The 144,179-nt window shown below is 45.9% G+C and overlaps 1 protein-coding gene across 1 annotated transcript; it reads right to left on the reverse strand.

Moving 5' to 3' along the window:
• Positions 1-20,847: 20,847 nt before the first annotated feature.
• On the reverse strand, positions 20,848-107,781 carry LOC149525978 (uncharacterized). The gene is made up of 5 exons (XM_089778479.1): positions 106,907-107,781; positions 105,392-105,895; positions 82,092-82,274; positions 80,354-80,512; positions 20,848-21,062 (listed from the first exon to the last, which is right to left on the reverse strand). Exons 1-5 carry the CDS (start codon positions 107,430-107,432, stop codon positions 20,848-20,850), a joined length of 1,587 nt encoding a protein of 528 aa, XP_089634605.1. The 5' UTR covers positions 107,433-107,781.
• Positions 107,782-144,179: the final 36,398 nt, after the last annotated feature.

Below are 144,179 nucleotides of genomic sequence, written 5' to 3' on the forward strand. Positions count from 1 at the left end.
TAATTGTCCAGTCATCCACAAACATCACTCCCATCCCCTCATACTGCATGCATGAGTTTTGCATGCACAACGCATTGTGTAAGCATGTGTGGCAAGTTTGCACAAAGAAGCATGTTTTGCATGCACAGCTATTTCTGAGAGCAGTTTCGGAAGGCCAGCCTTTACAATCTGAACTTTAAATCATAAAGTCTGGGGTGCTCAAAGGAGTCTAAAGTAGGGACTTTGGCACCCAACTTGCATTGACTCCTTTAGAAATTCCAGCCACAATATTTTTAGTAAAGCAGGTTTGATAATGGAAGTATTCACAATCCACTGGATCTTGGAGTTTATTTAGATGGTACTTGTGGAGTTGGTTCTTGTGTGACTGTAACAGCATCCAAGAGGCTAGTTGGTATCTTGCAGTACATTTCCAGAGTGGCCAATGGATTTTGATGGCCCCTGGGAAAGAGGCAGGGGGACAGTTGCTGGCAGGACCTCAGGCAGAAGGGTGGGGCTGGAGGGCTAGTCTCCTCTAGTCAGTCTGTTAGCACCACCCAGTATGCACTGCCCAAGGCTCTGGCCGCTGCCATTGTTACTGTCCAGTGGCTGGAGCCCTTTTAAATCATCGGTCCCCAGGACAGCTGCTCTCTTTACACACCCCCACCCCATTGATGGACCTATACATTTCAGATGGCCTGATCACTTCTCTGTACCCTGATTCATTAAAGTCATAGACTGTAACAGATATGACTTGAGTTTAGTTATCATTGGAAAAGTCATAACAGACTGATCATTAGTATTCTTGCACAGTGATAAACACCTGAGGAACCATATAGAACTATAATGTGTTTACCAGACAATTCTGGGGAGTGAGTAAACAGACAAAGGACAAGCCAACTCCTCCAGCCCATTGTCATCAGAATCCATTAGCATCACATGGCAAGTGGCCATTCATTCACATAGGAAAGGGTAGGAACAGATCTATTCTCATGTTAGCAAACACCAGAGGGGAAGAAACCACCATGGAACTTCCCTCAGCATCACATTCTACGTCTCCTTCCTCACAGCCTGATGAACTGTATTTGGGGGTGTAGCAACATTTAGAAGAATCCAATTCAAAGGTTCATGGGACTATACGGGTATGTCTACACTACAATGCTATTCTGTACTTCTTCTAATGTGACCTATACCATCAAGTGCCAGCAATGCTCCTCTGCTACATATATTGGCCAAACTGGACAGTCTCTGCAACAAAGGTTAAATTGACACAAATTGGAAATGGTAATACTCAAAAACCTGTAGGAACACATTTTAACCTACCTGAGCACTTATTAATGGATTTAAAAGTAGCCATTCTTCTACAAAGGAATTTCTAAAACCAGCTAGAGAGAGAAATTGCGGAACTGGCCTTCATATGCAAATTTGAAACTCTCTTTCATGGCCTAAACAAAGACATGAACTGGATGGGCCATTATATTCATCACCCAAAGGATATCAAAAGCTAAGTATGTGGGACACTTCCAAATCACTCAATTAGCATCATTAGTGCTGGTACTAGAATTGACTGGTATTTTTTTCTCACCCTTTCCCTTCTTTTTCTGTTATTTATACCCCTTTTTCTCCACTTTCATCTGAGAAGTGGGTTTTGCCCATGAAAGCTCAATCTGAAGCCAGATAATTTGTTACTCTTATATATAAAAAAGAGTCTTATGAACCTTTTAGTGCTGTAGGCCTTTTGAGAATAAGAAAGAATTTTGACTAGAACAGGTTTTGTACTCTCTAACCCAGGCCTGCACAACAAATGGCCCATGGGCCGCATGCAGCCCGCAGGGGCTCACTGTGCGGCCTATGTTGACTACGGGCAACACAGCCCCATCCAATCAACCGGCAGGGTGGAGGAGTGGAGCACCACTGGAGAGGGGGAAGTGTGGCGATTCTCGCTGCTGGGCTGACTGCGTGCAGCTCCGGCGCGAGGAGGCAGGGCGTGAGCCAGAGGGTGGGACGCTGGCAGATGCCAGGATACTGGCATGACGTGGCGTCGTGATGTCACGGCCGGTGACCGCCGGATTCAAAAAGGCTCCGGCAGCCCCACAAACTGGAAGGCAGAAGCCAGGTAGGGGAACAGAAGGGGCTTGTGCTGAGGGGAGGGGACAGGTCAGGAGAAAGGGGAAGGCACCAAGGGGCAGGGGCAGGAGACACAAATGCCAGGGGGCCAAGTGGAGACAATGAGGAAAAGGGCAGGAGGGGAGGTGTCAGTGGGAAGGGGGACAGGGTGATGCTGGAAGAGGAGAGGATAAGAGCATTGGGAGCCGTATGTTGTGCAGGCCTGATTTAATTGAAAAATTCTTAATAAAGTATCAACCCCCCCAAAAACCTACCCTTGTAGCCTGCAGCTGTTTTCTTTGGAGTAATATGGCCCTCGCCGCTTTCCAAGTTGTGCAGGTTTGCTCTAACCCATCTTTTCTGCAAGCAAAAGAATCCCTGGTACATGTGCTTTATTAAAAGTCAAAGGGAGTAATGTTGTGGTGAGTTTCAAATTAAAATATGCATAGCTCATCATTGTCACTGGCTGCTTAAATGAGAAATTCATAAAAAAAAAAAACTGTGATGAAAAAGACCATCCAGTCGATCTCTGTGCCAGTGTAGCAATCTAACATTGTATTTGCTAGTGTTTTGTCCAGTCTGATTTTAAACTGATGGGCTTCCACTATTTCTCCTAAAGCAAAATGCAGGACAATGTAGCACTTTAAAGACTAACAAGATGGTTTATTAGGTGATGAGCTTTCGTGGGCCAGACCCACTTCCTCAAATCAAATAGTGGAAGAAAATAGTCACAACCATATATACCAAAGGATACAATTAAAAAAATGAACACATATGAAAAGGACAAATCACATTTCAGAACAGGAGGGGAATCCGGGGGGGGGGAAGGAAGGAAGGTGAGTGTCTGTGAATTGATTATATTAGAGGTGGGGAGAGTGGGATGTCTGTGAGCTAATGGTATTAGAGGTGATAATTGGGGAAGCTATCTTGGTAATGGGTAAGATAGTTTGAGTATTTGTTCATTCCTTCTCAGAGAGTGTCGAATTTTAACATGAATGACAGTTCAGAGGATTCCCTTTCAAGTGCAGATGTAAAAGGTCTTTGTAGCAGAATGCAGGTGGTTAAGTCATTGAGAGAGTGTCCTTTCTGGTTAAAATGGCAAGAAACTGTTTTTTCTTTGTGATCTTGTCTGATAGCTTTTTTGTGGGCATTAATCCTTTGGCGAAGTGTCTGAGATGTTTGTCCAATGTACATAGCAGACAGACACTTTCGGCACATGATAGCATAAATTATATTTCTGGATGCGCAGGAATATGTGTTCTTGATCTTATAACTCACTTGGTTAGGTCCAATAGTGGTATCAGCAGAATGAATATGTGGACAAAACTGGCAACGGGGTTTGTTGCAAGGGAAGGTACCAGGGTTGGTATTAGTGTGGTATGTCCTGTGGTTGTTGGTAAGAATCATCTTGAGGTTAGGTGGTTGTCTATAGGAGACTATGGGTCTGTCTCCCAGAGCCTCTTGGAGTATGGTATCCTGTTCCAGTATAGGCTGTAGTTTATTGATAATGTGTTGGACGGGTTTAAGTTGGGGGTTGTAGGTGATGACAAGTGGTGTTCTATTGTTGGTTTTCTTGGGTCTGTCTTGTAGTAGATGGTTTCTAGGTATTCGTCTGGCTCTTTCAATTGGCTTTTTTATTTCTCCGGGTGGGTAGTTGAGGTTTATAAATGCTTGGTAGAGATCCTGAAGCTTCTGGTCTCTGTCAGTGGGATTAGAGCAGATGCGGTTGTATCGAAGGGCTTGGCTATAGACGATGGATCATGTGGTGTGTTCTGGATGGGAGCTGGAAGCATGTAGGTAACTGTATGAGTCGGTGGGTTTTCTGTAGAGAGTGGTGTCTAGTTTTCCATTGTTGATTTGTACTGTGGTGTCCAGGAAGTGGATCTCCCGTGTAGAATGGTCCAGGCTGAGGTTGATGGTGGGGTGTAGGTTGTTGAAATCTCTGTGGAATATCTCCAGTGTTTCTTGGCCATGCGTCCAGATCATAAAGATGTCATCGATGTACTGTAGGTAGAGGAGGGGTGAAAGGGGACGGGAGTTGAGGAAACGTTGTTCTAGGTCAGCCATAAAGATGTTAGCATACTGTGGGGCCATGCGTGTACCCATGGCTGTGCCGCTGATCTGGAGGTATAAGTTGTTCTCAAACTGGAAATAATTGTGGGTGAGAACAAAGTTACATAGGTCTGCTATCAGGTTGGCAGTGGGGTCCTCTGGGATAGTGTTTCCAATTCCTGTTCTGAAATGTGATTTGTCCTTTTCATATGTGTTCATTTTTTTAATTGTATCCTTTGGTATATATGGTTGTGACTATTTTCTTCCACTATTTGATCTGAGGAAGTGGGTCTGGCCCATGAAAGCTCATCACCTAATAAACCATCTTGTTAGTCTTTAAAGTGCTACATTGTCCTGCATTTTGCTTCAGCTACCCCAGACTAACACGGCTACATTTCTATCACTATTTCTCCTAAGAATTTAGTCCACCACCTAATGGATTTCACAGTATTTAATGCTACAGTAGGAGGGTGTGTTTTCTAGTTTGCATAAATTTGCATCATGCTAATACAGCAAGAGATGACATGACTGTGAAAGAAATGACTGTGATACTTCGGTATAAATACATCACATACAATATACACATTACCTTTATCTTTGTAGAGTTGAAAGGGAATGTCAGTGATAATCCTGTACCTAACCCCAATATTGGGAAGTACAAAGCTCCACAGTCCTTGCCAACTCTGGCTCCTTTATAGTATTGGACCTTGAGAAAAGTTGACAGCTGCAGATGGTGTGGAAGGAAAACCACCTTGCAACACATTTTGTCAAGTTGCCGTCTCTGGCACCAGCCCAGGGCCGGTATTGCTGGAGACATGATGAAGTGTGAAAAGTACTGGCAGGCATTTTAGACAAATAAGAGATGGGAGGCAGGGGAAAATCATGACCAAAAGAGATTAATATTTGTGAAGTTTATAGCAGAAGAGGGAAAGCAATAGGAAGTAAAGAAATCCCCTGGGGGAATTTCTTGCTGCAGCAGCAGATTAGGAACAGGATGGGCCTGAAGAGGAAGCTTATTTTTCCAGCTGGAACCTTCAGCAGAGACCTGAGATCAATTTGTAGCAATGGTCAGAGAAAAATGAAGGAGTAATAATGACAGAATTTAGAGTCTGCAGGAAAGAAAAGAACTGAGAGGCTATGGGACAGGGAAAGGCAAGGAGAGGCAGAGTATAACAGAAAAGGCAAAGAAGACAAAGTGCTCTTTTCTTGTGTCTGTACAAACAGAGGATGCAGAGTGTTCCCAGAACATTCAGAATCAGTACTTCCCACAATCACTTGGTCAGATCAGCTGGCATCAGGAAATTGTGTTCCATTTGTATGCTGTGAGTGGGATGGGGTAAGGCAGACAGGGGAGTGTTGACCTGAATTTATGGACTCATCAGATCTGACCAGAAGACACTGAGTTTCTTGTCCTAATTCAGGCTACTGAGTTAGCAAATGCAGACAGTTAAATATCATGAGAGGACTCTTGGGTTGCGTTGCAAGGACATGTTAATTGAGGACAGTACCAACTTGATAAGACCTTTATTAAAATGAATGAAAGAATAACAAATGCTATGAAATACAGGGTTCCAAAGCAATAATACACCCTATAGTTCCTAATGGTAACACCTCTACTATGAAGAACTATTTAGAATAACATACTCATAATCTTCCCTAAAATCTGGTAGTAGGAGATAGAGGATCAGCCTCGCCCCGACATGCCTGACAAATTCAATGGTCCAGGCTTCCAGCTGGTAGGGATCAGGTTTGACAGTTAAGTACCTAAGGGTATGTCTACACTACCCCCCTAGTTCGAACTAGGGGGGGTAATGTAGTCATACGGAGTTGCAAATGAAGCCCGGGATTTGAATTTCCCGGGCTTCATTTGCATAAAGCCGTCCGGCACCATTTTTAAATGCCGGCTAGGTCGGACCCCGTGCCGCGTGGCTACACGCGGCACGGACTAGCTAGTTCGGATTAGGCTTCCTAATCCGAACTAGCTGTACGCCTCGTTCCATCAGTCTATGTCTACACTCAAAGAAACGTCCCTAAAGACTGACCCTGTGAGCCTAAATCAGCTGGCACAGGACTGCTGTGTGGGTCTAATTGCAATGTTGACATACCTAGTATCGAGGATTCTGAAGATGAGGATAATTTTGCTTTCGCTGGGTGTTAATAGGTTACATTTGTTAATAAAACATTTGAAAATGACAGGTCACCCTAGTCCAGTGGTTCTCAATCTTTTGTATGGGTGTCCTCTTTCACACAGCAAGCCTCTGAGTGTGATTGTCTAGATTAAAAACACTTTTTATTTTTTTCATATTTAACACCAGAATAAATGCTAGAGGGGAAGTAGGTTTGAGGAGAAGGCTAACAGCTCACATTGTGACCTTGTGACCCCTGAGGAATCATGAATACCAGTTTGAGAACCCCTGCCCTAATTTTTTTTATCCTGTTGCAGCAACACACGGAATGTTCCACAACTATGGGAAATACAGAGCCAATATAATCCCTGGTGGAATTCTAGTGAAAGCCAACTGAAGCCCGTTAATTTATACCAAAGATTAACAAAATCCATCCTTTCTTTCTTTCTTTCTTTCTTTCTTTCTTTCTTTCTTTCTTTCTTTCTTTCTTTCTTTCTTTCTTTCTGAAAAACCAAACAAAAAAGTCTCCATACACATGGTCTGAGAAGAGCTGGTCAGTGAATGTTATTGTTCCTTGGAAAGCTATTCATTTTTTTCACTGTTTTTCTTCAAAATGTTCCACATTTTTGTCAACAAGACAAAATTGTCCAGATTGTGTGTGTGTGTGTGTGTGTGTGTGGGGGGGGGGTTGGTGTTGGTTTGCAAGTATTCCATGAATATTTGAAAAATCTTTTTAAAATATATTTCCCACACTGAAATGATGAAGAAGGCCATTTTTTGTGATTAAAAAAACCATCTAATGAACAATTTTGACCACTGGCTCTGATTTATGAATTACAGAACCATAAGCATAGCTCAGTGATTCCCACCTGTGGTCCACAGACCTCTGGTGGTCCAGAACAGTACTGTAGGGGATCCGCAGGAAGTTTAAAAGTAAGATTCAGGCCCACTGTGGAACTGGGACTTTCCACTTGGCGATTTTCACCCAGTGATCACTGTTTGTGACCATCCGTCTTCCTGCTGTCAGCAGTGCTGCCATTTGTGCTCCAGCTCTCAAACTGCTCCCAGTCCTGCAGTGGGCCCAATCTTACTTTTCTTTTCCTTTTCCTTTTCCTTTTTTTTCTCCTACAGGGCTCCATGCCTGGCCAATGGCAGAGTGCTGGGGTAGGAGCTGCCTTTGGCCACAAGAGCCGCCTTCCATCCTGCTGTATCTTCCTTGGCTAGGCAGGTGATGGAGTGGATGGGAGCTGAGGAAGCAGCGCAGGCCAAGGGATGTGCTGGCAACCACTTCCCCCTGCTTCCCTTTGACCCAGAACAGCAAAAGGCAGGGACTGACAGCATGCCAGTGGTTTGCCTTTCTGGTTGGGAAGTGATCTTGGGAAGTGCTGTGAACTCTGCTGTACTCTGCTGGGCCATTTGTTTCCTTGCAGAATCTGAGTTTGTTTGCTTGTAGGCACAGAGCCTCTCAGCTCCTATTGGCTGTCAACAGCGAACAGCAGCCAATGGGAGTTGAGAAGCACTGAGCTCTGCAGTCTACACATCCCTCAGCCAACACTGAAGCTGACAAGCTGCGCCTGTATTCTGGAGTTATATTATTGGGGGGGATCTGTAAAATTGTAACAGTTTTAAAAGGGGTCCGTATGCTCAAAAAGATTGGGAACTACTGTTATAGCTCATTCAGCCCAACAGGTCCACCAAGCAGCAGCTCATAGTAAAGGATAATGTTCTCAAACATTCACCTAACCTTCAGTCTCTTCACATACCAAGTAAAGGAAATGGTCGTAAAGTTGCCACATTTGAATATTTTAAGTGTCAGGATTGCATTCCAGGGTATTGGTGCATTTATGGAGAAAACCCTGCCAGCCACCCTCTGTTTCAGTACTGTGTCCATTTAAATATCATTTATGGAGTGGGTCCCTATGTTCTGATGTTCCTTTTGAGCAACCAAAATTCAACTTATTTACAATGTATAGCTCTTTCCTCATTACCCTTCTTCCCTCTCTTTTTCCTTCTCTTTCCCACTAATCTTTGTTTGTGTCTTTCCCGTTCTGCTTCCAGCCCTAATCTCTTAGGGCTATCTGGCCTGAGAAACACTTCTGACACACCTGTCAGTTCTATTTCTCTCCTGCTGCTGTGGCTTGGGAGATTGGATATGTGGCTGGGTGACCAGGGCAGGAGAAGGGACAAGGTATAATCAGTTGAAGACAGAGGACTCAGTTGGGAGGCCAAGGATGCTTTGGGAAGCAGAAGGAAAGTGATTAGACATGGAGTTGGTTCGATTTGGAAAGTGATCTCTAGTTGGGGGGGAGGAGTATTTTTGGGGTAGAGGTAAAGGTGTAAGGAATTCCAGGAATTTAAACTGTAATCAGTTTCTTTTTGTTGGCTTCAAGTGCATGGCTGGATGGATTTTAAACAGGGATCTGAGATTTAACTTCCCTTCAGGTACTGTTGACTGCTCTGAAGAATTTCTCACAGTAAGCTTGCCCTGGAATTTTAATTGCCATATTGTGCAATGTGCTTCAGTCTCAAGTGCCCATGGCATGAAAAAGCCATTTATTAATAGGATATTGTTGAGGTTGCAGAAGGATGAAGACTCTTGAGTTCATTGCAAAGAGCTCGCTCAAAGGCTAAACCTCTTTAGAATGAAAAGGTGAACTCATACCTTTTTTCAACCATCAGTCAAGGCATTAGTACTAGAGCAGAAAAAGCAGCTTTAGAAACTGGGTTAAGTGGATGGAGAAAAGACTTAAGCTATATATTCTTTCTCTTCAGTGAGAGAAAGGCTGGAATTTCCTTACTAATCCTCTTCATTCAATATCTGAATTAACACTGGGGTTCCAAAGCTCCATATGGCTCTCAAGATGACATGAGTTGGACTTGAGCTCCTCTCACTCCAACTAGTCTCCCACAGAGAACACATCACAGGTGTGTATCCCTCACACAGCTTGTCATATGTGAAGCATTGTGGGGAGATTGTAAATAATGCAACCCCCCATTCACGTCCTCCTCTGAACTCATCCAGAAGCAGGTGGGCAAGGAAAACAAGAGCAATTATATATAAACACCCCTCCCCCCCAAAACCCTTTCTTTCTTCTACCAGTCAAAGAGACAATTCTCCCATTTCCTCTCAGCAGCCACAAGGAGGGAAAGTCTCTTACTGGGAGAAGTGGAGAGGAGAGATAGTGAAGGTATGTGTAGAAATGAGTCACGGAGAATGGTCTTGTAATCCCAATGCCATGTCTGAATTTCACTTCATTAATAACTTTATTAGACCTGTATCTTACTCTAGTGCCCAAAAAACTGAAAAATGATCAGCACCCCACTGGATAAATGTACAACTCATTCCTTGCCCGAAAGAGATTTCTATCAAATGCCTTGTTTCTTTGGGGATAGATCATAAGGGCAGACCCTCGTGCATATGTGCCATCATACTCAAGTCAATGGGGTTCCACAAGGGCACACAATTCTGCACATCTGGATAAATTACAGGGTCCAGGTCTATGCATCTATCTTTGCATCATGGAAGCTACAATAGCATATTGTGATGTTGGATGTCAATGGTGTTGCAGTGATGCCAGTCAAAATCAGGAGTCCACTGTGAGAGGAAAAATTGTCCCATGGCAAAGGCTTTGGCCTGGGTCTTGGTACTTTGTCCCTACTCTGTCCAAGACTTCTTGACTACATCTAGACTGGCATGATTTTCCGCAAATGCTTTTAATGGAAAGGATTTTCCATTAAAAGCATTTGCGGAAAAGAGCGTCTAGATTGGCACGGACGCTTTTTCGCAAAAGCACTTTTTGCGGAAAAGCATCCATGCCAATCTAGACACGGTTTTGCGCAAGAAAGCCCCGATCGCCATTTTCGCCATCGGGGCTTTTTTGCACAAAACAATACTGCGTTGTCTACACTGGCAAGTGTAGACAGCTGGCAGTTCCTTTTGTGGAAAAACTTGCCAGTCTAGACGCAGCCCTTGTGTGACCTTGAACACATCACATAGCCCTTTTCTCCCTCAGTTTCCCATGTTACCCATGGGGATGATAATAATATTTCCCCATCTCACAAGGGTGTTGTGAGGATAAGTACATAGAAAGTTAACAAGGTGTTCAGATGCCATGATAATGGAGGCCATGGAATGTTATAATCAGAAGCTTCAGAATGGGAATAGGTTTCTGCTCCCTATGTTGATGGAAAGAGAGCTGAGTGGCTACAGAGAGTCTCATTTACATATTTTACATAGCCATGATTCTGTCAGTCACACCTGGAAATCACCTGAACTGTACTAGACAGAGATGGGGAGGAAATGTTTGAACTCAGAAGAGAGATGGGGAAAGCGTTTTCTCCTGATCAGGAGAAATTCATCTCCAAGTAGCAAGGACTCTGCCCCAAGGCCCTAGGTGTTCTTGGCTTCCCCTAACTGAAGACTCTACAGTGGAGAGAGGGTTCTTCAGTAGACATTAGTGCAGAGACAACTTATTACCAGAGCCTGGAGGGGTAGTAGCAGAGCTGAGGAAATTTCAGTCAGGTTACAGAAACTGAGCTGAATCACAATTCTGGGTCACATGTTGACAACTCAAGGCAGAATTCAGCTTCAACTGAGTTATTTCTGAAAAGAGCAGCACCGTACACATCCAGACTACTACTGTTCTCTGATCTGAACTGAGAGCAAGGCTTGTGAGAAGTCTTTATTAGATGCTTTTTTTCCCCATGCTTTTTGCTCCTTTTTTCACAGTATCTCCTGGTGATACTAATTTAAGCACCTCACATGGGTGTTCTGAGGTTTAATTAAGTGTTAATTGTTAATATTATGCAAACCACAAACCTCATAAAGTCTGAGTTGGACTTCTGAACCTCTGGTGTTCCTGGGGACTCTAAGTTAGCTAAACAAGCTTGCAGAATTTTGCTATATCCAAATGAAACTACTAGGGTACAATATATGCAAATATAATTCTCAACTGGAATTTTTCCAAGAAACCACAGACAACAGAGAAGTCCTGCTCTTCACAGTAAGAGGGGTTCAACTCCACAACATAGACACTCATACCAATGCAAATGTGCTAATACCAGGACAGCATATTCCCATATAAGAAGGGGAATTAGCTATGGTAATATAACACACATTTGTATCAGTATAACTGCTTTGAATGTAAGAGGTGGTACCTATATAACTATGTAAAGAAACAATCAATCACATCCCTAACTGTCACAATAACACTGTGAAGACCAAGCCTTGGGCTCATTTAGGACAGAAGTTCTTTCTGAGAGGAAAGATCTTGTGTCTAAAGGATGGGATTATGCCTCAAATCTGGGTAGAATTCCCAGCTGGATACAGATAACCTGTGAAACATTGGGCACATCCCTTCATCTTTCTGTGCATTATTTTCCCATCTGTCAAATAGCAATACTGCTTCCTTTCTTCCACTCTTTGTCTGTTCAGATTGTAACCTCTTTCATACAGGGCTGTCTTATTATGAGTTTATATAGTACGTGTACGACTGTGGGCCCCACATCTCAGGGCTTGTCTACTAGGTGGGGCAACGCACACCATGGGGGTGTGATTTATAAAATGCACTAATGTGTTGCACATTAATTGGGATGTGTAATGGCTTGTGATGCATTTAACACAGTGTTGTTTGAAGCAGTATTACATTAAAGCACATTAGGGCTATGTCTATACTGCAATGCTATTTCAGGACACAAGAGAATCCTGAAATACCTATCCCACGTCTTCACAACAAGCCTATTATTTCGGGCTTGCTGTTCCGTTGACCCTGTATACTTCATTCTACGAGGAGTAAGAGACATTTTGGAATGGTGCTTTATTTCAAAATTTGGCACTGGGTAGACAGCACCAAATGGCAAAATAAGCTATTTCGAAATGGCATCAAAATAAGATTTGAAATTTGTGCAGCTTGAATTGTGTATCTTATTTCAAGTTATGGTGCAGTGTAGACACACCCTAGGGGACCTTCAGTGCACATCAGCAGGGTCTACATGTACCAGTTAATACACAACAGTTTAGGAATCACATGCCCCCATAGTGCAGATTACTCCACGTGGAGACAAGCGCTGGTTACCTTGTGAGTCACACAAGACAACCTGAGCTAAACTAAAATAAACCATCAGTTAAGATATTACTTTAGTAGAAATACAAATGACAAGAGAATTATGAAGTCACTGGAAGAGAGTTTGTGCCAAGGTAGGAAATTATGCACTCAGATTTTCTGAGACATTTTGTAATTCAATTTATTTAAAGAACTTGAACATAAACAAAGATATCTAAACCAGAGATGCTGCAACTGTAAGAACATGCCTACTTGGCAATTTTCCTTTGTAGGTACAGATGATCCTTTAGTTTACTCAGGAAGGAAAAGCAAGTCATGACCAGAGGTAATACATTTTAACTTTTACTTTGAGCTCAGTATACTCTCTTTCAAGTATGTTTTTGAATAGGTGTTGGGGAAAGTGAAGTATATATCAGTCAGTTTGAAATTCACCTCAAAGCCCTTCTTATCAAAGTATACAGTAAAAATCAAATGCATACAGCCCTTTAAAACCTCCCCCAAGCACGCACCTTTGTTCAAACCTCTGTTTAGAGACAATCAGATCATTTCATATTTCCTAGGCTGACGTGCTATAAAAATTACTGCATCTCAACTGTTCATATCATTCACATCAAATGCTATTATGTGACAGGGAGGAATTTGAAAGGATACAGTGTTTTGACAAATATAGTTCGAAAAAAAAGTGGCTTTCCCCAATATGAAAAGCCATAAAATGAGGTGAGTGCTGGTGAATATTCAGTGATTTCTATTTAATTAGTCCTATGGGTAACTTTAAATAATTGCTCCTTTTGCCTGTGAGTTGTTTCAGTGATTCAGGATTGTTACCAGACTATCAGGAGGAATGACCAAACCAGGGCAAATATGGAGAGATCTACTCGTAGCTTCCCTAGCTTTTTGCAGTCAGAGGTTTATGGTCACTCTGAACATCCCTGACCATCTTGGCTAATAGCCATTCAAGAACTTATCTATTTCTTTTTAAAATCCAGTTATACTTTTGTTCATCACAACATCCTGTGACAGTGAGTTCCACAGATTAAATTTTGTGTTTGTGAAAGTACTTTCTCTTGTTTGCATTAAATCTTCTGTCTGTTAATTTAATCAGGTGACCCCTGCTTTTTGTATTGTGAGGAAAGATAACTTTTCTCTTCACTTTTTCCATAATATTCATGATTTGATAGCCTTCTATCATAGTTTCTCTGAATCGTCTAATTTTTTAAACTGAACACCTCTAAACTTTTTCAGTTTCTCTTTGTATGGGAGCCATTCCACATCTTGGATCATCTTCATTGCCATTCTCTGAACCTTTTTGAGTTCCACTATGTCCTTTCTGAGATGTGATGACCGGAGCTGGACACACTGTTCAAAGTCATATTTTCTATCCCTTTCCTAATACTCCCTAACACTCTGTTTGCCTTTTTTGATCCCAGCTGTTTACTCAGCTGATCCTCAGTGATTCCAAGTGGTAACAGCTAATGTAGAACCCATCGTTATATATGTGCATCTGCCATTTTGTTGCCCAGTTACTCAATTTTGTAAGATTTCTGCTTTAACTCTTACCTATCAGTTTTAGACTTAACTCTCTTGAGGAAGATTGTATCATCTGCAAACTTTGCTGTTAGCATCCCCCAGGTCCCTGCTGTCTGCCTCTCTCTTACCCCATTTTTAATATCTTTTAACCAGTTACTGACTCCTAAAACAAAATACAGGACTATGTAGCACTTTAAAGACTAACAAGATGGTTTGTTAGATGATGAGCTTTCATGGGCCAGACCCACTTCCTCAGATCAAATAGTGGAAGAAAATAGTCACAACCATATATACCAAAGGATACAATTTAAAAAAATGAACACACATGAAAAGGACAAATCAAATTTCAGAACAGAAGAGGGATGCGAGGGGGGGGGGGGGGGTAAATGTCTGTGAGCTAATGGTATTAGAGGTGATAATTGGGAAAGCTATCTTTGTAATGGGTAAGACAGATAGCCTTTCAGGAGTCATAGAAGCTTTCTAAAAACCCAAGTATGCCATATTGACTGGCTCACCCTTATCCATATCTTATTTGGATGTCAATTATCTAAAATGAGGTTCTGCACTGAAAAATGTCTCTGGATAAAAAGTTATGTGGGGTTCCAGTTTGATTGTGTCTCCTGACTCCAAAACAAAAGTTCTACAGTCTATATAATTGCCTTGAAATGCAAACTGGTATCCCAGAGTTGAGCTTTTGTTATTGCTGTTGCTTTTGGGGGATAGAGAAGGAGGATTGCTACCCATGTATCATCAGTGGAAAAAAAATCAGAGACTTAATTAAGCCCTCAGTTACACCTGTAAAGATTCACTAAGCCTGATTCTCGGGTAATCTCAACCTGCACTCAGGAATGGTTGGAAGCTGAGATGGCATGAAAACTACCATAGCATATCTTGTATGCTGGGTTAATGCAGGAAGAAGAATAAACTCCAGTGCAAGTCAGAGCAGTTCTGGGATTACTCTTTTTCTTCACTTCCCATGTGTGCTTTCCTGTCAGGCCTGCAATACTTCTCTTGATTCTAGAGTTGTCGGGTGTCCAGTATTGACCCGGACAGTCCGGTATTTTCACCTCCTGTCTGGTAAAAACATTCAGAAAATACCAGACACCTAAAATGTCTGGTATTTTCTGTTTTTTCATGGCCAGGAGACAAAAATACTGGGTACTTACCAGGTTCCGCAGGGGAGTTGTCCAGCCCAGAGTAGGGAGACAAGATGACAGATGGCCACTGGTAGTCTGTTAGGGCCAAAAAGCCTCAAAAGCATTTCTTAAAGGGGCCATGCTGTTTCATATATATATATTGCTTAACAACGCTTGGGGTCCCCCCCTTTTTTTTTGCTCAACAACTTTGGTTTCCCCCTTTTTTTTTCTCCCAGGTGTTTTTCTTGGCTGGAGATGGGAGGCAAGGGAAGCGGGGGTGTTCAGTATTTTTGGTTAAACCAGGGGTTCTCAAACTTTGTGATACTGAAACCCTCCTCTAAGTTGCTTGCAACCCCCGAGGGGGTCGGGACCCACAGTTTAAGAAACACGGAGTTAAACCATCTGGCAACCCTACTTGATTCACCTCCTTCACCAGGAACTGGGAGCAAGGAGTCTGGAGCTCTTAGACCAGATCTAAAGTAACTACAGGCAGTCTCATATTTTCCTGAATTCTTCAGGACATATTTACTAATGTTAGCTTATTTCAGGGTATTTTTCTTAATGATAACACATGCTGCTCCTATATTACTACAAGCCAGGTTTGAACAGGAAATGCTAATGCAGGGCCAAATTCACTTTCCTGAAGGAGCAGTGCTGTGATTGCATTATCAGTTGATAATAGCCCTGTTAATGAACATCCCTACAGAACACCACATTGTGTGTTAGTATTTATGTTATGGTTTGATTTGAAAACTTCCCAAATGCTTGTGATAAGGTTGGAGGCTATGCAGCACCACATGGGAAAACATTCCTGTTTGGCTCTAAGTGTGTTTCTGATAATGTGAGTCCTCAGTTCTGGGCCACTTTCCTCACCATCTGCAGCAATCTGCATGGCCTGGGAAATTCAATCAGACATCTCGCCCATCTGTAAAACCAGAGCTGCTCTGTTACTGTTTCACCCTAATTAATGGGGTTTATTTCATTTGCTGCTTTGTTTACTGCTAGCCCTGCTCTCTAAATCCCATTAGCACGACTACAGAGCAGTTTCAGCACCTGAATACAAATTGCTTCTAAAAGTATTATATGCCAGGTGAAGAAGTGATTTGGAGTGGTAAATTAACTGTGTCAGGTGGGGATGTTGTGGGAATGGGAAACAGTTACAGTTTGTAATCACAGATTAAAATTATATGGTTCCTAATTTTTTAAATTTATGGTAATTTTTAATATATTTCTGTTAAGAAGTGTGCTGTTATTTGGAATAAATGGGTTTTTATCATTATCATATGTAGCAAGTTGGATAATAAGGAGGCAGACAAATAGTGCCTGAATCAGCAGAATAAAATAAAGTCCAAACAACAGAGCATTGGAGACAGTGCTGCTGATGCATATAGCTGAATGTTAAAGATGAAACCAAGTTTGCTTTCCTATCAGTTTGCCTCACCCCACAACTATTTATCTAGAAAGGAACAGAGGCGAAAGTGGGGAAAAGGAGAGCACACAGACTTGAGAACTGCCATAATCACTTCTCAGGAACACATCAGATGACCCAGGGCTGTGCAAAAACACTATTTATCTTTCTACTTACCACAGACAATGGGATCGAATCCCAATCCAGCTATTGTCAGGCTAATTAAAAGCACTAATAAAATTACTGCAAATGTTAACTAACACAATCCTAAGGTAAACCATCTCCTGTTTTACCGAAATGTTGCAGCTGACCAGTAATATCATGTGTGATTCAAACAAAACAGCCGCCATATATATGCAAAGCCCAGCTCTCCTAGTTCATCTCTATTTTTAGGTTGAAACTGTTCATGCGTGGTAGCTTTTCTAAGGTAAATATATTGTTGAGGAAAATCCCTTCAGCTATTTTGGAGTTATGACAGCATAAATAAAACATGTTCTTCCTGCATACATTTTTTTTCTAGGGGAATAATTCACACAGGCCTCTACTTTGAAAATGTGACCTTCAGCCCTCCGTCAGGGACAGTGCTTTTGATGTGTTTGAAAAATAGCTCTTAAGAAGTTATGACCATGTAAATATGGCATGCTGTGACTGAGCAGTTGACAACTTCATTAAGATCTCATTTTTTCCAGTTATGCTGTGAGGGCAGGCCCTTCCTCCTGTTCGGAGCCCCATGGACTCAAATGCTCTGGGATCTGCCATATGGATCATGTGACAGGATCTGTCCCTAACTCTATTCTTCTGGGTGGATGCACTGTACAAGCACTCAGAGCCTTGGAAAGGGATATGCTAGAGTTCAGTGAAATAGCAACAGGCCTACCGAGGAAATAGTTGACTTTGATTTGGAACTGAGCAAACAACATTGTCTTGCTGAGATGATATGCACTATGCCTTGATCAGCACTAGAAAAATCGCAATATTAAGGCTGCATAGACACCCTTCACACCGTTGTAATTCTGCATGATTTCTTAAATTTTGTTCAATATCTTTATTAATGACCTGGATGAGGGGATGGATTGCACCCTCAGCAAGTCTGCGGATGACACTAAGCTAGGGGGAGAGGTAGATATGCTAGAGGGCAGGGATAGGGTCCAGAGTTACCTAGACAGATTAGAGGATTGGGCCAAAAGAAATCTGATGAGATTCAACAAGGACAAGTGTAGAGTCCTGAACTTGGGATGGAAGAATCCCAAGCATTGTTACAGGCTGGGGACCAACCAGCTAAGTAGTAGTTCTGCAGAAAAGGACCTGGGGGTTACAGTGGATGAGAAGCTGGATATGAGTCAACAGTGTGCCCTTGTAGCCAAGAAGGCTAATGGCATATTAGGTTGCATTAAGAGGAACATTGCCAGCAGATCCAGAGATGTCATTATTCCCCTTTATTCGGCTCTGGTGAGGCCACATCTTGAGTATTATGTCCAGTTTTGGGCCCCCCACTACAAAAAGGATGTGGATGCATTGGAGAGTGTCCAGTGGAGGGCAACCAAAATGATTTGGGGGCTGGAGCATATGACCTATGAAGAGAGGCTAAGGGAGTTGTGTCTGTTTAGTCTGCAGAAGCGAAGAGTGAGGGGGGATTTGATAGCAGCCTTCAGCTTCCTGAAGGGAAGTTCCAAAGAGGCTGGAGAAAGGCTGTTCTCATTAGTGACAGATGGCAGAACAAGGAACAATGGTCTCAAGTTGTGTTGGGAGAGGTCCAGGCTGGATATTAGGAAAAACTATTTCAGTAGGAGGGTAGTGAAGCACTTGAATGGGTTACCTAGGAAAGTAGTGGAGTCTCCATCTCTAGAGGTGTTTAAGTCTCGGCTTGACAAAGCCCTGGCCGGGTTGATTTAGTTGGGATTGGTCCGGCCTAGAGCAGGGGGCTGGACTTGATGACCTTCTGAGGTCTCTTCCAGCTCTATGGTTCTATGATTCTATGAACTAAGACCATACTTATAGCTTCTCTAAAGTATATCCTTTCAAAACACATACTGAAGAGGCCTAGCTGAGGTCTTCAGTAAATCAAGAGAGATTGATTATTAATGAGCTTCTCTTTGGAATATTAGTTCCTTAGGGAAGCTACTGACTTTTCCTGAATGTCTGGAAAATGCTTAGCATTTTATGGTTACTACCATTAATAAATAGTGAACAATGAAGGTTATATCAACAGAAAATGAACTGTCAAAAGCCTTAATTACAATAATCTAATGGGTTCATTAATATGCCAAAAAAAGCAGAAATATGTGTCCGAGTTTGAGATGTTGAAAATGTTTATAACTTTTAAAAAACATGAGAAACAAACTGGCTGTGTCTACACTAGGACACTTATTCCGGAAAATCAGCCGCTTTTCCGGAATAAGCTGCGAGCTGTCTACACTGGCCCTTGAATTTCCGGAAAAGCAACGATGCTCTACTGTACAAAATCAGCTGCTATTCCGGAAAAACTATTCTGCTCCTGCTCGGGCATAAGTCCTTATTCTGGAATTCTGTTCCGGAAAAGGGCCAGTGTAGACAGCCCAGTAGTCTTTTCCGGAAAAAAGCCACGATCGCGAAAATGGCGATCGGGGCTCGTTTCCGGAAAAGCGCGTCTACATTGGCCACAGATGCTTTTCTGGAAAAAGGGCTTTTCTGGAAAAGCAGCCTGCCAATGTAGACGCTCCTTTTCCAGAAAAACTGAAAATGGAATAGTATTCTGTTTTAAGCATTTCTGGAAATTCATGCCAGTGTAGACACAGCCACTATGTTTAGATCTGAAAAGCTTTTATAGACCACATTTATAGCTTTCTTATAGTGCTTCTTTTCAGTAGCTCTACAAGCATTTTGCAAAGGAGGTATCAGTGTCATGTTGAAAATGTAGTTTGTTTTCTTCATTTTCATGAATGAATAGTGGTGTGTGATCTGGGATTAAATAAATGTGTCTGCTGATAAGAGAGGTTTTGCCTGTTTGTTATTGTTGCTGTTTGTTTTTTTTAGGACAATATTTGGTGGAAAATGTTTTATAGGTCTGGTAAAAAATGCTAAGGTTGGTTCTAGAAACAAATAACTGCTGTGGATATAAGGAGCAGTTGGGCTTTGCCCAATTTTAAATTGCCTATAACTGAGTTCAGAAGTTATGAGGTTACTTACAGTTAATCAGTTGAGTTCGCATATACGCAATGAAAGAGTCTACTCATTTTTCACTAGTGTAATCCACCTGAGGGATGGTGCAAGTCTGTTAAAAGCATTTGTACCATGTCACAGAAGTAATGCTGGAGAAAGATCCTGAGACTAGTAATCCAGTGGGAATTATTGTTCTGTTTCTTGAAATTTATCCAGATTTTAGAATTAGACCAGGGACTTCACACATTTAGACACAAAACCTTTATGGATTTTTCTGGAATGCACAGACCATACCATCAAAGGGTATGCCTGGTCTCAAAGAACAAAAATAGATGCATATTTGATTCAGGTTAGCAAGTTAGCTGCTTGAGTTCAAGCATATAAGGAAATCTGGGGTTGGAAATGGAGCTGCCAATCTGATTTAAAAGCAGCAGTCCTCAAGTTTTCACTGCTCTCTTGTCCGGAGGCAAAGCTTACATTGACAAGTTACTGTGCAGTAAATCAGCCCCCAGCACTGTAACTTTCACTGTGCCCACACCGGCAAGGCGCTTAGTGCGCACTCGCTCTGCGCACTTGCTGCTGTCTAGGTAAACCACCCCTGCGGGAAGCGTAGAGCTTGCTGTGGTTTGAATACACAACGTCTAGAGAGGACTTTTGTGAGACATCCTGAGGCACGCTGAAACTGAACACAAACCATTGCAGGAGTGGAGGGACAGTGACAAGAGGGAGTGTAAGAAAAGCAAGCAGCAGCTCCTAAGCATCATGGAGTGGCAAGAAGACATGCTAAAGGTGCTGCAAAATGTCCCCTGCAGCCGGTGTCCAAACACCCGCCTCCTTCCCATCACCACCACTTCAACGTGGGCACCACCCTGCCCCAGGGTGTCACTCACCGCTCTCCAGACCTGCCCACTCAACACACTGCACTGTCATTCTGCACCTGCTCAGCCTGTTAATGAACAGCTCCTTGCCAAGGCTCTTTGTGTATGGTTTCATGAGGCATGGCATTAAGGGGTAGGCCAGGTCTCCAGGGATCACAGTGGGAATTTCCACTTCCCCCATGGTGATATTCTGGTCCAAGAAGAAAGTCCCCGTTTGCAGCATCCTGAACAGGCCAGGGTTCCAAAAGATGCAAGCATCATACACCTTTCTGGACCAGCTGATGTTAATGTCCGTGAAACGCCCATGGTGATCCATAAGCACCTGCAGCAACATGGAGAAATAAATACCCTTTGGGGTTAATGTTCTCCCAGGGTTGGTGGTCTAGTGCCAGAATTGGAATGTGCGTGCCATCTATCACCCTACCACAGTTTGGGAAGTCAAAAGTCATCCACAATTTCATGCACTTTGCCCAGAGTCATGGTCTTTCGGAGCAGGCTGATGGCCCTGCACACTTCCATCGATATGAGTCCAACACTCGACTTTCCCACTCCCAAATGATTGGCGATGGAGCAAAAGCTGTCTGGAGTAGCCAGCTCCCACAGTGCGATCTCCATGCACTTCTCCACAGGCACAGCAGCTCTCATTCGTATGTCTGTGCGTCACAGGGTTTAAGCTCATCACGCAGTCCCATGAAAGTGGTTTTCTTCATCCAAAAGTTCTGCAGCCACTGTTCATCCTCTCAGGCATTCATGACAATGTGACACCACTCAGTGCTTTTTTCCCCAGCCCAAAAGCGAGGTACCACTGTGATCGGCACCTTAATGAATGCCACAAGAAACCTTGTGTTGTAGGAACGCTGAACGGACTCCCCATTGTCATATTGTAGCTTCTGGGAAAACTCAACTGCCACACATGATATGTCAGTGAGACCTAACAGCATTTTCTCAAGCAGTTGTGGATCCATTTCTGCAGACCGAGGAGGCAGAGTGTGCAGCACAGGAGCCATAGAAAGATGGCATCCAATGCGGAAAAAGGACGCAGGCCATTGGGACAGGACCCAGGATGTCCCAAGCCTTCCCACAAGCCTCTGTGGTAGAAGAGGAAAAGACATTTCAGAAGGGTGGTACCAGAACCCCCCATACCAAGAACGCTACAAACACATTCCCCAAAGATAACAGGCACACACTGCCCATCCGAATGAAAAGGTCAGGATGACAGTGTGATGGGTAGAGATGTACAAGGTGCTGGGTGGTAACTGCCTATGTCAGGGGGTGTTAACTAACCATGTGAGAGGAGCAACACATAACTTGTTTGTTCTGATGTATAAAACAGAGTCTTGGGTGGGCAGGGGGAGGGGTGTTCTTTGGCCAGCCTAAGGGGCAGTGGAAAGTCCTGCCAAAGACTGAGATGAATCCATTGTTACAGGCATACACATATTTGTGGTCTGGAAGAATCTGTAGAATACTAGGACTGTGCTTCATCAGCAATAAACCTGGCTAGGTGCCTTTGTACCTTAGCAAATCTTGTAGTCATTGGGTGGTTCACTCAAGGTCAGCTGTGCTGTCTGCACAGAGTTGGGACAGCATGCAGGCAAAACACACCCACACAGCCATATATCTATCACCAGTAGCCAACCCCCTCTTCCTGAGTGCAGCCTTTCATCTCAGCTGTTGCTCATCAGCCACTTAACCACAGCGGTGCAACACTCTGTTGATTAACACATTTTTGGCTGCTCCACACATGTAGGGGGTTCAACACCCCATCTCAGCCCCTCATGCAGCACAAATGTGTCAGCTGCGGCCTCAGGGCAATTCCTGAACATGCTGACCTGGACAGTCTCCTTTTGAAAGAGGTTAAACTTTAATTTTGAGTAAGGTTAGGCTGCAGTTGAAATTGTACGGCTGGTTTTGTTGGTGCACAACGACAACTTTGTCCTGTTCAGCCTTGCAAATCAGGCACAATGTGCCCATAAATCAGGTCTATTGGTTCTCTGCCACTGATTCCAAATGTGAATGATTAGTATCACTCGAACCGAAGTGCATTTACATGTGTAATTCACATAGACCTTCCTTGCATGCGGCTGGATCCTGGGAGGAGCTGGGTGCATCCTGAAAGGGGCTGCATAGGTACAGGTACTGGAAGCGTGGGGGATGCTTCAGCACTCCCTGGCTTGAAGGGGTTCCCATTATATACAGGATTTACTGTTTGATTCCATGGATCACAGCACTCCCACTATAAAAATTGTTCCAGCGTCCCAGAGGGGCTGACTGCCCTCAAGCTCAAAGAAGTCAGTGGGAAATGAAAGAGCTCAGCACCTCACAGAGTGGGCCCAGCATGATGAAGAAAATGTGCAAGTTGTGTGTATCTAAATTGTACTGAATTGTGGTACAATTTCTACTGTAAGATAAGTTAATGAACCACAGCTGATTACTCCCTAGTTTACTTAATAGTTCACATTATTATTTAAATGTGAAGCAGTAAGTACTCCAGCCTGTAATTGTTTTTAGTATTTCTCTTTTATTGTAATACATCTGTAGTACGTGGTCTAATTATGCTTTACTTTGTACTCTATATGTAAATGAAAGAAATTGTTTCTTTTTTTGTCTTACATGTCACAAACAGTACTGGCACAGTATAAGACCAATGGTTTTATGTTTAAGGTACCACTATGGGAGTCAGGACACTTGAGTTCTTTTCGCAGCTTTGTCTCAGTGGCTATGGGCACATCATCCAGTCACCTTATCCAATCCAGTGGTGTGCCACTGCTAGAATTGAGCTCAAAGAGCAAATGATTATGCTCTGCTGGCTCAATAAGTAGGAGCCTGGATCTTTTAAAGCAAGGGAGCTGATGTGCCTCAGTCCTACCACCTTTGAAATGGGGAGAACTATATTCTAACCGACATTTGGGAATGTCAGTTGTTTTTTCACTGAACATCAGAGCCACTTACAACTTTGTGGCAACAGAATTTTAATCCCCTGGCTTCCAAAGCACAGGCCCCTGACGCTAACGCTAAAATAGGGCAATGGAGCACTCCATTACTAACCTGCCCTTACAGAAGACTGGGTAAATATGTTCTTAATGTTTTAAAAGCACTTCTGAGGGTGCATCTACACTGCACCCATAGCTTGAAATAAGCTACGCAATTTGAGCTATGCAAACGGCATTGTTTATTTTGAGTGTATTTCAAAATAGCTTATTTAGAAATTTGGTCCTGTCTACACAATGCCAAATTTCAAAATAGAGCACAATTCCAAAATGTCCCTGAATCCTCATGGAACGAGGTTTATAGGGATGTCAGAATAGCATGGCCATTATTTTGAAAGCTATTTTGAAATAACAGACACACTGTCAAGATGCAGAAAATGCTATTTTGGTATACCGGAAGTATCCTGAAATAGTGCCGTTGTCTAGATGAACCCTGAGAAGTAGGTCCAAAGTTATTACATTATACTGCAAAAATTGGAGAAATTTTATTAATTATATTGTATTAAGAAATTAATGTGGCAACATAATCAAAAGATGAGTTACAATTTATGTGGGCAAGAGAGCAGAAGGGAATCTGAGATAGTAGTCAGGACCAATCAGCATTTCTCGAATTGTGTGTGTTTACTTGTGCAAACTTCATATTTCATTAATGGAGCTTCCCTGCCGCCCTCCTTCCCTCCCTCCCTCCAAGTAATTTATCCTCTTGGAGACGAAATATATCTAAAGAGTCTAAAAGAGGGTTGAAATACATCTAGCTCAATAGATGCAGGTACAAGGCCGGAAGACAACCTGTATTTTGGTACTTTACAACTTTCACATCTGAGGTAACTGATGACTTTTAGGGAATAATTCTCATTCCTAAAGTGCAAATTAATTCTTCATCTTATTCAAATATGCATAATGCAGTACAGAATATGAAATAATGTCACTTGGTTTGCTATCCCATTGAACACCACAAATCTGATTAGTGCTGGATGAATAAATATATACATATTCCAAATCTTTCTGATCTAAAGACAGTGGGCATGAACTATAAAGAAAATGACTGAATTGAAATCCAGAGCTAGCTCTCTGTTGTTAGTATTATGATTAATATGCTATCGATGCTACTGCTTGTTATTGCTGCTGTTTTTTTCTTAGTTTTGTCTGACCCCTTCTAGCACACCCAGTGTACCAATTAGACTAGACAATCAGAGATATTAAATAGTTAGAATAGCTGTCACCATGCTTGAACCCCAGTAGTGGATAGCTTTTATAAAATCTGACACAAAGCCTCACATTTTGTTTGTTACCCAGCCAATTGGCATTTGTCTCTATTTTTGTCATAGAGCTGTAAATTCAAAAACAGCAGTAATCACTGTTGGGCCACACTAAGCTGCTGGGATGGCCTTTTACTTTAAAGAGTGATATTTATGGAAGGCAGAGGGAGTGCTGTGATCAAGTGCTCATGGGGTGTAAGGAAAGGAAATAATCCTCAGGACGGATTACAGGGCATTAGTAAAAAGAGGTTTGTCCTCTGCTTTGAAAAGAGAAGGAAGGAAAAATATACTCACATCTGAAAAACTGACATCCACAATTCTTCAGACTGACTAGCGATTTTGGGCACCTCTGTTTTAGCTGTCACACTTAAAGGGGATCTGGTTTTCGAGGAAGGGTAGTCAGCACTTTCTCAAAACTAGACCGCTTTAAAATATCCTGGGCTCCTGAACAGAGACATTCCAAAATGGCTAATTGTTTTTGTGTTGGATGTTTGACAAGGTGGGTGAGGTAATACCTTTTACTGGACCAGCTTGTGTTGTCTCTATCACTAACAGAAGTTGGTCTAATAGCCAACATTACCTCACTCACCTTGTTAGGCATGCTGGCAGAGTAGGGCAAAGGGGCAGTTGTACCGGGACCTGGTGATTCAAAGGGTACGTCTAAACTACTGTGTTTTGTCGACGGAAGTTTTGTCGACAGATACTGTCGACAAAACTTCCGTCGACAAAGAGTGTCCAGACACATTGAGTTCTGTTGACAAAGCAAGCTGCTTTGTCGACAGAACTCCGTAGTCTGGACGCAGTGTTACAGGCAATAACACCTTCTGTCAACAGAACTCTGTCGACAGAAGGTGTTATGCCTCGTAAAATGAGGTATACCAGCGTCGACAAAACTGCTGAGTTCTGTCGACGTTATGTCGACAGAACTCAGCGGTAGTGTAGACGCTGGTATAGTTTTGTCAACAAAAGTCCACTTTTGTCGACAAAACTAGGTAGTCTAGACACACCCAAAGGGTCTGGGAGTTCCTGGATGCCATTACCGCTACTGCTGTAGCAGTGGCAGCTAGAGCCTTGGGCCCCTTTGTATTGCCAACGGAGCACCTCTCCACCTTACTCTTGGGGGTGCATGCGTGGGTCTTTTTAGTTCTTGTGTGGGCGTGTAGAATTTTGGCTGCTGTTACATTAAGAATGTTTAATAAAATGTGATTTTGTTATAAAAATATCTATCTATCTATCTATCTATCTATCTATCTATCTATCTATCTATCTATCTATCTATCTATCTATCTATCTTCATTCCCCCTGCAGCATGACTATGAAATCTGAATACAATAGTTGTATTTGAAAAAAGTGAACTTTAATTGTTACGGTGCGGTTTTTAAAGTGACAAGCCTCAAAGGGCTAAGAGTGACTCTTTGATCTTAAAAGGCTTGAAAAGAGACAGCTTTACTCCGTTCCAATATTTGCAGGTAATTGTAAGTAATTCGAATTGAGTCTCTGGGCTGCAAGGCTTTACATAAGTAATTCGTATTTGAAGAGCCTCTGAATAAACATGAATTCAGGCATCTTAACTGTTGTTGGGGAACTAATCACTTGAAACAAAATTTGGTTAACCATCAGTGGGCTGAAAAGCAGAAGCAGAAAATCACTGGGATTCCAGGGTACAAAATATATTGGAATAACAGATTATGTCATGCTGGTGGAGAGTGGCACTACGTGTGAAAGAAAACATAGAATCAAACAGTAAAAGTCTTAAATGAATCAAAGTGTATCACAGAATCTCAGCAGATAGAAATTCCATGCTTGAACAATAAGAGAATAGCAGTCTGAATATACTACTGAGCATCTGATCAGGATGATGATGATAATTGCTCAGGGAGATTAGAGAGGAAGAAAATCCAGGAATAATAGGGGGATTTCAACTATCCTTTAACTGACTAAGTACATGTCACCTCAGCAAGGAATGAAGAGATAAAAATTTCAAGACACCGTTAATGACTGCTTCTTGGAGCAGTTAGTCCTGGAATCCACAAGAGGTTGAGGCAATTCTCGATTTAGTCTAAAGTGGCCCAAAATGTGAAAATAACTGAACTGCTCAGTAATAGTGGCCATAGTGTTATTAAATTTAACTTCCTTCCAAAGGACAAACGCCAAAACAAAACACAATAGCACTGAAATAAGGCAAACTAAACAAAATGAGAAAGCTAGTTAAAAAGGAAATTAAAAGGAATAGTTACAAGGGTAAAATGCCTGCAAACTGCATGGAGACTATTTAAACACACTATAAAAGAGACCACATTAAATGTCTATCCTGAATAAAACCCCAAAGAAAACCATAAGAAGAATAAAAAATGCCACCATGGCTAAACAACAGAGTAAAAGTGGGAGTTAGATGCAAAAAGCATCTTTTAAAAACGGGAAGTGAAATCCTATTCCGGCAAGTCAAGTATAAAAGTATAATAAAGGAGGCCAAAAAATAATGTGAATAGAAACTAGCTAAAGGCACAGCTTCCCAGAATGAGGAGTTAATTGAGGAGGTTTTGGAACAAATGGATAAATTAAATAGAAGCAAGTCACCAGCACCAGTTGGTTTTGATGGAACTCAAATATGAAGTTGAAGACCTACTAAATGTGGTTGTAATCTATTGTTTAAATCAGTTTCAGTATCAGATAATATTGAGGGTACCTAATGTAAAGCTGGGTTTTAAAAAAAGACTACATATCTGATTCTGGCAATGGGAGGCCAGAAAGCCTAACTTCAGTACCAGGTAAGCTGGTTAAAACTATGCTAAAGAACAGAATTATGAGGCATGTAGATAGACGCAATTTGCTTGGGCAGAATCAACATGGCTTTTGTAAGTCATGGCTTACCAAAGTATTATCATTCCCTGAGGGACATAGATACAGCGTTTGGACTTTCAGAAATCATCCCTCACTATAAACTGTAGAAGAAACTATATCTACACAGCTAAAGAGCTAAAGTTGGAATAAACTACGCAACTTCAGTTACGTCAATTGCATAGCTTAAGTCAAAATAGCTTATTTCAGCTTTTGGCGATGTCTACACAGCAGGAAGTTGAAGGAAGAACACTATTCCTGCAACTTTCCTTACTCTTTGTGAAATGAGGGTTACTATGGGTGTGTCTAGACTACATGCCTCCTTCGACGGAGGCATGTAGATTAGCCAGATCGGAAGAGGGAAATGAAGCCGCGATTAAAATAATCGCGGCTTCATTTAAATTTAAATGGCTGCCCCGATCTGCCGATCAGCTGTTTGTCGGCAGATCGGGGGAGTCTGGACGCGATGCCCCGACAAAGAAGCCTTTCTTCATCGACACAGGTAAGCCTCGTGAAACCAGGTTTACCTGTGTCGATGAAGAAAGGCTTCTTTGTCGGGGCATCGCGTCCAGACTCCCCCGATCTGCCGACAAACAGCTGATCGGCAGATCGGGGCAGCTATTTAAATTTAAATGAAGCCGCGATTATTTTAATCGCGGCTTCATTTCCCTCTTCCGATCTGGCTAATCTACATGCCTCCGTCGAAGGAGGCATGTAGTCTAGACACACCCTATGAGTCAGAGTAAGAAGTCCTCCAGCTCACCATTATTTCAAAATAAAGGCTTGTAGTATAGACACACACTATGTTATTTGGGAATAACGTTAGTTATTCTGAGATAACGCTGCTGTGTAGACATACCCTAAGTGGCCATGGGCTATAAGGGAAGGTCTTTTCTTGGCTCAGGAACTGGTTGAAAGATAGGAAATCAAATGCTCAGTTTTCACAATGGAGAGAGTGAGGTTAACAGTGGAATCCCCCAATGATCCCTGTGCTGGGATCTGTGCTGTTCAACATGTTCATTAATGATCTGGAAAAGGGGATGGACAGTAAGGTGGCAGACTTTGCAGATGCTGCAAAACTACTCAAGACAATTAAGTCTAGAGCTGACTATGAAGAGTTGCAAAGAGATCTCACCGGATAACAAAATGGCTGAAGAAATTCAGTATTGATACCTGTGAAGTAATGCATGATGGCTAAAGTAATCAGAACTTTGCATACAAAATGATGTGGTCTAAATTAGCTGTTACCACTGAAGAAAAAGATCCTGGAGTCAGGTTGGATCAGGGCTGGGCAAAATACAGCCCAGGGGCCGGATCTGGCTCAGAACCACAGGATCAGGCCCGCGGACCACCTGGCCGGGACCCTCAGGCACATGCAGCTACCGCGGTTTAAAACACAGTCCCTGTGACACTTTGCTCTGAAGGGAGGGGGAGACTTCATGCAATCTCTCCACCCCCAACCCAATCATCAGCTCCTATTGTCCAGAAACAACTGGCCAATAAGAACCGACCTCAGCCAATTTCTCATCTCCTATTGGCTGGAAACATCTAGCCAATCAGAGTTGAGAGATTGGCCTGAGCGACTGCGGCAGCTGGAGTTGAGAGCCACGTGGAGGGAACAGCCTGTATTTTCAAGCAGGCTGTGGCTGCAGCAGGCAAGGAGCCCAGACTGCCTTGGGGGTGCCACAGCCCACTGGCAAGGGGACACACAGGTAAACTCCTCTCAGCCAGCACCTGCCTCTGGCACCCCAACCCTTCTTGCACCCAAACTCTCTCCTCCAAATCACCATCCAAACCCTCTGTATCTGCTACCCGAGGTGACAACTCCCTCTCAGACCCTGTATCTCCTCCTAAATCCCTCTGGCCAGAATCCTCTCCTGCACACACACTCCTTCCCTGACCCTACACCCCAATCTCCTGACCCAGGTCACAACCCCCTCATCTACCCTCTCAGACCCCAGACTGTCTCCTGCCCCCCACTCCCTTACCGTGTGCATCCTACTGCACCCAACGTCCAATCTAGACCCTGCACCCCCTCTACAGAAAAGATGCCTTTCACCACTTACCAAAATCTTGGAGTGGTCCCTGCACCAAAAATTATTGCCCACCCCTGGGTTGGATAGCACTCTGAAAACATCTTCTCAGTGTGCAGAAACAGTTAAAAAAAGCTAACAATGTTAGGAACCATTAGAAAAAGGATAGTTGATTAAACAGAAAATATCATAATACCAATACGAAAATCATGATACACCCATACCTTGGTTACTGCACATAGTTGTGGTCTCTCCATTTAAAAAAAATCTTATCATTGGAAAAGGCTACAGAGAAGGGCAATAAAAATGATCAAGGGAATGGGATAGTTCCCTATGTGCTGCTCTACACTAGTGAGTTCTTTCAAAATATCCCTCCCCCCTTATTGTGAAATAATAAATGGAGCATCCACACTACCAACCCCGTTATTTCGAAATAACGGGATGGTTATTTCAAAATCTGTATTCCTGCTTTCCTCAGGGAATAACACTATTTCAGTTTTGATATTTTGGAAGTTATTATTTCAAATTTAATTATTTTGAAATAATTTCCTAGTGTACACAAGCCCTACGAGAACATATTAAAAAGATTAGAACTGTTCATCTTGCAAAAGAGAGGACTAAGGAGGATATGACAGAAGGCTATAATATCATCAACGGTGTGGAGAACTGAATAGTATTTACCCTTTCACATAACACAAGATCTGTGGGTCACCAATTAATTTAATAGGCAGCAGGTTTAAAACAAACAAAAGGAAGTACAGGTTGGACCTCCCTGGTCCAGCACCCTCGGGATCTGAGCCATCCCGGACCAGGGAATTTGCTGGACCAGAGAAGGTCAAGACTAGCCTGCTGGCTGCCCAGCTGATGGTTCCTCTCCCTAGGGCTCCCAAGGCTGGGGCTCCCCACTTTACTTCTGCCCTGCTAAAGCTGCCCCAGCAGAGACTCCTGGCCCTGTTGCTTGCTGGCTGCACCGGGGGTTCCAGAGGTTCTCAAGCCAGGGCAGTCTGGCTGCTACCAGCCCCGCTATCTCCAGCAGTCCCTCAGCGTTTCCCAGCCCTGGGGCACCTGGCTATCAACAGGTCCGCTGCTGCGGCCTGGCCCTGCTGTCACCGAGGGTTTCCCCTGGTTCCCCAGTCACTGCCGGCCCTGCTGCCAGGAGCTCTCCGGCTGCCTGACCTCACTGACACCGGGGGTTCCCTGGTCGAGGCGGAGGCTCTCTGATGCCTCCTTGCTCTGCTGATGTTGGGGTTCACCTGCTGAGGCCAGGACTCCCTGGCTGCCACCTGGCCCCAATGCCAGGGTTCTGCAGCCAGAGCTCCTGAGCCACTTATTGGCCCCACTGCCACCAGGAGTTTCCTGGTCAGTGCCTGGCCATCCCAGCCCCACTGCTGCCGGGGGGTTCCCTTGCTGTCATTGGCCCCGCCGACAGGGGCTCTCTAGCCACCTGACCCCACTGACACTGCAGTTCACCAGTGTGGGTGGGGGGGGGGAGGGTTCCCTGATGTCGCCTGGCCCCGCTGATGCTGGGGTTTCCGTACTGGGACTCTGCAAACCCCACATTCTCTCAGCTGGCTCCTGCTCCTGGGGATTTTTGGACCACGGATGGATGTTGCCGAACCAGAGAGTCCCGGATTTGGGAGGGTCAACCTTTATTTCTTCACCCAGCACACAATCAATTGGTGAACCTCATTTCCACGGGATTTAGTGAACGCCAAAAGTACAAGTGGTTTAAAAAAGAATTAGAGGATAGTTCCTTCGATGGCTATTAGCCATGATGGTCAAGAATACAACTTCTAGTTCTGGGTGTCCTTATACCTCCAACTGCTGGAATCTGCAACTGGATGAGAAATGATGAGTCCCTCGAAATTATCCTGTTCTCTTGATTCTCTCTGAAGCATTTGGTACTGGCCACTGTCAGAAGACAGGATACTACATGGACCATTATTCTCACCCGCTATTGACATTCTTATGTTCTTAAGTCATGTTTTGAAATGGAGTATGCATAGCTCAATAGGAGAAATGATTAAATGGGGTTGAGGGAGGGCGGGGTAGCCTGCTTTGTATATTTCAGCACAGATTTGCAGGATGCCCTTTTTCTTAAATTAATGAGATCTGATAAATCAGAAGAATTTTACTTGATGAGCTAAATTCTGCATAAAGCTTAACTGCACAAGATGCAAGGGAGGAAAGTGGTGAAGTATCTACATGAAAGAGAACTGGGGTTCCACAGCACTGTCCTTAAGCACTGAAGAATCTATAAACTAGTCTGTCTGCAGTGCTGCAAAATCAGAGAATCCGTGCAGAATGGAAGCCTGTGTTCAAGGAATCCAAGTCTGGCCTCTGAGGAATTTGACACGGCACTAAGTCAGCAAGTGACCAAGGGCCAATTTCAGCCGTGGAGAAAATGGCCATAACTGTTTGTAGAGTGGGTGGCTTGAAAAACTTGTCAGCTGAACCATCCCACTCAAAAATTGAAGAAAGTCAGATTCACATTTTCATTTTTGTCCTGTCTTTCATTTTAGTTTGTGCCTTAACTTCTCCATGGACTATGAATGAGAGAGTTCGGGATAAACCACAGAAGATTTTTAAAATATAATCTTACTCCCAGATTTTGTTTTCCTGTTCTGTTCACTTAAGTTCAAGTTCAAGGTCTTTCCCCCAGAATTAAATTGTTTATGTAATGATGGCAGATTCTCCATGGGGATTGAGGATGTCATGTGGAATGATGTCCCTGGTTAGTTTGTCTGTGAGGAATGGATTTGGGATGAGCCCATATTGCCTGAGGTTGAAGACTGGGAGTGAGACACACCCATACTTTGGACCCTTTATGCCAGGTAAATGGGATGAGGCTGGAGAGAGTAAAGAAGCTCAGAAAAGCTTGGATCTGACCAGAAGAGGATTTCCCAGACACAGGCACTGCTGAAGACTGCTGTAAGGCCAGGTATAGGAAGTGTACTATGATGGGAGTGGCAGGAGAACCTTATTCCCTGCAGGTTGAGGGCAGGACCACAGCCCATACAACTGCAGAGACTCTGCTGTGGCTTGTAGACAGTCAGGGACAGGCTGCCATCCCTAAGGCCCTTAGGGTTGTCTTAATTATACTGAGGACCTTGTAGAAGCCCTAGTTTGGGAGAGCACAAAGTCGGCTTAAAACCCTCACCCTTTTGCTGAGCTGTTCTTCCCTGGTCCTTTAGCTTGAAGGCAGTAGCTGACTAGACTCAAGAGTCCAGCCACTAGACAAGGTCAATGACCTACCTTTGTCTCTCTGTTAAGGCCTTGATGTTCAAAATCTGTTTGTTAAGAGCAATTAGTGCAAGTTCCAACTTCACTTTTAAATGATTTCTTGTTTTTTAACCAAATGATTACTTTACAAGCCTTAGAAGGGATGACAGGCACTTTCAAATCAGATGGAGCACACATAAGGGACTCCCAGCACAGCAGTTATTTTAATTTAGTCCCTCTCTTGAAGATAATTAAAATAACTGATGGCTGGTAAGTTGAATCTAGTTCTGAAACTTTCAAAGGGGGCGAGCTTGTTTTGATGCCCTCTAGAGAACAGATCTCAAGACTAACCCACTGAACCTAAGAGAAGGGGAAGCTTTTTTTCTTTTCATTTTGGGATTATGTCCCAGAGAAACAGCTTTGGAATGTGCTTTTTCCCCTTATCAGGCAATAGATTCATAATGTCAAAAATTTAAAATAAATAGATTTGATTTGAGCTTTCTGAGGGGAAGAGGAAGAGATGGGGACAAGTGAAGCCCAATCTGAACCCTAACAAATCCCACTTCATGCAGAGGGGCTGTCTGAATTTTGGATCAGAACGGAGAATGGTGGGGGAAAGTAACTAAAGCTCTGGTCAGTGTTAGGAGTGGGTGGGGAAGGTAACTAGAAGGAAAGGTGAGCGAGAATATGAGTGACTGCTGAAAATGCATTAAATATATTTCCCCATGTAAGCAATTATTGTAGTTGCTACACGAAAACCCAAATGGAAGGGGAGGGTGGCTCTCACACTGCGACTACATTAGAGGGTGTCCAAAAGGCACAACTCTCTGCAAAGCTGTAGTGTACACACCATGGGAAAAGTTGAGAGCACCTTGTATATGCTAATGAGAGGTGTGTGGAAAGCAGTGAATGTCTGGATGGAAAATATGTATAGGTGAGAAAGTGCTAGGACCAGAGATATTGCTAGAGGAGGTGAAATCTGCAAAGGGCAATGCGGGCGCAGTGATCCTTCTCACTACATGAGTCACTCTCCCTTCAGCTGCTTCAAAGCTCACAGAAGGAAAAGATGAATCAGGCCTAGAGGAGAGAAATGTTTGCGGATCACAGAACCAGAGACAATGCACACCTTTTTCCTAAGGGTGAAGACAGGCTAGAAAACTGGTGGATTGGTTTAGAACCTGGGACATTATCACTACAAACTGCTGAGATGGTTGTCAGTGAGTATTGCAATGCTTGCTGTGTAATTCAGCTATTTCCATATGCAACCAGTGTGTGAGGTCAGAGTGGAGCTTTGTTCCTTTCTAATTGTGGCTGGGCCAGCTAGAGATTGATGAGCCTGCTATAGTCCTGGTTAAAAATTCGTAATGCTGATCCACACGCAGGTATGGGCAGTGGGATTCAAACCTTGGACCCCTGGACTTTAATAAATCGTCTTGTCCTATATAAGCTGAAAGACACATGCCTCTTAGCCAAAATTGCTGCAGTAAAAATGAAACAGTTTTACCTTAAGGCAACAAAACTTTTCAATATTATTAAAACTAACTCATTCAATACTATCATAATAAACTACACCGATGTTTCCAAATTGAAATTTTTGGAGAAATGTGATTAATCATTGGAGCAGAGGGTAATCAATCATTGGAATATATTACAAAGGGATTTGGTAGATTCCCCGTAACTTGAACTCTTTAACTCAGGATTGAATCTTAAAAGACATGCTCTCTGTCAACCAAAATTGGTCTGAATTCAGGAACAACTGGATGAATTTCTATGGCTTATGTTGTACTGAAGGTCAGAATATATTACTCTAATGGTCCCCCCTGACCTTAAAATCTATAAATTACACACATAAATGAGATAATTGGGCATTATATATGGAAAACATTATAAATGGTCAATACAAATCAACCGAGAGGCACAAAAATTAAAGTCAATGCCAGCAGCATCCTGAAATGAGAATTTCCCGTCTTTTGTTCAGTTACCTGGAAATATTAAGATTGCTGTATGTAAATGTAAGGGCTTTATGCCAAGACAATGAATAGCTTGCAGAGAAGATATGTTTGTTGGTTAGGTTTGGATTTTAAGCAGCAGCATATTCTGTCACAGAAAGAACAAATTCTGATTGTTTGGCTACATATTTTGGCAGTTTGGTAAATTGCAGCTCTCTCTTTCACTCAAGATACAGAAATGACTTCTGAGACTTTTTAGTCTTTGTATACCTAGTTAGTTAGACATATATAAATGTACTTTACCAGGTTAAATTTCTGTTCCATATAAATCTACATGTTAAAAATGAAATTCCATTCTATTTCTTTATGCACACGTACGTACAATAGTATGGGATCACCCACACGCTGGAAACTTCCACTCAGCTTACATACAAGTACATAGTTAGTATCAAAGGACCTGTATAGATTGTTAACTATCAAAAATATTACACATGCAAAGTACATTTTTAAACCCTTATGCAAGTTAGCTAAATTGAAATAGTGTTTATACCTAAAGACTGATACTCCAGCCAAATTTCTTGAGGCATCTCTCATCTCTCAGGTGGTGGGGATGGACAAACTCTGCACTTGTGCAGTGCCAGACCCATCCCTGGGATCCCTGAAACTGAATTAGCGATGGGGTGCCATGAGGGGGGAGGGGAGGCAATGGTGGGAAGGAGTGAGGTTTGGGGGCTAATAACAGACAGATCTCTCCTCGCCCACTGGGAGTCCCAGGCCAGACTGCACAACTACTCTAGCCAGGATTGCCCTCTGGGCTGAGAGTTTGAGACCCCTGAGCTAGGACATGGGGAAGCATGGGAATCTTTCTTGTCAGTTCCCATTTTGGGGAAAGAATCATACAGCAGTGAGCACACTAGCCTAGGACATGAGAAGCCAAGTTTCAGTTCTCTGTTCACCACAGACTTCCTGCATGAACTTGGGCAAGTTGCTTAAGCCAAGATCTCCAACTGTATTTAGGCTCCTCATTGCCACTGCAATTGTTTAATTTCTGTGGTAGTGAGGAGCCTAAATACCCTTGAGGACCTAGGATGCTCTGTGCCTCAGCTTCCCCATCTGTTAAATAGAGATAGTAGCTCTTTCCTACTTCACAGGGGTATTGCAAGGATAGCTGCATGAAGAGATACTCAGATATTACAGTAATGAAGGCTTGTCAAAGATTATTTGTCATGGGTAAACTGGTGGAGTGAGCATTTAGCTCACCATTTTCTGGGGGAGAGCAATACTATGGACCTGTGGTACCCCATCTGCGGATGTAAAGTCAATCAAATGGAAAGTGAAACATTCCACAGCCTCACCCAAACAAGGGGAAACAGTCTTCAAGACCACTGAACACAGACACTGACATTCCAATGTGGTGGGGGATGCTTGAGCCCCGTCCCTGCATTTCGCCTTTCCCAAGGCCCCTTTCCCACTCATGCCCTGTCCTTCCCTGAGCACTTCTCTCCCTCTCCCAGAGCCTCCTGCATGCCATGAAACAGCTGATTGTGTCTGGTGGGAGGTGGAGGGAAAGAGAAAGGTGCTGGGGAGAGAGGGGAGCTGATGGGGGCTGCCAGTGTGTGCTTGGTACCTGCCATTTTCCTCCATGGGAGCTCCAGCTCAGCTCCTATATGCCTGCACAGCTAATGCCAGGAAAGAAAAGAAAACCAGCCCATCTTTCTGAAAGTGTTCAGGTTGACAGCACTCCAGCCATTCCTCAATGAGTAACCTGTGCTCCAAAGCTGAGAGCCCTGAATTCCAATTCTGCTTGTTTCTGAATGCCACCCACAATGGCACTGGCTTTCTCCCTTTTGAAGGTCCATCTGCCAAGCCTGAGAATCCGCACAGGTGCACTGGGGGTGGGTGGAGCAGAGTCTGACCACAAGAGTTCTCAAACCCCTTCTTGCCTGGTGCGGAACATGAGTCCCACCACAAGGCTGTCTAACTACCTTTTATAGACACCAGACACCTTTGCTGTGTCTAGACTGGCCAGTTTTTTTGGAAAATCAGCTGATTTTCCAGAAAAACTTGCCAGCTGTCTACACTGGTCGCTTGAATTTCTGCAAAAGCACTAACTTCCTACTGTAAGAAATCAGTGTTTTTTGTGGAAATACTATGCTGCTCCTGTTCGGGCAAAAGTCCCTTTTGTGCAAAACTTTTGCGCAAAAGGGCCAGCCAGTGTAGACAGCTGAGATTTGTTTTGCGCAAAAAAGCCCCGATCGCGAAAAAGGCAATTGGGGCTTTTTTGTGCAAAAGCACATCTAGATTGGCCATGGATGCTTTTCTGCAAAAAGTGGTTTTGCGGAAAAGCGTCCATGCTAATCTAGATGCTCTTTTCCGAAAATACTTTTAACGGAAAACTTTTCTGGAAAAGCATTTCTGGAAAATCATGCCAGTCTAGACGTAGCCCTTGTGTCTTTTATGATTTATTGTTACCTTCCTCCTTCCCACTTCCAGTCTATTCATTTTTTTCTTTCTCTGTTTGTTGCTCTGCTTGGTGTCAGACTGAACTTCTATTATATACATTTCAGGGAAAGAAGTCTCTTCTGAGACACCTAGCACATTTTGGGGCATTCCAGAACTAAGAAATAATAACTGAATTGCTGAAGATAAAGAAATAGAGCCAAGATTTCTTAGCTCTCTTGCTCCTATACTTTAATCACAAGATCATCTTTCTCTGAAATCATTCATGCTGCTGCATTTTACATAACTGTTAAATGAAATCTAGTTCCTATTGGGCTATTATCTAACATATACAATACCTGTCAAAAGAAAAAAAGAGGCAGGTGGAAAGAATTCAGGTGCCCTTGGTATTTGTTTGCATAATTCACAGCAGATAATTAAATTAAAAATATGAATATGTAATTCTTCTAATCACTAAATATATTTACATAATCCCTTTTTCTTACTGTGATTATAGGATTTGTGAAGCAAAAATTGCTTTGAAGCTGCATGTTATTTATCTTTCCATTTGATATTCTATGTTGCAGCATGGAATTTCTACCCGCCTTACCCCCCGATTTGCTCTTGAATATACAACCAATGCTTTTTCCCAAGTAGTACTGTTCAAAGCTGAGATGCACTCTAGGGATTTAGCCTCACTTTATGTACTAGATTCTTAAGCGTTATGCAAAATAACTTGCTATCTGTGCTGAATATCCCAGCACAACCCTAAAATAAATTAGCATTTTCTAAGAATTACCTTGGTTTATAGGATGCTGGCACAGAAAAGCACAATGTAATGGTGATGTGTTTTCCCCTCCCCCGCTAAATCTTATTTCCAGGGACATGAGTAAACAGCACAATCATCTTGAATAAGCCTCCAGTTCAGCAAGGTATGTAGACATTTGTCTAATTGCTAATGTGAATATTTTCATTGACCTCAATATAACAACTCATATGCTTAAAGTGAGGCACGTGCATAAATACTTTGCTGAACTGAAGCCTAATATGGTAGAATTTGTGCTTCTTCTGCAGCAGCAGTGCACTTGGGATGAAACGGGAGCAGCAGTTTCTCAAACTAGCAGTAATTTACATTGCATGTAGGAACATGGGATTTGTCATATTAGATCATACCAATGATCCATTTAGGCCAGTATTGTCCGACTGATCAGTGATTAGCAGCATATGCACCAAAGGAAGAGATCCTGCAGTAAGCAGTTACAGATTAATCTGTATTTAAGGAAAGTTTTTCTGAATTCCCATTAGAGGGTTAGTTTATGCTAACACCACTGTTGAGCCAAAAATAGTACGAGGCAGAGTCTGATGAAATACATCCTAGAATACTTAAAGCAGGGGTGGGGAACCTTTTTTGGGTCAGGGGCTGCTGACCCACAGAAAAATCAGTTGGGGACTGAACCAAAAATCCCTCACTGTCGTGGCCCCCAACTGAGCAGCAAAAAGACTCTCCCCACATTCCCCTCATACACCAGAGCCTGGGGGGAGGGGGGGGAGCTATCCTCCAGTGTGCTCCAGTTCCTTTGGGGATGGGAGAAGGGAGCTGAAGCACCAGCATGGGTTCCTCAGTGCTGGGGAGGGGGGGGGGAGACCCTGAGCCTTGGGGGCTGGATTCAGGTAAGCTGGGGGTTTCATCCGGCCCCCAGGCCTTAGGTTCTCCACCCCTGATTTAAAGGAACTGAGTGAAGAGATCTGAGTCATTATCAGTTCTCTTTGAGAACTTGTGGAGGACAAGATTGATCCCAGAGGACTAGAAAAAAGGGCAAGTATAGCACTTGTCTCTAAAAATGGGTTACAAGGACAAGCCAGGAAATTATGGACCAGTCAACTTAATTGTGGCACCTATCAATAGTAGATGGAACAAACAATCAATCAACTTGTAAGCTCTAGAAGATAATAAGCTCAAAAGTAATAGTCAACAGGGATTTGTCAAAAACAAATTATGTTAAACCAACCTAATATCTTTCTTTGTGGGTGAAGGGAAGCAGTAGATGTGAAATATATCTCTATTCTAGTGAGGCTTTGGATACTGTCTCGCAAGACTTCTCATAAACAAGCTAGAAAGATATCCTAAATGAGCCTACAATATGGTACGTGCACAACTGGCTGGAAAACTGTACCAAGAGAGTAGTTACCGATAGTTCACAATCAAGCAGGAAGGGCATATTGAGTGGAGTCCTCCAGGGATCTACGCTGGTTCTGGTTCTAGTCAATACCTTCATAAATGACTTTGATAATGAAATAGGGTATGTCTACACTACAAAGTTAGTTCGAACTAACTTTCATAGGTGCTACACTAGCGCTCCGTTAGTTCGAATTTAATTTGAACTAACGGAGCGCTTAGTTCGAACTAGGTAATCCTCATTCCACGAGGATTAAGCCTAGTTCGAATTTACTAGTTCAAATTAAGGGCTGTGTAGACCCTTAATTCGAACTAGTGGGAGGCTAGCCCTCCCCAGGTTTCCCTGGTGGCCTCTCTGGGCACAACCAGGAAAACTCTTCTCCTCTCCCCCAGCCCCGGACCCTTAAAGGGGTAGACTCTGGCCAGACGGCACTGGAGACAGACAGCCCTGCCAGCAGTGTCTGCCCCTGACCGAGTGGCCCCACCATGAGCCAGGCAGCCAGTGGCAGTGAGCCGTCCCCTGCACAGTCCCCGAGCACCCAGGGGCCAGCCAGGGGCCATAGACGGTGCGCGGCCCCCTGGACTAGTGCGGAGGTCATGCACCTCATTGAGATTTGGGGGCAGGCCCCCAATCTCCAAGATCTCCGCACTAGGAGGAGGAACGCGGCCGTCTACGGCCGCATAGCGACTGCCATGGCCCGCAAGGGACACAGGCGCTCCCGGGAGCAGGTGCGCATTAAAGTGAAGCAGCTGCGGCAGGGGTACACCAGGGCCACCAGGGGCGGCGCCGCTGCAGGGGATGACACCTGCCCCTACTTCCCCGCCCTCCACCAACTCTTGGGGGGCAGGGCGGTCCACACCAGCCCAGGAGGCAGCGAGCCGGGACCAGAGGGCCCTGACCCGGGCACACCGGAGGGGCCACCGCAGGATGTCCCAGCGTCCAGGGAGACCGTACCGGGTAAGTAGTTTGAATTAAGTAGTTCGGGGGGGGGGAGGCGGGAAGGAGACCAGAGACCACACGCGTGGGCCATGCCTTCCACGGATCATGCAGACACCTGTGCACGTGCAAGCACGTGCCATGCCACCCTTGGGCAGATGGCTCCAGGTGTGTGACACCCACGGGCCATGGCCCAATAGGCACATGCTTGTGCAAAGAGACCTGACATGCTCCCGACCCCGGGATGGGACCCAGCAGGATGCTTTCCCTTCACATGTCCCCTCTACACGGAGGCGGGGAGATGTCCCCCTCCCCCCTGCCGCCCCGGCCACACTATACATGGCACAGGGACATGGGTGTGGTCTTGGGGCAGCTCCCAGTCCCGGGGAGAGCCAGACATCCTGATCATGGCCTCTGTACAAGCACAGTGGCTGTGAAGGTGCAGGACATGGTCACCCTCACGTTGCGGGGTGGGTGAGGGGGCTGGGCATCATCCTCTGCGTCCCCAGGGAGAACTGACCACTTCTCTTCTTTCTCTACAGCTGCACCAGCTGCTCGTGCAGGGCGCACCACCCCGCCTGGGACATGCTCCCGCACCCGTGGCCTGCTCCGGACCACCACCATGGAGCAGGAGTACTGGGACCAGCACCTGGGGGCCCTGCAAGCCGTGCACCGCACACTGCAGGCCTGGATGCAGGAAGACCTGCAGCTCCGCCACGAGCTGCTGGCTGATGTCCGAGGGCTGAGCACAAACCTGCAGCTCCTGCTGCAGAGCATGGTGCCCCGTGCTGGTCCTGCGCCTGCTGCCCCCCCAACTGCTGTTCCTCCTCCCACTCCTGCCCCCCCTCCCACCTCTTCCTCCTCAACCCCCACACCCTCTTCCTCAATGTCCACACCCCCACCTCAACCTCCGCACCCTCCACCCCATCCCCCCAGGGACGCCAAGGCCCCCTCCCTCGCCGTGCTGGGAGGCGGTTGGCCCGGTGAGACCCCCACCCCTGATCCTTGAGTTTCCCCACCCCCTCCTTTCCCTTGCTTCCCCCTTCCAGCTCCCTCCTCCCAGTTTTCCCCCTCCCCTCTCCCAGCCTCTCTCTTCCCCTCTCCCACCTCCTTTTCCCAGTTTCCCCCAGTTTTGTTCAGTAAAGAGAGTTTCTATTTTTGACCACACGTGTCCTTTATTTTGTATATGAGGAAGGGGGGCTAGGGAAGGGTAAGTGGAAGGAGGTGAGGGTGGAATGGGGTACGAGCCCCCGATGTGGAGGACTGGGCTGGCTCTGCAGGCTCCTCAGGGTGGAATCTCTCCTGCAGCCCCCCGATTGCCCCCTCTCCCCAAATGGCAGCCTGTGGCACGTGCCACCAGCCTGATATCCGAGTGCTGTGATGTGCCGAGTGTGGGCACTCCGGGTACTCCAAGGCAGGACTGCTTTGCAAGCAGGGCACCCCTGAGAACTGTCTGTCCGGGGTGGGGGTCAGGTCCCTTTAAGCACAGCCCTCGGCTAGCCTGAGACAGCATCTCCACGCTCTAAGTCCTCCTCTGATGCCCTGCCGGCACTGCTTCCAGCCATTCGAACTAGTTTTTTAGTCTGGATCCGTTAGTTCGAATTAGCTTAGTTCGAATTAACTAATTCAAACTAAGTTAGTTTGAATTAACGTTGTAGTGTAGACGTACCCATAGAGTGTACACTTATAGAGTTTCTGGATGATATCAAACTGGGACAAGTTGTAAGCATCTTGGAAAATTTATCTTCACAAACTGGCGAAATGAATAGGATGAAATTCAACAGGAGAATGGTAAACTGTTCCCATTAGGATGGAAGAATTCATTGCACACTTACAAAATGGGAAATGGCTGCCTGGGAAGGAGTACTATGTTAGCCGGAGTGTCAAAAGATGGAATGTTCACCCACACCATTCCTGGAGAGGTCAAATAGGCTGGATGGGCCAATTAACCTCATAGGCGGCATCTGGAGGAGGTCAGGGCTCAATAATGCTTAACTGGGCAGGAACAGGAAGGACTTCTATAAAGCTAAGAACCTGAGAGCTGCAGGGGAATAGTGCTAAGAGGGAGCTATGTTAGAGATTACAGGGTGCGGCAAAAAGGCAAAGAGGGAGCAGAGAAAGCTAAAATGGCTCCAGGTTTCTCTACCAGCCACTACCAACACAGCCTTGGACATAGGATAGAAGACTTCCTGGAATGGCAGAGAGATTAACATACTCCCCAGAAGAAGAGAACGAATGTGACCTGGCCACAGAGTCAAGTCACAAAGACTATTACTACTCCGAGTCCTGGACATTGAGATTGAGGCAATGGTCAGAGTGACTGCGGTGAGGGGCGTCCAATTAGTGGAAAGCTAGTTCCTGATGTGCCACAAGGAGGGAGGTGTGCTATTGGTGGATAGTAGATCCTGTAACAGTAAGCAAAACACAAGAAGTTATTTTTCACTCTATCGACCACTGATAAAGCCTCCACTGGAGAACTGTGTCCAGTTCTGGACACAATACTGTGGGAAAGATGTGGATAAATTGGGCATGTACAGAGGAGAGCAACAAAAACTATGTGAAGTCTAGAAAACATGACCTACAAAGAAAAATTGAATAAATGGGGGAGGTGTACTCTGGAGAAAAAAACAGTGAGGGGGGACATAATAAAAATCTTCAAGGGTCCAAAAGTGTGCTCTAAAGAGAAGAGTGATACATTATTTTCCTTAACCAGTAAGGATAGGAGAAGAAGTATAGATCTTCAATTGAAACAAGGGATATTTAGATCAGGCACTAGGAAAATCTTCCCAACTGAAAGGATAGATAAATTTGGCAGAAAAGGACCTGGGTATTACAGTGGATGAGAAGCTGGATATGAGTCAACAGTGTGCCCTTGTAGCCAAGAAAGGTAATGGCATATTAGAGTGCATTAGGAGAAACATTTCCAGCAGCTCTAAAGAAGTGATTATTCCCCTTTATTCGACACTGGTGAGGCCACATCTGGAGAATTGTGTCCCGTTCTGGGCCCGCCACTATAGAGAAGAAGTGGACGCATTGAAGAGGGTCCAGAGGAGGGCAACTAAAATGACCTATGAGGCACATGACCTACGAGGAGAAGCTGAGGGATTTGAGCTTATTTAGTCTGCAGAAGAGAAGAGTGAGGGGGGATTTGATAGCAGCATTCAACTTGCTGAAGGGAGGTTCCAAAGAGGATGGAGAGAGGCTGTTCTCAGGAGTAAGGGATGGCAGAACAAGGAGCAATGGTCTCAAGTTACAGTGGGGAAGGTCTAGGTTGGATACTGGGAAAAACTATTTCACTACGAGGGTGGTGAAGTACTGGAATGGGTTACTTAGGGAGGTGGAAGAATCTCCATCCCTAGAGGTTTTTAAGTCCCAGCTTGACAAAGCCCTGGCTGGGATGATTTATTTAGGGTTGGTCCCACTTTGGGCAGGGGACTGGACTTGATGACCTCCTGCGGTCTCTTCCATCCCTATGATTCTATGATAAGCACTGGAATAAATTATCTCAGGAGATTCTGAAATCTCCATTACCGCATGTTTTTAAGAAAACATTAGACCACAGATGCCAACCTTTTCCTTGCCCTGATGGTGCTCAACTCTCACTTTGTCCCTTCCCCCAAGCTGCCACCCCACCCAATTTCTTCTCATCCAGTTCCAGTTCTTTCCCAAGCATGCCCTATCCTTGCTCCTCTCCTCCCTCTCCTCTTCCCCTACACCTCCTGATACTGAATAGCTGATTGCTTTGAGGGAGAGGGAGGAGGAGTTAACAGTGGGGTCACAATTGGGCAGGAGGCGCTGGGGGTCCCTTTTGGTCCTACATTTCTATTGTGCTATGCTCTGACCCCCAAGGGGTCATATCTGTTTGGAAACGCCTTTTTTTCTCCTAGTCTTTACTATTGTAATTAAGAAGTTACCCCTCCTTATCAGTCAGATCTTTGTGTGGATCCCATTAGTTAATATCTGGTACCAGTGAGTTCCACAGAGTAGCAATAGGGACATGGGTAAACAAATATTTCCTGTTAACATTTTTCTAATTTGGTAACTAGTGCATCATATTACTCTGTCTTGAGAGAGGATAATAATCCTCGATTCCCACCCTCCAGCTGGTCACATTCACCTGTTCACATTAGATCCATGCTAGAGAGTAGTCAGAAAGTTGAAAGCCAATGTAACCTCTACAGGAAAAATGCTGTCTTTGGTGGTCTTGAAGAAGACATTTGCAGAGGTTATCTTCCCTGTGAAAGAGGTTGTGAAAATATTCCTACAGTATAGCCCGGCAGGCAGATGACATATAGTAGATGAACACACTGGCATCTGCAGGATTGTCAGAGAGAACTCACTTAGCCTGGAAGTGATCCTAGAGACAGAGAAAAGTACCAGGGATGGCACATAACATTATAGCCTCACTGTGGCTGTGTCCAGACTCAGGGGTTTTTTCGGGAAAAGTAGCCTTTTTCCGAAAAAACGTCACCTGCGTCTAGACTGCAGCCGCGTTCTTTCGAAATTAAATCGAAAGAACGTGGCTTTTCTTTCGACGGCGGTAAACCTCATTTCACGAGGAAGAACGCCTTCTTTTGAAAGTGCTTCTTTCGAAAGAAGGCGTTCTTGAATGTAAATAGGGCTTCTTTGAAAGAGAGCATCCAGACTCACTGGGTGCTTTCTTTCAAAAAAGCGGCTTGCTCTTTCGAAAGTTCTGCGTGCAGTCTAGACGCTCTCTTTCGAAAGAGGCTCTTTCGAAAGTATCTTTCGAAAGAGCCTCTTTCGAAAGAGGCTTGCAGTCTAGACATAGCCTGTGAGATGGAGGAACATGAGAAATTAGGCTGCTTTGTGAGGAGACACATAATGCTGGGAGGGGAACATGGACAGGTTTGCATTTATGCTAAGGCTGCTTTACTCCATTCTGGCAATATGAGGGCCCTTAGAATGGGGGTATATTTCATTGACACTTACTTTCAAGCCACCTTAAATGCTAGACCTCTAATGTAACCAAGAATCCGGCTCAGAGGAAAGAAATGCACATTGGGGAAAGCTCAGAGGAGGTCCCTGATACTCCTTTCATAAAATAACTTGTAAGGACACAGCACCGTCTCTTAGAGAAGCTTCTGATACTTTTGGCCTGTGCATAGACTGAAGATGGCTGGAATATTGATGGGTGCAATGGAACTCTTTTCCCCTCTGTGTGGACCTTATTCTGCATGAAATTACCAGGCTATCGCTCCACTCTAACATATGGTGTCATATTGGTCTGTAATGTGCAGAGTTATTGTATTACATGGCTATTTGTGACTTGTAAAATTGATGCCAAGTTTATTATGTGCAGCTGACATAGCTTCAGAGTGCAGATGTTATTAATCACAATAGAAGAGAGCCTAAGTGCAGGTTTGGGGCTGGTGGAGGAGAATTCAGACTGAGATTTGTCCCATTTGTAGGTTTAAAATGACTAAAGGTATCAACTTATTGAGCGTAACGTCTCACTTGTGAGATCTCAGCTCTTTAGCTAAATTTACTTTAAAGCCCTCAGAGTATGGCAGGCCAAGGATTGTGCCAATAGCTGTCTGAGTACCTGAGAAAAATTAAATCAAACTCAGAACTCATAGAAAAGCAAAATCTGGAATTTCTCAACAGTAGCATTAATTGCTGACATAGTCACATAGAATGGAGCTTTATAAAACACAAAGAGCCAGATTCTGATCTCAGTCACACTGGTATAAAACAAGAAAGAGTTGCTCCATTGACAGGCATCTAGTTAGACTAGTAAAAGCAAAATCAGAATCAGGCCCAGATCCAAATATCTTATAAGGGAAATGAGAGCATGCAAAGAATAAGCTATTCCAAGTATTACAGTTGCTGTGAGATTTTGGAAATAGGTAGAAAGATATTTGATGTTCTCCTCCAAAGTCCTAGCTCCTGGATTCATATGATTAAGTGAGACTTTCAATTTTCCTTTAAAAAACAAAAACTTTCTAGCTCATGGTCTAAATGTAGCCTAAAGACTCAGAAACTAGAAGTAAAAACAGTGACCCTACAAATTATCATTTTTATTTTAGAAAACCCTCATGATTTTTAAGACTATTTTTAACCCCTCTTGATTTTAACATTTTTTAACCCCTCTTGATTTTTTTTAAAGGACCGACTCAAGATTTTGGGTGCTTTGAGTTGGCAATATTATATAGAGATAGAAGAATGCTCTCTTTGCCTCATATTAATGACTGCTTCAAGAAGGAGGTTTCTAACCACATAATTATATTCTCTCTTCCCTGGCTATATTCCCAAAACCTGAAAGGATTCCAGACCTAAATATAGTGAAAATAATAGTTTTATGTGTTACCGCATTAGATACATTAGTTTCCTGCAGCATTGAGCTCCACTGCATTAAATGCTATTAATGTAGGGCAGAATTCTGCTTTAACAGCCCATGTGTCATGTCAGGAGAGCAGAATACTTGTGCCAGGAGCCACCGAGCAGAGCTGAGAGCAACATTTTGCTCTAGATGCATCTCTGAACATTGACAGATACTTTCAATCTAATTTTATTTTTCATAATTGTTGTTGGAAGGATTGCCCTGAACAACAGAGTAATCTTTGTTATGATGGGACAATATGCCTGGTATTATTCAGTGACTTCACTGAGAGAGTTCTAATTCTTGAGCTCAACAGCTTCTACATGATTGAAGTGCTCCTGAGCCAATGGGAAGAAAAAGTTGCTATTTGTGGTTTTGCCAGACACGAAAAAACAGGCATAAGTGGTCTCCAGTCAGGCCTGCTACCGGTTGCTAGCCAGAGATGTATGGCAGAATAGTTGTGAGGGACAGGAGCACTGTGATCTGTAGGCCATACCCCAGATTCAGTAACCATGCTGCAAGCTGGGTAAAGGAGAGGCCCCGGGGGGAGGACTATTGGGAACACCAGCGGATTCAGCTAGGCAGTGGCATGCATACACCTTTGGCTGCTCATACTGTGTGTTGAGACACATGATCATTAATGATCTGCAGGACACATAATTGTGGCAGGTAGGGCTCTGGTCTCATATCTTAGCACAAGATGCTTGGGTAGCACATACTTATTGGTCTGCCATCTCAAAAGCCTGCATAGAGCCATGGCAGTGAAGCATACATTTTAAGAGTACAGTCACAGGCTCTAATTATTCTCACAATCCTACTCTGTCTGAGGGTATGTCTACACTACCCTCCTATTTTGAAATAGGAGGGTAATGTAGGCATACCGCAATTGCAAATGAAGCCCGGGATTTGAATTTCCCGGGCTTCATTTGCATAAGCGGGGTGCCGCCATTTTTAAATCCCCGCTCGTTCGAACCCCATGCCGCGCAGCTACACGCGGCACGAACTAGGTAGTTCGAACTAGGCTGCCTAGTTCGAACTACCATTACTCCTCATTCCAGAGGAGTAACGGTAGTTCGAACTAGGCAGCCTAGTTCGAACTACCTAGTTCGTGCCGCATGTAGCCGCGCGGCACGGGGTTCGAACGAGCGGGGATTTAAAAATGGCGGTGCCCCGCTTATGCAAATGAAGCCCGGGAAATTCAAATCCCGGGCTTCATTTGCAATTGCGGTATGCCTACATTACCCCGCTAGTTCGAACTAGCGGGGTAGTGTAGACATACCCTGAGACACTGAACGATCGCCCTCATTTTTAGCTTAAGGACTTACATTAATCTGCTACCAGGAAGCCCAGAAGCCACCTGTCCAGAGGTGCCATTTCTTTACCTCTCACCCCACCACCAGTGATGGTATCTTCCAACTATCTCTTTCTTTGGAAAATCATCTGCTATAATGAGATGGTGTCCAGGAGTTTATCAAGGGCATTGTAGTGGCTCTCAGGAGACATATTGGCCTTGTAGCTGAGCCAACAACCTGAGCCCACTTACACCAACCTTCCACTAGCATGGGCTGAAGTATGTAAATGTCTCAAAGTTCAAATCCAATGTTAGCAGCTTTGAGGTGAAGGTATTTCATGCTATTCTAATAATGAAGATGAAAGCAAACCCAGCTGCCTGGGCTGACAAACCGGTCTGGATGACTGTGATGTCTGTAACTTTTCTGAAGTGTTCCCTGACTTGTCATTTGGTGTTGTGTGATCGCGTCTTTTTGTCAGAAACTTGGCCTTCATGGACGAGCAGCACCTCTCTTTAGACTCCCATGCTGACTTATTGCAGCTCAGATTTCAGAGTGCCCTTGTTACCACCTGAAACATATTCCACACTTTGCACCAGGCTCTCTGTAAAAGATGCTGAAACCCTGATTTATGCATTCATAACACTAGGCTGAGATGATTATACCTGGCCTCCCTTCTTCCTCCATTAATCAGGAACAGATTGTCCAAAATGTGCAGCTGTTGAGCTGCTGATCTGGATCCCACCCAAGCAACATAGCATTTTTAATCATATACTCCTACTCTGTGGCCCTTTCCCCTATCAATTGCCTGTACCTTTTTTTTCTCAGCTGTCTTTCTCAAACAGTGGCTTTTTTCTGGCATTCAATAATATTTCATGTTTGAACAATCGTGTCTTCTGTTCATATCCTGCAGCTTTCAAATTTCTTCCATTGAGTTTCCATTACATCCATTGGTCTCTTCTTGCGTGCCTCATTGCAAAATCTCATTTAGTTCTGTAATTCCTGCTTTCTGCTGGGAAATGGCAGCTTCATTTTTTATTGAGGTCTGTTAATGATTGTTCATAGCTTCTTTCTAGACTGTTGCATTATACTTTGCAAATTCTATATAAAGATACAGTACTTACTTTAAATATAATAGCAGATCTAATCAAACAACTTCTAATATTGCACATTAACATAAGGCTCTCAAAATCCCAGCAGGGAAAATGTTCTTCTAGTGGTTAGTGTCAAGAGCTGGGACTTCTGGGTTCTTCTGTCCTGGCTCCGCTGCTGATTTGCTGTGTCAGTTTTGATAGCTGATGTAAATCAATGCAACTCCACTGAAGTCAATGGAGTTATGTCCTTTACAACTACTGACAGTTATGCCCTTAGTACTCAGGTCTTTCCATCTCTGACAGGAGACAAGTGAACCCTGAATAAAGTTTACAAATGGCTTATCCACTGATTTTAATTCAGTGAATTGTATTTCTTCCTCATGAAATCGGTTGTCTTCCGTTTTGGCAGCACTATGTGGCTAATTCAGGCTTCAGAGTCTGTTGGGGGTTGTCAAATGTGGACTGTTGACTCCTCCGCCCTTATAGGATATACTTGGGGGAAAAGCATGTCCAGGGCCCTGCACTGCTGCAGCAGGTATGAGGTGATCACTGCTCCCACTGCTGCCAGTTGGCTCTTCAGAACACAGATGAGCCCCAGAAATTAGTGGAGTTTCCCTGGATCGACAGCTGGGCAGCTGAGTTCAGGATTTGCCACACACTGATAGATTACACTTGAATTCCCAGTTATCACTTTGAGGGCTGGCAAGTTCTTGTCCCAAGATTAGGCTCAATATTGTTCAAATATTTAATAAGGACCCTGATTTGTACAATTGCAAAACTCACTCTATAGTCTCAAAGTGGTGGCTGTGTTAGTCTGTATCTGCAAAAACAATGAGGAGTCCTGTGGCATCTTATAGAATAATAGATTTGTTTGGGCATAAGCTTTTGTGGGTAAAAAGCACTTTGTCTGGAGTGGTTTTTACCCACAAAAGCTTATGCCTAAATAAATCTGTTATGCACTCTATAGAAACTCTTATGTGTTTGTATATAGAGTACTAAAACATTTAGCAAAGTCACAAACACTCTAACTCAGCAAAGCGCATAGGGAGACTGCACAATGCACACCTGCACATCTGTGCTCACACCATCTCTTGCGGAACAACCTGAAATGTTATCCATTATCTAACTTGTGAAAATCAAAAGCTGGTGTTAGCTGGTATCCCTATGGACAAACTTCACCTTCACACTCTATTTCAGGTACCAAAGGCCTCAAGCCTTATGCTAACTGCTGAAGCCAGTGTCTGACAGGATAAAAGCCTGTAGGTTCCTTGCCTTGCTGCTGAATATAATAAAGGCAGAATATAATAAAGGCAAAGCAGTGAATGTAATAAAGGCAAGCTAGCCCTAGGGGTACACATTTCTTGCTTTCCCTTCAGAAATACTGCAGCTTTATTAGAAAAATAAGGCAAATAGTTACAGGCTACATAGGCATCTTGCAATCTGCCCTGCATAAGAGGGAGTGTATAGTAATGCAGCCTCAGGAGCAGAACAGGGAGCGAATTCTGACTGAAGTCACAATTTACTCCTTGCTACCCTTGCACAGTTTGGTACATTGGGGGCTCCACCCACTCCATACACAAGAGAGGAGCAGAGTTCCCTCTAAGTTTTTCCATCTATGCACAGAATAAATTGTGTTATGTGCACCAAGGCAAGTGCAGATGTGCACCACCAATAGAAACACATGCTGCCGGCTGAGGGCACTCTTCTAATCTCAATCTCTCCTGGGTGGCCGCACAAGCACACAGCTTACAGGAACACTGGAGAGGAGTAGCAGCCCAGCAGCAGCTGCTGCTCACTCCCCAAACTCATACCCAGGGCTGTCCTTAAGAGGGTGCAGGGCCTGGGACAACCCCTCTGCTCCAGGCCACGCACCCACCCTGCCTCTTCCCACTCCTGTTCTGTCCCCTCCCACCACCCTTGTACCCCTGCCACAGAGTGTGTCTAGATTACAGAGGTTTTTTTTTTTTAAAGTGGCCTTTTTTTGAAAAAACTTCACCTGCATCTAGACTGCTGCCACCTTCTTTCGAAATTAAATTGAAAGAATGCAGCAGGTTTTTCGACCGCAGAAAACCTCATTTTACAAGGACTAATGCCTTTTTTTGAAAGTGCTCTTTCGAAAAAAGACGTTATTGAACACAAACAGTGCTTTTTTGAAAGAGAGCATCCAGACAGCCTGGGTGCTCTCTTTCAAAAAAGCCGTTCTCTTTTTCGAAAATACTGGTTACTGTCAAGACACTCTCTTTCGAAAGAGGCTTGTAGTCTAGACGTACCCCCAAAACTCCTTTCCCAGAGCTACATGATCGGGGCGAATACTGGGGGACCTTGCACAGGACAGCTGCAGGGTTTGAACCCATCCCTTCAGCCCTCACTCACTACAGCAGCAGGAGACCAGGAAATGGAGTGTTGGATGCAGCAGTCCGTGATGCTACGCTGCCATCTCCCTGCCAGGCCAAGTGATAAAGGAGCAGAACAGAGAGTGCAGGGTCAGGGTTCTCTGCTTTCTGCTGCTGTAGTGAAGGGAGCGACCGAGTTAGGAGATAGCCTTGGGGTGGCAGAGTCTATTACATGAATCACTCTGCTTCCCAGGCTCCTGTTGCCACAGTGAGTGTGGGGGGTCTGACCCCTGCTGCCGCCCACCACCAACTCCCGCACAGGTAATTTCCCAGCCACTCTCAGCCTCACAGACTCCCATCAGTATGGGGGAGTGTTTCACCCATAGGAAAGTTGGGGTGGCCACTATGGGCCACCACAGGGCTCTGCTGTTAACTGAGACACAGGGGCTATGTTTTCACTGGCAGCTTCTTGCGCAAGAACAGCTGTTCTTGTGCAAAAACTTGCCTGCTGTCTACACTGCACGCACGTTCTTGTGCAATTAAATTTACAGTCTAGCGTTGTAAAACAGGGCTTCTTCCAGAAGAGTTATTCCTCTCCCCACGAGGAATCAGCCCTCTTGCGCAAGAGCTCTTCCACAAGAGGGCAGTGTAGACAGGCAATATGAATTTTTTGCGCAAGAAGCTCCTATGGCTAAAATGGCCATCAGAGCTTTCTTGCGCAAGACTTTTTGCATAAGAACTCTTCTGCAAAACAGTTGTTGCACAAGAAGCTGCCAGTGTAGAAGTACAGGAGTACAGGCGGGTGAGTGAGCAGGTGCCTCAAACCCCATGAACATGTAGGCTGGCATCTGTAAGCATAATTGTATAGAATACCAACCCCCTATTGATACAGGGCTTTTGTCAGCGCTTTACAAAAGAGCATTACTAGTCCCACTTTGAAGCTGGGGAAACCAAGACACAAAAAGATAAAGCAACTAATTGGTGACAGAGCTGGAACTAGCACCAAGCTCGCCTCAAGTCACAGGCCATCACACAATCCACTAGACTACCTTGTTTAACACATATAGCAACACTGCTGAACAGTCCTGTCACATTAGGGCCTGATCCAGCACCAAGTAAAATCAATGGTAAATCTTCTCATTGATTTGAATGTAACAGAATCAGACCCTTAATGCTTAGCTGAATAAAAAGAGAGTATAATATAGGCTATGTCTACACTGTGGAACTTTTCCAGGATATGGGAGGTATCGTGGAAAAGCTCTGCCCTGTTCAAAGAACACTTTTGATTTTTCGGAACAGTTTCCGAAAAAGCGGACATATTCTTTCAGCATCCCTGTATTCCTCACTGTATGAGGAATAAGGGATATTCCGAGAGAAGAGGTTTTTCTGACATTTGGCCTGTGTAGATGGGCCATGTTGGAAAAGCCTCTTTCAAAAAAAAATGCAGAAAAAGATAAGCAAATTATGGTTCCCAATTTGCGTATCTTTTTCCGAAAAAACCCTGCAGTGTAGACATAGCTGTAGATACTTTGAGGAGGGTTCTTATTGTTCTGCCTTCTCAAATCATTTGTTTTAACAGCAGAGCTGAAGAATTGGTGGACTAGATATTTTAAATACAGCTTCTAGCTTGTTGTTGATATATTTTAAAAGGGTGGTGTGCTGAAATTTTATCCCTTATTCCTCTTGCCTTTCTTTTCCCCCTGACTCACACAATAAAAGTTGTAAAACATACTTTGAGTAGAGGCCATTAGATTTTTTCCCCTCTATTCTTGGTGTGTATGGTTTTAACCATTATTTTTGATTACCTGTTCTGGCATGATCGAGATTTCCTATCATATTTCTTCTTTCTCTCTGGGGATATTTTTGTCTGTTTCTAACATTGTTCCTTATTTTTCTTCTGTGAAAATGGAAGGCAAGGAATTAATTTAGTATTTTAGCAATATCTATTTCTTTGGTCAATAGTATTTTACCTTTAAAATACCTTTGCCTGCTGTCTTCTTCAGTGACCTTCTGCACCCAAGTAATTTCTTCTTATTTATCTTAACCAGTTATGTTAGTTTGCTCTTATTCTTTCTCTTTACTTTCCCTGTTTTTTTAACAGTCTTTCATCTCTCCTCTGTAACTGACATTTTACACCTCACATTTAGGCCTTTCCTAGCCTACTTAGTGTAGGGAATTTTATATTGCCACTCCTCTTTATTTCTGGCATATTTACTGAGAAATCTCTCAGGTATACTTGAATTTAATTTTGAATTTAATTTTGAACACTTTCCAATTTCCCTCAGTTGTCCCTTTCCTTCATGGTTTCATTTCTTTCAATTTTACCCAATTCTTTTCTAATCCTAACAAATTTTGCTCTGCTGAAATTGAACACTTTTATATTTTTCCTTTTTTATAGGCTTGCTTTCTCTCTCATTAGAAATGTAATTGGATTATCCTTCTATTTCCCCTGCTTCACACACTTGTATGCAGTCTTCAGAGACTACTCTGAAGGAACTTTATAAAACTCTTTTTTGTTTCTACTGTGCTGCTTATAAAAAGTTTCTTGTCAGTAATTTTTCTTCTCGCTTTCTCAAGGGTCCTTCTTTTTCCTCACTGATGCTCAGTTTTCACTAACCATTTATCTGCTTATTTGATCTGCTTCTTTCCTTTGTGCCACTGACTTCCATTTATACGCCTTCCATGGGTGTTTTTCCACTGAGTTCCACAAAACCATCATCTGGTCTTATATACCTTTTCTTCTGTGTCCATGAGCTTGACCTCTCAAAAGTGGAAAGCAAAGATTGTAAGTGTTTACCCTATTACCAGCAATAAAATTGCTTGTACAGTTCATAAGCAGGGTTCAAACCCTCCCCTTTATCATATAGCCCTCTCTTGTATGCAGTATGGTTGGGCTGGATCAGTCCCAGAATATTAAGGAGACAAGGCAGGTGAGGTAGTATCTTTTTATTGGACTAACATCTCTTGGTGAGAGAAACAAGCTTTCAAACTTAGGCAGGGTTCTGCTTCAGGTCTGGGAGAGGTACTCCCTGGATCACAACAAAATGGAAGGAGGAACAGATTGTTTAGCAAGTAGTTAGCATGTACTTCAAGGGATCATTAACAGCTCTACAGTCATAGGACAAAAAGAAGGGGTCAATGGGTTACAGATTGTTGTAATAAGCCTTAAATGCAGCGTCTCTGTTCAATCCAGGATTTTTAGTCAGAGCAATACATTTAAGGTCCCTGGCTTGTCTTTTGAAAGTCTCCTGCAGGTTTCCTTTGAGGATGGGGACTGATGGCTTTGTGAATATTGTTTATCTGCAGGAGAGAGGGTGTTGTTGCTTATTACAGTATCATTTTCCTGGGTGAGTGCATTTGAAGATGCGGTGATGGTCTGTGTTTACCCATGTGGTTGTTCTTGGGGCATTAGTGCAGTGGAGGAGGTACACCACATGTTGTCATACGCAAGTGTATGACCCATTGGAGTTACCAACTCTGACTGAAGCTGTTCTGGATGGGGTTTTCCACCAACATGACATAATGTCATTTTCTTTAAAATTTCTATTAAAATCTCCCAGATTGTTTTCAATAGTCCCTGGGAAGTGGATGCCAATTCTGGGACACTCCAAGCTAATCCTGGAGGGACGGTAACCCTAGGACTCAGGGATCTTGAAAGTTGTGTGGGGTGTTGATCATGGCAGCAGTGAAGATATGTCTGTAGGTTTTATACCTGTTGTTCTGGCAGGGTCTGGTCCCGCTTTGCATGGGTGTGTCCTGAAAATAAGGAAAAAACAAACACGTGTCTGTGTTTGAACATGTTATATGTGACCTATCAGTCCTCATTCCCAAAGGAAACCTGCCCAACACTTTCAGAAGACCTTAAATTCATTTCTCCGAATGATCCATTCATTTTCACTTCTAGTTATCATAGACCGGATGGAAGCATTGGATTATTACATCCATGGACCACTCTACCTTGAATGGTCCCTTACAATATCTGCTACTATTTAAGACAAACAATCTGTTCCACCTTTCATTATGCTTTGATATAGGGGAACACTTTTCCTAAACCTGAATAACAGCTCTGTGTGGCTCACAAACTTGTTTTGCTCACCAACAGAAGTTGTTCTAGTAAAAGATATTTCCTCAGCCACCTACAGGGGCACAGATAGCCTTCACGGGCACCTGGGCAAGGTTTGTGTGCTGGGCCCAGCTCCATGTTCAAGGAAGGGGCAGGGACAGGGGTGGAGGTGAAGCCAGGGCAGCCAGCCCTTGGAACCTCTCAGAGAGTGGTGCTCCAGATCTTAGTGCTGCCTGGAGCATGCAGTGTGGCATTCTAGCAGAGATTTGAAGGGCCTAGGAGTCCAGGTGCCGTAGTAGCAGTGGCTGGGAACTCCAGACCTCTTTGTATCAGGGTGCAGGGGCACCCATTTTTCTGGGGCCACCCAATTGGCTGGGGCTCCTGGGCATGGGCCACTTTGACCCAGTGGCTAATAAGAAGCAGAAAGTCACAACTGCTGATTGGATTGTGTGTATACCTATGCCACTGTATGCACATTTCAAAATCAGAGGAAATAAAATGAGTATCAGATGGATGCTACATTAAATTTAATCCACATTCATTTCTAAGTGTAAATTCCCCTCCTAGTCTTTAGCAAAACTGGAGACACCCACCCACCTTCCTCCATGGTTTGTTGTCCTCACATCACACACACTTGTACTCCATGTCTGATGCTGCACTTGTTTGGTACCATGATGCTGTTTTTTGTTTGCTTGTTTTGCTTTGTCATTCTCCGTTGTGTTTCTTTTGCTGTTACCATTCTCTCAAAGTATCAAGACTCTGAGACAAATGCATTGCAAGTTTTTCCAAGCTTGCTGGGGCCATAAAGTGTCTGGGACTAGGCAACAGAATAAAGGGACAAGGGGGAATGAAGAGAACTATCTTTACTTCCTTGCAGGGTTTGTCTGGTTCTTAGAGCCAGGAGCCAAGGAGTAAGCAAGACTACTCGCCCATCTATTTCCTCCTTGGAGCAGGTGGGTGAGAAGTGGGGAGGGGCATGGAATGGGCAGACCCTTGGCTTCAATCCTCTACTCACTAGCAGCCATGAGTAGGGGAGCCACAGCAGTAATGGGAAGCAGTCACATTGTCATAAGCCTGGAGTAAATCGCTGCCCCTCAGAATCCCGGAGGAACACATGGTGGCTTCTCTCTGGGTTACAATACTTCCCAAGGCCACTTCTGAGTTGGTGCAGGCTACTCACCATTCCTTTCTCAGAGCTGTGCCTATCGTCAGACACATAGTCTAGTCCTCAGTATTTATAAGGTCTGTTTTTCCCTCTGTATACTCTGTCCTGGCTGCCACCTCTCTATCCTCCAGCCTATAAAGGCAGAGCATCCTGGTTTTGGTGTGGCCAGTCTCATCCTATCTCTGAGGTCTGAATATTACATAGCAATATAATACCTTGACTCTCAAGATCAGCAGTCCCAGCTCTCAAGGAGCTCAACACATCAGCACCACATATTCAAGTAATTTGCCTTAGTTCTTTTCATTCAGGAAATATTACATCTGGTTCTGCTTGCAAATCACACACATGTATTCGTGTAGAGGTTCTTAATCCTTCAGACTCCCAGCACTTAATCCCACAGCTTCCCCTCCGCCAAAACAGAGGAAGAAAAGAGACCATAAAACAAAATATAAAGACAGCTCGTAACTCGTAACTTTTATAATAAAAGATCAGTACCATCTGTGGGATGGTTAAACTCAACAGTTTAATGTAACACACATACACATACATTAGTAATACCCATCTACTTGCTTCAAAGAGGCAAGGCTTTTGACACAAGCACTTTTCTCTTTGAGGGTTTTAATAATATTTAGTGATCAAAATCAAGCAAAAAGATTAAATAAATAAAATAAAATAAAATAAATAAATGTAAAGCATTCCATCTACATGTGCTCTAATTAAGCAGAAAGTGACCCTCTTAGCTCTGCAGGAAGTAAATGTCTTCTCCTCTCAAGGTGAACCCTTAATCAACTTGTTTTAGCATAGTGGGTCTGATTCTGATCTCAGTCTAAATGAGTAACTCTATGGGTATGTCTACACTACAAAATTAATTCGATCTAGCAGCCGTTAGTTCGAATTAACTTTCATAGCATCTATACATGCAAACCACTAGTTTGAACTTAATTCGAAATGGCGGAGCGCTTAATTTGAACTAGGTAAACATAATTCTATGAGGACTAACGCCTCATAATTCTATGAGGACTATGAGCGGCGACACCTGCAGCTACTGGAGCACCAGATCCACATCCAGGAGCACTGGGTCTGGGAGGACCTGTGGCTGTAGCAGTGGAACTTGGAGGCACTGAAGGAGCAGAGCCGTGCCCTCAGAGGGCACCTCCAGACCCTGGTGGACAGATTCCTGCCTCCTCCTGCTCCAGCCCCAGTGGCCGCCCCAGCTCTCACTCCTCTTCCCACCCCTGCTCCCCCTCCCGCTTCCTCCGCACCCCCTGTCCCTCCACACCCACTCCCCCCCGAAACCCCCGCACCCGCAGTGCTGCAAGATGGGAGAGCCAGCAGGACCCTCAACCCTGAGCTTTCCCTTCCCTTCCCTTCCCTTCCCTTCCTGCCCTTCCACTCCCTTCCAGCTCCCTCCTCCCAGGTTTCCCCCTCCCCTCTTCCACCCTCACTCCTTCCTCCCCCCATCCCAGTTATGTAAAATAAAAAGAGATTTTTGTTGGCAAAACAGGTGTGTTTATTTTACATTAGGAAGGGAGGGTTAGGGAGGGGAAAGGGGAAGAAGGGGAGGGTGGAAGAAGGCCCCAGTGGGGCATGCAGGGAGAATTCAATCCTCCTACTCCACCTGAAAGCTCTCCCGCAGGGCTTTCCGGATCCGGATGGCCCCCCGCTGGGCTTCCCGGATGGCGGTGGTGTGGGACTGCACGTTCTGGCCAGCCATGCGATCAGCCTCAGACATCCAGGCTGGCAGGAAAGCCTCCCCTTCCATTCGCATAAATTGTGCAGCACGCAACATGCTGCCACCACGGGAGGGATATTGTGCTTGGCGAGATCAAGGTGGGTGAGGAGGCATCGGAATTGGGCTTTCAGGCGTACGAAGGCTCCCTCCACCACGATGCAGGCCCAGGTGAGCCTGGCATTGAAGGCCTGCCAGGAGGGGTTGAGGTGCCCCGTGTAGGGCTTCATTAGCCAGGGCTGTAGGGGGTAGGCCGCATCCCCCACCAGGCAGACAGGCACGTCCTCGTCCCCGACCCTGATATGGCGGTCAGGGAAGAAGGTCCCGGCCTGCAGCCTCTGGCACACGAAGGAGTTCTGTAACACTCTGGCGTCGTGTGGCTTGCCGACCAGCCCACATTAATGTCTGTGAATTGGCCCCGGTGATCACACACGGCTTGCAGGAGGACGGAGAAGTACCCCTTGCAGTTGATATACTGGGAGGCCTGGTGTTCCGGGGCACAGATGAGGATGCGCATCCTGTCAATGGCCCCTCTGCAGTTGGGGAAGCCCAGGGCACTGAAGTCCTGGATGACCACATCCGGGTCAGTGAGGCGGACCACCCTGTGGAGCAGCTCCCAGTTGATGGCCTTGACCACCTGCAGAGAGACACAGCAAACCGTGAATCACTGGGGCGCCTGGGTGGCTGGGAGTGTTAATTCCCTTGCACTGCCCTGCGCCCCACTCCCGGAAGCAACCCCTGCGGGCAGCGTGTAGTACGGCCGGGACAGACCAAACCCTCCCGGGGGGGGCACTTTTGCCTCCCCCCCTTTTCCCTGGGGTGGCCCATCCCCTCCTTGCAACCTTCCTCACCCCCAGCCCAGTGGCCGGTGGGTTCCGTACCTGCATAAGCACTGCTCTGACGGTGGATCTCCCCACGCCAAACTGGTTCCCAATGGATCGGTAGCTGTCCGTTGTGGAGAGCTTCCACAGGGCGATGGCCACACGCTTCTGGAGGGGGATGGCGAGCCTCATGCAAGTGTTCCATCACCACAGAGCAGAGGCGAGCCACTCGCAGAGCTCCAGGAAGGTGTCTTTCTTCATCCTGAGGTTCTGGGTCCACTGTTGGTCTCCCCAGCGCTCCAGGACGATGCGGTCCCACCAGTCGCTGCTGGTGTCCAGACACCAGATGCGGCGGCACACACTGGCATCTGGGTGCTGCTGCCGCTCCTCCACGACCCCCAGAGAGGCCAAGGGGAGAGGCAGGGGGCTGACGTGCACAAGATGGTGCAAGGCAGCCTCCAGCCATTGCTGGCAGGCTTGCAGCAGCAAGTCCAAAAACTGGAGTAGCCTGCCTAGGGTGAGCTCTGGCAACATGGTGCCAACTGCGGTGGCATCCCCAATGGGAAGCACTGACACAGGCAGGTGGAGAGGAAAACGCTTTGCTGTCCCGCAGCGAGGTAGGCAAGCAAGCGGAAAATCTGAGAACCGGCTGTCCAGGGGGTGTCCCTTTAAGCACGAGCCTCAGATAGTCTCAGACAGCAGCCACACAAAGCAACTACTGACCTGATGCCCTGCCAGAACCGGTTTCAGTTGCCCTTAAATGTGACCCAGCATCCAATCAATTAGTTTTTAGGTCTCGATGCACTAATTCGAATTAGCTTAATTTGAATTAACTAATTCAAATTAAGTTAGTTCGAATTAGTGCTGTAGTGTAGACATACCCTATTAGTGTAAAGTCAGTGTGACTTTAGAATCAGGATCATTACATTAGTTTTGAGATAATACTTAGCTCTGCCACCACGGGACTAACCTAGAAGACCTCTCATTCTCAAAGTCCCTTCCAGTGTATGATTCTTCTGACAGCAGTGTAAAACTGGAGAAATTCTATTGAAGAGACTGGAGCTATTCAAACCTACATTAATGCGGGTGTAAGCAGGGACTGAAGGACTGCTTGCAATGCAGCTAGCTGAAGTTGTTTAGCCCTGCAAGATAATTAACTGTTGATATGTAAATACAGCTCATGCTGGGAGGGGGAAGGAAGCTGGGGTGTGGTTATGTAAATCTAATTCAGCCAGGGCTGATGGAGGATCAGTTGTTAGAATGGAATGTGGTGTATTGTAACTAATTTGGCTGTTGTGTGGTCACAAACCATGCCACCCCTAAACGTAGGAACTGTAAAATATGACACCAGTGCTTGCAAGAGAGACACCATCCTTGTAAGGGGTCTCAGATAAACAAGCCTCCCCCTTCTAGAGTTGAGTGAACTGAGTTGGGGGGAAAGGGTTTAAGCCAGCCTGCTTCATGCTTGCCAGGTGTGAGCTGTAAGAGTGGTTCAATCTGTCTTCTCTTCCTCCCCCTCCCCCACTTCTAAGGATAGACCTAAAGCAGATTCTATCAGGAGTCTTTTTGTTATTCCAGTGAAAGCTGGAATCTTTTTGCCAGCCTGTGGTGGCTAAAGAGTTGAAATCACTAAACACTGAAGTCACAAGTGTGGCCTGGAGCCAGACCCATTGCGGCCAGCAGAGAGGCTGGTGACAGCAATTAGCGGGCGGCCGGCAGGGCATCTGGTGGAGCAAGCCGCTGCAGGAGCAGCACAAAGGTGGCCTAGCCTCAGGCTCAATGAGTGGAGTCATCAGGGTGATGTGTCTGGGTCTGCACAGACTGGACAGAGCTGTAAGTGGGGCGTTTGAAGTGGGGTACGGAGAAAGCTTGAGTAGGTGAATGGGACCCTTAGGGTATGTCTACACTACCCCGCTAGTTCGAACTAGCGGGGTAATGTATGCATACCGCACTTGCTAATGAAGCCCGGGATTTGAATTTCCCGGGCTTCATTAGCATAAGCGGGGAGCCGCCATTTTTAAATCCCCGCTGCTTCGAACCCCGTGTAGCGCGGCTACACGGGGCTCGAACTAGGTAGTTCGGACTAGGGTCCTATTCCGAACTACCGTTACTCCTCGTGAAACGAGGTGTACCGGTAGTTCGGAATAGGCACCCTAGTCCGAACTACCTAGTTCGAGCCCCGTGTAGCCGCGCTACACGGGGTTCGAAGCAGCGGGGATTTAAAAATGGCGGCTCCCCGCTTATGCTAATGAAGCCCGGGAAATTCAAATCCCGGGCTTCATTAGCAAGTGCGGTATGCATACATTACCCCGCTAGTTCGAACTAGCGGGGTAGTGTAGACATACCCTTACATTGTTGGACTAGTGGGGCAAAGGACGTTGCTCAATTCATTTGAGCTGGGATGGTTACTCATGGGTTGGTTCTGAACTCTGGTTGTGGTATTTTCCCAAGCTAATGCCACGTGACTTCTCTCTCTCTTTCATTAAAAGTTTCTTTTCTACGCTCAGCCTCTGTGTTTGCAAGTGGGGAAGCATTGCCTCTCAGAGGCGCTCAGGGGTGTGTGAATTTCCTAGACTACTGGGTAGGAGCTCAAGCTGGTTGTGTGTGAGATGGATGAAAAGAGACCCCTAGATATTGAACCCAGCTCTGACTACTGCTGGCTCTACCTGGCAGAAGGGTTACAGGGTAAGAATTGTGTTTCCTGTAATCTGTGAGCTTGGATGGCTACCCATGAGAGATTCAGGTGTTGCCCCGCTGATTAGCAGAACACACAAGCCGGTAGCTTGGGTTTCTATTGGTGGTGCACATCCACATATGCCACAGTGCACATAAGAAAATTTATTCTGCATATTAATGGAAAAAATTAGAGGGAACATTGGTAAGAATAGAGTCTAGCTGATGAATCTCCCTGAATGATACATGTCAGTCCTTGCAGTTTTATTTAACAGATCAAGATTTTTCTGACTCACGTGAAACAGATTTGTGTTCCTTGCAGGTAAAAATCAAGTTTATTTTACCATTAATTTTCATAGGATGATAAATCATCTGAAACTTTGACTACACGTGTTTCCCAATTTTTACAGTGTTGAGGACTGTGAAAATGCAAGAGCAGAATGTATCAAACTCTAAAAGTTCTTCTCCTAACTAAATAAAAAAAAACAGATGAAATCTGCTATCCATTTAGTTAGGAGGAATACTTCTAAATCCTTGATGTTGTGCACTGTAGAGGCAGATATTTAAGCTAGCTCAAGGATGGATTTTCAAAGGGCCCAGCTCCTGCAGTTGGAGAGAAATGTTCAAAATGGTTCAGCTCCCATTTAGGAACATACACAAAGGATGCATTTTCAAAAGAGTTTAGCCCCTGGAAACATAATTTGAGGCTTTCCAGAGATACAGGTTGGAAATGATGCAATTGAGGCATGTCCTTTCCATGCTCACTGCCTACTTTTGGCTGTGTTTTGGTTCTCTGTACCTAAAAACAAAGAAGAAGCTTTTACACTGAAAATCTGATTCTCCAAATTTCCCTGCTGCATCCCAAAATGTCTGATCTTATGCGGTTTATATCTTATTATAACATGAAATTGCATTCCTGTCTTAATATTGGCACCTTTTGGCTGAATGGGGATTTTGGTATAAATTAGCTTTTAATCTCGGCAAAAGAGTAATAAATAGAAATGAAAAATGAATGAAAGAAGAATTGTTCCTGCAGAGGGATTTTTCATTGCACCCCCCTGTCCCCTCTGGCAATACACAAGGGAACACATCAGAAGTTCCATTTCCAAGTTAAAAAATACATTTGAACATTTGAAAAGAAGAGAGATCTATTCCTAGAACCATGGGGGGAAACTGGGCAATTAATTAATTAATATGACTGATCTGAAAGAGAGAGATATAGATCCAGCCTCTGATACATTTATTCACATTGAAAACCCTCCTCTCTCACCATATAGTCCTATTCCTTTTAATGGGGATAGTTGGAACAAACTAATTGTTCCCAAATGTTTTGTAGGCATCCTGGCAACTGAGATTTTTATGGAGGGATTTGAGGAAGGATAAGGAGTTTATTTTGTACTTATCCATGGGGGCTGTCAGAACTACTAGGCACCTGGGCCAGGTACGGGGAGGGCTGCTCCGTGCTCCCAGAAGGGGGAGAGACCTCAGGTAGAAGGGGCAGAGCTGGGGCTGGCTTCCCCCCACCAGATATTCAGTGCTGCCCAAAGCGCACTGTGTGGGGCTCTGATGGTGATTTAAAGGACCCCCAGGGCATTTGTACCCTTTGTTCCTCCTACCACTTCCCCCATCAACGGGCCTGCACCTGTTATGGGGAGTTCCACCCACACATGGGTGATGGTAGGAAAGCTTGTTTGAAAAGTTAACAAGTGGGAAATGGTGGCTGGCCTCATGGGGCGGAGGCTGATCAGCATGTCGCTAGCAACTATAGGTAGGGTGGGGCTTGGCTGTGAAGGGCTGTGGAAGTGAAGTCAAGCAGCTCATATTTGATATGATACAGAAAGGGATGCCAGGGGACCATTTTAATACAGAGGGGATGTGGTCAAAGAGGACAGGCTAGAGAGAAGGATGTTGCAAGAATTAACACTGAGATGTAGAGAGACAGGAGAATTTTAGTTGTGTGGGTGGTCAGGAAAGGTGGTGTCTGAGAGATGCAAAGCAGAAAGAATCAATAAGACTTAGACATAGCCTGGCTGTAATGATCTAGAGAGAGGCCTGAGTTGAAGGTGGTGGCCAGCTTTCAGGCCTGATTGATGATAGGATGGGGATGTCATTCAAAACAAGCTATGTGTTTCCCTCTTTTGTTTTACCTTTGCAACCAGGCAAGGAAACCATGTGGGCTAAACAGTCAATTTTTTACCTTCTGTTGAGCTCTGGAGTACTCTGCTAATCAGTATGGATAAGAGCAACAGCATTTGACCATAAGAAGATGGCAAAGCTGTTCACATAAGATTTTTCAAAAGTGATGAGTGACTTTGGGTCCTGCAGTTGTTGGATGCCCAACTTAAGACAAATTAAGGAGGTCTAATTTTCAGAAAGTGCTGTGGACCCACACTCTGAAAATCAGGCACTTCTGAGGTATCTCAAAATAAGCACCCAAAAATTGAGGCACAAAAAGAAATCACTACTTATTCTTGAAGATCTTGGCCACAGAATCTAGCAAAGAGAGATGAATAAAGCAGGGTTGAACCTTCCAGCAAACCTGCTCCAAGTTTTGGGTGTTAGGTTTATCGTTACAGAATATACCCCTTCAAAAAGATGTGGTTTCAGCCTGCATCCAGGAAAATTCAGCAGTTTTTCTTTGAGAATTTGATGTGTTATGATCAGAAACTCAGGGGTACAAGCCAAACCTAACCCAAATAGTTTGGATTCTGAAAAGAAGAGGTAATTTCAATAAAAGGATTGCAATAAATAAGGAAGATTGGACAAGTAGTAATTTTGAGAGTAATGAGAGACTTAAGAAACACAGAATCATAAGATTTAATCTTCCTTTAAATGCAGAGCTTATTAAAGATGACCTCCTTTCTTAGAAAGTAACAGGCTTGAATGACCTTATTAGGAGAAAAAATTGTAAAGTTACCTGAACCAAAAGAAATACATGAAACTTTATTGCCCTTTTCAAAACCAAACAGGTTACTACATTAAAAGTGGGATGGGTGAATGGCAGTCTTCACAGTTCTTTCAAAATAAAACACAAAATCCAAGACAGGAAGCCATGTCATTGAGAAAAAACACTCATGTCATGTTCTGCCAGAGATCCCACAATATGTTTGGTAGCTACGCAAGATTAGCCAAAGGGAATTGGAATGACCTGCACTGGGGTTACCAGGTGTTCAGTTTTTGACTGGAACACCTGGTCAAAAAAGGATCCTAGCGACTCCTGTCAGCACTGCTGACTGGGGCATTAAAAGTTCATTTTGTGGGGCTGGCAGGTTCCCGGAAGAGGGTAACATGTCCCTGTGGTCCACAGATGGAGGAATGGTTGGGGTGGGTGTTGTGCTGGCTCAGCAGGTCCCATTGGCTGGGAAACATGACCAATGGAAAATGCAAGGGTGGTACTTTGTGGTGGAAGCAGCATGCACAGTGCAGAGCTGCCTGAGCATATATCTGCCAAGTGTCTGAAGGACACATCATTGCTTCCAGGGAGCCGCCCAAAGTAAGTGTTGCCTGGAGCTCACAACTCCTGCAGCACCCCAATTACTTGTCCCCTCTCCAAACTCCTCAGACCCAGCCCAGAGCCCCTTCCTGTACCCCAAATCCCTCATTCTTGACCCCACTCCTCAGCTCACCCCCTCAGCTGAAGCCTTCACCCCCTATCACACTAAACTTCTGACCCAGCCCCAAGCCCGCACCTCACCTTGAGCCCCTAATTTCTGGCCCCACCCCAGAGCTCACAGCCGTAGCCAGAGCCCTCATCTTCTCCCACACTCCAGCCCTAGCTCAGTGAAAATGCATGAGTGAAAATGGGGAAGAGCAAGTGATAGGAGGAGGAGGAATGGACTGAGATTCAAAAGTTGATAAAAAAGGAAGAGGACAAAATTCCTGTAACAAATTCCCCAAATTGTGACCAACATGGATATTGTCCAGCAACTGGAGAGTGCTTATGACCTCTTTGAATCAGAAGGCTTTTCTTGACTCTATATCTCTATGTATAGATAAATCCATCACATCTACCCAGTCTAAATTATCATACCGCGAGGTAACAATTGGACAGTTAAAGGAAGGTAGTAGCACTTATGTATAACAAGTGTGAAATTTACCAGACACTCATAAAGAGTAGAAGCAAGTTCAAATCCACTATGGCCTGCTGCCTTACTTCCAACATAATAAATGGGTGATAACTAGGGAATTAATAGCTGTGTATAGGGAAGCCTGTATGTTAAGTGAGTTTCACAGCATATAAATGATACTCTGAGATATGTGCTCCCATCTTTAGCCTTTGCCTTGCTACTAGACAGGACTAGGTAATTTAGGGGGAGATGTATCAAGTGCTCATTAATACAGGTGATACCTGTTCTGGGCTTAATTTTTTACCTTGTGTTGAGCCATACAACACTGTTACTGAGGAGTACAATATGAATAAAAGACTCCGGCATTAGGCTTGACCAATTGCATAATATTATTATATATTTTAGAAATGTGCATCTGTCTGTCTGTGAGTCCATTTGTTCAAGAACTCCTCCTAAATGGTAAGAGCTAGGACCACCAGAGGTATGCAGCTTCTTCTTGTCTTAACTTAAAGCAAGGTAAGGGTTTGGTTGTGCCAGGACAAAGGGATGTGCCTGTAATTTGATTGTTTCACATACAATGGAAAGGGAAGAGTATGGCAGGAGGGACAGTTATGCTGCAGAATGACCACAGGGGGGCAGCAAGAGGTCAGAGATGGGGGCTGGGAGAGTTATAATCTCATTGAGCCAACAGGGGGTAGGGGAAGAGAAAGGGATAGTGATTGCTTCTCCTATATATTTCAAAGAATTTGTTCGTGTGTCTGGCTGTCCCTCATTTGGGAGACATGCACCCCACCCCCAGCTGTGTCTGCTGCAGCTGCAGCAGCCATGGGCAGATGCTTCTCATGTGGTCCCAAGCTCCTGTGGAGAGAGAGGGATGGGGCTGTCCTCTTTCCCTGGAACAGCCTGCACACTGAACCTCTCATCCCTGTCCCTCCTCCAAAGCAATGATTTAAATGAAGAAAAACAAAACTTAGTTGATTTACGGACCTGAGCAATGCTGGGTACATCTTCCAGTGAAGAATATATCAATAAATAATAACTCTCTCTTCTATAGCACTGTTCATCAGTATAGCTTTACAAAGGAGATCACTATCATCATCTCCATTTAACTAAGGCTCAATAGAGAGAAGTGATTTGCCAAAGTCACCTTGTTGGCCAAAGTCACAAGTAGCAGGCCAATGCCTGTTTGCTAAGCCACACTACATTTGTCTCATTTGCAGTCAGTCTCCTGGGCAGGCCATATTCAGATATGCGTATATGTGGTGGAGCAGACAAGACTTTTTAATCTGTTGAAAAGGTAAATGGTTCCCAGAAGTGTATGTGCCCCTGGATCGCTTTTTGGGACTCCAATTCTGCCCCTTCCCTTCTACTGAAACTGCTCTTGCTGAAGTCTTGAATGACCCGCTCCCTAACTGAAGTTCAGAACCAATGCTTCAGTCACACATTCCTTGAACTGGCAGCCTCCTTTGACACAATTGACCATGCTCTCTTCTGAAGTTTTGCTCTCCACTGACTTCTGTGTGTCTGTCCTTTCCTGATTCTCCTTTTGCCTCTCTAATAACTCTTTCAGTGCGATCTTCATAAGATGCTCCCCACCCTTCCTTCAACTCTGTGAGGGTTCCACAGGCCCCTGTCCTTGCATCTCTTTCTCTTCTTCTTCTACACCTTATCTTTGGATAATCTCAGTCAGTAACACAAATTCAACTACCATCTCTGAGCTGATAACTCACAGAGACTCTCTACTGAAAAATGTATCCTATCAGACAAGAGACAACATTTGGAGGTGGACAGAATACAAGAAGGAATCAATTAGGTAATACTAGTCAATACTGTATTCTGTGGGTTCAACACATTAGCATCCCAAATATTGTCAGATTTTTTTTGTGGGCATGTTGGCAGAGAGATTTGAAAGAGAACAACCACTTGATTCAATTATAGTGATCACGATAAGACCCACTAGAGAGACAGATTATTCTACAACTCCCTAATGCTGGGTTCTTACATCTTATTTGGAAATATCTGGTAGTGTCCATAGTTGGACACAGGATACTGGATCATGGATCCTGTCAATCCCTATATTCCCATGAATTTAATACCTAGACTACAGAATACACTTCTGAAGAAACCGAGAGGAGAGGAGGTAATGCAAAAGAGAGGACAAAGAGAATGAAGTGATTTCTAAATAATGTATGTACATTCAAAGGGACAAATGTGACAAGTAGTATTTTCATTGACCTTTTAGTGTAACCTTAGATACAAGCAATACTGGGAACTGGAAATGAAATATAGGTTACAAGAAGATTCATTTCTTGATTTACTGTTTAAAGGTCACAGTCTGGGAGTTTCACCCCTACTGTATATGACCTGCCTATTTAATATTTTTTGTCACTCTCTCTCTCTCTCTTGCTCTTCTACTATATGCATCTGGGAGTAAAGCTTTCTTTGTCTTTGTTTTTTTTAAGATCCTCAAACCTATTGCTGAGAAAAGAGCAACATCTGACACATAAGACATAGAGTGGATACATGGATGGATGGAGGGATACAGATTGTCATTTGGAAAGGAATAGGAGATAAAATATAGTGATTTATCCCATAATGGAACTGGGACCCTGATCCAGTGTGGCTGGTTTTCACAATCCATTATGCTAAAGTGTCCCTACAGCCAATAGAACTGTCCATGGGAAGATGAGTGTGATGTTACCTGGCAAACAGGACCTCTGACCCAACCTGGTCTCTCTTGATATGTCTACACTGCAGTGTTTTTCCAGAAGAATGGCCATTATTCTGGAAGTTTAACATTAGGATGCACACTGCAATTGCGTTATTTCGACAAAAAGTTGAAATAATGGAGGGCTTTTTACAACTGTGGTAAACCTAATTCTACAAGGAATAAGGGTTTTTCCAGAAAAGTTTTTCTGGAAAAAGGCATGTGTGGATGCAGAAGAGGGAGTTCTGTCGAAAAAAGAGGCCTTCAGGAAATAACACAGGTGCCCTGCTAGCCACACAGTCCATACTCATCACAACTCTATAGTTCCTGTCTCCTGGCAGCTCTTAAAGATGCAGGCCTTGGGGGGGGGGGGGGGAAGGGGGGGAGGGGGGAGGGGGGAGGGAGGCGGGGTGCAGTACCTTGTGTATTCCCTGTGATTTACCTCAGCATATCTGACTTATACTCAGCACCTACAATTTTCTTCACTCTTGGAGCAATGACAGTGGTGTTTTGTAACCAAAAAGCTTCCTGAAAGCAAAGTAGTATTTATTTAGAATAAAATCATTTCACACTTTATTAAGATCTAGGAGTATGTCTACACTACCACTCTAGTTCGAACTAGGGTGGTTAATGTAGGCAATCGAAATTGCAAATGAAGCCCGGGATTTAAATATCCTGGGCTTCATTTTCATCTTGCCGGGCGCCACCATTTTTAAAGCCCCGGTAGTTCGGACTCCGTGCCCGCGGCTACACGCGGCACAGAGTAGATAGTGCGAACGAGGTGTAACGGTAGTTCGAATTAGAAAGCCTAATTCGAACTACCTACTCCATGCCGCGTGTAGCCGCGGGCACAGAGTCTGAACTACCGGGGCTTTAAAAATGGCGGTGCACGGCAAGATGCAAATGAAGCCCGGGATATTTAAATCCCGGGCTTCATTTGCAACTTCGATTGCCTACATTAACCACCCTAGTTCAAAATAGGGTGGTAGTGTAGACATACCCAGTTTTCTCTATACTCATGCCAACCTCTCCCTCAGGCTCACCATGCCCTGGAACTGGGGAAAGCTGATGGATTCTCCCACAGGACCCGCTGTCTGTGTCAGAGTTGTGTGATAAACCCCTTGCCCCACCCATTTCAGGGAGGTCGCTTCAAATCTTAGCCGGTTGTTTATCTCCCCAGTTTTTGAAAGAACTAGTCACTTTTAAATATTTATAGCCCTATCATTTGTTAGCTTCAAGCAATTCTGGGGGCAGTATCTTCTGTAATACGCTGTTGTCTTATAATTGCCTCCCAAAGTTCGTTCTAGGGTTGCTTATAGTTAGTTGATCATCTTGATTTCTTGCTTGCTTTCCCCATGGCTCACTGTGTTCATACAGGAAGTTTGATTGCCCTAGGGCTTGACAATTCAAAGGGGCCTGGAGCTTCCAGACACGACCATTGTTATTGCAGTAGCAGTGGCAGTCAGAGACTCAGGCCCTTTAATTTAAATTGTTGGTGGAGCACTATGCTGGGTTCTCCATGTGACTCAAAGTGCTGGGGGTGGGTATCATGCTCTGGGCAGTGCTGAGGACTGGCTACACACAACTACGCCCCTTTCCGCCGAGGATCTGTCCTTTCCGGGGCACAACACTGCCCTCCATGTCTTGCCCAGGGGCCCACAGTGGCTGTCAGCCCTCCTGGATAGCCCAATATACAAGTCACATGCAGTGTTGATAACATTGTCCTATCTCAGTATTCCTAGATTGGTACCTAGCAGCTCCACATCCATCACATCCCATGGGGTAGGAGGATTCTCCAGTGGCATAGAGACAGGGGAGCAGCTCTTATGCTATCCCAATCTGCTGCCAATTTAGAAAGAGTAGCCAGGAAAATGGGGTATGGATAGGTTTTCCTTGGGCAACTAATCCCTGGTGATGGCACCTGCCTCTTATGTGACTCTGAGTTACACAGTGACAAGTTTGTCTCATGCTTGGTCTGGGATTAGGAATGGAAAATCTGCTTTTGCAAATCCCCCTCCTGATGTAGTTGAAAATATGTCATTTCATGTTTGGAGGCAAAAAGGGTCTAGTGTGTAGAGCAATGGACTGGGTTTCTACAGACATGAGTTCTCTTTCTGGCTCTGCCACTACTAGCCCACAGGATGATCTTGGGCAAGTCTTTTCCACTGTGTGCTTCAGATTCCCATCTATAAAATGAGGATAATGCTCCTAACCTCCTTTGAAGAGCACTTTGAAATCTACTGATGAAAAGTGTGGTATAAATACTAGGAAGGACTGGCTCTTTAATTTGAGAGTTGATAATGAAATGTAAATCATGATACAGATACACTTTGTAATGGAATATGACAAGCCTTTTCTCTGCCCTTTAACTTATCTGAACGGATATCATTATATTCTTTTTGATTCCTTCCTCTCGTTTTTTTTTAAACCCAGGATAATGGAATAATAGCAAAAAGTGGGGCAAAGGCAAAGCAGATCATGAAAATTTGCCTAAAGAATGTCTGCTTTAGGTTCTATATAAACTATTCTGATTTTTTTAAATGTCAGACTTAGCAAGTCTTTCATAAGATATATTTTTTTCTTTGCTTTTACTTTTTTTTTAACTGACCTAGTTTTTAAATTCCTGCCAAGCAGCTGATGGTTAGTGTAAGGATACATAGTTTTTGTTTTTTATGAAAAATCCAGCTGGGGGAATGGTCATTCAAAGGAGGATGATAGACACTGTACTATCACCATTAGCTACCATTGAAGTAATTAGCCTGATATGGATCTTTCACAATTCCTTATTGTTTCATGTGATGTTAGTACAGTAAAGAGTCTGAGTTGTTGCTGGTGGATGCTCTGCCTTATTCATCCCAGGATCCTTCATTAAAAATTCGGGGGCCCCAATCCTGCAAAGTGTCATTAAGCACATTCAACCAATCCATACTTAGTAAAGTTTTTAAGCTCATGCTTAAATCTTGCTGAAGTCAATGGGATTTAAGCACATGCTTAAGTGCTTTACTCAGTAGTGGTGGAATTAATCATGTGCTTGAAGTTAAATCCAGGCTTAAGGGCTTTGCTAAATCAGGGTCTCAACCAAGACATAAGAAGGCCATTTTAATTAAAACTCCTTTGGCCTCTCTAGCAATATGCAGCAAAAACATCATAGTGGGATCAAGCATAGAATATGTAAGGAAGGTGACTTTTCCCAAGTTTCCACAGTCATATGTATTGGCCCAGCTCTTCTTTGTTTTACACAAGGGTAATTGTTTTGATATCAGTAGCGTTACCCTTGGTTTTCATTGCAGTAAGCGAGAGCACAGTCAGGCCCAACTGTTGTAACCATATTTTCTAAGTCAGTAGTTTTCCAACTTTTTATCTCATGGCCCAGTTGAAGAAAATTGTTGATGCCCATGACTCAGCATAATTTGAGTAAAGTGTGGGCTCCGAGCTGGGGCTAAGTATAAGAGCTTTGGTGTGTAGGAGGGGGCTCCAGCTTTGGGGGAGCGGCACTGAGGCAGAAGGGGCTTAACTTGAGCGATTCCCAGTCAGTGATGCAGCAGGAGTGCTAAGGCTTCTTTAGACTCTGCTGTACCCCAGAAGCAGCCAGCTGCAGGTTCCCAGCCAATGGGAGTGTGGAGCTAGTGCTCAGGGCAGAGGCAGCACATGGAGATTTGTGTGCTCTTCCCCCCCCCCCCCCCCTCACCACTTAGAAGCTGGGCCTGCTATCGGCCACTTCTGGAGCACAGTGTAGTCTGCAGTGCCAGGACAGGCAGGTAGCCTGCCTTAGCAACCCCCACTGGTTACCTGATCACCTGATCACCCTACATCCTGTCAGTCAGTAATCACTGTTGGTATAACTGCTTGTCCTCAGAAGATATCCTCTGCTAAAACCAACATTCATGTCTTAATGATCTTTCAGCTTGCCTAACTCAAACTCCTGCTCTCCCCTAGTGTCTAGACTGCAAAGAAAAGTCAGAAAAAGATATGCAAATTGTGAACTACAATTTAAGTATCTTTTTCTGCTTTTTTTTTTTTTTTTCAAAGGAGGCTTTTCCGAAATTTGGCCCATCTACACAGAGCCAAATTTTGGAAAAATCTCCTCTTTCAGAACATCCATTTTTCTTCATACAATGAGGAATACAGGGATGCCGGAAGAACGCGTCCACTTTTTCAGAAACTGTTCTGAAAAAGTGGACATATTCCTTGAACGTGGCATAGCATTTCCAGATCTGCAATGTAGACATAGCCTGAAATTCCACAACCCAGTATTGGGTCATGATCAATAGTTTGAAAACCACTGGTCTTCTTGTCTTCTCTTTTTTTAAAAGTGATAATACTTAAAAAAAAAATCAGTGGGCCCATCAGCTCAGCGCAAACATTGAAGATCTTTTGGCATTTGGGGAAAGAATATCCTATCTCTTCCTCATTCTTTTGTAGTATACAATGAACAGTTGCTGTCCTCCATCTCTGAGGTTACTTCCAAAGGTTTCAGTCCACCCTGAAAGTAGGCTGAAGAGATTAATATCCTGTACACAAGGGCTAGTTGTTACATTTGTCAAATGCTTTTAGATCTGTCATATGAAAGGTACTATGTGAATACGGGTTTAGGCACTTAAATTTAGGCAGCCACGTTCAAAAAAGAAACTTGAGGAAATATTCTCCAAGATAGTTTTCAATAGTACTAATGGTAAATGTTTGTTATATAGAATTGGTAGAAAAAAAGGTAAATGTATTCAATGAACCATTAAAAAAAAAAGAAAAAATATTTGTGCTTTGCTTGAAATTGTTTACAATTATGCTTAAATATTTTGAAACACAATTTTTTAACATTTTATTTTATTTAGCGAGACATGAGGGAGAAGCTTCTCGTCTTGCTTTTTAGCAACTTTGAAATAAACAGATGTCCGAGTAACAAAGTGTGAGAGAGTGAAAATTTCTCCCTCAAAATAAAATTTAAAAACACCCTTTTCATTGAGATTGTCAGAAACATTAATGATTCTGTTGAAACTTGAAATTTTCCCTTGAAAATGAACATTTCATTGAAAAGCCACTTTACACATACAAAAATGGACATAAAATTTCCTGCCATTTCTAGTATTATGACATAAAAAGACCCCAGACAGAATGTGGGCTCCCATTGATAATTTCATGGAAGTTAGGTTCATAAAAGGCTATTAGCCAGGGGATAAAATGGTGTCCTTGGCCTCTGTCTGTCAGCGGCTGGAGAGGGATGGCAGGAGACAAATCGCTTGATCATTGTCTTCGGTCCACCCTCTCTGGGGCACCTGGTGCTGGCCACTGTCTGCAGACAGGATACTGGGCTAGATGGACCTTTGGTCTGACCCAGTACGACCGTTCTTATGTTCTTAGTTCTTATTGAACTGTGCACTATGCAGAGAGAGAAAAATTTTCTCAAAGGCTTTACAGACTAAAGGACACAGACAGAGGGAAAGAAGTAGCCGTATACTGCCAAACATTAAATACACTTATAAACGGATGACTCATTTTTATTAATATAGTTAATTATTATTTTAAATTGATGTCTAGCAGTCCCTACCAAATTCACATTGTGCTAGTCAGTGTCAAAACATGAATTGGTTAATGAGAAGATGCAATAGGCAGGTGAAATAACAGAGGTTTAGGAATCTGATTGCACTGTTCTAAATGGGCTAGGATTTTAATCTCAGTACACATTGGTGAACTTTCTATTGTTTCAAAGAATCATCTCCACCAAGTGGAATGCTTATTTAAGTGCCTCTCATAAAAGTTCATAACTAAGTGAGCTGGAGGAAAGTAATAAATGGTTATCACAGACTCTCTGTTGTAAACGTTCATTCCTAATGGGACAACCGGGAGGCCTAGCCATAATGATATAATTCACACACATCTTAGTAGATAGAGGCTGTTCAAAAACGTACAAGCTAAAAATAAACGGTAGATAGCAAGCCTCTATTTAACATTACTGCTTCTCTTAAAATCACCTCTGAATTAATTTGTCAGCTGATTATTTTCATTTAGTCTGACCAGGGCTGTGTAATTTCAAAGGCAGCATTATTATGGTGGGCAGGTGATTCTCAAATCTAATTTGGGGGTAGTGACAGGAGAATGGAAATTTTGAAAAGAGAGGATCCCTTGAGATGGTCTTCCCATGGGCTGGCTTTCTCATAAAGGAAACACATAATGCTTTTGTAGAGAGGCAGAGAGAATAAATTGGATCACAGAGGATGCATAGCAAGAACAGCCACACCAGGCTAAGTGTTGTCTTGGGGTACATCTACACAGTACCCTAAATTCAAAATAAGATACACAATTTCCACTATGCAAATTGTGTGTCTTATTTTGATTGTATTTCAAAATTTGGTGTGTCTACACAGTGCCAAATTTTGAAATAATGTGCTATTTCAAGACATCCCTTAACCCTCATGGAATGAGGGTTACAGGGATGCCGAAATAGCGTGCCCGTTATTTCAAAAAATATTTTGAAGATACCAGATTGTGTGGTAGCTGGAGAATAGATGCTGAGGCCATCCAAAGGGGAGCAAGGCTAGATATAATTGAAATCAATGGAGCTATGCCAATTTACACCAGCTGGGGATGTGGCTCCATATTAAAAGTGATGGATGATTCACTTAGGGAAGGAAAATTCAGACCAGGTTGGGGAATTCCTGAGTGGAGTCCGAACTAGCTGGGGGTCACCAACGACCAACTTGACCAGACCAGGACTAACCTGAAAGGAGTCAGACTGGGTCTCTATACTCTATAAGGCAGAAGCCAGAAAAAGCATGACCAGTTCTGAGAGTGAACAACTATAAAGAGACACACCATTTGGACAAGTGTATCTTTTCATGACACCCCTATATTGTCTATTAGACAAGTTTCTGATCTGTATTAAAGATGCGGAGGATCTCAGCTGTGTGTGGAGGTAGACAGCACGAACTCTGAATATTGCATTGCTCCTTACATTGCAGCTACTTAACATTCACATTTACATTAACATGCCCGTCATTCACATTTTGTGCGGGAGTAAAATACCCTTGATGCCTCACACTCAAAAATATTTCAGAATCAAGCCCTTTTGAGTGCATAACTCCAGCACCATTTTTTGATATTTTTCCCCATGTGCAACATTTCTCTGTATCTAAAATCTAATTATATAGGGTCTTTGTCTTCCATAAGAGCAACTTCTAATTATTAAATTCTGCTACCTGTAGATCCCACCTTATAGGTTCTTGAAAGCATCATAATAATGAAATAAAACTGCCTGTAGGGTGTAGCAGAGAAACCCCACACTGCCAGAGCAGGGAGTAAAGAGATCCTATGGGCTCTGTTATCTGTGCCCCTCTGTACCTGCAGCCTGCCATCCTTGCTGCCAAAGGGATGAAGGTCATAAAACTGCCCAGTGAACACAGAGGATAGAGATTTCCTGCTTCCCCTCAGAAAGACCTGCAGTCTCGACTGGATGCTAGAAAGGTCCACAAGGGGGTGCTACTTCAAGCAAACCATAACAGTCTGATTAAGAGTCTCTAGTCTTGTTTCGTTCTCATCATTAATCTTCCTTAATTCTTATCTTAAGCCACTGATCATGACACATTATGGAGCTATTACATTGTATTATTTTGTCTACTCAAGAGCTAATATAGCAATGGAATATATGAGGCAATAAATAGTGTTTGCAGGTGATTAAACACTGAAGCAAAGCCTACTTCAATTCCATGGATACTAATTCTACTGCAGGTATAGCTAAGATCGAATCAGAACCTTAAATCTCAACCGTTCTGAATATTGCAGGGCATTGGATTTGAAACACATTAATCTATTTTTGGTTTCAGGGCAGACCCAAAATCTGAAGGGAATCTACTTTTCAAACCCAGTTCAGAGGTGGTAGAAATTGCTTATCTTCTCCACTGTTTGGGAGCAAAATTCCATGAGTACCAGTCCTATAATTGACAAATATCTTTTTTTCCTGTTATAAAATACTTGGCTTCTGTTATTCCTCTCCAGCTTAACATCTGATGAACTGGGTTTTGTCCATGAAAGCTCATAATACTATATATTTTGGTTAGTTCCTAAGGACTACTCTCTGGCTACGTCTACACTGGCCACAATTTCCAGAAAAGGGATGCAAATCAGGTAAGTCAGGATAGGGAAACCCGCGGGGGATTTAAATATCCGCGGGGGATTTAAATATCCCTCACGGATTTAAATAAACATGTCCGCCGCTTTTTTTCCGGCTTGGGGAAAAGCCGGAAAAAAAGCATCTAGACGGGCGCGATCCTCCGGAATAAAGCCCTTTTCCGGAGGATCTCTTATTCCTACTTCAAAGTTCTGACTGGTGGGACCTTTGAAGTAGGAATAAGAGATCCTCCGGAAAAGGGCTTTATTCCAGAGGATCGCGCCAGTGTAGACGCTCTTTTCCGGCTTTTTTAAAAGCCGGAAAAAAGCAGCGGACATTTTTATTTAAATGCCGCGGGGGATATTTAAATCCCCCGCGGATTTCCCTACTACGATAGGTGAAATTTACATGCCCCTTCCGGAAAAGGGGCCAGTGTAGACGTAGCCAAGGAGAGTCTGCACATGCATTTCTCCCATTTTAGGCTGAAAAATGTTTTGTTTGTTTTCATGGTCATTTTAGTATCTGTGCTTATGATGGCACTTGGTAAAAAACCATATGTCAATATATAATTGTAATCCACATGCCTTCTGGGTGCAGTGTAGTTGCCCATGCAGCAGCATTTAGGGCATGTATACATTAGGAAATTATTTCAAAATAAACTATTTTGAAATAAGTCCCGAAATAACTATTTTGAAATAGCATGCCCATACTACAGTGGAGCTTTGAAATTAGTTCAAGAAAGGCTCCATTAATGTGGATGCGTTACCTCAACTTAAAGCCCCAGGAAGCACTGAGGACTGACTACTTTGAATGACTCCAAGGATTATTTATTTCGAAATAGCAGCAGTGGAGTATCCATACTAATGTTGTTTCGAAATAACTATTTTTAAATAAGCATTATTCTTCATGGAAAGCAGGAATTTTTATTTCAAAATAACCAGCCCCTTATTTTGAAATAATTTTGAAAGTTATAATAACTTCCTAGTGTAAACTAGGGCTTAGACCACTTACAGAGAGAAAAAATGAGTTTGTTCCACAGCCTTAGCTGAGAGCCAGTTGGCCTTTAGCTCAAGCAATAGAGGCTCATGTACTAAGCTCTAGAGAGCCCAGGTTTGGTTCTGCCTGTTGGCAGTATACAAGCTCACCAAAAATGACAATAACGGGGCAGGAAAAGGACAAAGAGAACTATAAGAATTACTACAGGATGAAAGATACTTCAGTTCTATTGCCAGGGATGGCATAGGCTTGAGTGACCTTAAGTAAGTCAAACTTATTCAGATCTCATCAGTTGAGATCATTTGGATATATAAATGCTAAATATTAAGAATTATTTTTTCCTGGATTTGTTTCTTGTTAAGACTTTTGCAATATCTCATTGAACTTCTTATTGGCTATGCCAGGAACTTCGTCTGACTTGTATTGCTTAGCACTTGATCTAATATCTTGTAACAGATGGAATTCCTAGAGTTAACACTTATTCTTAGGTGCAGTACTTTTCAGAACTTAGGTGGTCAAAAGTCACAATGCATAGATTACTGAGACCAGATCCAAATTAGTCAAGATATGGTGTGGCCTCCTGATAGCCGTTAGTGGAAGAAGGATCAGGTGTATGAGGGGATCAACTTCTGTAGGTGAGAAACAAACTCAAGTGGCAAAAGGCATTTCTAGCAGCTATTGTGTCTGCGGGTCCAGTAGCACAGTGCATAGTCTGACTGTATATTTCTCCTCTGGCTCTGTATCATTTCAGAGTTAAAAGAATAATTTGAAGTAATTAATATATTTGTTTTCTGATCATGAACTGTCTGAAGACAGCTTGCAACCTTTGCAAATGTATTAGTTAATTGAAATTACCTACAGAATAATTTAAGTTAATAATTCCCAGTATATAGATTATTCCAAATGCAGTTTGAGTATTCATAATTCAAGTAGTGATGTTTGGGTTTGATTAGACATGAAGGTAACATTGTATGTTTCTATTTTTTAATTGGAGAAGTAGAAAACTTGTATTTCTGGTTTAAAATGTTGATTTTGTTAATCTTTCACACTCAAACTTTGTGCCAGAATTTCTGTTACTGCATGCGTTTGCTAGAGAATTTGTGATAGAGAATACAAAGGAATATTAACGGAGCCAAAGAGACTCGGTATTTTTATTCAAGTCAGAATCCTTTGCTCAGCTCCAGTCACTGCATTCAGTTAACTGAAGAATATTAATTTTATTGTATTGTATGCTATGACTATGGGGCACCCAATTATTGCCCCCTTCTCTCCCTGCTAACTGCTGTACAAATACATAACAAGAAAAATTCCCTTTTCCAAGGAGCTTATCCTTTTGTAGCAGCTCATGACTCACTGCCACAGTGCCGCCAGCTGGCCAGTCTGGGAATTAGCTCTTGGAGCATCCTCTCCTGGCTGGTTTCTTTTCTGTACCTTATCTGTCTACTGTTAATGTATCCAACACCTGTCAGGCCCCATCCTCTCCATTGCCTACCTCCTCAAGGGACAGCAATCTCTTCTCACTGTGTGCTCTGGTTGCCCTTGTGGATGCCACAGCACTTCTGGTATGGAGCTGGACCTGCTGCAAAGCAGTGCCAGGCTCTTAGACCTGCCATTGTAACTCCTTGTGCCTGGACCCCACCAAGGAACAGTTCAACACCAAGCTCAGCAGGTGCCACATCGTGGCAGAGGGTGCTTTTGACCATTTAAAGGGGTGGTTCTGGTGTCTCTTCACCCGCCTGGACCTTGGCGAGTGGAACATCCCCAGATGGTAGCTGCCTGCTATGTCCTGCACAACCTGTGCAAAAACAAGGGGGAGATGTTCCTGCCAGGGTGGGGGGCTGAGGCCGAGCGGCTCACAAGAGCGTTGGCGCAGCCGCACACAGCTGCCATCTAGCAGACCCGTTAGGGGGCTGTGTGCATCTGGGAGCCCTTGAGGGAGAGTTTCAGCCAAGACCAGCCATGAGACTCTCCCCTGGGCCTCCCCACAAGGGGCCTCTGCATAGGACCTCTGTGCCTTTCCTTCCACACCCCTCGCTTTGACTGCCCTCCCCTCCACTGCAGACCAAATAAACCAAACTTTTTGGTATGAAACAATGAACTCTGGTTTGGGTTTTTTTTTGGGGGGGGGAGAGAAAGGGGATATATAACTGGGAAGGGACTGATGAAAGAACCTGGCAGGGGGAAGAAAAGGGAAGGTAGGGGGAAGAGGGGCTCAGGAATGGGGGTGGGCCTGGTACCTGCCTTGATGTGTTGAGAGGCCTTGGATGCCTGAGAGGTTCCACCTCCTCATGTATGTGGCCCTCAGTGGCTCTGGGGGTGGGTTAGCAGGAGGGGCCAGGGGTGGGGTCAGGAGCAAGTATGGGAGGACTTGGGAAGGAACAGGTGTGTGGGTGGGCTGCTGGACTGCTCAATGGTGGCAACCAGGTAGTCAATGGTGGTGCTGTATACCGTGCATATGCCAGAGCCGGCCCAAGGTATGGGCGTGGTGAGCTATCACCCGGGTGCCCCCATTGTAGGGGGTGCTGCACGGGGCTGCCAGGCCGGGCGAGAGTGGCACCGCACATGCGCCGGGTACCCGGGGTGGGGCGGCACATGCATCGCACTCCTGGGAGTGGCGCCGCACTCCCAGAGCCCAGGACACGCGGATGGCTCGGGCTGGCCCTGGCATATGCTCTCGTGGCGCCAAGACAGCTGTTGCCAGATGGTGCGCTGCAGCTCCTGGTCAGTACAGCCCTCCTCCAAGTCCATGTCCCGTCCCTGTTGCTCCCACTTGAGACACCACTGGAGGGCACACAGGTACGCAATGTGTTCCTGATCCAGGTCCTCATGGTGTTGTCTGTGCCGGCGGCTCTCATTGGGGTTTGGAGGATGACATGGAAGTGGCCCAACTGTGAAGAAGAGAGAAAAGGGAAGTCATTCCAAGAGACAGTGTGCAGGAAGCCCAGCCCTAATCTCTGAGCCAGCATCGAAAGGTCTCTGTGTACTCGATGGAGATGTGCTTCAAGCAAGGCCATCTGTGGCCTAGACAGCAGGCACTGTCCTTTAGTGGAATCGACTTCGCAGGGAAGCCTCACTACCTCCATGTCCCGGAGACAAACAGGCTTGAGGCGGTGCCAGCCAGGTCAGGAGCCTGAGGACAGGAAGAGGGGATAGGGTGTCTCGCCTTCCCTCTGTGCTGTGTGTAACTAGTAGGACACAACCCCCTCCTCCCTCCTGTGCACTGGTGTCTTGCTGGCTGACCACACCCCTCTGCTTTCCCCTTTTCCTTGACCCTGGTTCTCTTCGTCACAATTTATGTTAAGTCCTTAACATGCCTTTGGTATGTTAACCCATAGTATTTACATTAGGTTCTTTTAGTATGTCAAGTGGTTCAATTTATGGCAGGTTCCGATTACTTAAGGCCATAAAGGTGAATTTGACCTAGAAACCATATTGTTCATGAATATGTATGTAACCTGTGGAAAGTGGAGGAGGTATGAATGAGAAATACCTGACCAAAAAAGCTATTTAGGTCCATAACCTTTTAAGACAGACAAAACCCCTGAAAGTAGATAAATTAACTGAGAAGCAGCCAGGAAGATCATCTCCTTTTGGAAGGGATGTAACAGCATGTGAAACCTGGGACTGAATCAGAGGCAGTAACCCTCCTGCAGATCCAAGGGACCCCAGGGATAGCCATGAGCCTCAGAGTTGGTCTCCAGGAAATTGATGCCTGGCCAGCTCAAGCCACCTGTGAAATTGGAAATTATCTACTCCACGTCTGCAGCCTACTTTCAACTGCCAGTATGAATGTGAGGTGTGTGAAAGTATCACCTTACCCTTAAGAATCTGTATTAATAAATTAGCTTTAGTATTGCTTCAGCTCACCCTTTGTCTGGGTTATTTCCTTGGTTGGTCTAGGGACTAGTAACACCATGCACATACCAGGTCCAGCACAGGTGGCATCCCGAAGAGAAGGGACTTCTATCCCCTGGAGGAATGGGGAAGGTTGTTGGGGGAGGTGTGTGTGAGTGGCAGACTCCTCTTGCCAGGGAGGGTGCTACTGCGGTCCCCTCCACTTCCTTCCTCCTGGCAGGTTTCCATGGAGTGGCTTGGTGTCGTCCACCTTGCCGCACTTGACCAGGAGTGGATGTTACCCTGAGAGTGCAATCATGAGCCTGTGCTGTCTGCAGCACTGCAATGTGTTTCCATGTCCTCATCCTCCTTAGTGGTGGCTTGTGGTGGGAAGGTGTCCCATCATGGAGTCTGGAGTCAGGCAGGCCTCTTCATGAATCTTGTGAAAAGGAGCAACGGGTTCCTGTGTGGCAGCCTCATGGGTCTGTCTGCTTGGGACTGGTGCTCCATGTGCACCCATGTGCACAGGCTGCTGTGCAATCCCCAGGCCAAGAAGACCAAGCAAGGAGTGTGCACCCCCTTGTAGGCTGCCGCCTCCCCTCATTTGTAGATAGGGAAAGGTAGAGAATTCACCTGATGTGCCTTCCCTGTCCTCGTCCAAACCCTTGGAAACATCCTGGGAGGTGAATACTGGCTCCAGGGAGATAATGACATCCTGGTTGGTGAGCATTGTGTCCTGGCTAGCCTCCTCTTCCCCCTTCCCCTCTTCCTCCACAGCTCTTCCCTTCTGGATGCTGACAATGGGATCATTCCAAGCTAGCGCCAATGAGGAGAGCAGGAAGGGTATTGCCCCCCCTCCCAGGATGCAATCCAGCTGGTCATAGACGTGGCAGGTCTGGAGTGCCACTCCGGATTGGGAATTTCATTCCCTGTCCTTGAGGTTGGCCTGCCTCAGTTCTTTTATTTTTATGTGTACCTGCTCCTGGGTGTGTATATGGCCCTTTTGGGCCAGGCTTGCTGTCATCCGGCCATACACATCAGCATTCCTGCATCTGGTGCGGAGATCCCAGAGGTGTGTCTTCTCTCCCCAGAGCTCTATGAGATCTGCACCACTCCAAGAAGGGGCCCTCTTCTGCCCCTGCCAGGGGCATCTGAGCTGACTGCTGGTGGGCTTGCAGCCATGGGGGGCTTGGTGGGAGTGCTGGGGTCACTCATTGCAACAGGTAAGAGCAGTGCAGGGTCTTGTTGTGTGGCACAGTGCAAGCAGGGCCTGTGTCATGCCATAGGCACTTTCCCTTCTGTCTGCACCTTTAAAACTTGCAAGGGAAGGGAAACTTTAGAGTTTTGAGGGGTGTGGACAGAGTGGCCACCAGGGCAGCTGTGAGAAGCCCTGGAGGCCAATTATTTCCAAATACGCACAGCTGCGCCATCCACACCTATCCTGTTTTGAAATAGTTATTTCGAAATAGGTGTTATTCCTTGTGAAATGAGGGCTTACAATTTCAGAATAAGAAGCCTGTTATTATGAAATAATTTTGAAATCATGGGCTTGCCGTGTGGACACTCCCCTTGTTATTTTGATATGAGTTATTTTGAAATAATGCTGTAGTATAGATATGACCCTAGTATCTCCCTCAGGCCACTGTCGCTGGGCCTCAGCCTGGGGTTTATTCAGGCCCAAGCTCCTCTGGCTCTCCCTGCCCTTTCTGAGTACTGCCCTGTCCAAGATATCGCTGCTAGCAGGCAGATAGGACCTCTCCTTCCAGAACTGGAACAAGAGCGAGTTACCTCCGATTCGTAGTCCTTTTGTACAGTGCAGCCGTGCTGTGGTTGGCTGCCTCATGCCTCCATCTAATTCACTAGCCCTTTATAAACTGGAATGGAACAGCTACCCTGTTACACCTATGTAAAAAAAGAGAGACTACAGACCTGGGAGTAGAAGGAAACAAAGAGGTATTATGGGATAGCAAAATAAGCAGTGATCACAGCACAATCCTTGCCTAAGTTTTGTCAAGTTCTTTGTAGACATGATGGTATCATAACAAATAATATTTGGCAGCAGAATAAATAATGGACAGATTTTGAAAAATCCACAGTAATGGAATTCATGAATGGAAGTTCTTGTTTTCCTTTCACACCAGATTTATATGGCTGTAATTTCATTGTCTTCAACTGAGGGTACGTCTACACTACAACGTTAATTTGAACTAAGCTAATTCGAACTAACGCGTCTAGAACTAAAAACTAGTTCGAATTAGCGTTTTGCTAATTCGAACTAACATGTCCACATTGAGTGGACTCTGAACAGGGCTTAAGGATGGCCGGAAGCAGTGCCGGCAGGGCATCAGAGGAGGACTTAGAGCGTGGAGATGCTGTCTCAGGCTAGCCGAGGGCTGCACTTAAAGGGTCCCGACCCCCACCCCGGACACACAGTTCTAAGGGGTGCCCCGCCTGCAAAGAAGTTCTGGCTTGGAGTGCCCGGAGTACCAACACTGGGCACATCACACCACTCGGCCATCAGCCCGGCTGCACTTGCCGCAGGCTGCCATCTGGGGAGAGGGGGCAATCGGGGGGCTGCAGGAGAGCTTCCACCCCCAGAAGCCCGCAGAGCCAGCCCAGTCCTCCCCATCGGGGGCTCGTACCCCATTCCTCCCTCACCTCCTTCCACTTACCCTTCCCTAGCCCCCCTTCCTGATGTACAAAATAAAGATAACGTTTCTTCCAACATTGACTCTGTCTTTATTGAACAAAACTGGGGGATACTGGGAAAAGGAGGTGGGAGAGGGGAAGAGAAAGGCTGGGAGAGGGGAGGGCAACTAACATGATCAGGGGTTGGGAACAGGTCCCAGATGAAGAAAGGCTACAGAGACTGGGACTGTTCAGCTTAGAAAAGAGGAGACGGAGGGGGGACAGGATAGAGGTCTCTAAAAGCAGGGCTTGGGTGGAGAGGGTGCATTCAGAAAAGTTCTTCCTGAGTTCCCATAAAGAAGGACTAGAGGACACCAAAGGAAAGGAATGGGTAGCAGGCTTCAAACTAGTAAGAGACAGTTGTTGTTCTTCACAAAGCAAAGAGTTAACCTGCGGAACTCCTTGCTGCAGGAGGCTGTGAAGGCTACAACTAGAACAGAGTTTAAAGGGAAGTGAGATCAAGTCATGGAGGTTGGGTCCATGGAGTAGTCTTAGCCAGGGGGTAGGAGTGGTGTCCCTGCCCAAAGTTTGTGGAAGGCTGGAGAGGGATGGCACGAGACAAATGGCTTGGTCACTTTCTTCGATCCATCCCCTCCAGGGTCCCTAGGGTTGGCCGCTGTCGGCAGACAGGCTACTGGGCTAGATGGACCTTTGGTCTGACCCAGGACGGCCATTGTAAGCTCAGGGCTCAGGGTCGGGGGTCTCAGTGGACCCCCTTGATTTTCATGCACACCTGCTCCTGGGTGGCCAGGCTGGCAGCTCTCCTGCCCTAGACGGCCACTTTCCTGTGCCTAGTGCGGAGATCGTGGACGAGGTCCACGATGTCCGCACTAGCCCAGGAAGGTGCCCGCCTCTTGCGGTCCAGGGCAAGCTCCCGGGAGCGGCCAGCCTGGTCCCGGGAAGAGGGGGTGGGCTGGGGGACATCGGGTGGGTGGCTCTGTGCCGTGCCAGGTGCAGGGTCTGCTGGCTGGGTGCTGGCAGGCTTGCACCTGGCACGGGCACCGTAGCCAGCCCGTGCCCCTTTAAGGGGTCCGGGGCCGGGAAGGGGGCATAGAGTTTCCCTGGTGTTGGCCAGAGTGGCCACCAGGGAAACCTGGGGAGGGCTAGCCTCCCACTAGTTCGAATTAAGGGGCTACACACCCCTTAATTCGAACTAGCTAGTTCGAACTAGGCTTAATCCTCGTAAAATGAGGTTTACCTAGTTCGAACTAAGCGCTCCGCTAGTTCAATTCAAATTCGAACTAGCGGAGCGCTAGTGTAGCGCCTATTAAAGTTAGTTCGAACTAACATCCGTTAGTTTGAACTAACTTTGTAGTGTAGACATACCCTGAGTTACTGCCAATTTACTCCAGTGCAAATGACAGGACGACTAGGTTCTAACATTGCTTAAACAAAAAACTGCTTTCTGACATCCTCTCCTTCAGTGGAGTTACTTTCACTTTCAACCTCTTTCACAGATCAGAATTTCACCTTTAGCATCTAATTATAGTTAAGATTTTGGAACATCAGGATCATACTTAGCTACTGGTTCTTACACAAAATGGTGTTTGAGTTAACGTGAGTTATTTGTGCAAAATGATGTCATGATATACCTCTAAATTTTATTGGGCTGTAATGAGATGCAAGTTCCCTGACAGTTTTTTGAAGACATTGGATCAGTTGAAGTGGCTAAAACAGGACAGGTCCTCTCCTGGGGATTGGAAGGCCAGTAAAAGGAGAACAGGACATGACCTCACATTGGCAGGAGGCTCTGGATGTGGTGCTTGAGAGGTAAAAAGTATGAGGCATGGGGTAGCTGCATACCAATCTTGCCACATACTCATGCTGCAGCAACAGATCCCCTGTCCTGTGAGGCTGGCTGGGCTTGGTTCCCCACTCTGGGCACTGAAACCTGGTCTTTGGTGCATGGAGCTGCATTGCTGCTCAGGACTGGACTGGCCCATGTGATGGAGGAGGAGAAGAGGATGCTGGCCTGCCTGAATTTGCATGACCTCATTTGCTAGATCACAATTCCACTTTGTCAAAGGTGTCTTGGCCATTCCCCCAACATCAGGAGGGCTGAGTAAAACTTGAGTGGCTCTGCTATCTTGTGCACCTGCAGTCAGATCAATACCTGGAGTAGAGATCTGAGCTCAGCTAGTCCCACATGACAGCCACTGCTTCAATCAGGAGAGGAGGTTAGTGGGTTAAGTCCCATAAATTCTCTGACTATAATGCAAAAGAATTTAGCCGTGTTAGCACTGGTACTCCACATAGTAATATAACACTCCCATCTTTGCATGTGCATATATACTTGCCAAACTAAAGTTTCCATTTCATGAATCTGATTCAGTGGATTCTAGCCCATGAAAGCTCATGTCCAAATACATTAGTTACTCTTTAAGGTCCCATAGGCTTCCTCATTGTTTTGACTCACATAACATTCATACAGTTAAGGGTAGAATTAGAAATAACAGGTCTGGTTTCTCTCTCACTATAACTGGTTTAAAATCAATGGAGTTACTTCTGATTTCTATGGGAGACAAACCAATGCAAAACTGATGGAATTTGAGTTAAGGATCCAACCCAAAGTGTGCAGTGATGATTATGAATGCTTTGCCATAAAAGATGCCTTTTTATAACCAATTTTGAAATGTTCAACTCTTCTTTAAACAGTCTAAAAAAAATTTCCTTGTATGGAATGCATGATTCAGTTTGGACCTGCCAAAGAGAATTTCTTCTAGACTTCCTTTGATGGTTAACTACCTAGAACAATTTGCTGCCAGAAACAGAGGCAACGCCACTTTGAGTTTTAGAAATACAAAGAAAATATGCCTTGTTGTAACAAAGTTTCTGTTAAAAATGCCACACTTTCCCAACAAAATTAAACAAAAGCAGACATTGAGCAAAATGTCAGATGAACACATTTATTGTAATTATCTATCTGCCACACATTTTTGGCTGTGTTTTTTTTTTTAAGACAAGAAATAGACCATTATATGAACATAATCTTTAGACTGCACAGCCTTTGAAGTTAGTGATTGTGCTTTCTTTTTCATGACTGGGCTGCAAATCCTGGGAATGGATGGCAGAGGACAGATCACTTGATGGTTACTTGTTCCATTCATTCCCTCAGGGGCACCTGGCATTGGTTACTTTGGAAAACAGAACACTAGGCTACAGCACGTTTGATCTGACCCAATATACCCATTTTATGTACTTATGACCTAGCTGTCAAAACCAAAGTCCACAGTCACAAGACAGGATATCAGGAGGTCAGAAACAAGAGACAAAATGGAAGTCAGGATAATGAATCAGATGCCAGAAGTCACACCATGTCAGGACGTCAAGGAATCAATGGCAAAGATGGAGCCCAATTGTTAAAAGCTTCCAGTTCCTGTTTTGCTGGCTTGAGTAGGGCCAGCAGGACAATCAGCTTATCTGGGACTCTGCCAATAGGACTGCAGGGGCGGAGTCTAAAACTGAAGTTGGGTTTCATGGGTCCCAACTACGCAGACTGTAAGATGGAGAGTTAGAGCATGACTGTGCTTATAAATTGTATGGACTCATGTCTGAGACCCCTGGGCCAAAGTGCTATTTTGCACATGTAAGGCGTTACTAGTATCCCATGATGCCTACAGGCACTCAACAAAGATAGGAGCCTAACTGTATGAGGTATTAAACATAGGGTATGTCTACACTACAGCGTTATTTCGAAATATCTTATTTCAAAATAGTTATTTCAAAATATCTTATTTCAAAATAACACGTCTACACACAAAATGCATTTTGAAATAGTGTTTTGCCATTTCAAAATTGCACATCCACACTGATTGGACTCTGAATCGCATTTAAGGCCACCTGGAACCAGTTCTGGCATGGGATCAGGTCAGGAGTTAGCCTCAGGCAGCAGCCACACAAGGTATCTGAGGCCTGTGCGTAAAGGGACCTCCTGGACAGCCAGTTCTCAGGTTCCCTGCTTGATTGCCTACCTTGCTGAGGGGTATTTTTTTCTCTGCATGCTCTGGTTGCCTTCACTCAGGACACCACAGCACTCTGTAGCATGGAGCCGGAGCCGCTCCTGGGCATTCTGGTGCTTCTCCTGGACGTGTTGCTGTGAGCCTGGCAGCATGTTCTGCAGGTAGTAACAGTCTCCCTGGTGTGCCCCACTGGGGGCTTGTGCCTCATTCCTCCCTCACGTCCTTCCACTTACCCCTCCCTAACCCCCCTTCCTGTTGTACAATAAAAGACACATGTTCATTACAACAAAGTCTCTTTATTGAACAAAACTGGTACGTGGGGGGAATGAAACTCTGGTGAGACTGGGGAAAAAAGGCAGGAGAGGGGAGGAGGGAGTGTGGGAGAAGGGAAGGTGAAACCTGGGAGGAGGGAACTGGCAGAGGGAAGGCAAGGGGAGGAAGGGGAAGGAGAAGCTCAGGGCTCAGGGTTGGGGGTCTTGCCGGCACAACTGTCTTCAAGCACCGTGGGTGCGGGGGCCTTGGCGTCCCCGGGGCGGGGAAGGGGAGGATGTGAAGGAAGAAACGGGAGGGGGAGAAGGAATGGGAGGAGGAGTGGTAACTGGGGAGGCAGCAGGGGCTGGAGTGGCAGGAGGCAGCAAGCTCTGCACCAGGGTCTGCAGGTGCTCGCAGATGGCACGGCCCTGGGCAAGCTGCTCCCACCAGAGCTGAAGGTCTTCCTGCACCCAGTGGTCGAGGGTACAGTGCAGAGCTTGCAGTGCCCCCAGGTGCTCCTGCTGGTACCCCTCCACTGCACAGGTGAGCCTGTGGAGTCCTCGAGTGCAGGAGGATGTCCCAGATGGTGTGGTGCGCCCTGCACTCACAGCTGGTGCGGCTGTGGAGAAACAAGAGAAGTGGTCAGTTCTCCCTGGAGACACAGGGGGTGAAGTCCAGTCCCCGTCTGAAAGGCGAGGATGGAAGGTCTCCGCACCATCAGGGCTGATGTGCTTGCACAGAGGCCATGTTCGGGATGTCTTGCTATCCCTGGGAGTGGGAGCTGCTCTGGGACTCCACCCATGCCCCTGTGATGTATATAGTATGGGTGTGGGGAGATGTCTCCTGCCTCTGTGTAGAGGGGGCTTGTGGAGGGAGGGCGTCCTGCTGTGTCCAACCCTGGGGTCAGAAGCAAGTCATGTCTCATAGACTCATAGACTTTAAGGTCAGAAGGGACCATTATGATCACCTAGTCTGACCCCCTGCACAGTGCAGGCCACAGAATCTCACCCACCCAGTACTCACCTATACTTCACATGCTCGCACGTGCACAGGTTGCTGCATGATCTGTGGTCAGCAAGGCCCACGCATGTGGTATTGGTCTCCCTGCCTCCCTCCCATCAGGGGACAATGATGGCACTCACATGTTGTTGCTTCCCTGGATGACACCGGTGACAGGTCTGCAGGATCGGCTCGGGGGTCCTGGCTGCGCAGCATGCTCCCTCCGGGCTCCTGTGGCTTCTGGCCCTCCTCCTCCTCCCCTGTGCCCTGGTAAGGGCTCTCTGCTCCAGGGCTGATGACCACCTGAGGGGCACAGAACGTCCCACCCCTCAGGATGAGGTCCAGGGTGTCAAAATAGGAGCAACTCTCTGGGTCTGCCCCTGTTTGGGAGCTGCTCCCTGTGGCCCTGGCATACACCTGCCACAGCTCCTTAATTTTCATCCAAACCTGCTCCTGGGTTCAGATGTGGCCCTTTATGGCCAGGCTGGCAGCCGTCCTGCTGTAGATGGCTGCATTCCTTCATCTAGCACGCAGATCATGGACATTGGAGGCATCCCCCCAAACCTCAATCAGGTCCATAATCTCTGCACTGGACCAGGAAGGCACCCGCCTTTTCTGGCTCCTGGCAGGCTCCTGGGAGCTGGGAGACTGGGCCCGGAGAGTGGTGGAGGGCTGGCTGGCACTGGCTGCCTGGCTCATGCAGGGGCCACTGGGTCAGGGGCAGCGAATACTGGCTCTGGGCTGGCAGGGCTGGAGCTGGCATAGACACTGTGGCCAGACTCTAGCCCTTTAAGGGCTCCAGGGAGGGGAGGAGGAGAGGAGTTTTTCTGTTTGTGCTCAGAGTGGCCACCAGGGCACCCTGGGAAGGGCTGAAGGCCCCCTATTTTGAAATAAGGGTCTACACAGCGCTTATTTCAAAATAGTAGTTTCGAAATAGGCGCTATTCCCCGTGGAATGATGTTTACCAATTTCAAAATAAGCCCTCTGATATTTCGAATTCAATTCGAAATAGCAGTTGGCCTGTGTAGACGCTAGTACAGTTATTTCAAAATAACGGCTGTTATTTCAAAGTAAGTTTGCTGTGTAGACATACCCATAGACATTCCCTGGTGTTAGATGACGTACATAGATGTAGGGAGAGAGAGGCTGTGCTCTGAGGAGTTTAGAATATAAATAGCAAAACACACCAAAGATGGAAATGTTATTTTTGTTGTTTTGCCGATGGGGAAATGAGGATGTTAAATGATTTGCCTCATGTCATGTAGGAAATTTATGGCAGAGCCAGACTTTAAACCTGAGTCTGTATCTTGGGCCTTGATTACAGAATCCCTCCCTTCTCCCCCTTTAAAAGAACAGTGTGATGGATCTGCTAAGCAGAAGCCTATGTTGGGTTGCCAACCCTTCTGGAGTCTCCAGGAATTAAAGATTAGTCTTTAATTAAACATTAAGTGATGAAACCTCCAGGAATATGTTCAACCACAACTGGCAACCCTAAGCCTATAACTCTGGCACTTTCTCAAGGTTCTTAGCGCTATGGGTGACTTTGTTCCATCTTTGCCTCTGAGAGATTTACTGGTGCTAAACTGAGTGACAGCTCCAAGTAGAAGGAAGGACCTTCCTCACTCAGGAAATGACTGGGCTCCTCTGATATTTCCCATCAATCCTCTGCCCACAGCTAGCAGCTGAAGAGAAACTGGATGCAGAGAGCAATCCCCAGGAACAGTATACAGAGTATACAGAGCCATGTCCTGAGCCAGCCATGATTGCTGGCCAGCATAACTGGGTATAGGTCTAAGTGAAATTATAGAGGATCAGCAATGGCTTGGGAGGAGCCAGTGCAGAGAGATTCTAATGAGAGATACTAACAGAGCTTGGCTTGGAAACCCGCAAGGTCATATATGCCTAACTATGATTGACTGGAAAGGGCACCAAACCTATAGAGCCCTCACTCTCATTTGGACTGCCCTGGGTCCCTAACAAGAGCTCCTATTACTCACTTTGAACTGTAACAGTTTAAGACTCTGTACCAAAAGTATTTGAACCTCTCCTCTTTCCTGACAGCCCTAGTAAAATGCCCTTTCATTTAGCCATTGTGTCTGATTCTGCATTGGACACAGCAAGGCTAGTTCTTAAAATGTCTAGCTGCACAAGTGCCTAAATGATTGTGTAGCTCAGAATGCAATTACATTACATTAGCACGTAGCATGCCCAGGAATCATCAAATGGATATTATTTTTCTGTGATAGAATTTTATTAGTTAAGCCAGTTGCTCTCACTGGTCTTTTTATCTTGCTCTCCCTGCTCATGTAGAACTTGTTCTTATTCATAGTCTACCACAGAGTTGTAGACGTTTGAGAATGGAAAACAGCTCAACATAGGGTATGTCTACACTACAAAGTTAGTTCGAACTAACAGACGTTAGTTCAAACTAACTTTCATAGGCGCTACACTAGCGCTCCGTTAGTTCGAATTTAATTCAAACTAACGGAGCGCTTAGTTCGAACTAGGTAAACCTCATTCCACGAGGATTAAGCCTAGTTCGAACTTACTAGACCCTTAATTCGAACTAGTGGGAGGCCAGCCCTTCCCAGCTTTACTTTGTGGCCACTCTGGCCAGCACCAGGGAAACTCTACTGCCCCCCTCCCGGCCCCGGAGCCCTTAAAGGGACACGGGCTGGCCACGGGGTTTGTGCCAGTTGCAAGGCTGCCAGCACCCGTGCCAGCACACCCAGCAGCTGACACCCCATGAGCCAGCCACCCGATGCCACCCAGCCCTCCCCCTCTTCCCGGGACCCTGCCCGGGGCCACAAGAGGTGGGCGTCCGCGTGGTCTAGTGCGGAGATCATGGACCTCATTGAGGTTTGGAGGGAAGCCTCCAATGTCCACCATCTCCGCACTAGCCACAGGAACGTGGCAGTGTATGGCCGCATGGCTGCCAGCCTGGCCGCCAGGGGCCACCAGCGCAGCCGGGAGCAGGTGCGCTGTAAAATTAAGGACTTGCGGCAGTCCTACTCCCGGGCCTGACTGCCAGGGGCTGACCCGGAGGCGTGCCCCCACTTCCAGGCTCTGGACCGCATCCTGGGGGCTCATGCCGTCCCTGCCCCCCGGGAGGTGATAGACCCCGGGGCAGAGGGACCGCTCCCAGACACGGAAGAGGAGGAGAAGGAGGAGGGCTCCGAGAGCCAGGAGCCTGCCGGCAGCCAGCCCAGGACCCTGGACCCCCGAGGCACCCCACAGAGCCGCTCGCCTGTGTCGTCCGAGGCCGGGGAGGCGTCCACATGTGAGTACCATCGTGTTCCCCTTATGTGTACGGGGGGCTGGGGCAAGAGGGAGCCCAGGGACCATGCGCCTGGGCCTTGCCCACCACGGAGCAGCAGCTGGGGATCCTGCAGGGGCCCTGGCCTTGCAGAGGGGAGCTGGGTTTCACACACCTGGGCCCCTGGGGTAATTGACCGCTGTTCTTGTTTCACCAGAGCTGCAGCACCTGGGACTGCAGGGCGCACCACCCCGCTGCAGCAGCCGCCCGCACCCGGGCCAGCAGGAGAGCCAGGAACCAAGAGGACTACCAGAGACGGCACGTCCGGTTCCTGGAGCACCAGCTCCGCATCCAGGACCACTGGATCCAGGAGGACCTGAGGCTGCGCCAGAGGAGCTTGGAGGCACTTGAGGAGCAGGGCCGTGCCCTGTGAGGCCACCTCCAGAGCCTGCTCGACCGCTTCCCAATTCCTCCTGCTCCGGCTCCTGCTCCTGCTCCTGCTCCCTCTGCTCCCCCTCCTTCTCCCCCCTGCTCCCGCTCCTGCTTCCTCCACACCCCCCATCCCTCCTGACCCACCCTCCACAACCATTCCCCACCAACGACCCCGGACCCGCAGTATTGCGAGACAGGAGAGGCAGCCGGACTCCCACCCCTGAGCTTTCCTTTCCCTTCCTCCCTTCCCTCCCCTTCCAGCTCCCTCATCCCAGGTTTCCTCCTCCCCTCTCCCACCTTCATTCATCCCTTCCCTCCACCCCAGTTATGTTAAATAAAAAGATGTTTTTGTTTGAAAAACAGGTGTCTTTATTTGACAGTAGGTAGGGAGGGGAAAGGGGAAGGGGGATAGGGTGGAAGAAGGCCCCAGTGGGGCATGCAAGGGAGAGGTCAGTCCTCCTCCTCCACCAGGAAGCTCTCCCGCAGGGCTTCCCGGATCCAGACGGCCCCCTGCTGGGCTGACCGTAGTGGCCAGCCATGCGGTCAGCCTCAGCTATCCAGGCTGGCAGGAAAGCTTCCCCCTTTCTCTCACATAAATTGTGGAGCACACAACATGCTGCCACCACGGGAGGGATGTTGTGCTCGGCCAGGTCCAGACGGGTGAGGAGGCATCGAAAGCGGGCTTTCAGTCGCCCGAAGGCCCCTTCCACCACGGTGTGGGCCCTGGTCAGCCTGGCATTGAAGGCCTGGCGGGAGGGATTGAGGTGCCCCGTTTAGGGCTTCATCAGCCACAGCTGCAGTGGGTAGGCGGCATCCCCCACCAGGCAGACGGGCATGTCCACGTCCCCGACCCTGATGTGGCGGTCAGGGAAGAAGGTCCCGTCCTGCAGCTGCTGGCACACGGAGGAGTTGCGGTACACCCGGGCGTCGTGTGCTTTGCTGGACCAGCCCACATTAATGTCCGTGAACTGTCCCCGGTGGTCACGCACGGTCTGCAGGAGGATGGAGAAGTACCCCTTGCGGTTCACGTAACGGGACGCCTGGTGTTCCGGGGCACGGATGGGGATGTGCATCCCGTCGATGGCCCCCCGCAGCTGGGGAAGCCGAGGGCGCCGAATCCCTGGATGACGGCGTCCGGGTCGGCGAGGCGGACCACCCTGCGGAGCAGCACCCGGTTGATGGCCTTGACCACCTGTGGAGAGAGACACAGCAAAGCGCCAATCAGTGGGGCGCCCGGGTGGCTGGGAGCATTCGTGCTCTGGCAGTGCCCTGCACCCCACTCCCGGAAACAACCCCCCCGGGCGGCGTGTAGTACAGCCGGGACAGACTGACCCCTCCGGTGCGGGGCGCTTTCGCCTCCTCCCACCCCCCCTTTGTTCCTGGGGTGGCCCATCCCCTCCTTGCAACCCCTTTTCTCCCCGGCGCAGTGGCCGACAAGTGCCATACCTGCATGAGCACGGTGGATCTCCCCACGCCGAACTGGTTCCTGACGGATCGGTAGCTGTCCGGCGTGGAGAGCTTCCAGAGGGCGATGGCCACCCGCTTCTGGAGGGGGATGGTGGGCCTCATGCGAGTGTCCCTTCTGCGCAGAGCAGGGGCGAGCCACTCGCAGAGCTCCAGGAAGGTGTCCCTCCTCATCCTGAAGTTCTGGGTCCACTGTCGGTCTTCCCAGCACTCCAGGACGATGTGGTCCCACCAGTCGGTGCTGGTGTCCAGATGCTAGACGCGGCAGGGCACGCCGGTGCCGGGGCGCCGCCGCGGCTCCTCCACGGCCCCCAGGGTGGCCAGGAGGAGAGGCAGGGGGCTGACGTGCACCAGGTGGTGCCAGCCAGCCTCGAGCCATTGCTGGCAGGCTTGCAGCAGCAAGTCCAGAAAGTGCACCAGAAGGTGCAGGGCGAGCTCTGGCTCCATGTTGCCACCTGCGGCGGCGTCACCCGAAGGGAAGCACCAACACAGATGGGCACAGAGACCAACGCTTTGCTGTCCCTCAGCGAGGTTGGCAACGAGCAGGAAAAGCTGAGAACCGGCTGTCCAGGGGGGGTCCCTTTAAGCACGAGCGTCAGATAGCCTCAGACAGCAGCCACACAAAGCAACTACTGACCTGATGCCCTGCTGGAACCGGTTTCAGCCGCCCTTAAATCAGTGTGGACGCGCTAGTTCGAATTAGCAAAACGCTAATTCGAACTAGTTTTTAGTTAGTTCGAATTAGCGCTGTAGTGTAGACATACCCATCCTTCCTAGAATTCAGGCAGGCTTCCAATCCAGCCACCCCACTTATTACCTGGGCCCCATTCTTTTGGAGGTATGCAGATTTGCTTCATACAGGCAAACTGATCTTCCCCTTTGGTAGCAAGACCAGAACAGAAGCTAGTAGCTACCTCTCAGCCTGACCTCCTCCTCCATCGGTGGGAACAGAGAGGAGTTGTGATTCATAATCTAATTTCAGCACAGCATCTGGCAGTTTTTTTATTCTCTTTTCTTGATTTGACCTCACAAATGGTAAGGCTGACCTTAGATAGATTTTATAAAGATTAGAGTTAGAGGTGACCCAAATCCTGTATCTTCTTCGCAACAAAGGTAGCCAGAATTTGAACCAGAATTCTGTAGTTGGCCCATATGTCTATAAAAAGCTGAACCATACAAACATAATTGATGTGTATCTCTAATTAAACTAATCTATCTAGGTCTATGTGCCACATCTATCACTGTAATAATGCAAGTGCTGGATCCAGATCAGAAATATGCAATTATCTAATTAGGATCACTTTGACCAACAATGAAATGCAGCCCACTGCTATGTGGGATATTGCTGATATTTATGCTCCAGCAACAATGCTTAGAGTTAGCTTATAGGATATCAAGGCATTCCCCCCCCACACACACCCCACTTGTGTATTTTTCAATACAATTGCAAGTTTTCCTGAGCCCAATATAACTTTATCATTCAGATTTTATTTCTGACTGGTTGGCCTTGATTAGAGATTTTCTTGGAATGTGAAGAGTGAGGGGGAAGAGTACAACAAAAAGTCTTTGTAACCTTGGAAAGCTGAAGGTGCATCATTCCAATTATTTTGAAGTGTCTTGGGACTCTGTTGAATTAACAAATGAGATATGGTAAAATAGCAAGGGCATGCAATTAAAGACTTGAAAAAAATGTGAATTAATAAGTATTTCTCTTTTTAGCTTTATGTCTTCATATTTTTAAGTGGAGTTAGTGTGCTTGGCATGTGTTGGAGACATTCTGGAGACAGGATTGAAAACTTTTACCATGTTGCCCTGCTAATATTCCTGCATGATAACCTGTTGGGAAGATTTCTAGGACTGAGAAGGAATGTCTGGATTGCCAGCCATGGAAAACAGGACTGACAAATGCCCCCTTTAGAAGATGGATCAAGATGATCACAAGAGACCTCAGAGACATTTTTCCATCTCTAGTTTCTATAATTCAAATAAGGAGGGAAAGAATCATAGAATCATAGGACTGGAAGGGACCTCATGAGTGCATCTGCTCCAGTCCCCTGCACTCAGGGCAGGACAAAGCACCATCTAAACCTGTGTTTCTCAACCCCTTTTTTTTATAAAAGTACCCCCAGTACCTACAGTTTTCAGACACATTTTTTTTCTACCATTGCAACGTATTTGTTTAAACAACTTAATCGTAGTTGGGCGGGTGATGAAATTTTTGGGTGTAAAAAGTACAAAAATAATAAAGTGCTGTAAAACTTAAAACAAAAATTCAGTTTTCTCCAAATTTCAGTTGTGTTGACGTACCCCCCAGACTTCTCTTGAGTACCCCTAAGACTACTCATACCACTGGTTGAGAAACACTGATCTAAACCATCTCTGACAGGTCATTGTCTAACCTGATCTTAAAAATCTCCAATGATGGAGATCCCACAACTTCCCTAAGCAATTTATTCCAGTGCTTAATCACCCCAACAATTAGGAAGTGTTTCCTAATGTCCAGTGTAAACTTCCCTTGCTGCACTTTAAGCCCGTTGCTTCTTGTCCTGTCATCAGATGTCAAGGAGAATAATTTTCTTCCTCCTCCTCTTAACAGCCTTTTAGGTACTTGAAAAGTGTTACCATGTCCTCCTCTCAGTCTTCTTGTTTCTAGACTAAACAAACCAAAGTCCCTCATACAGCATATTTCCTAGGCCTTTAAACATTTTGTTGCTATTTTCTGGACCTTTTCTAATTTGTCCACATCTTTCCTGAAATGTGACACACAGAACTGGACACAATACTTCATTTGAGGCCTAATCAGTGCAGTGTAGAGTAAAAGAATTGCTTCTCATGTCTTGTTCACAACATTCCTGCTAATACATCCCAGAATGAGATTTGCTTTTTTTGTAGCCCATATCCTTTCCACAGTACTTCTTCCTAGGTGGTCATTTCCTATTTTGTATGTGTGCAACTGATTGTTCTTTCTTAAGTCTAGTACTTTGCATTTGTCCTTGTAAAATTTCATCCTCTTTACCTCAGATCATTTGTCCAGTTTGACCAGATAATTTTGAATTACAATCCTATCCTCCAAAGCACTTGCCACCACTCCCAGCTTTCATTCGCAAACTTTATAAGCATTCTTTCTATGCCATTATCTCAATCATTGATGAAAATTTCTAACAGAGCCGTGTGGAATCTTACTCCTTGGCTTTGTCTGCACTGGCGTGTTCTCACGCAAAAACTGTTTTGCAGAAGAGTTCTTCCAGAAGAGAGCGTCTACACTGGCACGTGCTTTTGCGCAAGAGATGTGCTTTTGTGCAACAGCATCCATGCCAGTGTAGACACTCTCTTGCGCAAGAAAGCTCCGATGGCCATTTTAACCATCGGGCTTTCCTGCACAAGAAATTCGTGTTGCCTGTCTACACTGGCCTCTTCTGGAAGAGCTCTTGTGCAAAAGGGCTTCTTCCTGAGCAGGAGTGTCAGAGTTCTCGCGCAAGAAGCCCTGATTTTATACATTAGAATGTCAGTTTAGTTGCGCAAGAACACGCGGCCAGTGTAGACAGGCAGCAAGTTTTTGCACAAGAGCAGCTGCTTTTGTGTGAGATCCCTCCAGTGTAGACACAGCCCTTATGTCTTTCCAGCAGAACTATGAACCATTGATAACTACTCTCTGGGTATGTCTACACTACCACCCTAGTTCGAACTAGGGTGGTAATGTAGGCATACCGCACTTGCAAATGAAGCCCAGGATTTGAATTTCAAATCCCGGGCTTCATTTGCAAGTGCGGTATGCCTACATTACCCCGCTAGTTCGAACTAGCGGGGTAGTATAGACATACCCTCTGGGAATGGTTGTCCAACCAGTTATGCACTCCCCTTATAGAAGCTCCATCTATTTTGTGTTCCCCTAGTTTGTTAATGAGGTCATGTGAGACTATATCAAATGTCTCATTAAAGTCTAGATATACCACATCTGTTGCTTCTTCCCATCCACAAGGCTTGTTATCATGTCAAAGAAAGCCACCAAGTTGATTTGATACCATTTGCTCTTGACAAATTCATACTATTACTTATCACTTTTTTATCTTCTAGATGTTTGCAAACTGATTCATTATTTGCTCCATTATCTTTCCAGTTACAGAAGTTAAGTTGACTAGTCTGTAATTCCCTGGGCTGTACTTTACTTCCCTTTTTGTAGATGGGCACTATATTTGCCCATTTCCAGTCTTCTGGAATCTCACATCTTTCATAACTTTTCAAAGATAATAGCTAATGGAACAGATATCTCCTCACTCCGCATCCTGAATATTATAAGATGCATTTCATTAGATTCTAGTGACTTGAACATATATAGAAGAATATCTAAGTAATTTTTAATTTATTCTGTCCTTATTTTAGTTTCTGATCCTAACCAGTGTTCCCTCTAACATTTTCTGTGCTTGGGAGGGTTGAATTTTCTTTTGAGCGGGTTGAATTTTCTTATGTGCCCCACCAATATTGAGGCAGTGTGTCAAGATAGATAGATAGATAGATAGATAGATATTTTAAGCAGTCTGTATGTGTGGAATAAAATATATTAAAACAAGACATCTGTGACTAGCTGCTAGGAGGTACACTTAGTGACTACAAAGGTTCTGTACAAAGCTAGGGAATTAGCTTTCTTCCACTGGAGGAAGAGTAGAAGCCCCAGAACAAATTAACACATGGCTTCACGGTTTATAGACATTTGCATGTTTCAAAGAGCTTGCAAATGGGATTTCATCCTACAAAACAGCTAACATCACATCCAGAACTTGCTACTTCTAACTCATAAAAGCCAGAACTCTACCAGAAAGCAAAGATCTGACCTTAATGCAACACAATTTACCATGTATTAATTAGTAACACAGGATTTTTTAAAAAAACATTAAGTTCAGAGTTTACATATTTGCAACACTCTAAAAAATGCTATTAAAAAAATTAAAAAACAATCAATAGTCTTGCAGCACCTTAGGACTATTCACTATTTTTAAAATATTTTGTCAGCTACAGACCAACACAGCTACCCTTCTGAAACTGTTAAAAAATCTTTTCATTCTTATCCATTAATATGCAAACTTTGTTTGAAATGTAATCATGCAAATGTCCTCCTAGTGCAATGTCTTCCTAGCACGCGCTCACACACACACGCACATACACACCAGGCTTACCCCCTCTCCCTCCAGACCAGCCTAACAGAGAGGACTGCAGTGAGTCAGACACCCCAAACAAACTTCCCCCTGCCTTCACCCACAGAACAAATGCCAGTATTAAAGCACTCCCTCTTTCTCCCACCTATTTCATGCAATCAACCCCTTTTCCTCACCCTTCCCAGCCCAGGAGGACTGAAGAGACTTCTGGGAATCTGCCTCTGCCTCTCTCTCTCCTCTGGCAGGACTCTCCCCCAAGCCAATTAATTACTCCCTCCCTCCTCCCAGCCACTCATTCCCTGCTCATCTCAGTGGATTTTGTCTTTCCTTTCAAGCATGTGGCAGACAGCATTTATGGAGGCCCCATCCCTGCTGATCAGCTGATCTCTCTGCCTGAGCAAGGAGCTTTGGACTTCTGTGCAAGGCTCAGAACATAGCTGCATGGCCATTCAGTGGCACAGCTTAGAGGGAACTTTGATCCTAATGCATTTTCATCAGCATTCATCCAACCTTGTTGAAAATTGAAACAAAGTCATTAAACACCTCTGCCATTTCACATTTTCTGTTATTGTTTTTCCTTCTTCATTCAGTAATAGCCCTATCCTGTCCTTGGTCTTCCTCTTGCTTTGAAATACATTTGTAGAATGTTTTCTTGTTACCCAGGTCTCTATCTAGTTTGATGTCGTTATGTGTTTTGGCCTTGCTAATTTTGCCCCTATATACTTGTGTTATTTGTTTATGTTTGGCCTTTGTAATTTGATCTATTTTCCACTTTTTGTAGCACTCCTTTTTGATTTTTAGATCATTTAAGATCTCTTGGGTAACCTATGGTGGTATCTTGCAATACTTCCCATCTTTCCTATGCAGTGGGATAGTTTGCTCTTGTGCCCTTAATAACATCTCTTTGAAAAAGCTATCAACTATCTTCAATTGTTTTTCCTCTGAGACTTGCTTCCCATGGGATGTTACCTACCGACTCCCTGAATTTGCTAAAGTCTATCTGAAGCCTGTGCGTAGTTATGAAGACTATTAACATGCTTAAAGTTATACACAGGAGCTACGTCTACACTGGCATGAATTTCCGGAAATGCTTAAAACGGAATACTATTCCGTTTTCAGCTTTTCCGGAAAAGGAGCGTCTACATTGGCCGTGGAGTTTCCGTGATAACAATGCGCTTTTCCGGAAAAGCGCGTCTACATTGGCGGCATGCTTTTCTGGAAAAGCAAAAGCCCGGAACCATTTTGAAGAGGGCAAAGGCCACCAGACCTTCCCGGGGGCGGGGCCGGAGCTCCGTCCAGACGCGTGGTTAAAGGGGTCTCGCCGGGCAGCCGTTGGTCTCGTGCTCCCGTGCCTTAGGACCTCTGCCAGGGACTGGCACCCTTCACAGGGTTGGTGGTTGCCCTGTGAGTTTTGGGGACACCACCCTTTGGCCCCCAACTGCTTTTCCCAGCGTCTTCTTTTGTCTGCCTGCTCTATCTGCCATGGAGCCGTGGGTGGCCATGTACCTGCTCAGGCCCCTGTTGGACCTGTAAAGGTGCCTGGAGCTCGTGCTGCAGGCTGGTGCCCTGGCGTTCATATACCAGGAGGCAGAGATCGCCTTGGACTCCCTCACCAGGGAGGTCCTGGCAACCGCGTGGCATCAGCACCCGACCATAGACCGGCCCATCTGGACTTTGGAGACGAGCACCGACTGGTGGGACCGTGTGGTCCTCGGACAATGGGACGACCACCAGTGGATCCGGAATTTTTGGATGAGGAAGCGGACCTTCATGACGCTGTGCACCTGGCTCACCCCCGCGCTGCAGAGAACCGCCACCCGGCTGCGGGCACCAATCCCCGTGAACAAGAGGGTTGCCATCGCGCTGTGGAAGCTGGCCACACCGGACAGCTACCGCTCGGTGGCACACCAATTCGGGGTGGGAAGATCCACCGTTGGAGTGATTGTCATCCAGGTAAGTCCCAGGGGGAGTGGGATGGGGGGAGGGTGCTCCACTCCAGGCCCAGGGACACCCAAGACTCCAGGCTGGGTTGCCCAGGGGTTTCGGCCGTCCCTCCCTTGCACAGGCCCGCTGGTGCGGGGGGGGGGGGGGCGTGGGCCGAGGGGGGCCCTGGGGTGTGTGTGTGTGTGTGTGTGTGTGTGTGTGAGGACAGAGGGAATCAAGGGGGGGGACCCAAGGGTATGTCTACACTACAGAGTTAGTTCAAACTAACTTAGTTCGAATTAGTTAATTCGAACTAAGCTAATTCGAACTAACGCGTCTAGAACTAAAAACTAGTTCAAATTAGCGTTTTGCTAATTCGAACTAGCAAGTCCACATTGAGTGGACCCTGAACAGGGCTTAAGGATGTCCGGAAGCAGTGCCAGCAGGGCATCAGAGGAGGACTTAGAGCGTGGAGATGCTGTCTCAGGCTAGTCGAGGGCTGCGCTTAAAGGGACCCGACCCCCACCCCGGACAGACAGTTCTAAGGGGTGCCCCGCTTGAAAACCACTCCTGGCTTGGAGTGCCCGGAGTGCCCACACTGGGCACATCACAGCACTCGGCCATCAGACCGGCTGCACTTGCCGCAGGCTGCCATCTGGGGAGAGGGGACAATTGGGGGGCTGCAGGAGAGCTTCCACCCCCAGAAGCCCGCAGAGCCAGCCCAGTCCTCCCCATCGGGGGCTCGTACCCCATTCCTCCCTCACCTCCTTCCACTTACCCTTCCCTAGCCCCCCTTCCTGATGTACAAAATAAAGATAATGTTTCTTCCAACATTGACTCTGTCTTTATTGAACAAAACTGCGGGAGACTGGGAAAAGGAGGTGGGAGAGGGGAAGAGAAAGGCTGGAGGAGGGGAGGGCAACTAACATGATCAGGGGTTGGGAACAGGTCCCAGATGAAGAGAGGCTACAGAGACTGGGACTGTTCAGCTTAGAAAAGAGGAGATGGAGCAGGGACAGGATAGAGGTCTCTAAAAGCAGGGGTTAGGTGGAGAGGGTGCATACAGAAAAGTTCTTCATGAGTTCCCATAAAGAAGGACTAGAGGACACCAAAGGAAAGGAATGGGTAGCAAGCTTCAAACTAGTAAGAGAAAGTTGTTCTTCACAAAGCAAAGAGTCAATCTGTGGAACTCCTTGCTGCAGGAGGCTGTGAAGGCTAGAACTAGAACAGAGTTTAAAGGGAAGTGAGATCAAGTCATGGAGGTTGGGTCCATGGAGTAGTCTTAGCCAGGGGGTAGGAGTGGTGTCCCTGCCCAAAGTTTGTGGAAGGCTGGAGAGGGATGGCACGAGACAAATGGCTTGGTCACTTTCTTCGGTCCATCCCCTCCAGGGTCCCTAGGGTTGGCCGCTGTCGGCAGACAGGCTACTGGGCTAGATGGACCTTTGGTCTGACCCAGGACGGCCATTGTAAGCTCAGGGCTCAGGGTCGGGGGTCTCAGTGGACCCCCTTGATTTTCATGCACACCTGCTCCTGGGTGGCCAGGCTGGCAGCTCTCCTGCCCTAGATGGCCACTTTCCTGTGCCTAGTGCGGAGATCGTGGACGAGGTCCACGATGTCTGCACTAGCCCAGGAAGGTGCCCACCTCTTGCGGTCCCGGGCAAGCTCCCGGGAGCCGCCAGCCTGGTCCCGGGAAGAGGGGGTGGGCTGGGGGACATCGGGTGGGTGGCTCTGTGCCGTGCCAGGTGCAGGGTCTGCTGACTGGGTGCTGGCAGGCTTGCACCTGGCACGGGCACCGTAGCCAGCCCGTGCCCCTTTTAGGGGTCCGGGGCCGGGAGGGGGGCAGACGAGTTTCCCTGGTGTTGGCCAGAGTGGCCACCAGGGAAACCTGGGGAGGACTAGCCTCCCACTAGTTCGAATTAAGGGGCTACACACCCCTTAATTCGAACTAGTAAGTTCGAACTAGGCTTAATCCTCGTAAAATGAGGTTTTCCTAGTTCGAACTAAGCGCTCCACTAGTTCGATTCAAATTCGAATTAGCGGAGCGCTAGTGTAGCGGCTATGAATGTTAGTTCGAACTAACGTCTGTTAGTTCGAACTAACATTGTAGTGTAGACATACCCCAAGGGAGTGCACACTCACCCCTGGCTGTATGTAATGTGTTCCCTTGTGTTTCTCTGCACCCTTCTGCAGGTTGTCCACGCCATCAATGATGTCCTGCTCCCGAGAATCATCCGCCTGCGCGATGTCGATGAGACCATGGCCGGCTTCGCTGCCCTCGGGTTCCCCAACTGCGGGGACGCCACCCACATCGCCATCCGGGCCCTGGAGCATCGAGCAGCCCACTTTATGAACCGAAAGGGGTACTGCTCCATCGTCCTGCAGGCCCTCGTGGATCACAGGGGCCGCTTCCTGGACATCTACGGTGGCTGGTCCAGCCGGGCACACGACGCCCGCATCTTCGGAACTCAGGACTGTTTCAGAGGTTGGAGGCGGGCACCCACTTCCCCCGGCGGGACTTGACTGTTGGGGATGTGCCAATGCCCATCTGCATCATCGGGGACGCGGCCTACTCCCTGATGCCCTGGCTCATGCGGCCCTACAGGGGGCAGCCGGACCAGAACTGGGCCCGGTTCAACGACCACCTCAACCGGGTCCGAAACCCAGTAGAGCTGGCGTTTGGACGCTTAAAAGGCCGCTTCCGTTGTTTGCTCACCCGTCTCGACATGGGTGAGCAGAATGCAACAGAGGTGCTGGCCGCGTGCTGCGTGCTCCACAATATTGTGGAGCGCAGTGGGGAGGCCTTCCTCCCTGCATGGGTGGCAGCTGAGGCACAGACCTTGGACCAGCCCGACACAGCTGCCATCCGCCAGGCACGCCAGGAGGCGGTGCGCATTAGAGAGGCCCTGGTGGACATGTTTGCCCAAGCCCCGTAGCAGGGTCGCTTGGGTCAGCCCAGACTACTCTGTCCCAGCTCCTACCCTTCCCCACCTCCTCCCCTTAACTCCCCCCCCCCAATAGTATAGTAAAGCGTCGGGTCACAGCACATCGGCTGTCATCGAGTCTGTTCGTCGGGTGCGTCGGGCGTAGTTAGGGTTTTTCTTTTAAGTTAGGCTAGGGTTTAGGCCACCATCGTCTGTCCTGAAGAACAGCCAACAGGATTTGGGACTTGTGCGGAAGGCTCACGTCAGTGCCATCTTCGATGGATCTCCTGGCTCTTCCTCTCCTGAGGCCCGGAAGGACCAAAGTATTGACGTGGCCAGCTTCGCTGTCATCATCCGTCGAGGGATCTCCTCGCTCTTCCTCTCCTGAGGCCCGGAAGGACCAAAGGATTGAGGTGGCCAGCAACACCACAATCGTCCTCCCTGTGCCTAGACTATGTTTTAGAATCTGTACTGTGCTGCATCTTTTAACCATTTGTGCTTGTTTGTTGCTATGTACATATAGTTTGTGGTTTACATCTTTACTGAAAAGTCTCAGTATTTCTTTATGCGCCGCAAACCAATGACCACTGAAAAATGGCCCACCACCCCAGTGATAGAGTCATGAATTTGTTGTCCACAGTTTGTAACCCTGTTAAATTGAAGTGGCTAATTGGCATCTCACATAATTTCTTTACAGTTACTAGAGGAACATAATAACCACACAAGATTCAAGTGAAAACAGAACTTTTTATTTACAAAGGAGGGGGGGGGACCTTTAACTGGGAGACGGAGGGGGGACCTTTAACTGGGAGAAGGAGGGAGGGGACCTTTAACTGTTACTGGGACGGGTGGCCCCTGCGAGCGCCCCTCTGGGGGCGGACCTGCCCACGCTGGGCAGACCGCGTCGGAGCAGCCTGCACGGTGAGGTGGCCACGAGTAGGAACACGAGTAGGAGCACGAGTAGGAGCATGGTCAGAGTCAGGGCCAGGAGCACGGTCAGGGTCAGGAGCAGGAGCAGGAGCAGGAGCAGGAGCAGGAGCAGGAGCAGGAGCTGGGAGAGGAGCAGGGATAGGAGGGGGCATGGGCTGTGCTCCGGGAGGGATGGCGGGGGCATGCGGTCCGGCCATGCCGTAGTGGATGGCATGTATTAAATGTGCCATCAGGGTGCCCATTGTGGCGCGCGTCTCGCGGCATTCCTCCAGGAACGCAGCCCATCCCTCCTGCCGCCACTCCTGGTCCCCCTGCACATGCTCTGCAATGGAGGTCTGGATCCCCTCCACCGCGGTGACGTGACACCGAAGCAGCTGGTCCCGGTGTCGGAGCCTGGGCCTCCGGGCTTGGGCAGCTGGGGGTGCCGCTGCTGCTGGAGTCGCGGGTCTGGTGCTGGGTCCCGCTGCAGGGAAGAGAAGAAAGGACGGGTCAGTCAGGCAGGCCGTCCACTGTCCCCACACCTCATGCCCTTCACCCCGGAGCCCAGGTGACTGCACAGTTGTGGCTTGGGCCCACTCGGTTCCCCTCCTGCTCCCATGTTGTATGTTGGCAAGGGGGACCGCCCCTGGAGTAGGGTCCTTCCTCCAGTATTATAAGCACGGGTCTGTATCCTGGCTCCGTGCAGAGCAGGAGGGTGCTTGTGCTGCATTCACCTGTGGAACTTCCTGCCGGTGGACACTGTGAAAAGCTTAGGGATAATCAGTGGTGTTTGACAGGGAGCGAGATGCATCCCCACGGCAGTGCCTGGGAGCACACCTGTCAGTGGCGGTCTGGGCTCTCAGATCTCCTCGCGTGGGATATCTCCTGGACAGAACCAGAAGGGTGACTGGGTGGGGGGATGTCCCATCCTTGCAGCAAAACTCAGGGGCCCTTCTCCCTCCCACTATCCCTCCCGCAAGCCTGGTAGCCCAGGGACAGGTGTGGCCACAGTGGGGACTTCCCTTGGGGAACCTGCCAAGGCACTGGGAGCAGGTGAGGGACTCGGTGGGGGTCCACAGTCACAGGACTGTGACGCTGCGCTTATCCCAGGAGCAGCTGGCTATGCCTCACAGCCAGGCCTGGGACAGTGTGCCATTCCCTGTGCTGCATCCCTTGGTGGAGCTGCGGGCTCTGGGCTGAGTCCCTGGGGCCCTGGCCGGTTCCAGCCGGCATCCACCCTTCCCCTGGTCCCGCCGAATGTGTGCGAGGAGCACAGTCCCAGGCATGCCCTGCAGCTGCCTGCCACGGCCACCTGCCGCTCGGTCACCAGGCTGCACATGGTTGCACGTGCTGCTAACTGCCTCATGCTACGCAGCGTGCAGCTCACGTGGCCTAAGTGACATGCTCTCTCCCTCCCCCCTCTGGGCACCTGGCTCTCCCTCCCCCCCCGCCCTCCGCCCCCTGCCCTTTGGGAGTGTAACCTGCAAAGACTCACCAGTGGGTTCCTCCCCGGCCACAGAGGAGCTGCTGGAGGGGGCCTGCTGGGTGGCAATGCTGGCCTCCTCTCCCGACGCGCCGCCACTGTCGTCTCCCTCCTCCGGCTCGGTGGGACGGTTGATGGGGGGGTGCTGGCAGGTGTCTACAGGGACAGCTGGGGCCTGCGGGGCTGGCTCGCCCAGAAAAGACTGCATCCTCTCAAAATAGGGGCAGGCATCGGGTTCTGCTCCCCTCCCCTCCGTAGCCCACACGTACCCCAGCCGCAGCTCCTTCACCTTGGAGCGCACCTGCTCGCAGTTGCGGCTGGGGTGGCCTTGCTGGGCCAGGTTCCGTGCCAGACGGGTGTATAGCTCTGCATTCCGGCGGCGGGACTGCAGGTCATGGAGACCCTCCTCCTCCTCCCACAAGTCCAGGAGGGTCTCCAGCTCCCTGGGGGTCCAGGATGGGGCCCTGCGTTTGCGGCCCCTGGGGGCTTCCTCCCCTGCCCCGGGTGACGGTGGCTGACGACCACCTGGAGCTGCCATGCCTGCGCTGAGGTGGCTGGGCAGCACAGTTGCCAGGTGGCAGAGCTGGGAAGGGTGGTCTCCGGGGTGCTCCTGCCACGTGCGGCCAGTAGCGTGCGGGCTCTTTAAGCCCTCGGGTTATGCGGAAGTCCGCGGCTTCTACGGTGTCTCCCGCCATCCAAACCGCTTTTTTCCGTTTCTTCTGCTTTTCCGGAAAAGCTGTCTACACTGGCCCTTTTCCGGAAAAGCTTTTCCGGAAAAAGGACTTTTGCCCGAGCGGGAGCAGCGTAGCGTTTCCAGAAAAGCGGCTGATTTTGTACAGTACAGCGTCGATGCTTTTCCGGAAATTCAAGCGGCCAGTGTAGACAGCTCGCAGCTTATTCCCGAAAAGCGGCTGATTTTCCGGAATAAGTGGCCCAGTGTAGACACACCTATGCTTAAGAGCTTTGCTGTATGGGAGCCATAGTGTGTTAGAATAAAGATGTGTATAAGAAAGGAGAACACATGCTGTCTTATTACAGGAGAGATTTTAAGAGATGTAGAGGAAAGCTGCTTAGTTGTATAATCAGAAGGTCAGAAATGCCACCTCACACCATTTATTTTTGGAACATTTACACCATCTGGACCATCTCTTACTGAAAAAACAAAATGTTTTCCCAAGCTTCCTTAACATCCTCAAATTTAATGAGACGTCTGAAGAAAACAAGATACCAGACAGATCTGAGAAAGGGCAGTGGAGAAAGGTGTCCACATAGGCATATATACCACCTCATTAAATCGGGCATCTCAGAGTCGCAACCGTTCTCTTGATTGCTGATTGAGCCTGTCATTGGGATTCAGTGTATGCAGTTTTGCTGTAGCCAGGATGGTCCCAGGATATTAGAGAGACAGGGTGGGTGAAGTATTGGATCAGCTTCTATTGGTGAGAGAGACAAGCTTTCACACTTAGACAGTGCTCTTCTTCAAAGCTTGAAAGCTTAACTCTCCCACCAACAGAAGCTGTTCCAATAAAAGATACAACCTTACCTGCCTTGACTCCCTAAATGCACTTCAGTATAAGGTTTCAGGGCCTATAAAGAGATGTTGGATGTTTTAAGAAAATTTAAGCTTAATTTGAGGAAAATAAAAATATATCTAATAAGCCATCATTATGGTAGCCTTACCAAGTAATTTCCCTAACTTCAGTGTCCATGATCTAGGAAGCCATCTGAATTCTCCCATATGAGAATTGGAAGCAGCAGAATGAGGCCCCATTTGCTTTTCCATGGTATTATAAATAATATTTCTGTCAGTACACATTATCTGCAAATTCTTGCTGTTGAGACGTTTCCTACTTTCACAGATGTATTTGTTCTTTTCCCAGTGCCAGGTTTAGCATCAGAGTGCAGTCAAACATGGCTAAAACATTAAGACACTTCTAAGGAATTACTGTATGAATTAAATGGCCAATCCAATCTTAGTTCTCAGCTACAGCTGAGCTCATCCTTACTCAGCCTTTGTGGTACTCTGACCCAGGGGACAGCTGTGGGCTGAGTCCTCAATGACTGCTTTAAATTGAACTGCTTTGGTGCTAGCACAATGGTTCATTACACCAGTTGGGGCTCACTCACAAGCAGTGGCAAAGCGCCTTTCACCCACCTGTCCTCCCAACACCTCCCCGTACACTGCTTGCTGGGAAGTGGCAGCACAGCTGGCTTTGTACCACCAAGGGATTTCGTAACAGCAGAGGACTCCTAACTTGCCAGGTTAAGCAGAAAGGCACCGTACCTGAGGCTAGGTGTGTATATTCATTTTCAGCTTCAGAGGTTATATCAGTACTGGGCAGACCATTTCCCAGGATCTCACTCTCTGTTCAAATGTCCTTCTAAAACAGAGAGAAATACTTTAAAAGTGACCTTGGCATTTTACTTCTCAGATGGAGCTAACCTAAGATAGCAGCAGAGGTCGTGCAGTGCTAGCAGGAGACTGCCAAATCAGACACTAATTTCCATGGAGTCATAACATTTTTAAAGTGCTGGTGACTTTTCTCTTGCACTGCAACTTGATTGCTTTAGTAATCCGTTTTTTTATCACAATTGTGTGGCAAAAAGGAAAATTCCTGCAGCTCCCCTGTTAGAATTTCTGATCTGGAGGCCCTGCTCTACATTGACCTTGTGAATACAGCATGGATAGGAAGTCAGCAAAAATGTTCTTCACTTAGTTAAATCTGTAGTGTAGATAATAGGTCAAAATGAAAAGTCTATATCTGCCAAAACAAAATGAGGAGTCCTGTGGCACCTGAGAGACTAACAAATTTATTAGGGAATGTCTACACTACAGTGCTAATTCGAACTAACTTATTTGGAATTAGTTAATTCGAAATAAGCTAATTTGAAATAACGCATCTAGAAACAAAAACTAATTCAAATTAGCATTTTGCTAATTCGAAATAGCACGTCCACACTGATAGTATGCTGGGTCGCATTTAAGGGCAGCTGAAACCGGTTCCGGCAGGGCATCAGGTCAGTAGTTGCTTTGAGTGGCTGCTGTCTGAGGCTATCTGAGGCTCGTGCTTAAAGGGACCTCCCTGGACGGCCGGTTCTCAGCTTTTCCACTTGCTTGCCTACCTCGCTGAGGGACAGCAAAGTGTTTTCCTCTCTGCCCGCCTGTGTCAGTGGTTCCCATTGGAGCCGCCACCACAGTTGGTACCATGGAACCAGAGCTCGCCCTGGGCATTCTGCTTCAGTTTTTGGACTTGCTGCTACAAGCCTGCCAACAATGGCTGGAGGCTGCCTGGCACCATCTGATGCATGTCAGCCCTCTGCCCCTCCCCCTGGCCTCTCTGGGGGCCATGGAGGAGCCGCAGCAGCACCCGGACATCAGCGTGCTCCACCGCATCTGGCGTCTGGACACCAGCAGCGACTGGGGAGACCGCACCGTCCTGAAATTCTGGGGAGACCAACAGTGGACCCAGAACTTCAGGATGAATGAGGACACCTTCCTGAAGCTCTGCAAGTGGCTTGCCCCTGCTCTGCGGTGACGGGACACTTGCATGAGGCCCGCCATCCCCCTCCAGAAGCGTGTGGCAATCGCCCTGTGGAAGTTCTCCACGCTGGACAGCTACCAATCCGTCGGGAATCAGTTCGGCGAGGGGAAATCCACTGTCGTAGCAGTGCTCATGCACTTATGGCACTCATTTTATTGTACATAACTGGGATGGGGGGAGGGAGGAATGAGGATGGGAGAGAGGAGGGGGAAATCTGGGAGGAGGGACCTGGAAGGGGGAGGAAGGGGAGGAAGGGGAGGAAGGGAAGGGAAAGCTCAGGGTTTGGGGTATTGCTGGTTCTTCCATCTCGCAGAACTGCGAGTGCGGAGGCATCGGGGGGGAGTGGGTATGGAGGGTGGGGCAGGAGGGACAGGGTGTGTGGAGGAAGTGGGATGGGGAGCAAGGGTAGGAGGAGGAGCGAGAGCTGGGGCAGCCGCAGGAGCTGGAGCAGGAAGAGGCAGGAACCTGTCCACCAAGGTCTGGAGGTGACCTCTGAGGGCACGGCCCTGCTCCTCCAGAGCCTCCAAGCTCCGCTGCCGCAGCCACAGGTCCTCCCGGACCCAGTGCTCCCAGTTGCGGAGCTGGTGCTCCAGTAGCCACAGGTTCTGCTGCTGGAAGTCCTCCAGGTTGCGGGTGTGCTGCTGGCCCGGGTGCAGGTGGCTGTTGCAGGTGGGGTGGTGCACACTGCAGGCCCAGTTGCTGCGGCTGTGGTAAAACAAGAGCAGTGGTCAGTTCTCCCTGGGGACACAGTGGGTGAAACCCAGCCCCCCTCTGCAAGGCGAGGTCGGCGTGTGGGGAACGGGCCAGGGCCCCTGCATGACACCCAGCTGCTGTTCCATGGTGGGAAAGGCCTAGACGCACGGTCCCTGGGCTCCCTCTCCCCCCACTCCTTCCATACACATAAGGGGAGCATGATGGCACTCACATGTGGAGCCCTCCCCAGCCTCAGACAACACAGCCAATGTGCTCTGTGGGTTGCCTCGGGAGTCCTGGGTCCTGGGCAGGTTCCTTGCAGGCTCCTAGCTCTCGGCATCCTCCTCCTCGTCCTCTGTGTCAGGGACGGGTCCCTCTACCCTGGGGTCGATCACCACATGGGGGCATGGACTGCCTGAGCTCCCAGGATGAGGTCCAGGGCCTCGTAATGAGGGCATGCCTCCGAGTCGGCCCCTGGCTGGGAAGCCCTGGAGTAGGCCTGCCACATGTCTTTAATCTTGGAGCGGACCTGATCCTGGGTCTGCATGTGGCCTCTGGTGGGCAGGCTGGTAGCCATGCAGCTGTAGAGGGCTGTGTTCCTGTGCCTAGTGCAGAGATCATGGACTTTGGAGGCCTCCCCCCAAACCTCAATGAAGTCTACGATCTCCGCAGTAGACCAGGTGGGCACCCACCTTTTGCAACACCAGGCAGGCTCCTGGGAGCTGCCAACCTGGTCCTGGGAAGAGGTGGAGGGCTGGGTGGCAGCGGGTGGCTGGCTCATGCTGTGCCAGGTGCATGGTCTGCTGGCTGGGTGCTGGCAAGCTTGCAACTGGCACAAGCACTGTAGCCAGACTGTGCCCCTTCAAGGGCTCCGGGGCTGGGAGGGGGGCAGAAGAGTTTTCCATGTTTGGTCCAGAGTGGCCACCAGGGCAACTTGGGAAGGGCTATCCTCCAACTAGTTTGAATTAAGTGGCTACACAGCCCTTAATTCGAACTACTTTATTCAAACTAGGCGTTAGTCCTCGTAGAATGAGGTTTACCTAGTTCGAATTAAGCACTCCGCTATTTCGAATTAAATTCGAACTAGCGGTTTGTATGTGTAGCCCTTATTAAAGTTAATTTGAACTAATGGCTGTTAGTTCAAATTAACTTTGTAGCATAGACATACACTTAGGTCATCAGTTTATATGCGTAAAACCTACGGGCTGCGTCTAGACTGGCCAGTTTTTCCGGAAAATCAGCCGCTTTTGCGGAAAAACTTGCCAACTGTCTACACTGGCCGCTTGAATTTTCACAAGAACACTGACTTCCTACTGTCTGAAATCAGTGTTTCTTGCGGAAATGCTATGCTGCTCCCGTTCGGGCAAAGCCCTCTTGCACAAATGGATTTCAGGAAGGCAGATTTTGATAAGCTCAGAGAACTTGTAGGTAAGGTCCCATGGGAAGCAAGACTGAAGGGAAAAACAACTGAGGAGAGTTGGAAGTATTTCAAAGGGACGTTGTTAAGGGCCCAAAAGCAAACAATTCCGCTGTGTAGGAAAGATAGAAAATATGGCAAAAGACCAGCTTGGCTTAACAAGGAGATCTTGCATGATCTCAAAATAAAAAAGGAGTCCTATAAAAAATGGAAACTAGGACAAATAACAAAGAATGAATATAGGCAAGCAACACGGGAATGCAGGGGCAAGATTAGAAAGGCAAAGGCACAAAATGAGATGAAACTAGCTACAGGCATAAAGGGAAACAAGAAGACCTTTTATAAATACATTAAAAGCAAGAGGAAGACCAAGGACAGGGTAGGCCCACTGCTTAGTGAGGAGGGAGAAGCAGTAACAGGGAACTTGGAAATGGCGGAGATGCTCAATGACTTCTTTGTTTCGGTCTTCACCGAGAAGTCTGGAGGTGTGCCTAACGTAGTGAATACAAGCAGAGAGAGGGTAAGTTTAGAAGATAGGATACACAAAGAACAAGTTAAAAATCACTTAGGAAAGTTAGATGTCAGCAAGTCACCAGGTCCTGATGAAATGCATCCCAGGATACTCAAGGAGCTGATAGAGGAGGTATCTGAGCCTTTAGCTATGATCTTTGAAAAATCATGGCAGACAGGGGAGATTCCAGAAGACTGGAAAAGGGCAAATATTGTGCCCATCTATAAAAAGGGGAATAAGAACAACCCAGGAAACTACAGACCGGTCAGTTTAACGTCTGTCCCAGGGAAGATAATGGAGCAGGTAATTAAGGAAATGATATGCAAACACTTGGAAGGTAATCAAGTGATAGGGAATAGCCAGCATGGGTTTGTGAAGAACAAGTCATGCCAAACTAATCTGATAGCTTTCTTTGATAGGATAACGAGCCTTGTGGTTAAGGGAGAAGTGGTGGATGTCATATACCTAGACTTTAGTAAGGCATTTGATACGGTCTCGCATGATATTCTTATTGATAAACTAGGTAAATATAACTTAGATAGGGCCACGATAAGGTGGGTGCATAATTGGCTGGATAACCGTAGTCAGAGAGTTGTTGTTAACGGTGCTAAATCCTGCTGGAAAGGGATAACAAGTGGAGTTCCTCAAGGGTCTGTTTTGGGACCCGTACTGTTCAATATCTTCATCAATGATGTAGATATTGGGATAGAGAGTACGCTTATTAAGTTTGCAGATGATACCAAACTGGGTGGGGTTGCAACTTCTTTGGAGGATAGGGACATAATTCAAAATGACCTTAGCAAGTTAGAGAAATGGTCAGAGGTAAACAGGATGAGGTTTAATAAAGAGAAATGCAAAGTATTCCACTTAGGAAGGAACAATCAGTTCCATACATACAAGATGGGAAGCGACTGTCTAGGAAGGAGCATGGCGGAAAGGGATCTAGGGGTCATAGTGGACCACAAGTTGAATATGAGTCAACAGTGTGATGCTGTTGCAAAAAAAGCAAATATTATTCTAGGTTGTATCAACAGGTGTGTTGTAAGCAAAACTCGTGAAGTCATTCTGCCACTCTACTCTGCACTAGTTAGGCCTCATCTGGAGTACTGTGTCCAGTTCTGGGCGCCACAGTTCAAGAAAGATGTGGAGAAATTGGAAAGGGTACAGAGAAGAGCGACAAGAATGATTAAAGGTCTAGAGAACATGACCTATGAAGCCAGGCTTCATGAACTGGGCTTGTTTAGTTTGGAAAAAAGAAGATTAAGGGGGGACATGATAGCGGTTTTCAAATATCTAAAAGGGTGTCACAAGGAGGAAGGAGAAAATTTGTTCCTCTTGGTTTCTGAGGACAGGACAAGGAGTAATGGGCTTAAAGTGCAGCAGGGGAGGTTTAGATTGGACATTAGGAAAAAATTCCTAACTGTCAGGGTGGTCAAATATTGGAATAAATTGCCAAGGGAGGTGGTGGAATCTCCCTCTCTGGAGATATTTAAGAACAGGTTAGATAGACATCTGTCAGGGATGGTGTAGACGGAGCTTGGTCCTGCCTTGAGGGCGGGGGGCTGGACTCGATGACCTCTCGAGGTCCCTTCCAATCCTATTATTCTATGATTCTATGAAATGCTTCTGCGCAAGAGGGCCAGTGTAGACAACGTGGTATTGTTTTGCGCAAAAAAGCCCTGATCGCAAAAATGGTGATCGGGGCTTTCTTGCACAAAACTGCATCTAGATTGGCACGGAAGCATTTCCGCAAAAAGTACTTTTGTGGAAAAGCGTCTGTGCCAATCTAGACGCTCTTTTCCACAAATGCTTTTAACGGAAACTTTTCCGTTAAAAGCATTTGCAGGAAATCATGCCAGTCTAGACGAAGCCACATTGTATAATGAACTGGAATGGAAATTACAGAGTCAGGGGTTCATATACAGGTACAACAAAGAAGATCGTTACTTATCAAGTATAGGACCAGTGTTAATGAGGCCAATTCAGTCTGGCTCACTCATAGCAGTTGATGAGGAGGTGTGAATACCAAGCAAGAGGAAATTTCCTTTCTGGTGAGATAACCAATTCAAATAATTATTCACTCCTAATTTGATTTATCAAATTTGTCAATGAATTGTAGCGTCACTATTTCCTTTTGTAATCTGGTTTTCAAGTTTTTTAGAAAGTTGGTTAGTATTAAATCCATTACTGAGTGTCCAGAGAGGTTAAAGTGTTCTCCTACAGGTTTATTTATGTTACCTTTCTTGATGTCTGGTTTGTGTCCATTTATCCTTGGGCATAGAGACTGTTAGATTTGTCCAATATATATGTTAGAGGGGCATTGCTAGTACTTGATGGCATATATCATATTAGAGGATGTAGGGACCTAATCTAAAATCCACTGAAGTCAATGGAAACATTATGATTCTATAAAGGTTTTTATCCATGTTCACCATCTCGGTGCCTGAGCACCTTCCAGGAAAGCACAAAGTGGCATGAGTGCACACATGTCAGATGTTGGTTCTCTTCTCTATCTGGAGGGGAAATGAGTATGGTAGAATTTGGTTTGGTAGGCAGCTATTGTTGTTCAGTGGGCTTTAGAACAAAAATTCAATCCTTCTGTCCTTTTCCGCTCTAGGAAACTAACACCTGACTTGCTAACTACTGAACAATCTTCCTTTACTTTAGAACTTCCAAAATCCCCTTTTAAAATATGTTGACATTCTTTAGTAATGATGCAAAAAGTCTTTAAAAACCCACTGCTCTGCTTGCCCTGGTCTACACTAGGGATTTATTTCAAAATAACTCCCTTTATTTCGAAATAACAAGTGGTGCATCCACACTACCAAGCCTGTTATTTCAAAATAAGGGGCTGGTTATTTTAATAATTCCTGTTTTCCATGAGGAATAATGCTTATTTCAAATAGTTATTTCAAAATAGCAGTAGAGTAGATGCTCCTGCTGCTATTTCAAAATAACTACTACACACAGTCAGTCAGAGTAATTACTCCCCACTGCTTCCTGGGGCTCTAAGTTGAGGTAACATGTCTACATTAAGGGAGCCCTGCCTTAGATTAATTTTGAGTCTTCCTGTAGTGTGGATCTGCTACTTCAAAATAGTTATTTTAGGACTTATTATTTCAAATTAAGTTACTTTTATTAAAAAAAACCTCTTCCGAAAAAGGGATTGGAAGAAGATATGCAAATTCAGAGTGAATTCGGATGTCTTATTTTGGAAGCCAAGAGTAGTCTATACGTGCCCCCAATATCACTATGGGCAGGGCATGGCTTACCGCCTAGACCACTAAAAACTTAGGTTGTGTCTAGACTGGCAAGTTTTTCCGCAAAATCATCTGCTTCTGTGGAAAAACTTGCCAGCTGTCTACACTGGCCGCTTGAATTTCCGCAAAAGCACTGACGATCTCATGTAAGATTGTCAGTGTTTTTGCGGAAATTCTATGCTGCTCCCGTTCGGGCAAAAGTCTTTTTCCAAAAAACTTTTGCACAAAAGGGCCAGTGTAGACAGCAGAGATTTGTTTTCCGCAAAAAAGCCCCGATCGTGAAAATGGTGATCAGGGCTTTTTTGCGGAAAAGCGCATCTAGATTGGCCACGGACGCTTTTAAGCAAAAAGTGCTTTTGCGGAAAAGTGTCCTGCCAATCTAGACACGCTTTTCCGAAAATGCTTGTAACGGAAAACTTTTCCGTTAAAAGCATTTCTGGAAAATCATGCCAGTGTAGACGTAGCCTTAAAGTATACTGACCATAATTTAATCCTTCTTTGATGATTCAGAAGGCCCTTGAGGAGTAACGGTAGTTCGGACTACCTAGTCCGCACCGCGTGTAGCCGTGCGGCACGGAGTCCGCACTAACAGACATTTAAAAATGGCGGCGCCCGGCGAGATGCAAATGAAGCCCGGGAAATTCAAATCCCGGGCTTCATTTGCAACTCTGGTTGCCTACATTACCGCCCTAGTTTGAACTAGGGTGGTAGTGTAGACATACCCTTAGTAAGCAAGTTAGAAAACACAACTCCATCACAATTAACATAGTAAAGAGGCACCTGATGATGCTTATTTAGCTCTGTTCTTTGAATAGTGAAGGATGGGACAAACCACTCCAAGCAAGGGAAGCCATAAAGCCTCCAGACCAAAATAACCTTTCCTTACCTCACACAGAGCTTTGTAAGTCAAGCCCCTGCATTTGCAAGCTTCTTTCTGCTAACTGTGAGCCCTTTCATTTGGAACAATTTAACACAATCCTGCTTTCCTGTTTTCTCACAAAATTACAAACATTGGTAACGATACTTTAGGTATCCCTGCATTTAATACAAACATAGCTGGTAATGGGTCGCAAAATAAGTCAATTACAATAAGCAAAATACCACTCCATGTGCTGAATATCTAACAGACCTCAGCAAAGCAGAAGCAAACTCGTATTTACATAGACACACCCAGAATTTTCTCTCCCATTCCAGCTTGCTGAAATGAAAGCATTCCTTCAGATCCTGATTACATCTACATTAAGATTTGGGGAAGGGGTGACTAAAGACTGTGCTGGGAGCCTAATTATTGACCATAAATTGAAATAACAACCTTTCTTTACTTTCTTATCTCCTCCCTTCCTTTAGAGGTGTATCTGCTAATGCCTCCTCTTCCCCAGAATGTTTGGTGTGTGGCTGGGAATTCAGGCAGAATTATTTTTTATGCAACTTACAGAAAAATCAACTTCCCTCATTTCAGAGCCCTTTTTTATATTATCCATTTGATTTTCAAAATCTAACTGAAGTTCATGAAAGGTGGAAGCTTAAGTGAGTTCCAACAATGCTTTGTGATTCCTGGAAATGAGCCATCTTTTACAGTATCACTAGCCATAATTATATAGAAATACATATTCTCCTGAAGCACATATTCTGTAGTGGGAGTCAAATTCTTAGGTGATGTGTAGGTGGTGTAAGTTAGATCCCATTATCTCAGACTCCTGTAGACCTACTTACACCCACTTATTAATGTGTGTGTGTGGGGGGGGGGGGTATAATGGATTCTAATCTGCTATATCTCACATTCTCAAGAGCTTAAAGAAGATTTAAAAAAATGTATCTTACTACAAGATAGATCAGCTTGTGTTTTAACTTACCACCATCCTACATCTTCCTGTTATTTGCTCGTCTTTGTATACAAATCCTGTCTGAGTACTCAGTGTATGAAGGGCCACCAATTTGCATTACCTTAGACTAATTTAGATGTCCTTGCAGTAACATCCATTAGATCAGTGTTTCTCAAAGTGGTCTGCAAAACCACTTTGAGAAAGCTGCTAACTGACTGTGCCATTGTGTTTATTTACTGGCTCCATAACCATGGAGCCTTGCGGCTCCCATAGGCTGCAAACGATGAACTGGCACCAATGGAAGTTGTGAGGCTCCGTGGCCGTGGCACCAGTAAATAAACACACCAGCACAGCCAGTTAGGGTATGTCTACAATACCCCTCTAGTTCGAACTAGCGGGGTAATGTAGGCATACCGCAATTGCAAATGAAGCCCGGGATTTGAATTTCCGGGCTTCATTTGCATAAACTGGGCACCGCCAGTTTTAAATCCCTGCTCGTTCGAACCCCGTGCCGCGCGGCTACACGCGGCACGAACTAGATAGTTCGGACTAGGCTTCCTAGTCCGAACTACCGTTACTCCTCATTCCACGAGGAGTAACGGTAGTTCGGACTAGGAAGCCTAGTCCGAACTACCTAGTTCGTGCCGCGTGTAGCCGCGCGGCACGGGGTTCGAACGAGCAGGGATTTAAAACTGGCGGCGCCCCGTTTATGCAAATGAAGCCCGGGAAATTCAAATCCCGGGCTTCATTTGCAAGTGTGGTATGCCTACATTATCCTCCTAGTTCAAACGAGGAGGGTAGTGTAGACATACCCTTAGAAGCTTTCTCAAAGTGGTTTCATAAACCACTTTGAGAAACTCTGTGTTAGACCAAATGTTTGATCCATCTTCCACTGAAGTCAATAGAAGTCTTTTCTGAAGAGATGTTTAAGAATTGTGTGGGAGAGGCAGAGTGAACTGTGTATTGGTAAGTAAGTATGATTCAAAGGGTGAAATCTTAAATCTATTGAAGTCAATGAGAGCTTTGCCATTGACTTCAGTGGGCCCAAATTTCACCCTAAGTGATTCTGAGTAAATGTATAAGTTACATACAGATTGTAGAGGCCAGAAGACACTCTAAATCAAACCACTGTAGCCTTCTTCCCACAACAATTTGTTCTCTTCTGAATTTGGCATCAAATGTGGGTCTCCTATTATTTTTTTAATTTTGCACTCTACTTTATTTCCTCCTTTTAATTTCACACTCTTCTTTCTTTCTTTCTTTCTTTCTTTCTTTCTTTCTTTCTTTCTTTCTTTCTTTCTTTCTTTCTTTCTTTCTTTCTTTCTTTCTTTCTTTCTTTCTTTCTTAGAATTATAAATAACACATTCTATTAGAGATATTACTTATGAGGAAAAAACCCAACAGCCTACTATCTTCTTTCTACCCAAAATACGCTATGTCTACACTGGCATGATTTTGCACGAAAGTGGCCACTTTTGCGCAAAAACTTGCTGCCTATCTACACTGGTGGGGAATTCTTGTGCAAGAACACTGACGTTCTAATGTGTGAAATCAGGGTTTCTTGCACAAGAACTATGATACTCCCACTCAGGAATAAGCCCTCTTGCGCAACTGTTCTTGCGCAAGAGGCCAGTGTAGACAAGCAAATAGAATTTCTTGCGCAAGAAAGCCCGATGGTTAAAATGACCATCAGAGCTTTCTTGCACAAGAGAGTGTCTACACTGGCATGGATGCTCTTGCGCAAAAGCACATCTCTTGCGCAAAGGCACAGGCCAGTGTATATGCTCTCTTGCTCAAATACTTTAACACAAGAACTCTTGCGTTAAAGAGTATTTGCGCAAGATCATGACAGTGTAGACGTAGCCATAATGTACAACATACAAGATAAATATTGATTTACCATTTGGAAATTTGATCTTTAAAGTTTCAGCGTTAGCAAGCTGTCATCTTTAAGCAGTTATTCCTTTACATCTCCAAAGTGAGAGGCACGCATATGATACTTCCAGGTTAAATCGGCTATGTTTAAGAGGGCTTTTGAATGGATAAATATGAAGATTTTGTATACGATGAAGTCCTCACTATCCTGGAGAGGTATAGTAAGGGCAGAAGTAATACATCAGATTGTCAGATGGAGACCTCTGGGAATAGTAATGGGCAAAAGATTTTCACCACTGATTTCCAGTTCAAAGCCTGTCCAAGTTATCACCACCATCTGATGGAGGTATGGTGGTTAATGCAAAAGGAAGGGATTATTTCAGTGCCATTCCCAGTAAGCAGCTGTACAGATCCCCCGCACTCTACTTGGAACATACCAAAGAGGGAGTTCATTATGAGTCTCAGTATTGCGTGGACAGGGAGGATCTCTTCTGTAGAGGTGACCCCTGCTGGTCAGGACTTGCACATACTGAGCAGAGAGAATAAGGAAACTTGTGGTGCTATGTACTGTAGATAAATGGAGAAAATCAGTCTTAGCACTTTCCTTTTAAACTATTTAAAATTACCACCATATTCAAGCAAGCTCTATGAAATTGTCATTGTGTGTCAGTCAGACTACTTTAACTGTCCTATTCCTACACACCCACCTCTTCCTTCAGCCCTTCCCTGCAATAAGTTAAACCAGGCATAGGAGAAATGATAAACCACCAGCAGACACAAACAGTACTGCAAGTGACATAAAACTACCTTGCATATGTCAACAGCAGGGAGGATTCAATCACGAATAACATTCCTGGCATCTAGGAGGTCCCAAAAATGCTCCTTATTGTGTGTGGCCGACTCATGGCACCTCTTCCTTCATGAACAGTGTAAATTACATTTTGATGGATATGGTTGATCATAACACCTAACATGAAATGACATTTACTTAGCATTGCTAGGGTCCTTAATTCATTTTTTTTTATTTATTTTTTTTAAACCATTGCTCTGGGGTGGGGGTGGGGATGAGGGGTTCAGTATGCAGGCTGCCTCAGGGAAGAGAGGACAATCCCTGCCCTCTCTCACTACAGTAGCTTGGGGCCATGCGAGAAGCGCCTCTCCAGGGCTACTGCAGCACCAGCAGGAACAGCTGGAGGAGGGATGTATGTCCCCTGGTTGGGGCAGGTAAAGGTTCAACTGCCCCCTGTGCTCCCCAGCCAGAGTAAGGTATGGCATAAACTGCACTTTCCCCTCACTCCCTGATGAAGGGGAACAGCCAGCAATGTTCCCATACAAATGAGGAGGGATTGTGGCCTTCCTGCCTTTCTTAAAAGATGCCCGGGGAGGGGAGACTCAGGGTGGGGGAAGTCTCAGTTGGAGAAGTTCTTGAACAAACAGAAGGACAGACAGATTCACTCGCTCGCTAACAGACAAACTCTCTCAAATATAGAGTAAATATGTGTGTATTCATATGTAGCCTTGTAGACTAAAAGGGTATGTCTAGACTACATGGCTCCATCGACAGAGCCATGTAGATTTGTTTATTGGGCAAAGGGAAATGAAGCGTCGATTTAAATAATTGCCGCTTCATTTACATTTAAATGGCTGCCACACTGAACCGACAAACAGCTGATCAGCTGTTTGTCGGCTCAGCGCTCTATTCTGGACGCTCCGCAGTCAACATCAAAGCCCTTTGTCAACCGCCCCAGTAAACCTCATCCCACGAGAAATAACTGGGCGGTTGACAAAGGGCTTTGATGTCAACCGCGGAGCATCCAGACTAGCTCGCTCAGCTGACAAACAGCTGATCAGATGTTTGTCGGCTCAGCGCGGCAGCCATTTAAATTTAAATGAAGCAGCGATTATTTAAATTGCTGCTTCATTTCCCTTTTTCTACAACCCTAATCTATATGGCTCCGTCGATGGAGCCACGTAGTCTAGACACAGCCAAAGAACCCTAGACGCTCCTAGAAGGCAAACTAGAAGAATGCAAACATGATTATTATTACACACCATAAAAATAATCTTTATTAGCGTTTCAGTTGGTAAGAAGCCAGAGTTCATACAAATACAATTCAATGATAGCTAATAAACTAAACAGTGAGGTTTTATAATCAACAAACAAATAAATAGGAGGTGTCATTATTTATGGGGTGGGAAAAATCTGTCTGGCCAAAACAATAACAAGTTTTATACAAGTAACCTCCAGTACACTGTTGAAGTGATTTCTTCTTTAATTATACAGGAAACCTTTGTGCTGCCTACAAAAATGGCAGCTTTTCCTCTCCAGTGTTCCACTGCATTTGAGATCTCAATGCACTCTAAGGACTCTTAACTGCTCACTGTGCACTAAAGGCCTTCCATACAGTTCCATTGCATCCCACACAAGAAGCAGGGTGGTTTTTTGGGTTACTTTCCTTTTTGGAGAAATTCCTAAGGTCACTCAAGTCATTTGTTCATAAGACCACATGCTCTAGCTTTTTGTTCAGGGTTTATATTCATCCCCATGGACTCATTTCCTTCTCGTCACTTCAGCACCCACTTTAGGGACTTCCCCATACTCTCCCAGGGTATGTCTACACCACAGCGCTAATTCAAACTAACTTATTTCGAATTAGTTCATTAACGCATCTAGACCCAAAAACTAATTCAAATTAGCATTTAGCTAATTCAAACTAGTGCGTCCACACTGATTCGATGCTGGGTTACATTTAAGAGCTGCTCAGACTGGCTCCAGCAGGGCATCAGGTAAGTAGTTGCTTTATGTGGCTGCCGTCTGAGGCTATCAGAGGCTCATGCATAAAGGAACCCTCCCGGACAGCCCATCTCAGCTTTTTCACGTGCTTGCCTACCTTGCCGAGGGACAGCAAAGTGTTTTCCTCTCTGCCTGTCTGTGTCGGTGGTTCTCATTGGGTACACCACCACAGTTGGCACCATGGAGTCAGAGATCGCCCTGGGCATTCTGGTCCAGTTTTTGGACTTGCTGCTGGAAGCCTGCCAGCAATGGCTGGAGGCTGCCTGGCACCATCTGGTGCATGTCAGCCCCCTGTCTCTCCCCCTGGCCTCCCTGGGGGCCATGGAGGAGCCGCAGCAGTGCACGAATGCCAGCGTGCCCTGCCACATCTGGCGTCTGGACACCAGCAGTGACTGGTGGGACCGCATCGTCCTGAAGCTCTGGGGAGACCAACAGTGGACGCAGAACTTCAGGATGAAGAGGACACCTTCCTGGAGCTTTGCAAGTGGCTCGCCCCTGCTCTGCGGTGATGGGACACTCGCATGAGGCCCGCCATTCCCCTCCAGAGGCATGTGGCCATCGCCCTGTGGAAGCTCTCCACGCCGGACAGCTACCAATCCGTCAGGAACCAATTTGGTGTGGGGAAATCCACCGACGGAGCAGTGCTCATGCAGGTACAGAACCCACTGGCCACTGGGCCAGGGGAGAGGATGGCTGCAAGGAGGGGATGGGCTGCCCCAGGGAGGGGAGGAGGCAAAAGTGCCCCGCACGGGAGGGTTCAGTCTGTCCCGGCCGTACTACATGCTGCCCGCGGTGGCCAGGATCACAGCGGGGATTGCTTTTGGGAGTGGGGCGCAGGACAGTGCCAGGGAACGAACACTCCCAGCCACCCGGGCACCCCAGTGATTCGCGGTTTGGTGTGTCTCTCCACAGGTGGTCAAGGCCATCCACTGGGTGCTGCTCTGCAGGGTGGTCTGCCTCACCGTGTCTGACCACCGGAACCAGTTCACGGACATTAATGTGGGCTGGTCCAGTAAAGCACATGATGCCAGGGTGTTCCGAAACTCTTTTATGTGCTGGAGGCTACAGGCTGGGACCTTCTTCCCCGACCGCCACATCAGGGTCGGGGACGTGGACATGCTCGTCATCTCTGGCTAATGAAGCCCTACATGGGACACCTCAATCCCTCCCAGCAGGCCTTCAATGCCAGGCTCACCAGGTCCCACATCGTGGTGGAGGGGGCCTTCATACACCTGAAAGCCCGATTCTGATGCCTCCTCACCCTCCTTGACCTCGCTGAGCACAATATCCCTCCCGTTGTGACAGCATGTTGTGTGCTGCACAATTTATGTGAAAGGAATGGGGAGGCTTTCCTGCCAGCCTGGATGGCTGAGGCGGAACTCTTGGCTGGCCAGTACTCACAGCCCCACAACGCCAACATCCGGGAGGCCCAGCGAGGGGCTGTCCAGATCTGGGAAGCCCTGCAGGAGAGCTTCCTGGTGGAGGAGGACTCTCCCTACATGCCCCACTAGGGTCTTCTTCCACCCTCTCCTCCTTCCCCATTCCCCTCCCTAGCCCCCCTTCCTAACGTCAAATAAAGACACCTGTTTTGGCAAAAAAAGTTCTCTCTTTATTGTACATAACTGGGGTGGGGGGAGGGAGGAATGAGGGTGTGAGAGGCGAGGGGGAAACCTGGGAGAAGGGATCTGTAAGGGGGAGGAAGGGGAGGAAGGAAAGGGAAAACTCAGAGTTTGGGGTCTTGCTGGCTCTCCCTTCTCACACCACTGTGGGTGCAGAGGCATCAGAGGGGAGTGGGTATGAAGGGTGGGGCAGGAGGGACGGGGGGTGCGGAGGAAGCGGGAGGAGAAGCGGGGGTGGGAGGAGGAGTGAGAGCTGGGGCGGCCACAGAGGCTGAAGCAGGAGGAGGCAGAAACCTGTCCACAGGGTCTGGAGGTGACCTCGGTGACCTGCTCCTCCAGCACATCTAAGCTCCACTGCCTCCCAGACCCAGTGCTCCTGGGTGTGGAGCTGCTGCCCCAGTAGCCACAGGTGCTGCTGCTGGTAGTCCTGCAGGTTCCTGGTGCACCTGCTGGCCGAGGTGTCGGTCGTTGTTGCAGGCGGGGTGATGCACCCTGCAGGCCCAGGTGCTGTGGCTGTAGTGAAACAAGAGCAGTGGTCAGTTCTCCCTGGAGACAGAGTGGGTGAAACCCAGCCCCACTCTGCAAAGCGAGGTCGGCGTGTGGAGAACGAGCCAGGGCCCCTGCATGACACCCAGCTGCTGCTCCATGGTGGGGAAGGCCCAGGTGCACGGTCCCTGGGCTTCCTCTCCACTCCCCCCGTATCCATAAGGGGAGCATGATGGCACTCACATGTGAAGCCCTCCCTGGCCTCAGACGACATAGCCGATGTGCTCTGTGGGATGACTCGGGGGTCCTGGGTCCTGGGGAGGCTCTTGCAGCTCCTGGAATCCTCCTCTTCCTCTGTTTCTGCCCCAGAGTCGATCACCACCCGAGGGGCCTGGATTGCGTGAGTCCCTAGGATGTGATCCAGGGCCTCAAAGTGAGGGTATGCCTTCGGGTCAGCCCCTGGTTGGGAGGCCCTGGAGTAGGCCTGCTGCAGGTCCTTTATTTTGCAGCGGACCTGCTCCTGAGTCTGCCTGTGGCCTCTGGTGGCCAGGCTGGCAGCCATGCAGCCGTAGACAGCCACATTCCTGTGCCTAGTGCAGAGGTCGTGGATGTTGGAGGCCTCCCCCCAAACCTCGATGATGTCCACGATCTCCGCACTAGACCAGATGGGCTCCCGCCTTTTGAGGCCCTGGACAGGCTCCTGGGAGTCGCCAGCCTGGTCCTGGGAAGAGGCGGAGGGCTGGGTGGCAGCGGGTGGCTGGCTCATCCTGTGCCAGGTGCAGGGTCTGCTGGCTGGGTGCTGGCAGGCTTGCAACTGGCACAAGCACTGTAGCCAGACTGTGCCCCTCTAAGGGTTCTGGGGCCGGGAGGGGGGGCAGAAGAGTTTTCTTGGTTTGGCCCAGAGTGGCCACCAGGGCAACCTGGGAAGGGCTAGCCTCCAACTAGTTTGAATTAAGTGGCTACACACCCCTTAATTCGAACTACTTATATCAAACTTGACATTACTCCTTCTAGAATAAGGTTTACCTAGTTCGAATTAAGCACTCCGCTATTTCGAATTAAATTTGAAATAGCGGTTTGCATGTATAGCTGCTATTAAAGTTACTTCAAAGTAACGGCTGCTAGTTCGAATTAACTTTGCAGTGTAGACATACCCCCATAGTTTCATTACACTGAATGGAATTGATGCAAAGCCCACTGATGTGAAAAAGTGCAAGCTGCTTCCACTGTGAAAAAATCAGACCCCATGCCTGCCCAGCCAGAGGGCAGTTTTAGCAGGCAGACAGACATTCAGGAAAGAGGACACCTAAACCCTGGAGCTTGGAATTAAAAGCCTACCATAACATGAAAGGGTTAATCACAGAAATCATGGCTGGGACCATATATTTCCCTACCAATGAGATTTATTAGATTACAGATCCAGATCCTGAAATCCTGATTTTCAAGAGGCAGGTGTATGTCGGTATAATTTGCAATGCAGCTACTAAAACTATACAGGCAATTTGGGTAACTGAATATGCAAATAGGTATTTTGCTATCTAATTTGCTCCCTCAGTCACACTTAATTACCAAAGCAGTTGCAAATATGGTGGCTAGGCACTCAGGTGGAATAAGTGAGGCCCAGGTTCAAATCTCTGCTCTGCCAATGTCAGAAATCTAACTAGCAAGCTATGGTGTTCATCTCTGTGTGGACTAATGAATATTGAATTATAGCTCTACAACGTAGTCAGAGAGAGTCCCAAACCCATAATACCCAATAGCATGGTGGTCAGGCCACTGATGTGAGAGACCCAAGTAAAAGTGCCTGATCCAAGATCTGGCAGAGCAGAGGCTGGAGCTTATGTCTGCAATATTCCCGGGGAGTGTCCTTATCATTTCATTGTGCATGAGTGACTGATTCTGGTGTTGATCCAAGAAACCTTCTTGATAAAATTATATTTCTGTCCAACCTTTTCACTTTCAAAAATTGGCATTTTCTGATTAAAAAAAACCCAATTGACCAAAAAATTCCCAGCCAGCTCTAGTGGGAATGCATTTGTATGAAACCAACTGAAGAATATTGATTTTGGATATTGACCACTGATTGTTCAGAGCCATGACATAATGGGTAACTTCTAGTTTTGTCATTATAATACACTATCTACAGTAGATTATTTTCCAAAAATGCAATCCTTCTGTCCCTTACTGCATTTCAAGGATGCATTCAACATCCTTTTCCACTCTAGGAAACTAACACCTGACTTGCTAACTACTGAACAATTCTCTTTATGGTTTGAACTCATTTTATTGCATTGCAAATCTTCCTTTATTTTCGAACTTCCAAAGTCCCCTATTAAAATATGTTGACATTCTTTAGTAATGATGCAAAAAGTCTTTAAAAACCCACTGCTCTGCTTGCCCTGGTCTACACTAGGGATTTATTTCAAAATAACTCCCCTTATTTCGAAATAACAAGTGGTGCGTCCACACTAACAATCCTGTTATTTCAAAATAAGGGGCTGGTTATTTTAATAACTCCTGTTTCCCATGAGAAATAATGCTTATTTCAATAGATGCTCCACTGCTGCTATTTCAAAATAACTACTCCCCAGAGTCAGTCAGAGTAATTACTCACCAGTGCTTCCTGGGGCTTTAAGTCAAGGTAGCACGTCTACATTAAGGGAGCCCTGACTTGGATTAATTTTGAGGCTTCCTGTAGTGTGGACCTACTATATCAAAATAGTAATTATTTTAAAATAAGTTACTTCAAAATAATTTCCTAGTGTAGACATGCCCCTTGTGTTCTCCTTTACCAACTCTGTTAATAAGATCGGGTTAGTCCAGCAATGAAAAGAAGAGACTACACAACAAAGTTTGCATTCACATAAGGAAACCTTATGGGGCCAGATACTCTGCAACTGTTCTCGAAGTCAATGGCACTCCAATCAGTTTACATCAGATGAAGACTTGACCCTATAACATTTCCATTGAGGGTAACACAACCAATTTCTTCCAATCTCGTTTCTGTAGTCAGAAGCTCTAGTAATATTCTATGGCTGTGTCTAGACTGGCAAGTTTTTCCAGAAAATCAGCCGCTTTTCCGGAAAAACTTGCCAGCTGTCTACACTGGCCACTTGAATTTCCGGAAAAGCACTGACAATCTCATGTAAGATCATCAGTGATTTTCCGGAAATACTATGCTGCTCCCGTTCGGGCAAAAGTCTTTTTCTGAAAGACTTTTGCACAAAAGGGCCAGTGTAGACAGCACAGTACTGTTTTCCGCAAAAAAGCCCCGATCGCGAAAATGGCGATCGGGGCTTTTTTGCAGAAAACCACATCTAGATTGGCCACGGACACTTTTCCGCAAAAAGTGCTTTTCTGGAAAAGCATCCTGCCAATCTAGACGTGCTTTTCCGAAAATGATTTTAACAGAAAACTTTTCCGTTAAAATCATTTCCGGAAAATCATGTCAGTGTAGACGTAGCCATGAGTTTTATTGCTCTGTTTTGGCCCATTCCTACAGAATACTATAATAAATTCATAAAGGTATGTTTTTAATTCTCTGCAAAATAATTTTTCCCTGTCGTGGCGACACTGATTTTTGTTTTCTTAAGAAATTATTCTGCTTCATCATGCAGCCAGGGCATGCACTAGTAACTTGTTTTGTGTTGTGAGATTACAATCAATATTTCTTATAAAATGTTGGCGTGGAAAGAGTTTATCAACTTTGGAAATTTGTTTACTAATAATTATGGGTGTCAGACCCATTTGTTGAAATCTGGGCCCCTTATGGATAAAAGCTTTGGTCTGACTGGTTGAGCCTTTCTCTGAGTGAGCTGTAAAGTACAGTATGAGCTAATTCCTTTTCCCAAACATCTGCTTCTTAGCAAACCTTTCTCCCAGCTGCATCCTATATGTGCTGTAACTGATACTTTCTCACCTGTATGTAATCCCCTGATACAGTTCACTTGATTTAAACATTTACCATTCCTTCTAGATTCTTAGACTTTTATACATCTGAAATTGAGAAATAAAAGTGAGGTTTAAAATAAAACAGGTGGATTTAATAAGATATGTACTGTAAAAATTGCTTAGTGTAGAAATCAAGTTATGTTGCTAAATCATGACCCATTGCATTTCTACAGAGCCTTTAGCTTGACGATCTCAAAATGCTTCACAAATATGAATGCCTTTGGCTGCCCAGTTTAAGGGAAGAACCAGGAATAGGGTGTGCAGGCAATTTGCATAAGGATTACATTTAGACTGAAATGTTTACAGAACAGGGAATCTGTATGTAAAGCATCTAGCACATTTTAACACTATTTAAATAATAAATAAAGCATACAGTAATGGTACAAATCCATGAACACCTTGCTCACTTAAGTCATCACTGTGTTGCACAGTGTAACCAGTTAAAATCTCCTGGTGATAATAGGTAACAAAACTCAGAGCCTTATGCTCAAACACACACAGGGACAAAGTCTAAACAAGTATAGCTCCATTGAGGTCAATGGGTTTGATCCTAAGCTGATGTGTCTCTGTTGACTTCAGTGGAGGTATCTCAATTTTTGTGAATCAAGGATCTATCCCCATAAGAACATAAGAATGGCCACACTGAGTCAGATCAAAGGTCCATCAAGCCCAGTATCCTGTCTTTCATCAGTGGCCAATGCCAGATGCCCCAGAGGAAATAAACATAACAGGGAATCCTCAAGTGATCCCTAAAAGGAGGTTTACAGGGGGCTTTCGAAAGAGGTTTTTTTCCAATATTGGGCCCCGTGTAGATGGGCCAAATATCAGAAAAGCCTCTTCTGGGAAAAAAACGGAAGAAGATATGGAAATTCAAGCCAAATGTGCATAACTTCTTTTGGAAGCCACGCATAGTCTTGATGTGCCCTCAGTGTAAGAAGGTGTTAAGCCTACAGGCTGCCAGAAGACTCCATTCCAGGGATCTGATGTGAGCACAGGCTCAGAAACCAGATGAAACTGGAAAGGAGGAGGTAGTCCCAGGGATTTAGCAGTGGGATGGGAAGAACCCAAGACACTGTCCCTTTATAGGAGCTCTGTAGAGTAGGGTGGAGGCAGGACTCCCCTCTCTCACCACCAATCAGAAGAAGCTTTCACAATTAGAGTAATATATATGTCCACTTCCCTCTCAGAACAGGAAGCACATAGACAGAGGAAGGAAGCCTGTGCTGGAAGGTCAGGATTCTGCTTAGCAGAATAATGTCTCCATGAATGACAAGAGCACTCAAGATGGGTATGAACCTTGTGTTTGGGACACTGAGGACTCTTTTGACAATTATTTTGGGCTGCTAATTCAGTTTGATAGGAGGGCAGATGCCATGCCCCCAAAGAGAGGGAGACCCTGAAGAAATATTTGTAGCCACAGGAGAGCTTCCAGAAATTTAGACCCTCTAACACTGTGTTACATAGTTTACATAATCTGAAGATTTGGTCCCACCTTATGTAGGCTAAAAGAGATCTTCCATTAGCTGTTAGTAGTCCAGAGTTCACAGCACACACTATTTATAGGCTTGGAAGGATTGGACTTTTATTGGTAAATGTTGGTAAACATTGATTTCACAGTACACACACAACTTGTTGAAAAAATATTCCCATCAACCATAATCAAAAATTTCAGATAGGCAAAGTAGGAAGAATGCTGCTTGAGCATTTATTAGAGTTTGATTTAAGGACAGGTACTCTGTATATGTTACTGTGTAATGTCAACAGTCAGTGTTTTAATGGTTACAAAGTTTTAACTTTTTGAAGCTCAATGTCTAATGTTGATAATTATTGTCTGAGCCTCTTCTTGTCTGATCCCTCCATAATTTCCAACAACCATAAACATTTTTATTAATATAAATTAAAAACTGCTTAAAAATATGAACATTGACATTGTCTGTTGAAATGATAAAACAAGAAAAATTGAATTCTTCCAGGCTAATTGTTGAGCAGTTCTGAATCCATCCAGTGGAGGGAAACACTTGTCAAATCATTACAACAATAAAGTTGTTTCCTTAGATCTTTAGAAACTTGTGTTATTTTGGAAAGAGGAACTCCTAGTTGGCCCTAACGCAAGGTATTATCCAGGCACAGTGATGATACCAAATTGTTCCTTGTTCATGGTGTCAGTGTGGTTTCAGGAAGGAAAGCTCACAACCGAGTTTCCTGCAGCCATTTACTGGGCCACCAATAGATGACCCAGCCTACTCATATGCATATTCTATCTTGGAGACCCTTTCTGCTCTGCTAGTATTTGAGTCAGGATATACTAGTCACGAGGCCTGGCCGAGGGTGACTCGCACTGTAATGAATGCATGTGTTAGACTTAGTTTATACACATCTCTGCCATCAGCATTCTCCTTTCTCAGGCTGGCTTGGGCAATGCAGTTCATAGTGGCTTTCCACTCATCAAGGTGCCTCCCCAGCAGCAAGAAATAAAAGGAGAAAATGATCGAAGCGTGGTAGAAGAGCATCTTAAGACATGTCAAGAAGTTATGGCAGAAGTGGAAACAGACTGGCCATATTGTGTGAAACTGATTCACATGACAGGATGCAGAGGCCAAAAGCTGTCCACAGCACTTCCAGACTTCTGTGATTGTGTAAGTTGCTGGTCAGTGCATGTTACACATCCCACTCTATGCCTGATCCACAGAGGAAATGAGATTGTTACAAGAGCAGGTAAGGAAACTTAGCTCCCTAGCGTAAAACAGTAGCAGACCATAACTTTAGCTCTGGAGGTCCCCAGTTCACTCCATGGGGTGTTATACAAGATGACGGCTCTCACAACTGCATTTTCTCAGTAACTATTCTGCTTTAGCAGAGCTGTGGTAAGGTCTTTCTTGAGTAGCCAGAAAAAGGCTGTGATGAGTACTAGGGACTGGCACTTGTGAATATGCATTACTGGAGCTAACAACGTATTTATTACCTACTGAATTTGGAAGGGTGCATGGGTTTGCTAAGAAATGGCATATAATGTGTCAGCTTTGCATATTCTATTTAGATGTACCATGAAAGGAAATGCTTGAAGAGCCTGATAATGCTCGTAAGCATGGATATTTCACTGCTCCTGGTTGGTATTATCCTTTTAGAGAAAATCTCAAATATTTATCAAGAAATATACCAATATGGCATCTTTAAAAAGTGATGTCATTTCCCACAATGAGGTCTTTTGATCCTTGACTGAGGCATCACAGCATTTCCTTGATCTTAATGTTGAGTAATAATAAGTCAAACATGTTCTCTTTAAAGTGCAGCTCTGCTCTGAAAATGACTCTGCCCTACTGAACTGATATGATCCTGAATGTCCAAGGGGATCAAAATAGCTGATGGTGGCAAAATATGTTTTTTCCCTTTTCTCACTTCTTCGTAACCTTACCACACTAGCATAGCTGAGAGAGGCCGTATAAAAGTCCATATAGAACACAATGTTAGATTTTATTCCTTCTTATGTGTCTTCTGAAATGTTTGCAAAAGTTACCACTATTGTTTAATCAGGAACACTTGTGCAAAGCCGTTGAAGGCAGTGGAGTGCCTCTGGTGTCAGCAATGGCATAATTTGGACTGCAGAATCTTTGATACTGTTGAGATGGAAATAACCCAGTGTGACTGTTAGAGCTCAGGCTGAATTTGCTGAGCTGTCAGGGAAAAACATTTTTTTTTCATCTCTTCATTTTCACTTTGAGTTTGGCTTTTGAACATACATCAGCAATTAGTTGAAATGTAAGAAGTTTGCCAAACAGCCACTTTTGGCCTGTTCCAAATTTGTAACGAACCTGGATTAGTTTTGCATGATTTGCAGAGGAGATTCCCTTGAACAATTCACTTCTCTCTAAAAATAGCAACTGTGTTATCCATGACCAGTGAGGACTTCCTGGTTGTTAGTTGGCTGCACACTGTAACTACATGGAACTTTGTGGGTAGAATAAGCACAATATTCAGATTTATCTGCTCTAAAAGCACAGGCTCCTACTACCTAAACTTAAAGAGAACATCCTTAGTTATTAGCAGTACAGTGTTTAAGATAACTAGTTCAACAGTTCTGATTCCACCCTCTAGAAGACGCATTAGCCAATTTGTTACAAAATTGACCTTGTATATTGCATCTATTTGTTGACATAAGGAGAAACTCTGTTTGAATAGGTCTAGCTTTTAATGGTGACACATAATTTCACAAGTAATGGGGACTGTTGATTTGAAATTTTACCTCCTATGAAAATTGCATACAAGATCTCTTAAATGTAGTTTGCATGGAAGACATCTTTAAAAAATGCACAAGGGGATCTTCTTACTTTTCTGGCATGTAAAGCTAGCTGTAGAAAATAGCCCAGAGTATATACAAATAGATCAGAATCTTTATTCTTCATACCCCGTACAGAACTCAGTTCACAGTCTGCAATAAAGTAGCTATAAGCTAGAAAATCATTCTGGGTAATAGCATGACAATGAGTATCCTTGAATCCAAAATTTCCCCCCCATATAAAAAGATGCTATTGAAAGTATCTCAAGACAGACAAATTTTTGGGAATATATCTATATCTATATCTATATCTATATCTATATCTATATCTATATCTATAGTAACAACAGGTTCCCATGATGTTTCTTTTGTCTTTCAAACATTGTTGATGTCATGAACAGAGATGAGAGGAGAGAGGTAATTTGTGCTGTGTGTCTCCTCCATTCTTACATCATTCTCCCTTCTTTTATTATTATCTGCAGCTGGGGAGGCAGCAGGCAGGCAATTTACACAGAAGCTCCTAGCTGTTCCATTTTCAATATGAACAATTCTCACTCACACCCTTTTTCCTCCCACAAAATGGCTGCTTCACAAGATGATACCCTTAGAAGGAGTTCTTGAACAAACAGACAATGAGACTCTCTCAAACATATATTACCAGGACAATAATGTCCAGCAGAAAATGAGTTTTCAAATGATACCTCACAAGGCATGCCTTCTACCAAATTTGTCATACTGTCGAAAAATTGTCACACCCTACCATTCACCCTGTGATATCAGTGCTAGGAATGGGAAGTATAGAATTAGCTATACTAACTTCTAGCCACTCGGTCGTTCCCTTTTCTAAAGAGAATCCCTAACATCCACCCAGAAAAGTTTCCCCGGTATTTCATGTGGTCTGGAAAGTTCAAAGCAAATGAAAAATGGGGGCAGGTGTCTAGCCCACGTTGTTAAATATATCTATTAGATGAACACCCACCGGCTGTCTAATCTCAATATGAACCCAAGTTGAAAATGTGTCTCTAAGTGAGTCACAACATGTGTTTTAATGACAGTTGTATTCATTTGTCCTTAAGCAAGGGGATATGAAACAGTTTCACATGCATATATAATGAGTAAACACATCCAAGAGCTTTGAAAAATAATATCCTGAGTTGTGTGATGCAGATCTGTAAACTTATTGCATTAAATAGATCCCAAATTTTAAACCACTGCTACTCCTGGAATTTCAAATGAGGGCAACTGAGGTCTGGCAAGTTCCTCCCAATTTTTAGCAGAAATTTTCCTTCAGCATTGTATACTCTGATGCAAAGTCAATAGTTGGATAAAAAAACAATTGAAAAATTTTAGGCAGAAAAGGGATTTAATTACGGTATAAATTTTATCAGAGATGTACCACAGATGTTCATCTAAAAATTCATAACTTTAAATTAGCATTTTTTGCAAATAAAAGTGATTCATCTTCAATTCCAGGTCTTCAACAAATTGTGTCACTTCTTACATGATAATCAGTCACAATTTTAATTAGAAGTTGTCATTCACCCCTATATGCAACGTCTCTGGCAGAGATCAAGTAAGATTTTGTACAGCTGCTACCCTGATTCTCCTGTCATATTTGACCTGACTTTGAATTTCTTCCCCTTTTTTCTTCTGTTTTAGATAATCTCCCTTCTTCTTCTCCTCACCCCCACTGAGCTGTCAAGACTTTCAATAATGCTGTGATATGAAATCACTGCCTCTGTAAGTCTACCAAAAAGAAGAACTTGCACTGGATTCTGGATTTTGATCAAAGAGAATCATTTATAAGCTATATGCAGCAGGAACCTCAGGGAGATATTTTAGCAGCAGGACCATTTGAAATGGGAAAGACAAAGCACCAGACTTTCAGACCCTTTTTTTGCTTATAATTACATGACAGAGATTTATATTGCATAAAGTTTGTCTGTTTTTTCTTTCTTTTTGAGACCTTGCTATTCAAGGCCACATCAAAGTGGGGTCAGGCACATTGATGTAACTCCAGTGAGCATGAGACAGCTCAGAAATCCAAGTATTGCAACACTGTCTTTTGTGAGGTACCATAGCAAAAATCAAATGAAAAGTAAACTATGGAGGAAGACACCTAACGAGGGGACAGAGGTTACCTCCCTGAGGCTGTAATGAGAATGGGTGAGGACTTTGTGTACCACTTCCCATTCTCATTTCTGTCACTTCTACAAGAACATATTTATGCTCTGCCACTTCTTGTTACCATTCCTGACACAGCAATGAAACATGGGAATGTTAATGCTGACTTTGTGAAAGACACAAGAAAGCTCTGCCAACCTGACTTTTTCAGTGTGCTGTTTTGTTATTGGTCATTGGCTTCATCTCTTCCCCACAGGTTGGAGAGGCCATGTTATCATCCATGGGACTGGATGCCCATTAAAATGAGGGGATACTGAAAAAGGGGCAGAATGATGAAGTTTGCTGTTATTTTTCCCACATTTGAGGAAGAACTTCACATTCCGATGGAGCCGTCTGGTGTCAAACATTCTAATGAGGACTGAAACAACATGCTGTGAATCTAGTCTTCAGGCAGGGATCAGTAATGAGGATGGCAACTAGAGAAATTCTAGCCAGTTTCATTCCAGTCCTGATCCTGTAATCCTTATGTGTCCCTCAGATGCAGAAATCTGATGGAAAACTTTTTTTTAAAAGGGGGAGGGGAAGAAGAGAGTCAAACACTGCTCCCAGGAATACCCATGCAACAAGGGAGCAGTATGCGTGTAATTGGATGGACAGTGTTTTATCATCAGCCTTTAAAAATGTAAGTATAAAATGTCTGAATGCAAATGCTGTGACAAACACACCCCAGAAGTGCCAATTCCCTGCAACAATCAAAAGACTTAAAAAGCAACAGTCTCCTCACACAATAAAACAGGCGAGGAATGGTTTTCTGCTACATTGGAGCAGTTATCCACCACCTACTGGTGCAAAGCTGTCTTAAATCCAGTTTATCTGTCCATTGTTAGACTCACCAGTCATGGAACCATTCTCATGGATTCCCCTCCCCCATCCTTGGGTGGCATAGAGCTGTCATAGCAGCTCTTTTCCTGCAGTGAGCATAGGGACAGGTGTGTGATTAGGACTTCATTACGGGAAAGTGTTCATTGGGGTCAGAAATGACCGGGGACCAAAGCAGTACTAGCATTTATGGATGACTTAAAATGGGTTTTTGCACCTCAATTCTGTGTTGTGCTAAATACTTGTAGCCACCCCTCAGGATATGGGCCTGTAATTGTGGGATATGACTTCAGAACCAAGTGTTATACAATTTCTGACTTTGAGAAGATTTACCTGAGGCAGTGGTCCAGAGGCAATGCACTGTGGCAGTCTCCATTGATGTGAATTAAACATTCTATATGGCACCTGAAGCTAAATTACTTTAGGGGAGGTGCTGATTAGCCTCACTGGCCATTCAGTTAAATAAGTCAGAGAATATCTGAGTGAATGAACTCAAAAACATGTTTGACAATAAATGTAGTTCATCCCTCAAAGGATGTCAAACCGTACAGACCGGAATCCATTGGCAGCAGTGGTGTCCGTTCTGTCTGGTCTGATCAAGTTGGCAACTCTACAGGGATCCTATGTGCTGGCATAATTTGGAGCAGCCCTCAAACAGAATGCATAGCTCAGGGTTCTGACATAGAAGCAGGGAGCTGCAACTACTCTCCAGATGACCCACTCCCTCTCCTTTGTTGAGGAGATCTTGGTCACAAGAGAGAGACTCCTACTGGAAGGGATTTGAATGTTTGATGACTTGAGACAGAAAAGATTAGGGTTTGCTTCCTGGTTGCAGGATAAGCTCCAGCTAAAAGGAAATGGAGAGCTGAAGACCCTCTGTTTCCTGTTAAACTTACTTGGGTTGGAAATGCCCTGAGAGTTATCTCTCTTCAGAGTCCCTCAAAGGGAATAGGATTTGAGGCACTGAAGGTGAGGCCACTTCATCTTGGAGCCCTGCGAATAAGGGTCTCTTCAGAAGTGTGACAGCAGAAGTTATTCGGTATGGATGAACTTCTGAACGTCTATCGTGTTCTCCTATAACCTTCTGGAGGTATGGCCTTTTGCTGCATCTCCCCATGGCTCTATTAATTTAATTTATCTGGCGTTGCTTGGGTCCATGACTCAAGTAAGTGGGTATTTTTGGAAAGGAAAATGTACATGCTTTTTTTAAATGATAACATTATTTTTATGAAGCTAATTTTTATTTGGGATTTCTTAAAATAAGAGATTGTTAAAAAAATTTCCATACAATTTGTTAGTAAATTTTTAAAATGGAAAATCCAGCAAGTGTTTTTTTCTTCATCCCTATAAACGCTTATAATTCTCTGTGTTTTAATTAAAAAAAAAGCTATAGTCAATTTGTTTTCCAATAACATTTTCTTCCAGTGTTCAAATCTTAAGCATTAATTTAGCTGTGCCAAAATACAGTACTATTCCACGTTTATCTGTTTTATCTCTTTTTTGTAGGATTTATTGAAAAGCAATCCTATTCCAGGTCCATCCTCTTTTTCTGGCTCATCTTATTCAGCAGCTTTTAACATTCACTCAGTTATTTCAGTTTTGAGGACTATACTTGATTTGGTGATGCTGCCACTTTTCTGCTTGGTTTTGTGAAAAGCAGTCTCATTCCAGACACATCCCATTTTCTGGCACAGCCAAACCCTGACTTTGCTTTAAGTTAGGATAAGAGGAAGCGTCATGCTAAATTTTGTGGTCCTATCTCTTACCGTGTAGGACGAATTCTTGATCAAACAGACAAATAAACTTTCATATACAGGGGAGACCAAAATATATTCTCATGAGAAAGGGAAGGCAGTGGACTGAGGCTGGGTCCTAAAGATGGTTTGTATTGAACACTTGAGTTCTTCTCCCACACTGAAAAGTACTGTAACAAATCATACTTGAATTGTTAATACTTGTATTAATAATGTAGGTCTATATTGTGCTAACAGATGCAAGTACCTGGGGACATACCTGCATACTTCCCTAGCACATGAGAAGGCAGCTTGGCATATATTGGCTACATTTGGAATGACATTCAGTGCTGCTCAGTGTTACAAACACTGCATAAGTACATGTAATAGGAAACAGGTTGCCTAGACATTGCTCCTTTTCAGTATTGATTACCAAGAAATATTACTTTGCACAGCAACAACTGCCCTTCATCTGTAATTTGCAGTATCGTTGTAGCTGCATTGGTTCCTGAAACAGGGTAAATAAGGTAGTCTTGGACCAACTGCTCTTTGTGAGAGAAGCAGGCTTTCGAGCTACACAGAGCTGTTCTGAAGACCTGAGGAAGAGCTCATTGTAGCTTTAAATGTGTATCTTTCAACAACAGAAGTTGGTCCAACAAAACATAGACCTTCACCCACCTTATTTCTTAATCTGATGAATATTTTAATAATAAGGATGGGACTGAAGCAAAATTCCAAATGCAAACACTAAGGGTGTGTCTAGACTACATGCCTCCGTCGACGGAGGCACGTAGATTAGACAGATTGGCAGAGGGAAATAAAGCCGCGATTAAAATAATCGTGGCTTCATTTAAATTTAAATGGCTGCCCCGCTCTGCCGATCAGCTGTTTGTCGGCAGATCGGGGCAGTCTGGACGCGCCGCGTCGACAAAGAAGCCTTTCTTGATCGGCAAAGGTATGCCTCGTGAAACCAGGTTTACCTGTGCCGATCAAGAAAGGCTTCTTTGTCGACACGGCGCGTCCAGACTGCCCCGATCTGCCGACAAACAGCTGATCGGCAGAGCAGGGCAGCCATTTACATTTAAATGAAGCTGCGATTATTTTAATCGCGGCTTCATTTCCCTCTGCCGATCTGTCTAATCTACATGCCTCCGTCGACAGAGGCATGTAGGCTGTGTCCAGACTCCATGCCTCCTTCGACGGAGGCATGTAGATTAGCCACATCGGAAGAGGGAAATGAAGCCGCGATTAAAATAATCGCGGCTTCATTTAAATTTAAATGGCTGCCCCGATCTGCCGATCAGCTGTTTGTCGGCAGATCGGGAGAGTCTGGACGCGATGCCCCGACAAAGAAGCCTTTCTTCATCGACACAGGTAAACCTGGTTTCACGAGGCTTACCTGTGTCGATGAAGAAAGGCTTCTTTGTCGGGGCATCGCGTCCAGACTCTCCCGATCTGCCGACAAACAGCTGATCGGCAGATCGGGGCAGCCATTTAAATTTAAATGAAGCCGCGATTATTTTAATCGCGGCTTCATTTCCCTCTTCCGATGTGGCTAATCTACATGCCTCCGTCGAAGGAGGCATGGAGTCTGGACACAGCCGTAGTTTAGACGTACCCTAACAGTGAAAGTTAGATTGGATCCATATTTGAGCTGTGTGGTAGGCATTCTGGATTAGATCTGCAGTTGGTATAAACTGACATAATCCTACTGAAGTCAATGGATCTATGCTGATTTACAACAGCTAAGGGTCTCGGCCCCTGTCTTTCTAGACGGACAAATCTAATCCATTGATCTGAACACCCCCAAGCTTTGTATGTGAAACTGAACTGTTTGGGTGCATATTCACGAGGACAAAAAGAGTGTTCTTAGCCTCAGGGCAGGTTTATACAACTAAGCTTTGTTCACAAAACTTGTGTCAACTCCCAAAAGTTGACATAACAAAACCTGTTATTTCAAAATGAGGGGCTGGTTATTTTGAAATAATAACTCCTGCTTTACTTGGGGTATGTCTACACAACAGAGAAGAGTGAAGCTGCTGCTGTCCATCTTCCACGGTTCGAATGAGTGGGTCTAATGAACACGCACTAATTCGAACTGAAAGGGGCACTACAGTGGTAGTCCTACTTCCACAAGGAGTAAGGGAAATTGAAGGAAGAGTGTTCTCCCTTCAAACTCCTGCTGTGTAGACAGCGCCAAAAGTCGAGTTAAAGTACTTCAACTTCAGCTATGCAATTAACATAGCTGAAGTTGTGTATCTTAATTCGACTTTATCCTGTAGTGTAGACATATCCTTGGGAAATAAGCTTGTTTCAAAATAGTTACTTCAGGAGTTATTTCAAATTTAGTTATTTTGAAATAATTACCTAGTGTAGACACGCACTAGGTCTTTGTGCTTGCATTCCGTACCTGTAACATGGAGGGAAGAGCACTCCCATACCTCATAGGGGTATTGCCAGGGTAAATCCATTAAGGATTGTGAGGTGCTCATATACTTTGGTGCCACAAAAGATAGATGTTAAGTTGAAAATAGCTTTGTCTTCTCTAGTATTCAATCACTTGTTAACTACTGTGAGAGCATACTTTTGTTTTTCCAGGAAATACAAGGGCTCTGGGTCTAGCCCAGGCCTGGTAATAAGCTAAGAATGTACACCTATGATGTAGTTCAATTAGTTGTGCTCTTCCATACCTGGCTTACATTGCACTTACATGGTGTGATTAATTAGTTCATTTCCTTTCTTCTTTTTTGTTGATTTGACCAGTTCTTGACTCCTGTCTCTTCTGACTCTTTGCATTATAGAACCTTGCATTCAGTCAAATCAGGTAAGTGAAAAATTTTCTTAGCAGCATTGGATGGCTGGAGCAAATTAGCAAGCACCCTTAGGGTCATTAATGTCAAGACACCATTCAAAAAAACTTGTGTCCAGTAAGGTCAGAAAAGAGCATTTGAGTCATCCAGTTTTGGTACTCTCATTTTACATGCCCGCTTGCCGTATCACCCCCATTAGCCTGTTATTTCACCTGGACAAACAACAGAACTTTGTGTTTCTGCTACTGATTTACTGTAAATATAATGAGTTCCAGATGATTGTTGTATATATAGTGTATGGGCCAGATCCTCAGTTGATGTAAATAAGGGTTGCCCATTAATTTCAATGAAACTACTGTAGCTCACTAATGGAGGCTCTAGTTTTGTTTTGGTTTTTGGAATACAGTCACCTGCAAACTTGTCCGAGTTCAGCACATTTATTTCACTCAGGCAACCAAGCAACCAAGAGATAGCAGCAACTTTCAATCTTCCCTGGTATGTGCTGGATTTTACTCACTCAACTATACCAGGGCTGTGTCTACACTGGCACCTTTTTCCGGAAATGCTTAAAACAGAACAGTTTTCCGTTTTAAGTTTTTCCAGAAAAGGAGCGTCTATATTGGCCCTGGAGTTACCGTTATAACGATGCGCTTTTCCGGAAAAGCGCGTCTACATTGGCGGCGCGCTTTTCCGGAAAAGCAGAAGCCCAGAGCCATTTTGAAGAAGGCAAAGGCCACCAGACCTTTCCGGGGGCGGGGCCAGAGCGCCGTTCAGACACGTGCTTAAAGGTGTCTCACTGGACAGCCGTTGGTCTCCTGCTCCCGTGCCTTGGGGCCTCTGCCAGGGACTGGCACCCTTCGCAGGTTCGGTGGTTGCCCTCTGAGGTTTGGGGACACCACCCTTTGGCCCCCAACTGCTTTTCCCTGAGTTTTGTTTTTTCTGCCCTGCTCTGTCTGCTATGGAGCCATGGGTGGCCACCTACCTGCTCGGGCCCCTGTTTCTGTTGTACAAGTGCCTGCTGCTCGTGCTGGAGGCCGGTGCCATGGTGTACATATACCAGGAGGCAGAGATCGCCTTGGACTCCCTCACCAGGGAGGCCCTGGCAACCATGTCGCATCAGCACCCCACTGTAGAGAGTCCCGTCTGGAGTTTGGAGAGCAGCACTGACTGGGACGATCAGTAATGGATCAGGAATTTCCGGATGCAGCTGGTCCTTCCTGCAGCTATGCACCTGGCTCACCTCTGCGCTGCAGAGAGCCGCCACCCGGCTGCGGGCACCCATCCCCGTGAACAAGAGGGTCGCCATCACGCTCTGGAAGCTGGCCACACCGGACAGCTACCGCTCAGTGACACAGCAGTTTGGGGTGGGAAGATCAACAGTCGGAGTGATCGTCATGGAGGTAAGTCCCAGGGGGAGTGGGATGGGGGGAGGGTGCTGCACTCCAGGCCCAGGGACAGCAAGACTCCAGGCTGGGTCGCCCAGGGATTTGAGCCGTTCCTCCCTTGCACAGGCCCAGTGGTGGTGGGGGTGGCCATGGAGGGCCCTGGGGTGTGTGTGTGTGTGTGTGTGTGTGTGTGTGTGTGTGTGTGTGTGTGTTTGTGTGTGTGAGAGAGAGGACAGAGGGAATCAAGGGGGGGCCCAAGGAAGACCCTGCCGTATGTGATGTGTTCCCTTGTGTTTCTCTGTACCCTTCTGCAGGTCGTCCACGCCATCAACGACATCCTGCTCCCGCGAATCATTCGTCTGCGTGACGTGGATGATACCATGGCCGGCTTCGCTGCCCTCGGGTTCTCCAACTGCGGGGGAGCCCTGGACGCCACCCACAACCCCATCCGGGCCCCTGAGTATCGAGCGAGCCATTTCATGAACTGCAAGGGGTACTGCTCCATTGTTCATCAGGCCCTCGTGGACCACTGGGGCCGCTTCGTGGACATTTCCGGGGGCTGGTCCGGCCGGGCACACGACGCCCGCATCCTCCGGAACTCTGGACTCTTTCGCAGGTTGGAGGTGGGCACCTACTTCCCCCGGCGGGACTTGACTGTCGGGGATGTGCCTATGCCCATCTGCGTAGTCAGGGACGTGGTCGACCCCCTGATGCCCTGGCTAATGCGGCTGTACACGGGGCAGCCGGACCAGAACCGGGCCTGGTTCAACGACCGCCTCAACCGGGCCCGAAACCCAGTGGAGCTGGCCTTTGGACGTTAAAAGCCCGCTTCCGCTGTCTGCTGACCCGTCTCGAGATGGGTGAGCAGAATGCAACGGAGGTACTGGCCGCGTGCTGCGTACTCCACAACACTGTGGAGCGCAGTGGGGAGGCCTTCCTCCCTGCATGGATGGCAGCCGAGGCACAGACGTTGGAACAGCCCGACACAGCTGCCATCCGCCAGGCGCGCCAGGGTGTGGTGCGCATCAGAGAGGCCCTGGTGGACATGTTTGCCCAAGCCCCGTAGTAGGGTCGCCTGGGTCTCCCCAGACTACTCCCTCCCATCCCCTATCCTTCCCCATCCCCTCCCCTTACCTCCCCCCCAATTGTAAAGCGTTGGGTCAAAGCACATTGGCCGTCATCGTGACTGTTCGTCGGGTGCTTCGGGCTTAGGTAGGGTTTTTCTTTTTAGTTTAGGCTAGAGTTTAGGCCACCATCGCCTGTCCTGAAGAACAGCCAAGAGGATTCGGGGTTCGTGCGGAAGGCTCAAGTCAGCGTACCTGATTCCAGTCGTCTTCCGTCGAGGGATCTCCTGGCTGTTCCTCTCCTGAGGCCCGGAAGGACCAAAGGATTGAGGTGGCCAGCAACACTACCCAATTGTCCTCCCTGCGCCTAGACTATGTTTAATAATCTGTAGTGTGCATCTTTCAACTGTTCTTGCTTGTTTGTTAGCTATGTAAATATAGTTTGTGGTTTACATTTTACTGAAAAGTCTCAGTATTTCTTTATGCACCACAAACCAATGACCACTTACAAAGCCCCCCCCCCCCCCGGTGATAGAGTAAAGAATTTGTTGTTCACAGTTTGTAACCCTGTTAAATGTAAGTGGCTAATTGGCATCTCAAATCATTTCTTACAGTTACTAGAGTAACACAATAACCAACACAAGAATGAACTGAAAAATAGACAACTTTTTATTTACAAGGGAGGAGGGGAGACCTTCAACTGGGACAGGGAGGGGGGCAGTTACTGAGACGGGCGGCCCCTGTGAGCGCTCCTCTGGGGGGGGGACCTGCACACGCTGAGCAGACCGCGTCGGGGCAGCCTGCATGGGGAGGTGGGCAGGGGCAGGAGCTGGGATAGGAGCAGGGATAGGAGGGGGCATGGGCTGTGCTCCGGGAGGGATGGTGGGGGCATGGGGTCCGGCCATGCCATAGTGTATGGCGTGCACTAAATGTGCTGTGAGCATGTCCATAGAGCTGCGCATCCCTCTGCACTCAGTGAGGAAGGCAGCCCAGCCCTCCTGCCACCACTGCAGGTCCCCCTGCACCCGCTCTGCAATGGAACCCTG

The sequence above is a fragment of the Pelodiscus sinensis genome, chromosome 1 (genome assembly GCF_052426305.1).
Source record: "Pelodiscus sinensis isolate ZL-2025 chromosome 1, ASM5242630v1, whole genome shotgun sequence".
NCBI classification, from domain to species: Eukaryota; Metazoa; Chordata; order Testudines; family Trionychidae; genus Pelodiscus; species Pelodiscus sinensis.

Excerpts from the sequence above, each read along its gene's own strand:
- LOC149525978 (XM_089778479.1), bottom strand. The coding sequence starts at position 107,432 with ATGGCAGCTCCAGGTGGTCGTCAGCCACCGTCACCCGGGGCAGGGGAG. Across the intron at positions 105,896-106,906 it reads GGCCGGGGAGGAACCCACTG|CGGGACCCAGCACCAGACCC; the intron begins GTGAGTCTTTGC and ends TCTTCCCTGCAG. Across the intron at positions 21,063-80,353 it reads CATGGACTTGGAGGAGGGCT|ACATACGAATGAGAGCTGCT; the intron begins GTACTGACCAGG and ends TGTGACGCACAG.